This window comes from Cavia porcellus, unplaced genomic scaffold, assembly GCF_034190915.1.
Source record: "Cavia porcellus strain 051 isolate PalLab524CR breed Dunkin Hartley unplaced genomic scaffold, mCavPor4.1 scaffold_4, whole genome shotgun sequence".
Lineage (NCBI taxonomy): Eukaryota > Metazoa > Chordata > Mammalia > Rodentia > Caviidae > Cavia > Cavia porcellus.
In genome coordinates, this window is record NW_026947487.1 from 18,510,188 (window position 1) to 18,654,366 (window position 144,179).

Sequence of the window (144,179 nt, forward strand, 5' to 3'; positions counted from 1 at the left end):
AAATCCATAATTTAAAGCTCAGGAGTAATTTCCAATAGACATCCATCATACACATTTAATTGTCAGTTTAATATTACATTTCCATAAAGATGAATTATTTATATGAGGTTAAGAAACAAATTGCAGTCCTCAGAAAGTTATCTCATGTTAGTCAAAAATATATTAAAGTGAGCTCTCTATTTTTCAATTATGAAAAATGAATTTTACTAAGTAAAATGATCAGTAAAAAAACTAAAATATACAATCTCATTTCCAAATATGTATAAATTATATTTTAGGTGTTGATTTTTTTCTTTTTGAATGTTTTTAATTTCTAAATTTTTTACTTATTAAAATAAGAAATTATAAAGATAGTGATATTGTGTATCTTAGTGAGTTTCTCTTATGTGACACAAAACACAGGACATCCACAATTTAAAGGAAGAAAAGTATATTGTATTTTGACTCAGAGTTTGCTGATTACAAGGCAGGAAAGCATGTTGGAAGGATGTAATAGAGGGAAGCTGCTCTTGTGAGGGCCAGCAAGCAGAGAGAACTGAAGAGCCAGGGAGACAGATACGCCCTTTTAGTAAAACTACCAGCCTGCCACAACCAGGAACTATCTTCAGATATCATGTATCTCTGGCATCCTTGTGGTGCAGTCACCTTCCATAGATCCCACACTGGACACATGAAACCTTAAGTACACTTTTAATCTACACCACAGCATTCTCTTCCTGGCCCTCAGAAAGTCTCATATGCATTCTTTATACAAAATACTTTTAGTCCATCTATAAGAGTCAGCAAAGACTACTATTGTTGAGAAGTCCAAGTGCAATGGACTGCAGAGGAGGATGAGACACAACTCAAGCTCTTTGCTCAACTCTTTAAAGGTCAAAATAAAGTTAAACATTGCCTACATACAAAGCCACAGGATAAACATTCCATTCTAAAATGGAGAAACAGGTGCATAGAATGGAACGCTACCAAACTCCACCTCTTGAGGGAAACCATGGGAATTACAATGAGCAGTGCGATAGTGGCACATTTACACAAGCCTTGTACAGTTCACTTCCTTTTTGGAAAACTGAAAAATTTTAAAATGACATTTTGCTGCAGTTTGCAGTATTTATTCATTATGCATTCATTATTTCAATGAGAAACTTTGATTAACTACTTATCAATTCATCCAGATAATTATTCAGGCAACATATTTTTATTTAATTGAGTCTATTGGTGCATTTTAAATATGCATAGTGATCACTTTCATCATGGGGGCTTTGTACCTATATGTGATTTATCTCACTTCCTTCTTTCCCCATTCCCTTATACTCCTTTCAATTCCTCTTCCCCTCATTATTTACAAAAACTTTCAAATTTTTCTTCTTTTCTATTTTTTCATCTTTTCCCTTCCCTCATTTTCCCCTCAGCCTCACAAGTTCCCCTTCCCAAACTCAACATTTTCTTCCTATTTCATAATACCTAGTATACATTCAGGTCCTTGTTTACTCTTTCAGTTTCTTACACAGAAACATTGCAATATTTACACATCTGCATTTTGTTTATTTCACTAAAGAATATGAGCTTAAATATCTCAAGTTTATCCTTGTTTATGGATGGGTAGTACTTCATTGTATAAAAACAGAAACCTCACATTTTTAGTTATTCATTGATTAATGGGCATCATGACCCTTTCCAAGATTAAGTTATTACAAACACTGTTGCTAGGAATGAGAGTGCACACAGATTGCTGTGGTATGATGTTTTTAATTCTTTCAAAAAATACCAAGAAGGGAAATAGCTGTGTCAAATGGAACCTCTAATTTTATTTTTCTTGAGGACTCTCCGCACTAATTTTTACAGTGGTTGTACCCATCTGTACTCACACCAACACTGGAGAAGGATTCCTTTTCCCTACAGCCCCACCAGCATTTATTATTTGTTGATTTCTTGATGATAGCCATCCTTTCTGGAGTGTGGTGGAATCTCAGTGCTTTAATTTGCATCTTGTGAATGACCAGTGGTGTTTAACTATTTTTGTATATTTATTTGTCATTTCTGCTTCTTTCTCTAAGAAGTCTCTATTCATTTCAGATGCCTGTTTTTGAACTGATTTTTAAAAAATTTTGTATTTGATTTTCTTTGAGTTCTTAATATATTCTAAATACTAGTACCTTGCTGGAGAACAGCTAGCAAAACATTTTTCACACTTGGTTGTCTCTTCACTTTTGGTGATTTCATCTTAATAAGATGAGGTCTCAGTTGCTGATTTTTGTAATGTTTCCATTGTGATCTGGTTTTTGTTCATAAAGTCTTTTCCAACCCCTATGTCTTGAAGAGTTCTACCTCTTCTATCTTCCAGAAGATTTAGTGTTTCTGCTTTATTATTTAGGTCTTCAATCCATTTTGATTTTACTTTAGTGGGTTGTAAAATTTTTATCTTTGGCATGCAAAAGTCAGATTTTCCAAAGCTATTTATTAAAAAGGCTATGTTTCTTCCAGTAAATGTGTTTTGGTACACGTGGGAAAATTAAGATGGCTGAGTGTGTTTAGAGCTGTTTCTGCATCTTCCAATGGATTCCACTGATTTTTTAGGAGATTCTGGCTTGTAGTTTGTCCCTCTTGGCACGTACTTAAGAATGTGCACAGTTTTAGTTGAAATTAACACTGGCTCCTAAATGTGTTAGAAAGTAGCACTTCTGAATCTGTTTTCAGGAAAAAATTATGGAGAATTGGCACTCATGATATATTAAATATTTGGTAGAATTCAAAGTTTAGACCAATTTCAGCATAGTGCTTCCTATTTTAGAATATTGTTTATTGGTTTATAGCTTTCATATGTATAAATCTGTTCATTTTATCTATTTATCCTTTCTGATTTTAATTGCTAAATAATTTCTGAATTTTATTCAAGGTATTGACATTTTGGAATAATGTTTCATGTTATTTTTAACATCCCTTTATTCAGTGCGATTAGAAGTGATAACTTTTAATATTTTTGGCAGGTTTTCTTTGGTTTGCTTGATGGGGTATAATTTGGCAGGCTTTTCTTCAGTTTTCTTGATTAGGTTCAGTAAAAGGTTATTGATTCTATTGATTTCTTAGGAACAATCATTGATTTTTGTTAATTTTTTCCTCTGTGTTCCTATTTTCAATTTCATTTGTTTGCTCTAATTTTTTTTTATTTAAAGAGAAAGAAAAAAATACATGGAGATAAAAAAGGGTAGAAATAATACAGAATTACAGAAAAATAAATGGTAAGAAAGCACCAGTTGATAAATTACATATTGTCATCTTAGAAATAGCTGTTCAGGTTACAGAATGAAAGTATGTAAAATGACATTCAAATAGTGACACTGCAAACAGTTCCGCTCAATGATCCAACAAAAACTCAGTAATATGGTTATCAGTCCTACACACTTGTTTTATATCTTAAAGAGGGTAAGATTAAACTTATCAAAACAGAACAAAACATTTTTTAAAAAACAATTTAAAGAAATACAGATTACAAAGCAAGTCCACTGAAGATCTTCACTGCCTATCTAATTGTCTCTAGTTTCTTCTAAATAGTTGTCCCCATCTTCACTCACATTAAATACATACTGCATATTATAGAACTAATCAAATCATTACCAGATGATGAAAGCTTTTTAGGTCTTCAAGATCGGACATTGAGGAAGACAATAATAACCACCATGGCAGTTCTCATTCTCTTCATAGTAGTTGTCCTTATCTTTACATATGCTGAAAGAGACTAGACTAATATCACTCTGATCAGTGAATAATAGTATTGCTAGATTTTATATCATGATGCTAAAAAATTAGCATTGGATTTCTTAGTGTTTCTTCTTCTTCAGAGTATCTGTTCATTATATATTGCATTATATAATCTGTTCTCGTAAATAGTTTTTTTAAAAAATCATCTCATGTGTGAATTTCTATGTTTTCTCTAATTTTTATGACTTCTTTTTTTTTCTTTTAATTTTAAGAATAAAATACTTTTATATAGTTACCTGAGATAGAAGCTAAGGATTTTATTTATTTTTCAGATCAATCTTTTTATTTTATTTTTATTTAAAGAGAAAGAAACAAAAAAAACAGAGAAAAAATGATAGAAATAATACAGAATTACAGAAAAATAAACAGTAAGAAATCACTAGTTGATAAGTTACATGTTGTAATCTTAGAAATAGTTGTTTAGTTTACAAAATTAAAGCATACAAAATGACATTTAAATAGTGACACTGCCAACAGTTCTGCTCAATGATCCAACAAAAACTTAGTAATGGTTATCAGTCCTACACACTGTTTTTTTTTTTATCTTAAAGAGGGTAAGATTAAACATTTCCAAACAGAACAAAGGAGTTTATAAAGAAACAATTTAAAGAAACACTGATTTCAAAGCAAGTCCACTGGAGATCTTCACTGTCTATCTTATTCTCTCTAGTTTTCTTCCAAATAGTTGTCCCCATCTTCACACACATTGAATACATACTGCACATTATAGAACTAATCAAATCATTACTGGATGGTGAAGGTTTTCTAGGTCTTTAAGACCTGACATTGGGGAAGTCAATAATGACTATCATTATGTCTCTTATTCTCTTCCTAGTTGCTGTCCTTATCTTTATGTATGCTGAAATTGAACTTAAGAGACTAGAATAATATCATGTGAACAGTGAATAATAGTATTGCTAGATTTTATACCATAATGTTATAGAATTAGCATTAGGTTTCTTAGTGTCTCTTCTTTTTCAGAGTATCTGTTCATTACATCGTGCATTATATAATATATTCCCATAAATAGTTTAAAAAACTCTTCCCTTGTGTGAATTTCTAGATGTATATCTATGCTCTGTGTATGATAGGGAAAAATAGATCATAACAAGACAATGAAATAAATTCCTACAAAAACATACAATGAAAAAGACATATAAGACCACAATATTAGGTGATCTACCATAGTTACTGTGCTTTCTCTTGTTATTTTCAATAGACTTGACCACATCATCAGGCTTAATATAGTTAAGCATAGTATTACATAGCTATTTTATAAAAACACAACTTTGAAGACATTGTGGGACATAAGAGCCATTAATAATCAAAACTAGTATGGATATCTTTTACATCTTGTAATCTTCAGAGTAATTGCCTCGACTTTTAGACTTGATACTATCAAACATACCAAATTCGAATAAAAACTGCCAAGGCAAATCCACAGTCTAACAAACCAGATTCAAATAAGATCAGTCATAGAAAGACAAGGTAAGTAATACAGGGTTTCAGTTTAAGTTAATAGGAAATTAAGGATAGTTACCATGGTAAACCCTATTTTTGGGTTAGATGTCTGTGCCCTCAAATCTGATATGAGTGAACAGACTGGAACAAAATAAAATCAAACTAAATGAGGGATAAGTCTACTGTGACTTTTAAATCCTGATACACTGTTAACAATGTCCTCTGCCTTCCTTTTTTATACTTTTTTTCACCTTTCCCCTTCTCAGGATGCTTTGTATGTTTTGGGTCCCACTAGCCCCTTTAGTTTTTAGATTAAGAGGACAGCATGTTGTTTATCTGAGTGTTGATGAACCTTTTTACCCCCGAGCTTGATTGTGTGCTGTACTCCTTTACTTACTAAAGTCATAGGGTTTTCTTTTCTTCCAGCTGCGTAGTTCTACACTGCCCGAAAATGTCATAATTTTCCAGTCTATCAGCAGCTGCTAGATGAGTTGTTCCTACTTCTCTCTGGTTTCCTATCACATATAGCTTTGCTTTTTCATCTTTGACTTTCAGTGCATTAACCCTCTTTCAGGTTGAGTGTATTTCCAATTCAGAGTATCTCAAGAGAGCCTGCCTCCTAATCTACTCTGCCTGTTTTTTTTTTATTTTAGTGTATCAAGGCTTTCTATATTAAAGATTATAGTTTACTGTCTTTGCCTCATGTCTGCTATTCTATTTTACTACTATAATTTGTCCACTTTACTCCTTCATTCCACTGTCTGCCCCATTCATTGAGGCCTCTCTGCCACTGTTGCTGGAATCCTAGTATTTTTCCTCTCTCTCTCTCTCTGGAAATGCCCTTCAGTATATTTTGTAGGGTGGGTTGATGGCCATGAACTCTTACAGTTACTCCTTGTCTTGAAAACATCTTACTTCTCCATTAATTTTGAGAGACAATTTTTTCAGGGTACATCAGTCTTGGTTGTGGATTATTTTCTTTCAGGGCTTGGACTATTTCCCCCAAGGTTCTTCTTGATTTGAGAGTTGGTATTGATAAGTCTGTTATTATTTTGATAATTTTTCTGTTGTAGGTAATCTGCTTCTTTTCCCTGGCTGCTTTTAGTATTCTGTTCTTTTGGTGGATTTCTGGAATCTTGATTATTACATGTCTAGGTGTAGATCTGTTTTAGTTGTAAGCGGCTGGGGTTCTATATGCTTCAGTTATCTGGATATCATTTCTTTTGCCTATGCTTGAGAAGTTTGCCATTATTATATCTGTGAATAGTCCTTGTAGATCACTTTTGTTAATCCTGCTTCTTCAACCATGTGCTTTATTCTTAAGTTATGTATCCTTTTGTCATCTTCTAGTCTTTGAATTGTTTCTCTCTGGTTCCTCATTATTATTAAGAGCTCTTTTCTTTCATGATCATATATCATAAATCTCTCTTCAAGTTTCAAAAGGCTAACTTTAGTTTCTGTCAAGGCATTTTGCCAGTTTTCAATGGAGTTTTTAGTTTCCTGGTAATCTATTTAGATGTGTTTCATGTGTTCTAGGTTATGTTTAAATTCTTCCTCAAAGGTTTCTCTTTCTTTTCTGATTTCTTCCATTCTTCCATCTGTGTTCTCTTGGAAGGAGCTTATTATTTATTTAATTAATCTTTTTATATCTTGCCTCACTTGGATCAGAAGTACAGTTTTAAATTAGTCTATGAGGTCATGAAGGTATTTCTTTATGCTCACTGATGCTGTGTCTAGTATTGGATAGTTACTGTACTGGTTCTCTTCTGTATTAACTTCTCCTGGGCTTATATTCCTAGGCTCGGCAGCTGGAGATATTTTTATTTCTATCTCTTGTCATGTTTCTGGTTTATTTCAGACTGGTGCATACTGGGGGTCTTTGGCCCTCTCTATATGCTTAGGTCTTTCTAAGTGTGTTGACTGGGGTTTTGCTGCCCTCCCCAATTTGCTGTTATCTGAGGTACATACAGGGATGCAGGGATGGTGCAGGCTAGCCTCGAGTCTCTGAGCCAGTCAGTCTGCAAGTTAGGCTGTACCTTGTGGATGTCACAGTCACAATTTTGTACCTGCTTATTGGGTCCCAACCAGAGGCATAGCTCAGTCCCAGAAGACCTGCCAGTTCTCTCTACACCAGGGGCAACTATCTGATATCACCATGACACTGGGCTATGCCCAACTCCAAGATGTCCTCCACTGGTCCTCTCTGTGTCAGGCGTGGCTGACTGACACTGCTGCAGTGCTGGGCTCTGCCCAATTCTAAAATGTCCTTCAGCCAGCAACAGCAGCCACGGGATCCAATCCCTAGCACTCACCGGAAATCAATGCAGTTCTTCCTCTTGGGTTCACTGCAGACTGTGCTGAGTACCTTCACTGCATCCCCAGCACAGCATGGATCTGTCAGAAAACTGCACGCGATACCTGACTTCAGAGCTCAGGTGTATGGTTCTCTTGCAGTCTCCTCCAGTGTGGCCCCTGGCTGCTTTGTGGGGCCCCAGGTCTCAATTTCCAGCACTCACCTAGAGCCAATATAGCTCTTCCCCTTGGATCCACTGTTCACTGTACCATGTCCTGTTAAGGGTCCATGATTGGCCGACTCCCTGTTATTGTCAGCTGCGGTATCAGCATGACTTTGGATCCTCTGGGCATGCCTAGTACAGCACAGCACGGGTCTCAGTGAATGCATCAGGTTTCAGCTCCCCACCTACGCTTTTCCTTCCTCTTCCTAGTTTTATTTTTGCCTTTGGTTAACACCGTGGTTAATAAGAATCATTATCCATTCATCCGGCCCTCTCCATGTTGTTATATTCTAGCTTCTGATTTGATTTCTCCACAGAGACTCTCTATCCAGCCCCTTAACAAGCCACAGTTTTTCAAAGTTCCAGGTCATTCTTTTCATCTGTGTTTACTATGATCAATTTCTACTACAGAACTACTTACTGAGCATCTTGTCTGGTTTCCAGTTTGCAGAATTATTAATTCAACTACTATGAATGTTTTTGTCCAAGTATTATTATAAACATAGTTTTAACTCATCTGGACAAAGATGACAAAGTACAATTTCTGGGTTACATGATAAGAGCATGATCAACTTTTTAAAGAAATTACTAAAATGTCCTGTAAGGTTTTGGTATATTTGTGCTTTCTTATCAGCAAAGAAATTTATATTGCTCCACATTCTCATCATTTGTTGTTGTTTTGGATTTTAACTATGTTAATTGTACAGCAATATCACATTTTTTTCATTTTAACTTGTATTCCCCACTGACATTGATTATTAAAATTTCAAATATTTATTCAAATAATTATTTGCCATCTGTGTATCTTCATTATTGGGGTGTTTTTCAAATCTTTATTTTCAGCAATATATTTGCTTCTTTAAGTTTTGGTTCCCTGTATATTTTTAAAATAAGGTATATACCAACAGATTTTGCAAAGAATTTGTTCAGTCTGTAGCTTGTCATTTTGTAAGTGTCTTTCACTGAGTTTTGAGATGGTGATTTTACTACATTTTGAGTACACTATTCTCATCAGTGTATTAACCCATCCATGCGTTCATGTGGACTTAGGAGGTGAGGGGTGTTTGGAGTGCTCAGTCACTAGAGGTGTGGCGCACAAGTGTGTATTGTTTCTCTGCCTTTTTCCTTTTCTCTCTATTTCTTGGTCATCATAAGGTGAGTAGCTTTCCTTATCATCACCTTCCACCATGCACTATCTGCCTTGGGATCTGATGACCATGCATTTAATCCTTCAAAACTGAGTCAAATTAAACCTTTCTTCCTTTAAATTGTGAGTACAAGGTATGTTGCCCCAATTATAGGAAAGCTAATGAAAATTTCCTGAGTTATCTTTTGTGAAGTATATTGAATACTGTGTCTAGATTCTCTGTCTCTGTCTCTCATTCACATGTATCTAGTTTTTTCAAAACTAATTATTGAAGACTCTCCTTTCTAAATTGAATTGCCCTTATTTTTTGTGAAATACCTGATGGCAATTAAAGATCATACAACTGTATTGCTGTGGTTCTGTTCCTGAGATCTATAATCTCCTTTTTACTTATCTGTCAATACCATACTGCCTTGATTAATCTGCCTTCATTTTTTGTTTGTTTGTTTGTTACCAGGGATTGAACACATGCCTGTGTGTTTGCAAGGTAGGTGCTTATGCTGCTGAGCTAAATCCCCAGCCCCTCTATGTTCATACTTAAATCAAGAATTCAGATAGTGTCAGCCCTCCAAGTTGATTTCCCTCTACATTTTGTTGTGTAATCTTTGTCTTCATACATCATATTAAAATTAGTTTGTTGGTATTCAAAATAATAATTTGTGAACTTTTTTTGTTATTACATCATATTTATATATTATATTTGGAAGCAGTTTGGAAGTTGTAACTAACTTATAGAACTACATAGCAGTTTTGCAGCATTACATATACTACTGAGAATTTTAATCTGATATTTTATTATTGTATATAAATGTCACAGAAATCTTATATTTAGAAGATAATTTAATGCATTCTGGAAACTAATATTTTTATATGTTTTTGTTAAATAATTATACTTTCAATATTTACCAATCTTCAGTGAAACTTTCAGTGACATTGGCTAATACACACCATATTATTCTGATGAAACAGTTGAATATGATCATTAAGAACAGCACAAGCCTTAAATATATCATTTATTATCACATTTTAAAAAGTGAAGATATGGAGCAGATTTGGTGATCCATTACTCTAACCAATACCCTGACCTTTTAAGATAGGAAAATCACAACTAAGTAAATGCAACTAGGTTAACTTAGTGATCCTATTTCTAAAAAAAATAAAATATAAAATAAAATTTCATGCCTGTACCTTGCACTGTGAATAACCACTATGAAGAAAATAATACACAATTTATTAATTATTGTGGCTCTGCTACTAGCCTGTTTTAAAACTGCTCTATTGTTATTTTTTCAGTTTAAAAAATTTAAAAATATAGTGAAAAAACATAATATAATATAATATAATATAATATAATATAACTATAAGCTGAGTTGTAACTCCAAGGGAAGGCAATGCATTCAATTTCTAGTACTGCCAAAATATAATAATAATAATAATAATAATAATAATAATAATAGCATCCAGGCTACCATAGTAGGGAAGGTATCACACTTTAATCCTATTCATTGTAATACATTGCTTCTTTATTATGCCCCTGAAAAAAAGATCCCAATTTATTCCCTTAAAGTACTATATAGTTTTATTTTTCTCTAAATCTCTCTTTCTCTCTCTCTCTCTCTCTCTCTATATATATATATATATATATGTGTGTGTGTGTGTGTGTGTGTGTGTGTGTACATATATATAAAATTTTTATCCTTTCATGTCAATTTTTTTTTGAAAATTATAGTGTGTGTGTGTGTGTGTGTGTGAAACTCAGAGAGAGATACTGGAGTTAACTCTAGGACCTCGTGAACACCAGTCAAGCACTCTATCATTGCTCTACATCCTTAACCAGTCTAAGAAGTTCTAAAAATTAACATGAGTGTTAGTAATTGTTTTGCTGTTTCATTTTTGTGTCATCTTTATTTTTCTTGAGTTCACAGTAGGTGATATTTATTTTTAAAAGATTGTGATTTTGCTTTTTCATTAATAAATTCTTAAATATTTGAAGGCTTTTTAAGATTGAGTTGACTTTATTTTTCTTCTTTTAAATATGCAAAACATCACTCATCTGCTTATTATCATTGAATACGTTATTTTCTCCTAATGATTTAGATAAAAAATATACTCAGAAAGTGTATTTTTTTAGAATGCTCTCTGGTATATGGTGTACTATTTATTTACTTTCACAATGTATAAATCAGTTTAAGTAATGTGTAAATACAATTTAACAAAATTTAAAGATAATCTGTTTCCTTATTAAAGGTATAAAATCCAAAATGATGAGTATGGAATACTTTAACTCATGTTTCTGCTGATCGTTGAGTGTTTATATTGTGGTAAAATGTATACTGCATTATAAAATAATGGTTGACTTATTTTAGTAACATCGGAGCCTAAAAAATTTGAGTAAGTACTTGGGGAGTATATTTTCAAGATTTATGCTTTTTTCTTCATGTTCTTTTTTTATTTTAAAGAGAAAAAAACAGAAAAAGCACAAAGCAAGCAATTAAAAAACAACAAAAACAAAATGACAATAATGACAACACAATTTCACTGTGTAAAATCTGAAAGGATTAAAGTATTGTACAAAATACGTGAAAAAAGTCTGGAAATTATAGTGCAAATTCTCTCATAGACTTTATTTTTTTATGTCTATTATTTTATATCTTAAACAAATACATATAATTATTGGAGCCCAAAATAAATTTGGGGTGATGCTAAAAGAATCTGTTTGTTAAAATTCAGAATATTGTCACCTTTATGAGCAATTGAGTTTGGGGTCATAGAACAGGGAAAAAGAATTATTCTGTAAATGACCATAAAATTAAAAAATCAGTACATCTTGACCCCGGCGTCTCTGTTGTAACAATTCTACTATTTTTGTGTTAATAGAAATTACAAAGACAATCTAAACAAATAAGTCCTTTGTGGTCCAACACAAGTTTATAAATGAAGACTTGGCTTACGGTTTCTATGTGTTGCTGATACAGTTTTAATTGTAACTGTGCCCCAAAAGTCCATGTAGCAAAGCTACCTCCTCAGGACAGCACAACTGAGAAATGCTGGATACTTTAGGAGATCAGGACTTGCGAGACGTTTCGGGCTATTGTGTCCTATCTTGAAGGCAATGGTTGAATCCTACTCATTCTCTCTTTAGTCTCTAGCCATAAGGTGAGCAGTTTTGCTTTAGAAAGTTCTCCCATCATGAGCTGTTTTGCCACAAACACAAAACAATGGTGCCGCTTAGTACAATAGAACTTCCTATAAACTATGAGCCAAAGCAAACTTTTGCTCTTTGAAGGTGATATTCTAGGTTATTATACTCATGGAAAGCTGAATTATACCGTCATGAAATGTTATTCTTGTTTTCATTCCTGGTTCATCATATTAAAAATGAAAAGACATGTTTTTATCCTGGTTTGTAGGAAGACAGTAACAAAGGCCAACTTTACCAATATTTTAAAAAGGATCATAAGTATTTGGGTAATGATAAATTCTCACCAGACCCTTCTGATTCATGTGCTAAGAATAATTTCAAGTATTATTTAAATTATCAAATGACTTATTGCTATATTTCAGCCTATAAAAAGAGATTTATTTATTTTTATGTGTTTTCTTTGTTTTTGGAATCTATTTCTCTTTGAAAATCCCTATGAGAACAATCTGGTTCTAGGAAATCTATTAGTTATTGTTAAACCAAAGTCTCCTACAACTTTTCTTAAATTAAAGCCTTTTTTTCTGGTACACAAAAAGGTTGACATTTATTTTTCCTCAGGATATTGCATATACTCTCTTTTTAAGTTACAGTAAGTTTTGACCTTCATATCAAAGACAAAGTAACCATATCTTCCCCATCTCTTTTTAGAACCACATACCATGATGTTCCATAAGTTATGGTCATGTGGGAGAAAAAGGAATTACTGAAGTATCCACAAATGCAAAGGTTTTCAATAACTCTTGTCAAAATTTGTGGGTCATAAAGACTTGAAAGGGAAATAGTTTTACAAATCTCTAAGCTAACAGGAGTTTAGTGCCAATTATAAACAAGAATGGGTCTTCCAAATGGCATTTTGGAGATTTCTTAAAGGCACAGATTTCAACCAAATAGGAAAACATAAGGGATTTCTCTCAGTAACAATTGAAAGGACTATTTATCATGTATTAAATGAAAGCAGTAAAGATTTTTTCTTTCACACAACCAGAGTAAAATTCCTGTACAAACTGGAATTTTGAGAAGCTTGGATTGTTTGATTCATCTTGCAGCACCAGAGAAACATTTTGAAATAAAGATCCTATATCTTGCAAAGGGATAAACTAGTAGTAATAGTATTTTATAGGCTCACAATGCTATCTGCTTAAAGTATGAAAAAGTTAGGTAAACTTAAGTACAAAATAATCAGTATATAGGTACAGCTACTCTGCAGTGCAAATACATTCATGTTGGTCATTGAAAGGGCAGATCACTAAAATATGTATCACATGCTTACATGTATCCAAATGCCACTCAAGGGATAGAGAAAATGAAAAATCAGCTTAACCTGTGCAAGATGCTTACTGTATAAGACTTGTGCTCTAATTACAAAATGGTCTCTCAAGATGGATAAATGTCATTACAAGAATGTTTTGCTTTCATCGCTTTATGCTGTTAAATTATCTTCTTCCAAGTCAAGTGATTTCTTTATCATTACCATCCCATCTGCACTGGTTTTCCTCACTTTTCCAACTTAATGCATATTCCCATTTAGTGTTCAGGCATTTCTATTCTATAAGATATTTTAATCTTTCAGTTTAACCTAGAAATTTTACTTTTGACAAGGAGACTATGACAGAATATTGAATAATGTGATATTGCTATTGAATTTTCTGAATGATTACTTTAGCCTGGTACATTGTTAACTTTTTTTCACCCCACTTCTCCATGGAATGACATTGAAAATCTACTGAACTACAAAGTTAGCAACAATTAAGACAAATGTGTTCATACATCTAATAAATACTGCAAAAATACGCTTATGTGATATAAGCTAATACGAGAAATAATAAACCTGTCTGAGTACGTAAATTTGCAATACATAGCAGATAAATGATTAGTAGCAGTTCTAACTGGTTATCTACTGATTTTCTCTTCTTTTGAAAATACTGACTGTGGCAGCAATAGGACTTAGCCGACGAAACCAAGGCATCTGACTCTACGGCAGGCAATGGAGTTAGCGTTTGCGTTGTCTACCCAGACCTTGGATGTTCACTTTATTCTTAGATCATAATTTCATTCTCAGACCAATGAAAATTTAAAAGGCAAACAACAGAAATGCATTCTATTAAAAGCAAAGAGGTTCAGTACAGTAGTCACAAGCCACATGCAGCTACTCATATTTAGATTAATTAAAATTAAGCAGAATTTAAAAGTCATCTACAAGCAAAATTGCTAGTGTGCCATTGGTACATAAGACTCATGGTAACTCTATGAGACAGAATGGGTAGAGAACTTTCCCTCTACTATGGAAAACTTTTTGGAACCACAGGGCTGTAAAATTTAAAACATCATCACTTTTAGTTGGTAAGTGTTTTTGTTTGGGATGCTCTTCAAGAAGCAGGTATTAGATCTGTATTCCTTAAGGATATGAAGATGTAACAAATACACTCCTGAAATAGTGGCTATCATCAAGAAAGCAAAGAATAACAAATGCTGGTGAGATTAGGATGGGGAGAAAAGAAGTCTTCTACATTGCTGGGGGGAGGTAAAGTAGTACAACCATTATGGAAATTAGTACACATAAATGCATCAAACTAAAACTAGAAATTCTACTTGATTTAAGTTTTCTTTCTAGATATATTCTCTACATTCAAAGTTATTATAAGGATGCAGGCATATCCATATTTACAACAGCAAAATTCACAACAGCTAAATATTGGAAGCAGTCTATATCTTCCTCAATACATAAATGAAGCCAGATGTGGTGGCACACACCTGTAATTCCAGCACACAGAAGGCAGAGGCAGGAGGATCACCATGAATCCAGCCTGGGAAATATAGTCAATTCAAGTCCAGCCCTCACTACAGAGTGAGACCTTGTCTCAAAAAAAAAAAAAAATGGGTAAGTAAAAGTTGATGTTTGCACCCAGTGGAGTACTACTGTGCTACCACATGACTTCTCTTATATGAGAAACCTACATTACAAATAAAGAGCAAAATAAAAATAGATAATAAGAAACAGGGATACAAACCTTCTCAAATGGGAAAGGGACCAAGAGATGAAGGGAGAAATGAGTGAAGAAAGAGACAGATTAAGAGAAAATTAACAAGAGCAAAGGAAAGTTGTGTATTGCAAACACATAGTAATAATTTTTAAAAGACACACTAGGAATAAACATATGAGCTTTTCTGCAAAAGAATTTCAGAAAATAAGTATATAGAATTCAATGGCTAGAGTGTAAGTTGAAAACTTAAATGAGTTACATCATTATTTAGAAAGAAAATGCAAAATATGGGTGATTAGTGTCTGGGGAAAAGGAAAGAACATTCAAGCATAACCAAATTTATATTAGGAATAAGAATTAACAGTTGCGGCACACTTTCAGAATTGTATATTTGGTTCTTGTCCATAACTAATATATAATTTGGCTAAAATTATGAGCATGTTAATGTAAGTGTGGTCACTTAAGTAACTGTAGAATCTGAGGCAAATCATTGATTTCTATCCATGCCACATATACCTTATGCAAAGAAAGTGTTTTAGCTACTTAGACATCACATACCATAAACTATGGTACTGTTAAATTATTCTGTTTAACAAGATATAACTTTTATTTAGCTTATTAAAGTAATATGGACATACTTAAAAGTTGGTACAGGTTCCATTGCAGACCACAATAGACTATCACAATTAAGCAAGTCACATGACCGTTTTGGTTTCCCATTGCATAGAGTTATGTTAGAATCTAAATGTGGCATATATAATGTGTGATCGTTTTAAATCTAAATAAAAAGACAAATGAATGTACTATAATTTAAAAGTACTTATTGCTACAAAATGTTGATAAGCATCTAAGCTTCCAGAGAATCATGAACTTTTGGTTGATGGGCAGTCATCTCTTAATTATTTTTTAGTGATTAATATGTATTTTCTTCCTTTACCTGATTTGGCTCTTCATTTTTTTAATAAATTCTTTTCACAGTTTTTATTAAGTTTATTGGTAAAGGTGAGACATGCATACCGACTACATTCAACACAGGGAATCGGACATGATACATCTTAGTTTCTCTTTTTTCTCTATTCTTCTCCCCTCCCTTCTATCCCTTTTCTCTTCCTTATTTACAGCGCTTTGTTTCCATTTTATCTTTTTTTCTCATCTTTTTTTCTTTTCTCTTCCTTCCTGTTATGGATTAAAAGCTGGTGATCAACTTAACGCCAGCTGGATTACATCAGCATGGTGCTGAGTGTAAATGTTTCACCTGAAGAAAGTTTCCAGCATAAATAGAGAAGTAGAGAAGGAGAAACTTGTCTTTAAGGTGTGTTGAGGTGTGCTGAGGCATTGAGGCATTAAGGCATTGAGGCATTGAGGTTCTCCTATGAGTTGTTGTTTGAGCCATTGGTTCTCCTGGAGAAACTCTGATCCTCACATCAAGCATTGTTTCCTGGCTCTGAAGAGGAAGACGTGTGCCACTTGGTCTGCAGGATAAACTCGTCATGCTGGCTTCCTGGCACATACTTGACTGTGCTTGTTGTCAGAGGAGCTCAGGGCCTCTGTGTCCTGAAGATGGTTGTGGTGCTTTTCAGGAAAGCCCTGGTCTTTGTTGTGTGACTTCTTGGCTCCAGTGTAGAACCCTCAACCTGCCAGCACAGCTTCTTCATCCTGCTAGCATAGGCTTTCTAGCTTCCACCGCTGACCTTTGGACCTTGCCAGCATAGACTCATAAAAGAAACTGGCGTAAGTCCTTCTCGTGGGATCTTAACCTACAGCTGGACTGGTGGGAGGCACTGTCCTGAGTTCTGGGTCTTCATCTGGATTCATGTGGGATATTGCTGTGGATTCAGGCCCTTGGCTAAATATTATGTCTTTGGTGTTGTGGATAAATTTCCTGAATTTTCTTGGGTTAACACTGGGTGACCATCATAAAAATAATATTATTTTTAATAATATATTAAACTCCATTTCCTGATTCTAATTGTTCTCTGCCCAACCCCTAACTACAACACTTCCTTCCCTCACCTGTTCACCTTTCCATTTGAACAACTTCTTCCTATTTCATAATATCTATTATATACTTTGGTTCTTATTCACACTTTCTGGTTCTCACAGCTCTTAAAATTGATGACTGTATTAGTCTGGGTTTTACTAGAGAGAACAGATATAACATGAGATATATAGAAACAATAAGATTGGCTATTGGCTTACGATGGTCAGCCACAGAGTCCAATGAAGAAGAATGCAGAGGGTGTCTGCACATTGGAGGCTGAAGGATTCAATCCAAGGTCTGGAATTCACCCTACTGTCTTGTGCAAGCAGGCTGATGAGTCTGCGACAGAAGGCAGAAGGCTCTATGATGGAAAACTGAAGGGTCTATGCCAGAAAACTGAAGAGTCTACACTGGAAGCCAAGAGACCATGTCCAAACCAAAGACTTAGCTTCACCCAAGAATGGAATGCATTCACCCTTTCTCCTTACCTTTTACACCTCCAGATGATGAGCCACCCGAGGGTGGGTCTTCTACACCCTTGGGTGTAGATTTTCTAAACCCATTTAGCTAAGCTTCTAAATGTCTCAAGTTGACACAATCAATCAACCACTACACTGTTTATCACTCAGAGTGATAAATTTAGAGTTGGGGAGGACTTTTTTTAAACAAGACAATAATAAAATCTGCATCATGGGACTGACTCTCCCTTTCCTGATAAATCTCTCTATAGTATTTTGATGCTATTGGCAGCATTTTACCCAGAGTAGAATTTCATTCAAAACACAACTAGGTCTTCTCAAGTCTTATCGCTACTCTTTTAGCCTGTTGATGTAATATCCTAAATTTTCTGTTGTCATTTCAACAGTGTTCTAAACATCTTCACCAATATATATTTTCATCAATAAATACCTTCACAAATGAACATCTTAACTGAATAAATAGATTCTATCGCAAAAGCTACTTCCCTTACTCATCCATAAGAAACAATTCATCATCCATCCAAATTTGATTACAATAAATTCAGTCATATATTTAAGTTTTATTTCAAATTTTAGTTCTTTTGCTCTTTCACTATATGCAACAAATGCCTTCACTGAAGTTTAGAACCACTCATTGTCATCTATGCATGCTGGAGTCAACTTTTCCAAATGCCTGGTAATGATGTATTGACCTCCTCCCATGAATAACCGATGTTTTCATTGGTATCTAGAATGGCAGGTCCCTTCCAGAAAATTTTCAGTGTAGTTGACCTAGACCCATCAGAGGAATCACTATGTATGACAATACATAGTCTTGTGAAAATGTGTTCTTTTACAAATAAGAAAGCTAAAAAATATTCTGTGATCCACTGACTGGAACACATGTTATGTTAGCAGGCATGGAAACAAAATTACTCTAATTGTATATCTTTGTCATGGCATTTGGGTATCCCAGTGCATTGCCTGTGAGCAATAACATTGAAAGATGTCAATTTTTCTGAGCAGTTGATCTCAGTAGTAGGCCTAAAATACAATGTGATAAACAGATGTTGACGTGTTGACCTGTTTGAAGAGTACAGGCGCAGTAGACAGCACATAGGTTAAGGACTCTTGGATTTCCAAAATAATAAATGCACATTGGCTTTAATGTCAAGGTCACAGATCTATGTTAATCCCTAGATAAGGCAGCCAACTTATGCTTTGGAGTTTGGAAGCCAGGTATCAACTTCCCCTTTCCAGTCGTAGAAAATCTTAACTAGATTTTTAGGATCTTAACTAGAATTTTCTGGATGGTTTCTTGAAGGTTTATATCAGCACTTGCTGTTTACATTTATGTTATGGAGATGACATTTCCTTAAAACTCATGGACTTTCGAATCTCTTCGTCAGTTCCTCATCTGTAACTTTATAGAATTATTCATAACTAGATCAGACTTTGGTTTAAGAGAGTGTTATGACTGGTTTGATCGTCTATACAGACCACTAAACTTTTCTTTGTATCAGTAATAATGCTGTTTTACTTTCTTTTTATTCTTACATTTACTTGAGTACTGTTACTTCAGTAAAACTAAAGTACACATTTAATTTCCTTTAATGACTTTTATTTTGCACTTACTTCTTTTCCATTTTCTGCAAAGAAACATGTCTTTTGAGGTTTCAATATACTTACTTTATTAAGCTTTGTTATTTCTAGATGGTGTGTGTATGAATGTGTGTGTGTGTGTGTGTGTGTGTGTGTGTGTGTATGTGTGTGTTTTGCTGAGGACTGACCCAGAATATCATTGAGGACAAGTGTTGTCTGTACAGTAGAGTTCATTGTCCTCAGCCCCTACCTCTACTTTTTGGTTTAAAATAAGAGACATAGGGCTCTCCTTTCATTTGAATACTTAAAGGACTTTTGGAGTTTATTAATTCTTCTAAATTCAGTATTTTTGTTTCTCAAAGAATAAAGAAGTAGAAGATAAGGAGATGACTGGACTTTAGGTACAGTCAGCACACACAGCAATTATCATTTGAGTCACCTATCTTGAAAAATCATACTTCATGGTGCCCCAAAACAATTACAAAGCTAGCATCAAAGATCACAGATAACAAAACAAAATATTAGATATAATCATGATAAAGACTGAAATACCACCAAAATTATCAATTGTGATATGAAAACATTAATAAGCACAGACTATTGGAGAAATGATGCTGGAAGACTTGTTCAAAATAGGATTGCTGCAAACATTTTACTTGTAAAATGTTCCGTATCTGCATAGTACTGTAAAGCACTGCTCAGTAAAATGATACAACTCTTTCATTTTCACAGATGTTTTTTTCTTCTAGACTTAACTTCCAACAAAGATCTTATAAATGTAACTTTGAGGGGTAGGAGGTTTAATTGTTTGAATTTTTATAAATTGTTTTCTATATTAATTTGGCCATAGTAGAAAACTTCTTTCTGTTTTTTACTTTTAAATAACTAAAATGGAAACATTAAAGTTTATGTCAGAATTACAAAGATTATGTGGCTGTGAAAACCTGATTTATAATGAGCACTAGAAAATGTCAGATAGTATCTATTTTTGTTTTGTCCTATAGAAACAAACAAGGATCTTATTAATCATGTCTCAAAATTACTAACACTTTCCATATATTAGCTACCTCAAATTTCCTATAGACGTAAAGATAAAGGTCCATTGTTCTGAAAATTTTAATGTTTTCTTTATGAAAATGCATTTTACTAATTGATATAATATTCATGAAGGCTGATTTACGTGAGTGGTTTTTTTAAAAGTAGATATAATGATTTCAGTGATAAATCTAATCTTTAACACTGACAGGTAGGTGTACTGATAAGCCCCTTAAGTGGTTCACTATACGTAACATTTCGGTAATCTCTTTAAAATGTTTTGTTTTTGACTTGTGTGACATTATATAAAGAGAATGTACTTGTGAAAGTATTTTCTCATGCTTAATTGTATGATTTCCTAAGTATTAAGGTTAAATCACTGATTTTATAATATGTACTTTCACATAAGGCGAGTATTTTCACTCAAGTATATAATTTTATTTTAAATTCATTTTGCATATTCTGACAGCTTTTCAATATCAAAAATGTGCCTGACATTTATGAAACTAAATTTTCATAGGGAGCTGAATAAGGAGTGATTCACTGATAATCAGTAATGTTTTCCTCAAATCAATAATCTTACTACACCGGAAAACTCAAATTGTAGAAAATAATGATAGAAGTTGAAGAATTAGACTATAAAGATGATTATATATAATTATTTTAGTGAAACTATTCATATTCATAGTAATATGCAACTTGTTACTAGTCAACTTTAATGCTCCTCTTAAGTCACACGTGTGAAGCTAGTTTACTGTGCACCAGTTTCCATTCCAAGGGAAGACTCTAAGGTTTTGTCAACCCCATATACATTTATAAGTCCAATATGTCAGAACACTTATACTAGTCAAGCAATGCAGTTCTGTTACAAGCAAGGGACACTGGAGGCACAGGTGTCATGGAAAGACAAGGCCTCAAGGCTCAGGATAGCTGTCCAGGGTAGACAGTCTCATCGGTGCCTTCCTCCTATCACCCTGTGGGGGCTGGATCCTGAAAGGCACTGCACTCTGGGCATTGTATTTTGGGGGTAACAGGGATATGGGCTAAAATGTTTTAGGAAATTGTCTTCTGGGAAGGACAGAACTATGTCCCGTATTATACGAAACACTTCAATTTTATTTCAGGATGATGGGTTTCCAGCACATTCCACAGTGATTCTTGAGAACTATTATGAGAAGAGGAGGGGACAGCTGTGTCAGTCAATACCCTCTGGGGACCACCCGGCAACATAGAGCCTTTTAGGTACAAGAGGTGATTTCTACCTCATTGTAATTTTAGTATCTTACACCTGTTTGTAATGTTCAAATTAGCATCCATATTACCCAATTGCTTATAGAGATACTCATTCAATAAAATGTAAAGAGATATCAACTAATACTGAATTCAAACAGTTTCCATGGCCCTTGCAACTTAGTTTTATGCATGATAATTCTGAATTAATATCTTCCTATTGGACAAATTAAGTAGGTAAAGAATTTATCAGAGCTATTGTTTGTATAACATGGCTGCATTTAGCCAATGTCACAATTTTATTAAATAATTTTAAGGGATACGGCTAACAACAGGACATACTATATTTTGTGATTACAGCTGAAATCTTTTACAGACATTTTTTTTTTATGTCTCGTACTTTCTGTCAGAAGTAAAATTTAGATTCTCAAAGGTCCATTTTTACAGTAGCCTCACTCTTAACAATTTTGGACTTTTAATCCCAAAATAAACTGAAGCATATTTAGAGGGCATGGTTGTCTGTGAGTTCAGTTTTAGTTGTGGTTCGGTTTCAGTTAATTCACCTGAAGAGTAAAGGTGATGACTAAATGAATGCACAGGTTTGGTTTCTTCCAAGAAGAACCATTTTCAACTCTCATGATCCTTATAATCCAACTGTTAGATGTATTCACATAAAAAATGGACAGCACATTTCTAGATAACTGTGGGGCAGCTAGGTAACAGGATGTGAGAAAACCATATTGTGACAATTGTGTATTTGCTAGGTGTTTTGAGGAGTTAGATGAGTAGGGCTCTAGCTCTGACTGGAATACTCTAAAGAAAAGGGTCAATTCTATGACGATATCTAAATTACTTGAAAAGAGTAAAGGATGGATGGAAGTTACAGTTCAGGTGATACAGAACTCGTGGTGTATCATATTACTTGCATTTGAAGTTTACTGATTGTGTATGTGTGTGTGTGTGTGTGTGTGTGTGTGTGTACTTTTTTGCAATGACTTTATTTTCATTTTCATTTGTTTTACTTTCTGTTCTAACTGTAACCAGACATCGATGTGAACTTTTCTAGGGATTTGTTTTCATTTCTTTTCCTTTTCTTTTTTGGCCACTTGATCATTCTTTGGATCAATAGAACTCGGTAGTCTAACTGCAAATGCTGATTTCAAACAAATGCAAATCTAATCATCTGTATCAGACTGGATGTCAAGGGTTAGTGTCATTCTGAACCCCTCACTCTCCTCTCTTTGTTCCTTGCTCTCTACCCTATCCCCCTTTAGATCAAGGACAGATGAAATTATGCTTCATGGCATTAGCCTACAGCAGCCACTGTTAACTATCATCAAAATATTCCTGATCAAGAGTTTGTTTAGACAACATAGAAAGATTTATTTTGCTTTTAACACTTGCTCCCAGGAGTTGGTGAAAATTCTAGTATAACAATGGCCTTGCAGCAGCATTTAAAGCTCAATATAAAACATTGTCCAACTGCAACATGCACTGTTACCAGAAATAGGGAATAGGAAAGGATATTATGTTTCATACTACATATTGAAGCCAGGTACAAGACAATAAAAAAGCTGTAATTCATTTCTTGCAATTAACCTGAGTCTGTTTGAAAAAGTGAAATTTTGCTTACTTATTTGTTCTTTTGTTTTTAACCTAGTCATAGACTAGTTTAACTTACTCAACATATGTATGGATACCAACAACTGTTCACTGTGGCAAAAACTACCATTTGGTAAAATTATTGCTTTAATAAATTTTAATGATCATAAAAAACTCATGAAATATATTTGATATTTGGTTAATCTTGGTAATTATACTAGGTATAATAATTTTAGAAAACATGAATATAATTGGAAGAAAACTAATATATTTTCTCTTTCATTATTAAAACTGCCATATAGTTTATATAGACCAATTTTTTCTTTCCATAATAGTATGTTTTATTGCATAGTTTCATTGTGACATTTCTATACATGCATATAATGAACCTTGTTCTTATGTACCAACACATTGCCCTTCTTTACCATGCTCTCTCCCTGTCCCTGGGTTTCTTTCCTGTTCTCCAACAGTCTTTTTTTTTTCTTTCATATTTTTCTCTTAAATTCCACATGTGAGAGAAAATTAGAGATTTTTATTTTTTATTCTGAATTATTTAACTTAATATTCCCATGAATCATAATAATACTGTGTTACCATTCCAGTCATTTTCCTGAAAATGTTATGATTTTATTATTTTTTTATAGTTGCCAGTACTTCACTGTGTATATAGACTACATTTTCTTTATTTATCAGTTGATGTGCACGTAAGCTGACTCCCTAGCTTGATTCCTGTGAATTGCGATGTAATGAAGGTGAATGAAAGCATATTTATAGGAAGCTGATTTTAATTCCTTTGCTATATACCAAGCAATAATATAGGTGGTCAAATGATAACTCAGTTTTTAGGTTTTTTTTTTTTTTTTTATGAAACTTCATATTGATTTCCATAGTGACTAGACTCCTTTAAATTTCCACAAAGAATATGTAGGATTCTTCTTTCCTGCATTCCAACCACTTTCTGTTTCTTATTCTTGATGACAGCATTCTCACTGGAGTCAGATTGAATCTCAATATATAGTTTTGTTCTAGTTGTAAGTCCTTTGCCTGAGGCACCACTGGCTGTAATTTTTTTTTTTTATCATTCTGTGGGTTGTCTCTTCATTCCATTGGTGATTTCTTTTTTCACACTAAAGCATGTTAGTAAGATGAATCCCATTTGTTGGTTCTTTGTAGTATTTCCCATGTAGTCTGGGTTTTGCTCGTGCAGTCTCTGACTACATGTGTGTCTTCAAGACTTCTACCTATTTATTTTCCAGCAGGTTTAATGTTTCTGTTTAAATTACAATTTGTAATAGCTAAATCTTGGAAACAACCCAAAAGCCATCAACCAAGGAATGAAAAAAAAATTCTTTTTTAATTTAAAATTTTAAAAAGTTGATAACAGAGTAAAACTCAGCCAAAAAGAAGGATAAACTGAAGACTTTTATAGGTAAATGGATGCAACTCAAGACCATTCTCATATCAGATCCATAAGTGTAAGCATCATATTGCCCCACTAACATGAGTAACTGAACAAGTAAATAGGATCCAAAATGTACAATAGATAGTGTGAACTGAGAGGAAATTCTTCAAAGAAAAGAGAAACTGTGATGGGGAAAGGTGAAAGGAAGGGAGGGAAAAGGGTAGCTATATATGTATACATATGTGTGAGCGTGTGTGAATGTGTGTGTGTGTGTGTGTGTATTCAACAAGATAGTTAAGATACATACATACCTAGATTCTCTTAGTCCTTTGAAAAGAAAGGTTTGTGCTGGTGTCGTTTGGACAATACCTCATGGTTATATCTTTTGCCCTGAGCAACTACTTTAAAGACAACATGTAATGAATTAATTATTGTTACTGTACTATTACTTTGTTTTGAAATTACATTGTATTCTTCTTTTTAAAGTAAAAAAATGCACTTTTGAATTTCCCTGATCACAAAGATATTTAAATTTTATATAATTATTGATCATTTACAATGATTTTGAAAAGTGTTTCTAAGTCATTTATCTGCTTTTTAATTTATATTTAAAATGTTAGTCATAATTTCTTCATCAAAATATTGTTAGAACATTTTTACTATCCTATGAAAAATTTATTAAATTTTTGTTACATTTAAAAAGTTGTTTTTCATCAGTTCTATTTTTATTGACTTATTTTTATTGTTTATATCTCTTTTGATATTCATCAATCACATTTTAATTTCCTTAATAGCTGTATTTAATTTTATTTTTCATTAATGCATGAATAGAATTAATAAATTTTTTAGCCCCATGGAAGTTACTAACATAAAGTTTGGCTCTATCATCATATTAAAAAGAACCAGCATAAGAAATTACTTTTACCTCAGATTTCTCCATATTGTCATTAACAGGAAAACTGTTAAGAAAATGTGTGCTTAAAATCTTGGTATAAAGAACCCCTTAAAACTCAAAAGAAAAAAGTGATATATGAGTATATATTCTAAGTTTTTGCATCAATTTATAGGTAGTCAGATTTATTCTTAAGTGTAAAAACTATCCCTACAGCTGTCTAACCAATGATTTTCTGTTACAGCAAAGCCCAAATGAACAACATGACTCTCTTGTATTAAAACGCTGATGTGAATAAGATGAGCTTAGTATAGCTTTTCAAGAAAATAAGTGTTCCAGTAAAAAAGCATGCAGTGTCATCTCCTGCAAGTCTGATAAATTGTTTTATTTTCATGACTTGTTTTTAATTGAAAGAGACTGAATCATATACAGCATGACTCCAGAGACTTCTGTTTTGGCAGGAAGGGGTCAGAAGATGCATTGCTCTATTCCTTTTTCATATCTAGTCAGGAAGCAAAATGGAAAAGAACTTAGTATGCTGAAAGTAAATTAAAAAGAAGGAGGCTTGAATGCATAAGCTCAGGGGAAAGAATAAATGTCCAATTAAGCACTGTATTCTAACTGAAGAATAGGATAACATTGCGGACTTATTCCCCCAGCAGCACTTCAAGATTTTCACGAGCCCGTGTGCTTTCCTTCATTCAGCATTATAAATGTAAGAAGTCATTGCAGGGATCCTGTCACTTCCACTGCAAGGCACACGCACAGGGGCAGACAAGGAGAGACAGGAAACTTGCTTTGGTTTGAGCATTTTGTTTTCTAGATCAAAGGACAGCAAATCAAGAAATGAGTCATAGTCAGAAACTTTTTATCCATAGACCCAATTATAAGCTTGGTGCTCTATTGGATAACATGATGAGGGGGTAATTTGAAAAAAAAGTGGTTTTTTATAAAAAGAATGAAGCAAATATTTTATTTATTTATTTATTTATTTATTTATTTATTGCTAGTGCTCAAACCCAGTGTCTCATACATGTGGGATAAATATTCTATCACCATCCTAGAGGCAAAAATTAGGTAAGAAATATATATATACATATACATGTATGACAGCCACATGTGTACATGTATGTGTGCATTTTTGGTGTTATCCTGAATATTAACATGAGTTTTCTGGGATAATGACAGACCACTAGTTAGAGCTGTAACTGCAGGAGTTCACTCTTCTAGGGTTATAAAGGAAAGCCAGATGGCTATACTGTTCCTTTCTCCACAGGCATATCACTCCAAAATTATGAATCCAATCCTTTATATGTAGTAATGGAACAGTTACCCTCTCTTGTTTCCTGACACTAATAGAAAAATTTTTGTCCTCTAGTCCTTTGCAACATTTTAGGATATAAATAACTGACTCCAGAGCTTTGAATTTCATATATCCCCTTTGAAATGTAACCTCATATTTCAGGGAAGACATTTTCTCACTATTTGGACTTGTCATTTAATCTACACTGCAATTCTTTTTCTCTGTAAAAATAACTGAGTAGAATCATGATTTTTATTTCATTTTTACACTTAGAGCTGCAAACATGTGTCTAGCAATACAGTAACAATATATGAAGCTACACCAGGTGAGCTCCAGTTAATCCTACTCAATGTGAAATTGTCCAAAAATTTCGTGCGGTATCACTAAATCATGAAAGCCTTGAGAGGACAAAGCTGCTTTACGGATCATAAAATAATTGAAGATGATTATGCACATATTCAATATTTCCCTCACACTTAACAACTTTCAGTCCTTGTTGCATTCCAGGAAACTAGAGCTGAACAGAAGTTAAAGTACAAATAGATATTATTCAGGATCTTTGCAACATTGGAAAAGAGACATCAGTATGGGACGGGGCTAAATTATGAACATAACGAAATGGAAATTTATAGACAGGAATCAGTATCTGGAGATGAGTGATTGGGAAGTCAATAACAAGGTAGAGTACAAATTCATTCCCAAGCTGATGTTAGAGGATTCTTGGTGAGGGCAGGTTAGTGGAAACAGAATTTTAGGGGGAGAATAAGCATGATAAATTTGACTAGATCTTTAGGGAAATCACCTACAGAGAATGAGAGATTTAGGCTCAACTAATTTAACAGAATTCTTGTTAAAATTGTATTAGTATTTTATAAAATGCAGTGCCATTTGAATATGAAAGTCTAAGTGTCAAGCCTATATCGATGATAAAAAGTTTTAGAGGATTCTAACTAAAGCTTGGTGAAGAAGAGTTGTAAGTGTGAATGTAGGTTCCCGTTCTCAAGTCCTGCTCTAGAATAATCCATTGTCTGAAGCAGAGTTCATCAAAATTATGCCAAAACATCTAATGGAGCTAAGTAAATAAATGTTTGACTACGAGTCCAAAATTATGCTGCATTTAAGTCTCAAAAATTATAGAAAGGTAAACGGATTATGTTTTTACTGTTAATTTTAAAATGTCTGTTCAGTGCTTAAATAGTTTTAACACACTATGCAAAATCCCTAGAACAAAGTCTGTAGGAACTGAGAGAAAGGACTCTGTGGTACAGGTTGTGCTTGACAGCTCCTCTCATAGGACACATGCATTTCATTTTCATCCAGAAATGATTGTTGTATCCCAGGAGAATATTTCCTGAGAAGTATCAGGCGAGATGACAGCTTAAAATCTGCTGCTGATCCCTAAGTATGGGTGAGAGGATGATAGAAATTCTTAATTTAAGCACAAGAGAAAAAAAATCACTATTTAGCAAAGATTCCTCTAAAGAATGAAAAGTAGCAAGAGATGAAATTTCAGTAAGAAAAAAATATTCAACTACAATGTACAGCGATTCTCTTTAATTTACATTTATATTTATTCACTGTACACCATAATTGCACTCATTGTGAGCAATTTTACATATATATATATATATATATATATATATATATATATATATATAACATTTTATTTTACTTTCCCTTCCTGTTCCTTCATCTAAAGATCCCTCCCCATTTTCAAACATGGAACCTTCCTGTTAACTATTATTTATATTTTATATTACTCTTTAAATTATTTATGGTTTTAGTTTTAATGTAAGAAAAGCCATGCTATATTTAAGCATACATTTCTGATTTATTTCACCTAACATTTTTGTGTCAAGGTGCATCTGTTTTTCTATATATGACACAAATATATTATATTTTATGACAGATTAGTACTCCATTGTGTGTAAAAACATCATTTTCTTTATCCATTCATCTATTTATGGACATACAGGTTACTTCCAAACTTTAGAAATTATGTTGCTATACTTTGGCATGCATTTAATAATCTTATATGATATCTTTCTCAATTCTAAGATGGTACCTATAAGAAGAATAGCTGTGTTGAATAGCTTGATTGAATCGCTGCTTTTAAATTTTGAGATGTCGCTGCACTGATTTCCATAGCAATTGTACAGTACTAGTTTATATTCCTACCAGTAATGTAGAAGAGCTTTTCCTCCATAGCCTAGCCATCATGTGTTATTTTTTGTTCTTGATGACAGACATTTTTTCTGTAGTAAAATTGAAATCTCAGTATTATTTCTATTTGAATATTCTCTTATATGTTGAATATTTTTCATTTATTGGCCATTTACACCTCTTCTGAGAAGTACATATTTATGCAAATTTTGAGTGTCCATTGTCCAAGGAATAGTTGCAAAATTTCATTTCCCATTTTGTACATTGTCTCTTCACTTTGTTGATTGTTTCCTTTATTGTGCTGAAGCTTTTTACAGTACTTTCACATAATTTCATTTGCTGATGCTTGATGATATTTCTTATGCAATTTGAGATCTGCTTAGAAAGTGCTTACCTGTACCTATTTCATCGGGGATTTTACCTATTTTTTTCTTCCATTGGCTTAAATGTTTCTGTTTTAAGACTTAGTACTTTAACACTTAAGACTTGATAATTTTTTATTTAATTTTACTAAATTGTGAGATATATGGGTTAAATTAAATCTTTTCAGTTTGTAAAGCAGTTTCCTCATAATTTGTTTAAGAAGCTATGTATCGCTAACATATGATTTTGGCCCCTGTGTCAAAGGTTAGATGGCTGGGTGTACCTGAGGTTCTTTGTGAATTCTCCTTCATACCATTAGTCCACATGTCTGTTTTTTCATCAAAATAATGCTAGTTTTACATCTGTAGCTTTGTAATATAATTTAAAATCCAGAGTTGTGATGCTATCTGCTTTGTTTTTGTTGTCTAGGATTCATTCTGTTAGTATAGTCTCTTTGGGATCCATATAAATTTTCAGATAATTTTTCAGTATTGTGAGGTATATTGTTTACATGTTGATTGGGATTACATTATCTGTATATCAGCTTTGATATATGGCTATTTTGACTGCATGTTGCTGCTGCCTATCTAGGAGGGAAGAATGACTTTCCATTTTCTGTAGCCTTCTTTTATTAGAGTACTATAGTTCTCATTTTACAATTCTTTTACTTCTTAGTTATGTTAATTCATAAGTATTTAATTATTATTGAAGTTATGTGAATGATAGTATTTTCCTCCTTTCTTTCTCACTGGGTTCACTATAATTATATAAGGAGCTCTACTGAGTTTTGTATATTGATTTTACATGCTACTACCTTGCTGAATTTGTTTACTAGTTTGAAGAATCTTTTGATGGAATTTTTTGAGACATATCATCTACAAGATTATATCATCTGCAAACAAGAAAAATTTGACTTATTTTTCTAGATATAACTCTTTTACTAAATCTAAATATTTTGCTTCACAGTTTTCTTTCTATTTTCAATATTTTATACATATCTATTTTAATACTTACATTTTTCTCCTTTATATTGTACTAACCATTTCAAATAAAGTACAATTAGTGTTTACAAGCAAGTGACAAACACATGTCTTTCAAAATCTCACTGATTTATCTCAGTGAGTAATAGAATTAAAACTACTACATGCATAGTACAAAAATGTAAGGAAATATTTCATTATAAAAATCACTATGACACAAAAATGCTACATTTCTAGACATTTCTAGTGCATACTTATTTCAGACACATCTTCTTGATCATAAGTACTAACCAAAACTAGTGGTGGGCCTTTGAATAAATAAATTATTCATTTTTTTATCTTAACTAGCCCTTTTTATATGACTCTGTTAAATTATCTAAAATTTTTGAAGGTAATATTTTGTTCAAAATATAAACCATTTGTTCATGTTCACATAAATATTTGAAAACTAGATTGAAGTAATTTATTAATTATGAAGTTATTCAACAAAAAATATGATGGTAAATCTTATTTCTGAAGTTTTACAAAATCCACACTGTGTCACAATCACTCAGTGGCCCAGGAGGGACAAGGATTCTCCAGAGAGATATTCAGTTAAAGAAAAAAATTGCTTTGTTTGTGTCCAAATCTGTAACAGAAAATAAGAGCTGAAAATAAATTTTCAAAAATCAAGTACTAGAGAATGAAGAAAATCTCAGTAGCCAAGAATCAGAAGGAAAAGAAGATCCAGAAAGTTGACACCAATGATTGGCACCACTGGTTCCCTTAAGGCAATTGCGAATTACAGAGCAGAAACTGACATTCTGAGCTTACTTGGACTTTCAGTGATTGCAAGGAACTGGAAAGAGAACATTGGAAGTTTAGGGTCCAGGAAAGAGCACAAAAATAGATTTTCATTTCAAAGGGTGATGCAGGATAGAACAAACTTGTAAGAGACTAGGTTTCCCAAAGAAGTCTATGACAAGCTTCAACTGTGTACACAGTGACTGGCTGACTTATTCCTCTAACAGAAGTGTATTCTAGGAGGAAAAGTAAACCACCTGTGATGAAAGATACATCATCTTGACCTTAAGCTGTCCTTGTATTTATTCATTTGTAGTGCCCAACACCGATTAAAATATGAAAAGACAGAATTTTTAACAAATGAAGGGTACAAAGTGTAGCAGAGAAATATTTAAAGGCAATTCTTATTTAGATTAAACATATTTTAATAAAATTATGATGAATGTTTATATCACATGGGGGATGCAACTGTTGTAACTGTGGCTAAAGTATATGATACATTTCTCAGCTTTAACTTTGTTGAGATATGTCACTTTATAACAAAAGGTGAAAGGAGGTGAAGTGTATTTTAATCTCATGGTTTCAGTGGTTTAGTTCATGATATGCTGGCTCCAATGAAGAAATTTGGTAAAAGGTGAGGTGGAACTTAGATAGTCTCTTCCCGGCAGCCCACACAAGGAACACAGGGAAAGAGTGCTAGAGAAAGATATGCCATACACTGTATGTCCCCAATGACCCCCCTACTCCAAATGAGCACCCTTAGCAGCACATTCTGTGTACCATCACCAGTGAATTCAATTATTCATGAATATATCACTAATCACCTTTAGTAGTCTCTTAATCAAATAAGGTTGATACTTAACTGACAAACATGGACAATGTACAGAAAATATTGGACAGGATCATAAAAAAAAGCCAAGATTTCTAAAGCTGATGCTACAAAAGCTAAATTTAATAAAATAATAAAATGAGCTCCTCCTCACTCGCCAGGCCTAGGACAACACAGATCATTGGTTGCTCTTCTTCCTCATTGGCCTCCCCTCCTCCTTGCCCCCTGGACCTGGGATGGCCTCAGATCATAGGCTGCCCTCTTCCTCACCCCCTTAACTGGGACAACCACAGACTATGGGCTGCCCTCCTTATATCATAGACATAGGACAGCCAGAGATTGTTGGCTGTCCCTTTTTCTCATAAGCTGCCCCTCCTAGTTGCCCCTTATACCTGAAATGTAGGTCATGCTCCCCCCAACCCAAATGATTGCAGCATCCCACTGACAATCAGCTACCCCTTCCACCACCTGGAGAACCTTGCTGTACTGATGGGAGACTCGGCAAACTCTCATCCACACAGAGGACCTTAGTGGGCTTGCAACAGTGTGGGAAGTTTCCCCCTCAAATAGAGGACCTCAGTGGGTAAACAGGAGAAGTAGTGGAGCCCCCCGTAGCATTTGGACCTTGGTGAGCCTGGCAAGTGTGTAGATGAGTCCTTCCTCCGTACAGGGAACATCAGGTGGGTTGAGGAGAGTGCCAATAAGGCCTCCCACAACCTAGAGGAAGTCAAAATGGCATAGGATACATTCAGTGACACAGTAGGGTCCCAGCTGAGTTAAACACTATATCCAAGTAAATCTGATGGCCAGAAACAACTTTGAGCTGTAGTAACAGCAGGAACTAAGGGTTGACTTATAGCAATATTCCTAGGCTAGTCAGCCTAAAAAGAATATGGGGTTCACCCAACAGGCCCTGTAGAAAAAATTCAGGTGACTGGCCCTGATCTTCACTGTAGGACCCAGCAACTGGACAACATCAACTACATGGTAGGCCCCTAAGACACACCCTACAAACAGTTAAGACTAATGGGACTGAAAGACCAATTATTAACCTAAGTAATGAAAAGACAAAACAAAAAGCAAAATGCAATCTCAAGCATACAGTCCATCAGGAATAAATATAGGAGACTTTGACATAGAGGACATTAAAAGTCATACACCTGAAATTTCTGAAAAAATAGCAAATGAAATAAAGAAAGAAATCATGAAGCTATAGAAGAAATCAGATTAGAAATAATCTTTCATGACAACCTTGATAAAGGACTTGCTCAGCATAGCTAGAGAAGATACAGAATTTTTTTTAAAAAAGCACAAGGGCATGGGAAAATGATGAAAATCTTGAATGAACAATATGGAAGAGACCTAGAATGCATGAAACAAATTCAAAGAGATATCTAAGAAATAAAAACTTCACTGAAAGCTGGTTAAAACATTTGAATTGAGCTGGAATTTTGGACCTTGAGGACAGGATTGCAGCTAAGAATCATGAAATAGAAGAACTTTTAAAACTAAAAAAGCAGCATGAAATGTCAATTCAACAGCATCAAGATGATACAAAGAGAAACAATATAAGACTAATAGGCAACAGTGAACCTGCAGGGGTTAATGCAAATGATATAGGGAAACTTCACAGAAGCAATACCAGAAAATTTCCCAAACATGGGAAAAGAATCTGATATGCAGATAAATGAGGCATATAGAATGCCAAACAGTTACAATCAAAATAAATCTACACCCAGACATATAATAATTAAAATCCTAGACATACAGCATCTAAACAGAATACTAAAAGCTGTTAGAGAAAACACAAATCACCTATCAAAGAAAGACCATTAGAATTACTGCAGACTTTTCAGCACAGACCCTCAAGTTAAGATGATGTCGGAGTGAAGTATTTTTAAGCCCTGAAAGAAAACAAATTTCAATCCAGATTGATGCAAAACGTTTTTTGAAATTTAATGGAGAAATAAGATACTTCCATGACAATGAACAAGTGAAGAAATTCATGTCCACCAATCCAAATCTGGAAAGAATACTAAAAGACACACTAAAGAGAGACAAAAATGACAGTTTCAAAAGCACAACAGAAACAAACCACCAGACAGGGCAAGCAATTACAAAAGGGGAAAAGCAGAAAACTAACAGCAGGAAAATAACCATGACAAAGTTGAGCCAATACATATAAGTTATATCTATCAAGGCAAATGGCCTCAATTCATCTATTAAAAGAAATAGATTGACAGACTGGATCAAGAAACAGGATCCAAAAATGTAAGAAACACATCTGACTCAAATGGAAATTCATAGACTAAAAGTCAAAGGATGGAAAACAATATTTGATGAAATAGGAACCCAGAAAAAAAACAAGGTTAGCTATTCTGTTTGCAGACAATATGAACTTCAAACTAAAAATGATTAAAAGAGATAAAGAATGTCACTACATTCTTATTAGGGGAACAATTTAAGAAGAGGAATTAACAATCATAAACATATATGCAGCAAATACAGGAGCACTCAACTATATAATAGATATGAAAAAACAAATAAGCAACATCATAATAACAATAGGTACCTTAACACCACTTGTCACAAAGAGATAGATCAACTATATAAAACGTCGGCCAAGAAGTAACAGAACTGAATCAAACATGTGAACAAATAGACTTAGTAGATGTTTACAGAATGGTCACCCAACCAAGTCAGAATACACATTCTACTCAACTATACATGGGACAGTCTCCGAAATAGACCATATATTAGCCCATAGAACATTCTTAAGTAAATGTAAAGGGATTGAAATAACACCAGGAATGTTATCTGAGCATAGTGCACTGAAAGTGGAAGTTGATGGCAAAGGAAGTTGCAAAACCTGCATATACATGGAAATTAAATAACGACCTCTTGAACAATCAATGGGTTACAGGTAAAATTAAAGAAGGAACTAAGCAACACTTAAAATTCAATGAAAATGCAGATACTACATATCACAACCTGTATGAAACAATGAAAGTGGTCCTAAGTGGGAATTATATAACAATAAATTGTCCCATCAGGAAAACAAATAAATCTTCTAGAAAAAAAAATGTAAAACCCAAAGCTCATGGAAGAGAGGAAATTATAAAGATCAGAGAAGAAATTAATCAATTGAAACTAAGAAAACAATACAAAAATTAATGAATCAAAAAGCTGTTTTTGAGAGAATAAACAAAATAAACTTCTAGCTAACTTTATGGAGAAAAAGAAAGAAAAACTCAAGTTTATGCAATCAAGACTGAAAAGAGAACAATTACTAAAGATCCCATGGAAATTCAGTAGATCATCAATACTTTGAAAATCTTTACTCACATATGGTATAAAAAAACACAGGGGATGTGGACAGATTTCTAGAAATATAGAAGTTAACAAAGCTGACTCAAGAAAGTATAACAATTTTGAATAACCCAATATCAGATATTGAAATTGAAATTATGATTAAAAATGTACTAACAAATAACAGCCCAGGTCCTGATGGTTTCACAGTTGAATTCTACAAGAAATTTAGAGAAGATTTTATACCAACACTCCTCAAACTTTTCAATGAAATTGAAAGGAAAGCATTTCTCCATAACTCATTCCTGTAGGCAAGTATCCCTCTGATGCCAAAACCAGAGAAAGACCCAACCAAAAAAGGAGAACTATGGGGGAATCTCACTAATGAACATTGATGAAAAGATTCTCAGTAAAATACTGGCAAATAGAATGCAACAAATCATCATTAAGATTACACATCATGACCAAGTGGGATTTATCCCAGCACTGTAAGAAAGGTTAAACATGTGCAAATCAATAAATGTAATACACCAGATCAAAAGAGCCAAAGACTAAAATCACATGATCATCTCAATAAACACACAAAAAAGGTTTGATAAAGTCCAACACATATTCTGGATAAAAATAAAATACTTCAGAAACTCAAAATAGATAGTGTCTAATAAAGGTCAGCTATGACAAACCAAAAGCCAATATTATATTAAATGGACAAAACCACAAAGCTTTCACACTAAAATCAGGAGCACTACAAGCATGTCCACTGTCACCACTCCTATTCCACATAGTTCTAGAAACATTAGGCCAAGCAATCAGACAAGGGAAAAAAACAAAAGGAATTAGGAAAAGAAAGTAAGAACTTAAATTATCACTATTTGGAGATAACAAGATACCCTACATAGAAGACCCTAAAAACTTCATCAAAAGACTAAAAAATGCAACAGTGTAGCTGGATAAAAGTCAACACTCAAAAATCCTTCCTTATAGCTGAGTAGTTCTCTGTTACATAAAAGTGTTACAACTTTCAACGTAGTGTAGTTGGGTGAGGTACAGCCACTTTTTTTCTGGTTTCCTGTCACATAGAGCATTATTTTCTCATCTTTGATTTTCAGTTCATAAACCTTCTTTCAGGTTAAATATACTTATTATATAGAACATCTTGATGTAACCTATCTCCTGATTCACCCTGTCTGTGACCCTCTCTCAATACCGGGAACTGGGTGGTCAGAGTCCCAGAAGCTGAGGGCAGAGAAGATTTCCAACAGGCCCAAGCCTCGGAATAACACTTGAAACACAGAAATATAGAAAAATGTCAAAATGAAAGACCAAAATACAATCTCAAGCCTGCAGCCCAACCCAAGAAACCTTAGGAGCTATGTACATAGAAGAAAACATATGTGATACACCTGAAATACCTGAAATAATAGCAACTGAAATAAAGAAGCAACTCCGGGAGGCTTTAAAGGAATTAAAACAAGAAATAATCTCCCAGGTAAAAGAAGAAATGATAAAAGAAACAAAAGAGATGCTGAATATATCTAAAGACACAGTTAAAAAACTGGAGGAACTAAACAAAAAGATAGGATCCCTGAATGAACAATATAAGAAACAAAATCAATACATGAAACAGATGCAAAGAGATATACAGGAAATCAAACATTCATTGAACATTGTAAAACCTGCCTCAATGAAAGTAAAGATAGAATTTCAGACATCAAAAGCAAGATTGCAGCTAGTGAACAGGGAAGGAAAGATCTTTTAAAAATAACAAGGAATCAGGAAATAACAATTCAACAGCTGCAAGATGATGCAAAGAAAAACAACATAAGATTGATAGGGATAAATGAAAAAGTAGGAGAGAACATAAAAGATGCCAAGAGGATATTTAGAGAAGTAATAGCTGAAAATTTCCCAAACATGAGAAGGAAAACTGACATATGGATTAGTGAAACATATAGAATCCTAAATAGCCATAACCAAAATAAAACCATACCCAGACATGTAATAATCACCATGCCAGAAATCCAGAATAAGAATAGAATATTAAAAGCTGTCACAGAGTGGGCTGGGGATTTAGCTCAGTGGCATAAGCGCCTGCCTTGCAAGGAGGCAGTTGTGAGTTGGATCCCCAGTACCAATAAAAAGGAAAAAGGCAAAAAAAAAAAAAAAAAAAAAAAAAAAAAAAAGCGGTCAGAGAGAAAAGACAGATCACCCATAAAGGAAAATCCATCAGAATCAGCAGACTTCTCAGCACAAACAATAAAGTCAAGAAGAGCATAGAGTGAAGTATTTCAGATCCTAAAGGAAAATGATTTCCAACCTATACTGATGTACCGTGAAAAACTGTCCTTCAAAATGGATGGAAAAATAAGATACTTCCATGAAAAAGAATAGCTGAAAAACTTCATGATCACCAAGCCAACCCTGCAAAGAATACTAAAAGGCAGTTTAGGTACACTTAGGAAAAAATCACAAGCAAATCAGACAATTAAACATGATGGAAAGATAAAGATGCAACAGCAGAAAGATAACATGTCAACAATAAACCGATATATAACAGTTATAATCATTAATGTAAATGGTCTCAATGCACCAATTAAAACTAACAGACTGGCAGAATGGATCAAGAAACAACATCCAACTATATAGTGTTTACAAGAAACCCACTTAACCAAAAAGGATACTCACAAACTGAAAGTCAAAGGATGGAAAACAATACCTCATGCAACTGGAGCCTCCCCCCCCCCCAAAAAAAAAGCAGGGGTTGCTATTCTGTTTGCAGACAATGTGAACTTCAAACCAAGAATGATCAGAAGAGATAAAGAAGATCATTACATACTGGTTAGGGGAAAACTTCAAGAGGAAGAGATAGCAGTCTTAAATATATATGCACCTAATTCCAGAGCACCCAGTTATACAAAGCAAGTATTAATAGAAATGAAAAATCAAATTAGTAATAACACAATTATAACAGGAAAACTTAACACACCATTGACACCAAGGGACAGATCAATCAGACAGAAAATCAGCAAAGTAATAACAGAATTGAATCAAACCTGTGAACAAACGGACTTGATAGACATATACATATACATCCAACAACATCAGAATACACATTCTTCAGCAGTACATGGGACATTCTCTAAAATAGACCATATATTAGACCACAGAACATAGTTAAATAAATGCAAAATAGTTGAAATTATCCCATGCATGTTATCGGATCATAGTGCCATAAAACTAGAAATTAATGATAAAAGATACTGCAAAAATCCCACAGAAACATGGAAACAATACCACACTCTTGAGTAATCATGAGGTTATAGGGGAAATTAAAGAAGAAATTAAACAATACCTACAAGGAAATGAAAATGCAAATACAACTTACTGGAATCTGTGGAATGCAATGAAAGCTGTCCTCAGAATGGATGAAAAATAAAATTTTCCTCAGAAGAAAATTTATTGCACTGAGATCCCACATCAAGGAAACAGAATGAATATAAATAAATAACCTGATGCTACACCTCATACATCTAGAAAAAGAAGAGAAAGTCAAGCCCAAAGGCAAAAGAAGGGAGGAAATTATAAAAATCAGAGCAGAAATCAATGCAATTAAGAAAACAATCCAAAGAATCAATGAATCAAAGTGTTGGTTCTTTGAAAGAATAAATACAATTGATAAGCCCCTAATCAACTATTTAAAAAAAAAAAAAAGAAGAAAAAGCTCAAATTCATGCAGTAAGGAAAGAAAAAGGTGAAATCACTACAGACTCTGTAGAAATACAGATGATCATCAGCACCTATTTCGAAAACTTCTACTCTCATAAGTTTGATAATGCAGAAGAGACTGACAGATTCCTAGAAACACATGAAGCATCAAAGCTAGGTCAAGAAGATGTAAAACTGCTGAAGAACCTGATTTCTATTAATGAAATTGACAATGTAATTCTGTCCTTACCTACAAAAAAGAACCCAGGCCCAGATGGATTCACTGCACAATTCTACAAGAAATACAAAGAAGACTTAATGCCGACACTCCTCAAACTCTTCAATGAAATTGAAAGGGAAGCAATCCTTCCTGGAAGAATTCCTGGAAGCAAACATTACTCTAGTGCCAAAACCTGAAAAAGACCCAACTAAAAAAGAGAATTACAGACCAATCTCCCTGATGAACACAGATGCAAAAATCCTCAATAAAATATTGGCAAATATGATGCAGCAAATCATCAAGGAGATTACACACCATGACCAAGTGGGATTCATCCCAGGCATACAGTGATGGTTCAACATACGTAAATCAATAAATGTAATCTACCATATCAATAAAGCCAAAAGTAAGAATCACATAATCATTTCTATAGATGCAGAGAAAGCATTTTATAAACATTCATTCATGATAAGAACCTTACAGAAAATTGGAATAGATTGAAATCTTTACCTTAATAAGATAAAGGCCATCCATGACAAACCAACAGCCAGTATCATACTGAATGGACAAAAACTGAAGGCCTTTACCTCAAAATCAGGCACAAGACCAGGATGTCCCTTATCACCGCTCCTATTTAATATATTACTAGAAATACTAGTCAGAGCAATTAGACAAGAGAGAAAAATAAAAGGGGTAAAAATAGGAAAAGAAATAAATTATCATTATTTGAAGATGACTTGATACTCTACATAGAAGACCCCGAAAACTCCATTGAAAGACTCCTAGATATAATAAATAAATTCAGCAATGTAGCTGGATACAAAATCAATACTCAAAAACAATAGCATTTCTATTCACTAAAAACAAAATCACAGAGAGAGAATAAGAGAAGCCTCAACCTTCACACTAGCAACCAAATAACGAAATATTTAGGGATTATTCTCGTGAAAGAAGTGAAAGATGTATATATAAGGAAAATTATAGTACACTGAAAAAATTGAAGAGGATCTCAGAAAATGGAAAAATATTCCTTGCTCATGGATAGGAAGAATAAATATTTTGAAAATGGCCATTCTCCCAAAATGATATACAAATTCAACACAATCCCAATAAAAATACCATTAACGTACCTCACAGATCTAGATAAAACACTCCTAAAGTTCATCTGGAACCAGAAGAGTCCTAGAATAGCAAAGACAGTTCTAAGCAACAAAGGCAACGCAAGAGGTATCACAATCCTTGACTTGAAGTTATACTACAAAGCAACTGTAATAAAATCATTATGGTACTGCAATCAAAACAGAGCTGAAGATCAATGGAATAGATAAGAAGATACAACCACAACTACAAACACACTCAACCACCTTATCTTTGAAAGGGGCCAAACATGTTCACTGGAAGAATGACATTCTCTTTAATAAATGGTGTTGGAAAAACTGGCTCTCCACATGCCAAAAACTAAGACTAGACCCATGCCTATCACCATATACTAAATTAAAATCTAAATGGATCAAAGATCTGAATATTAAAACAGAAACACTAAATCTATTGGAAGACAAGTTGGGTAAAAATCTTGAAGACATAGGGGTAGGTAGAGAATTCATGAACAGGAATCAAACCACACAGGAAATACTTCCCAGAATCACCACTGGGTCATATCTTATTAAAAAGTTTCTGCATGCCAAAAGAAATCTCTAATATGGTGAAAAGAAAACCTACAAACTGGGAAACAATCTTAGTGAACTGTCCCTCAGACAAAGGACTTCTGTCTAAAACATATAAAGAATTAAAATAAATCAGATTCCCAAAATTCAAGGATCCAATCCAAAAATGGGCATCTGAGATGAATACACAATTCTCATATGAAGAAATACTAATGGCATACAAATACATGAAAAAATGTTCATCATTACTTATTGCAGAAATGCAAATTAAAACGAGACTGAGATTACATCTCACTCTAGAAAGAATGGCCAGGATCAAGAAACATAGCAGCAAAAGATGCTGGAGAGGCTGTGGGGAAAAAGGAACTCTCCCACGCTGTTAGTGGGAATGTAGACTGGTGCAACTATTGTGGAGGTCACTCTGGAGATTTTTCAGAAAGCTGGGATTGGAAGTCTCATTTGTTCCAGCTATTCCACTTCTAGGCATATTCCCAGGAGCACTGAAGACATCAGACGACAGTGATATATGTGCATCCATGTTTATAGCAGCACCATTTGTAGTAACCAAGATCTTGGAAACAACCTAAGTGTCCATTAACTGAGGAATGGATAAAAAAGCTGTGGTATTTTTATACAATGTAGTACTACTCAGCTATAAAGAATGATCACATTGAGATCTTTATAAATAAGTGGGCACAACTTGAGACCATACTCATCAGTGAAATAAAGTCACATGTATAAATATCGAATAGTCTCCCTAGTGTAAGAAATGGTAAGAGTACATAAGAGTTTATAGCAATCATGATTCCCCATTATATTGCTTTGAAGACTTATAATGTTTTCATTCATTAAGTGGAATGGTTTTATTCTGGGTTGTTTGATTTTATTGTCTGTGATGGTATGAACAGCTATTTTGAAGAAAACAAGACATTTTAATAGCTAGTGATGATTTAATACCATCTTGTTTTGAAGTCCCACCAAACTTTGTTCTTCTGTCTGCATCGGTTTTATCATGTTGTATCTTATTGGATTTTACTATATGTGATAGTATAAACAAAAAAAAATTTGTAGACAAGGAGAAAACATAGTAACTATTGTTCATTTTAGTTGGTTCTGAATACCCTCTTGAATGGTTTTGCACTGTCTTTTTATGTTTGATACTATAGTATATCAAGATATACTCAAATATTTCAAGGAAAGAGACACTGTGATAGCTCTGTTACATTGGGTTGTCCTGTGGTAAAACACTATGTTGCTTAATTTGTTCTGTTCTGATCTGTGTTGTTATGCCCTCTTTTATCTTAATCTTTTTTAAATAAAAAAACTTCCTTAAAGTATTTTAAAACATAATTTCCCATTTTATCTTCAAATAAGCATGTCTAGCTTGTATTTTTTCCATATTTTTCACATGACTATACAGAATATATGGAAATGTAAATTAATATGATGAATTTAATACATGTGAAGTGTATATATGCTTGAATCTGTTTTTATTCTCTAAATCTTTCTCTTTATTTCTTAGAAGTAAGTAAATACTTTGAAAATATTTCAATGTCTTAAAAATGCATATTTAAACTACTATTACTTGCATTGCCAGACTTAGTTATTTAATCAATTTCTAAAAATTAAACGTTCAGTAATACACTATCTATGTGTCTGTGTGTATGTACTAAAGTTACTACCAATGGCTTCATAGTAATGATATTTATTATACTTAAATAATTTTTACTGATTTAATTTATTGATTCCCCAAAATATATAAATGACTATCATAATTTTGTACACTTCTGGTTTTTGTTGTTTTCATTCAATACTGATATGAGTTCCAAATTCAATTAAGCTGTTTTTTTAAACACTTTAACTCAAACATTACTTTAAATGCATTATTAATAGGTAAAGTGGGCCAGGGATTTAGCTCAGTGTCATAGATGCTTGCCTGGCAATTGCAAGGTCCAAAATTTTATCCCTGGTACCCCTTCAAAAAATGGTAAAGAAATATCATCTTCATATTTGTAGTCTCATTTTAAAGTTAAGTCTTTTGAAAAGTTTCTTTGTGTGGCAGTATTCTGCTACATAGATTACTTGATGGTCAGGTTGCATTTGCTATAGTTGAAATAATTGAAGGTCTGTGTCTTTTCACTGTACAATCTTGCTTAAAGTATCTGGAACTGAATAATAAAAACTGATAAGAAAATTTCTTCATGTGGAATATCAATCACAAGAATTTTATCATCCATTAATTAACATTCTGTTGCAATGATTAAAAATCACTTGTGAGTTATATAGGAACTATAGAATTCTGTAACTCTTGAGGAGATGGGGCAAGAGAAGAAACAGCATAAATATAAGATGGTTAAAATCAGTTGGAAAACAATGGAAAAAAGTTCTGCAAATTAAGAGGGGAAAAACTGCATGCAATTGAAGGAAATGGAGAAGAAAACTAGAATTAAGATGTATAATGTTCAGGTATAAATTCTCTATGATTAATATCATCATGTGTGCTAAAATGTACCAATAAAATTAATTTTAATAAATAAAAAATATCTACTAATAGAAACCTGGCAGTCGTGTTTGCCATGTACTGATATTCTTCAATACCTGGTTGCATTAAGCAGAAAACTGTCCTGATTGAGTAAAATGGTTGGTTGGTATCCCATACTGTTGTCAAACTGTATGATCATGAAACAAACAATTCCACATATTTTAGTAAAAGCAATAGTAATATTTTCCAAGGATAGATGATTGATTGGTGATAACTATTTTTCCTATTCCTATTAAACCCAAATTAAAGTGTCAAGGTCTTCTTCCACTAGTGAATAGCTTTGCTCAGCCAGGCAACAGTTATATGTTGTTTGTAGCCTCAAGAGATAAATGATTTTGATATTTTTCTGGGTTGTTTTTCTTATCAAGACAAAACCTAGACAGATAATAATGTATGAAAATAAGCCCAAAGGCAGAAGATTAACTTGATTTGACCTCCATTGTCTCTTATTCCTTTCTAAAGCATTTGCAGGATGCTTTTTAAAAGGAAAATAAAACCTTAGCATTTTAGTCAAATAAAAAGACAAGTAAACAATGGTGGTACATCAATTTTGCCAATTTGCATCACTTGGCTTATACAGAAAACAATAATTTTCTTAGCATGTGGATGGAAAGCTATCCCAATTGCTATATTTTTCACTTGGAGCCTATATATGTAGTAGACAAGCTGGAAATAGAATAAATTGATTCATCTTTCTTTTAATTCCTAAAAGGTATGTAGTTAATATATTCAAAACTCAGAGAGTGAAGAGTAATTTTATGTGTGTGTACACATATAGAGAACTAATAGACAAATATCAACTGAGATTTTATACATCACTATTTCAGGAAAAATTGACAGAATGCAACTACCATAAACAAATACATTCAAAATAAACCATAAATGTATTGCCAAAAATAAACTTATATATGAGACAATAGTATGCATGTTCTTTTACTAATAAATAAACTTGTTTGTGACATGTATTGAATCTCCTTCTAGTATATATTTTGCAAAGAAAATACGCTTCTTTTATATAATGAACAGCAAATATTTTGAGAGAGTTATAAGAGTGCACCTGACAGTTAAAATGAGAACTCTCTTTTTTCATATTTCATATCAGTTTATTTTGACAGCTGTAGTAACAGAGTCAAAGGTTTAATCAGAGATGTGTGGGCTGCATCCTCATCAAATCCAGAGTTTCTGTTTCCAAGGGGATTTAGTGTCATTTCAATCAGAAAAATGCCTCCAGACAAATGCAGTAATAAATTGGGGCTATCATGTTCAGCTTTTTTTTTCTGCCAGAATAGGCCTAAAAAGTTCAAAAGCTGAGAAAAAGAAACAGTAATGAAACTATTAGCAGTAAATCATCTATTTAGTATATAGCTCATGATGTAGCTGAAAAGGATAATTTTCTTAGAAATAAATAAAATGAATCAGTTGTAGTACTTTACTTTTAATGCTAGAACAATTTTCATGGAATGTATTATGCATTTCAAGGTAGTTTCCACTGTTATAATTACAAAGAACAACAGATGTTTGGTGTCACAGAGGCACTAATTACTCTGATTTTATTATTGTATATATATGAAAATATTGTGCTGTACTGTATAAATATGTACAGTTATTATAGCAACTAAAAATAAAATAAAATAAACATAAAAATTTTAATTTTACATTTGAAATATTTAATGTCATAACCTACATATAAATTCAATTAGCATAAAGTATAGTAAATTATATACACAGTAATAGAGCAAACAATAACATATTAGATACATTCATAAAGAATCAAACTTACATGGGGCTAGAATTATTTTATTTAAATATTTAAACTGTTACAAGTCCTCTTACTCTCCCTATTTATAACAGTTTTGTTTTTATACAAACTGATTGTAAAATACATGTTACGTTAAAATGATACATTTATAGGAGAATTTCATGCCTTGATACATGGATATATGTCAACATGCTAAATCAAGGTAAAAAGTTTGTATTTCCTCAAAGTTTTTGTATTTGTGAATACTAAAAGTATTAAAAATTCTTTCTTCTGTTTTTAAAAAAATACTATGTTATCTCACTTATACATGGAAACTAAAAATTTGTATCATAGAAGCTGAGAGTACAATTGTGATTGCATGTCAGAATTCTTAAACAGGAATAATTTACTATTTGTTAACAAATTTTATTGAGTGTAATCTCAATAGCTATAAAAATAGTTGTTTGTTTGAAGGAATTTTTCTTTGGTTATATTTGTTTTCAGTTTTGGACCAAAAGCTATGTATAATACATAAAGTTGTGCTAAATATTTCTTCATAGATAGTTGTTTGGGCAGAACAGCATGAATTTTATCAGGACTGTTAGATATCAAGGATGCAAAGGAAGGTGAAATAGTCTAGGATTTTGTTTATGACATGAAACATAGAATCACAGCAAAGTTATTTTTTAATCTCTGCCAGTTTTAAAGCACTTGTAAAAATCACTACACAGACACATAGACACACGCACATGAGTGCACACGCACACACAACACACACACACACACACACACACACACACAGTAGTGCTTTTTAACTAAGCAATATTGGTATTCCAAACTACACAGAATAATTTGTTGCACAAGATTTTTAATCAGCATCTAGGAACAAGCTAGTTAGCCTTTGCACACTAAAAGTCAGGAGCATTTGTCAGGTCTGGTAACCAAAACTATATCTTGAATATTCCTAAATATTCTCTGAAAAACAAATTGCCTTTGCTTGAGAAACTAACATAATCACAATCACTTTCACACACAAATATAAAAACATGTGCACAAACACATTCACAGTAATTTATAATGCTCCCTCTAAACACACATACATCCATATTCTATCAACACATCCACATTTATGCACTCACATTCATATATGTGCACACACCTGTACTGAAACCCAGATTAATATCTCTATATGCACACATCTCTCCACTTGTCTACAGTGTGATATATAAACAAACGTATATACATAATATATAAAGAATAAAAGTTACTAAATATTAGATAATACACTCATTAAGAAATGCCATTCTTTGAATAATTTATTTCCATAAGTTATGGTTTGCACCTTTTTCCACTTATTGTCTGGGGACATACTTCTTTAAACCACAAGATTAGGTAAACATTTATTGAACAAATTACTGAAAGGTTGGCATTGGCTATGTTTATTTTTACCTCTTATAAATTTTTTATTCTTGAATGTTAAGAAAGGACCTTTGAGAGTTTAACTTAAACATGTAAGACATTTTTCTATTTTTACTTAGGTTAGCACTGTACAAGGATATTCAGTGACCCAATAAATAGAAACGTGATATATCAAAATGATATCTTTAAATTTAAACAGATTTAAATTGAGGATACACAGTGTCCTTGTTGAAATATATTGCATATAAAGCTCAGTATTAATTTTATTGTGACTAGAAAAATTACAAAACATATGTTGGTAGGAAATATTAAATTGGATGGCAAGGGTATAGATTTTAAAATAGGGTATGATACATTTGGTTTTCTTTAATATGTGTAAACAAGTGAGCAATTGTTTTCTCTAATGAAAGCATGCTTACCAATAACATCCTATAAGATTTGTCAAATTAGTATCCAGAAATTAAAATTAAAAATAATCCCTATAAAGTTTTTTAAATTGCCTATTATGATTAAATTTAATTTAAATTTAACTTCAGTGAAGCTGTCCAAGGACTAATGAATACCTCTTATCATCATGCAAGCTAAGTATTTATGTCTTCTAAAGCTATACATTTATTGCTACATCAAGAGAAAATGATTTAGTTGTACCACATATATGCTAAATATATATGAGATCATATCCCAATAAAAAGAAATTTTAGATTGTTAAAATTTGCAATTAGTCTGTGCTTTAATGATGACATACTTCACGAAAATATTCTGTGAAGAAAATAAAATGTATTCGGAATAAGCTTCAGATGCCATTTAAGACAAGCTTGAAGATTTTGTCCATTCAATTATGCTAGCCTTGTGATTTTTTTGCATTTTTCAAATAAAATGAGTATTTGAATTACAGATTCCTGATTATATGAATACATCACCAATTTAAAATGTTGACTCTTCAGTGACTTGGATGAATCTTTAGGACAAATTAACTTTTTTGATTTACACATGTGTTAGTAATTCTCAAATATTAAGTGACTAAGTATGTCCTTAATTTTGGATGATATGTATTTCTAATACTTATGAAGTTTTTATTTTTTATTACATATTCTTTGCATATATTTCTAATAGTTATATTTTATATTGTCTTCACATACAAATATGTCTTATTGGCATGCTACTGAGTAGGATTCCTATAATTTATTTAATTATTAATTTATATAAAGATTTGATAATGACTTTTTCAAATACTAGTATTAAACTCAGGAATGCTGTATCATTGAGCTATATCTCCAGTTATTTTTTTAAGGTTTAGAAACACAGGTTGTTAAGTTGCCCACAATGTCCTGGAAATTGTGATCCTGTCTAATGCCGCAGATTGTTGGGTTTACAGGCATGCCAGCCACTAGGTATGGCTTTCTAATAGTTTATTCAATTAGGAAAGATTATTTCTTTTACAAAGTATAACTAGGAACTGTATTTCTATTTTTCATGCTTTCACCTATTTATTACATATAAAGATGCTCATAACATGGACAGGGATATAGCTCAGCAGCACAAGTGCCTGCCTGGCAAGCATCAGGTCAAGAGTTCAATTCCCAGTACCCAAAAAAAAAAAAAAAAAAAAAAAAAAAAAAAAAAAAGTCATAACATAAAAATAAATTCATATTTTTTTTTAATATGGTCTTCTTTGCTGTGCTAATTTAAGGTGTTTTGAATAAAACATTTTTTGCAAATACTTAGAAAAACTTAGAAAAATGAAAAGAAAAAGCTTTTAAAAATAAAAAAGAATATTTTTATTATGTAATTTATATGAAGGTGTCAGTTGGTATTTCAAGTGATTTAGATATCTACAGCAAGTAAATTAGAAATAAATTATAGTAGCATCACATCTAATCGTCTATAAGTTACGCATAACACTGTGTGCTAGGCTGGAAACTGACAACCCACACCTGCAGGTAGTTGATGAAAGGGACATTGCACAGGAGGTTAAGTTAAGATCTTGAGATGCAATTATTATCTTATTTATTCTAGGAAATAATAAATGTCCCTTTTAAGCCTTACTTTCTTCTTCAGTAGTACTTCTGCAATACATGCAGTACACAGTCATCTTGGGGAAAGGATACATGCATGTCAATCATATTGATTCGTTTATTTCGAGGCCTCTTCCCACTTGCCTCACTCCTGCCTCCTCTAAAGCCCCTGTCTCCATGTTTGCTCTTGGTAATATTGTTAGTCTTATCTCATGTTGTTGATATACAAATTTGTAGCCATTGAAGTTATTAGGTTCCTGTGCAAGGCATGTCTTTAATCCAGTCGCCTCTGCTTGTGAGGAAAGCCACAGTGAAGGCAGAAACAGAAAGATCTGCAGGTGCTGTGCCCTTGGCTTTCAAGATGAGGCAAAGACCATGAACTAAAGAATGCAAGGCATTCAGCTTTACTAGCCAGAAAAGACAGGGGGATGGGTTTACCTCTTTTGTCTCAGGAGTCTTTGGTTTCAGACCAGGGAAATCTTGTTAGGACTTCTACCTCCAGAACCACAAGACATTACATTGCATCACTAAATGTGTTGTTATTTGTTTTAGTGACAACAGGAAACTATCTCATATAAATTAAAATCCAATACAATACTTCTGTTTTTACAAATATTTCAATCTAAATAGTATTTTCCAAATGTTGTACTTTCTAATGTAATTTAGTCATTTTATGTTATACTTTAGATTGTCAGTATAAAGTACTGAAGTAGATTTATTTTTTAAGTTTAGATACAGAAGCAGATTTACACTATCAGATTTTAATAAAATTTAATACTTCAACAATGAGTCCATGAAAAAGAAAAATATGTTATTTTTCTGTATGTTAGCAGTTGACTTCACAGTTGTGAAAGAAAACATTTAAAAATTCAATATTCAAACTTATTTTTTAAATGTTTTCAGAAAATATTTCTCAAGATACGTCTTTTCATCTAAAATACACATAAACAAAGTTAACTTAGTCATGAACCAAAATAATGAATAGCAAATAAAAAACTGTGTGAGAAATTTAATTAGACTTTGGAAGAAGGTACAATAAAATCAAGTTATTGCCTTTCCTTTAATAATTTAAGAACCAAAGTACACATTCTTTAACTGAATAGAAATTCTTTCTCACACATTATTTTTTTTTTTTTTTTCCGTTCTGATTGCTGCCATGTAGTCTCTCGAGCTTCACAGTTTTATCTGTGACAGGTCTGTATCCAGAGCTGGTCGCGCAGATTTACACTACCCTGTCAATTTGAAACACTGCAGTTCTATTTCCATGGTCATCACCCTTTCAGACTCAATGAGTTCCCACTTTTATTAGCCTCACTTCTTTCTTGGGTCATGTGAATCTATTGAACTCTAGACAGTTCTTGAAAATATATGAAGAAAGTGCTGCAGTTTTTGGATTATAAATATTTGATGTTATATAATCTGCATATTATTTAGAGGAAACTAATTTTCAAATGGTAGAATACATGAAGAATTTAGTACCTCTTATCTGTGTATTATTTAATACAGATATACATACATACATGTGTATAATTTTCTTCCTTTTGTATATATTTTTGTTATATCTATAAATTCAGTTGTTTTTTGAACAAATAAAACAGGATTTATATATATTCCAAATATCCTGTCTTTCTTTGTGTTTCTCAACAGTTTTGTGACTGACTTACTGTTCTTTTTTATCTTTACGGTTTTACTAAGGATTTTTATAGGTTATATGGTTTATGTAAATATTTGATTTTGCTTACTTGACTGATTTTAAGAAAAATACTTGGAGCACATTCTGAAAATTATTGTTATCTTAGAAAGAGCTTCCGTAATTAAAATTAAAGGCTCTAAATGATTTAAGGGATTTAATTATTACATTCTGTTTTTTTTTATTTGTTTGTTTTTTGAGGCGGGATCATGCTATGTAATTCAGGTAGGCCTTGAATTCACCATGTATGTCATTCTGTCTTTAAACTCAAAGTAATTCTCTTGCCTCAGCCTCCCAAGTTAATTATTCCATTTTTATGTACTGTCAAGTAAAGAGTGATGTAAAGAAGGCATTAATGAAATTAAGCTTTAAATTCTGATGTTTTCTGATTTCAAAATATATCAATAATATAAATGATGTACAGAGTGATGTACAGAAGGCATTAATGAAATTAAGCTTTAAATTCTGATGTTTTCTGACTTCAAAATATATCAATAATATAAATTACACGTTAGGTATGCATAAGTGAACTAGGTAGAAATTTGGGCTGTAATTGATTGTCTAAATGTTAGCTTTTGATAACATCTAATAATAGATATTGACAGCAAATGGCACTATGTTCATTGATAGTTTCTGGCACTGTGCCAGAAGCATATTCTAAGCGTATTGCTTAGAATAAAGCCACATGGTCAAACTTTGGATCCTCACTGTTCCACGCAGTAGGCTGCATGAGGTTTTGCATACTTGTGAATGCCTCAAAATTTTAATTTCTATATCTATAAAATGGGCACTGTATCAGAGCTTAGTATAAAAATTTTATTATAAATTTGATCATTGTATTAAACACATGCAGAATAATGACTAATAGTGAGAAAACTCTATATGTTAGTTTTTAAAAAGTCACCCATATAACTTCAATAATATCATTTGTATGGATCATTTGGATACAGACTAAATACTAAATGTTTACTTCATCATATGTTTTAGATGGATCTCAAAGCAAAATTCACATGGTATATTCCTTAGTACTTCTCTAAAGCAGCTATTAACTTATTGAAAACATTTTAACATGCTTCTCTTGAGAAAGAATTACTTTATTTTTAAAATAACAGCCATAAAGATATATCAAATCTGTAATTTTTAGAACTATTTCAAAATGAATGATGCTTAAAGACTTGAATTATACTTGGAGTGATCTCATTAATGTATTAGAATTTTATATATATATATATATATATATATATAGAGAGAGAGAGAGAGAGAGAGAGAGAGCTTGCAAAATTTTTAAACCATAAAGTAGATGTATTATAAGTTAAATTCACTGCAAATTTTCAATACATTTTTCTTCTATACCTAAAGGGTTGAATCACAACCTTTTTTTCACCCTTAAATTTTTGAAAGTTCACATAGCTTTTATACATACAATTTTGTTCTTAAGAATCTTAAATCTGTTTATGGTTTTTGATTTATAAATTCTTTTTTAATAGAATGACAAAGAATGCTAGAGTTGCACTCCATAAATATAGAGTGGTTCTGGTTGATGTTGTTCTTGCTAAATATACCTTAATGAAGCTAGAAAAACTTCACAAGCAAAAAATAAGGAAAAAAATCTAAAAAAGTACAATCTGAGACCAACTATAAATGAATTATGTCATAATAGTTTTCCAACTTTTAACAAACATCCCACCCCCACATTACAACAGATTTTTAAAGCTTTGAGTTGATTTTCACTCCCTATTTGCTCTTATACTTCACATTCAATCCGTCAGTAAGAGCTATGGGTTTTGAAATGTCTCCAGAGGCAGTAAAAATTGCTCCAGATATCTACAGCTCTGAGCTTCAAGCCTGAGTAAGTGTCTGTTTCAATAGGACTTTCCTCATGACGTATACCTGAAGAGTAGACACCAAATCAACTCTCTTCTCATCCCACAGTACTGAACTGGAATAATGGCTCTCCGCTGTGAATGAAAGTGTGGAGGGGTAAGCCTTGCAGTTCGCCTTGAAATAAGCCAGCAGGTTGATCCTTTGATTTTGCTCACTGTCCTCTGTATAGGAGGATGAAGCAAAGCTGTTGTGACACTGAGTCGGCACTCCCACTCCCCAGCTGAAAGGCCGTTGATCTGTGACTAATAAGGAACTATGTGCATAGTGGATTAAAGCAAGAATCAGAGATCAAAATGAGTCATGAGATGACACTGACAGAAGTCATCAGAGAGTCGGTAGAAGAGGCACTGTGCCGTTACTGAGGCACAGGTTTAAAATAGAATAAGCTTCCCTGAGCATTAATACCACGCAGTCTCATTGCCTCCTGCTTACTCGGTACTCACCTGTGGAGAATTCAGCCTCTTTGTCTATATTCCAATATGGAATAACATATATGAACACACATACTCAGTGTAAATGTGTTAGGATCTTAAGTGACTTTGTTAGTGCCAAATCACTGAACTATCATTATGGAAAAATGTGTAGCTCAAAAATATATACATATATTTTGTGCACTTTATCTAGTCATTAAGAATCAAAAGAAGTTGCTTCATTCAGAGACTATTGCATGTAAAAAAGTAACCAGTGTCCATCTTATGTGATTGAACAAAATCAATGTAGATTCCTGAAAAATGAAAGCTGCAGTACTATGAAGAAATTTAAGGCAGCAGCTATAATAAGCAATGGACTACTCAGGATAGCAGCAACTGAACCTTGACAAGATTCATACTGGAGTATCATGGACTGAATTCCGTTTGAGCTCAGTGGTCCTAGGTTTTCTAGACAATGGACCACAATTACGAACAGGATGTATACTGATGACACATAATGTGCTATCCTGAATGTTCCCAAAGAATTTTTTTTTTCTATTTTACTGGAAGTTGAGTACCAATACCTATTCACATTCATTTGACAATGAAAATTTTTTTTATCTTCAATGTACTATAGAAATAAACTTGCTAGCCTTGTGCCACTATAAAAGTTTAAAACGTTACACAAAAATCATACAGATGAATTCCAGGTGGTTAACAATTCGGAAGACTCAGTCTCAGTTATCAATACAGTACAGTCACATCTCCATCAAAAGAAGTGAGTGTTACTGTCTCATAAAATTCACAGTTCTGTTAATCAAGTACAGTGTTTAAGGGGTGAGGAGGGTATGTCACAAGTCTATTGTTGTGACATTGGCCCTCCGTTACAGAAAAGGAAGCTTAGCTTCATATACAGTATTTAATGTCAGAGGTTGAATGTGCCTTGCTAGGGCACTTAAATAGGTCCTTTGTGTTGGCTAACTTGAAAGAAACATTTTCCTTTGGTGGATGAATCAAAGCATTGCGTTGGAAGCTAGCTTCCAGTTGGAGCTTGGTTTCAACATTGGTGTTCCATGGATAATTCTGGGGCCAACTCAGAGCTACACTGCTGCTTAGAGTCTCTGTTAGAGGTAGGCAATTTTCTTGTGGAGGCATCCCATGCATTTTTACACATATTCCTTCTTTGCCAAAGCCAGAAGAAAGGAAAGAAAAACAGAAACTCTAAAAAGCAGTTATTGGCTTCCTAATGATATCTCATTAAAATTGAACATTTCACATAAAGATCATGGGATTTTTGTGATGAAGACTTTCTTGAGATGAGTCCACTCTTAACAAAGACAAACAAGGTAAGCGAACCCTCCCCACCAAAATAATTCACTTGTCAAATCAAAATTCATGGAAACAGTATATTGCTCAGTCCCACAACCATCTTAATTTTGCTCACTGAGTGTCTAAGTCAATTTTTTATCCCTGAACTCATCAGGACTCAAGACATAAATGGAAGTTTATTTTCACTCAGGTTTTCAGTCCATGTTAAGCTCTATCCAGGCAGAGGCAGGATGGCCGTGGGCAGAGAAAAAGCTGCACATGTCATGGAAGTCAGGAAGCAGAGAGAAAGTAGAGGAGCTAGGAAGGGAGATACACCCTTCTAGGTCACACTCCTTGTGAAAGCCTCATCTGACCAGGCCCCACCTCACAAGAGCAAACTCAGCCATACATTCACCAGTGCACCATCCCACTAACGAGCACAGCACCCCCATGGTCAGGTCACCTTCCAAAAGTGCTCCTTTGAGTGCATGAGATATTGGGAGAATATTCTTGATCCAAACCATGGCATACTGACCCTGAGCATCCAAAATCTGCTGCACATTGCTTGACCATCTCAAAGCATCACTAGTCATAACAGTACTTGCAGCCTTTAAAATTCAAATCCAAAGTCTCCTCTCAGACTTAAGGCAAACTCTTACCTGTGAGTCCTTGTGAAAAATCAAAATGAGGATTCCAATAAGGCCTATTAGGGAAGGATATGCAAGAAAGAAACTTAGAGGAGAACCATTAGGTAATGCAGTTATTCTGAAATGGAGGAGGCAAACACATCCTGAAGGTAAAATGCACTGAAGTGAACTAAGTGCCAGGATAGTTGAGAGAAGAAGTGGAGTTACCATCCTCTGCAGCTCCTGCAGTCCTGCATACACCTCTTACATATCATTTTCTTAGCAGTTCTAACTTCCCGAGAGAAACCAGTGCTGCAGAGACCATTGTTTTGGGGATAGCATCCCTACATACTCTCCTACTTGAAAAAGAAACCTAGCGTGGGAGATAACTGTAATTAGTACCCACAGACTGAAACTGGTGAGACACTGGGGAGAAGGAGAGTCAGCAATAACACAAATAAACTCTCTCCCTTGGACATCCTCACAAGCACAGGAGCTCAGCAACCCTGTGAGAATCCTCCCAGATGCCCACCATTTGATTTCAGAAAGGGAAGGCCTCTATCCTTAGCAAAGTTTAGCTGAGAACCATGAAATATAGGTAATGCAGCATTTTTAACAAGTACTATAAGAAGACACAGAAGATAAAGGAGATTTGGCAGAGCCAGACCAGAGCAGGTACCTTCCTTTTGTCTCAAACACTGGGAATACCTGCGACAGTATGATTCCTGGCCTGCCAACCACTATCGTATTCCAAGAACAAAAGTTCTGTGCCCTCATCTCAGGACCACAAGGCACTTGGAGCAGTAGCTTGGAGTCAGAGGAGCCATAGAAGTTGCTATGGGGGACTCACAAACTGCATTTTGAGAGACACAGGAGAGTGAAAAGGTTCAGCAAGACCATCAAGAGTAGATGTTCTATATCTTCTCACAAACCAGGGAGATCCAAGACAGTGCAAAATCCTGTTCACTCCCCATGATGTAGCGTTGACAAAAGAGTCTGGGAACTGCCGAGTTCTGTGGGTTGCAGAGTGAAGCTCTTAGAACTTTGACTGAGGAGGGTCATGGGTGGGAAGACACTAGAGCCTAGATCAGAAGACTACCAGTGATACACTAAACAAAAGGCCTGTGGAGGGAAAATGCAGAGAAAACTGCAGGATTTTCCCTGCACTGCAGAGTGTGGGAGTGCAGGTTCCTGGCAGAAGAGCACTAGGAGTTAGGCCAGCTTTATCACATGCCCTTCTTCCCAGTGAAGAAAGGTGCTTGGGTCTTCGGACAAAGAGAAAAGCCTGCAGAGAGTCATACTCAGCTCAAGGCTTGCAGACACCAGGTCGACCTAGAAAGCTATTTGGATCTGCAGGCTTCAAGGCTTAACACAGATCACAGTGGAAAACGAGTATAGCAGTGTGTAATCAGACTGACTGAAGCATAAAGGAAGCTGGTTTTATGCTAAATCATCCACATCAGGATTTTGGCTTGCTCGTCTCTTTGTTTGCTTTAGTTTTATTTTTTTAGTTCTTTTTATTACTAGTTTATACTATATTTTCCTCTATACTCTCTTTTATTCTTTTTGTTTTTTAAACTTTTTCAATATTCACTGTTCTCTCTCATATTCTTAACCCCTTATCCTTACTCTCTTCCTATCTACCTTTAATATGTTATAATGCCTGTATATGGGCAAAAGAGAATGAAACGGATCTATGAAACAGAATTGGAGATTTGGAAATAGTGCCCAGTGCATTCACTAATCTAATGTGTTAAAAGGGTCAAAACCATAATCTGAATGAAAGGTAGCCACTTTACTAAGCAATGCTAGAGAAAGCAACAAAAGTTGGTTACAAACATACCAAAGAGAGACAGAGACAGAGATAGATGGACAGAAAGACAGAAGAAGAGAGAGAGAGAGAGAGAGAGAGAGAGAGAGAGAGAGAGAGAGAGAGAGAGAGAGAGAGAGAGCATATTCTCACAGAGCAAACATTAAATACTGTATTTCTTTGTCCAATAATTTGTGGCCAGATGTGAACCCCAAATGACTTGGCAGTGCTGTCTCTATAGCAGAGCCTGCTATACTTCCGTGGCTTCTCATTTGGGCAGGCTTTTCTCACGGCTTCTGGATCTTCTCCGCAGCATTCCATGGCCCTGGCCTAAACCTAACCCAACTTTCTGAAATCCTTACTGCACCTTGACTTCTCTTTCACAGACTGTCCTCTCAGGGGCACACCGCCTGTCTTCTTGAGCCTTTTCTCTTAACTCTAGTAGAAACTTCTGACTATAATTCCTACATTTTGTGTGTCTGTAAGACAAACGTTATGTGGGTTATATTAAGATCTGCTGCCAGCTCGTGGAGCAGTTGGGCTTGATCATGGTGGCAGAGACCACTGGGTGCACGTTTGGCTGAGCACTGTGAAAGGGATCCCACATCATGCTTTCCCAAAATGGCCCTTGTGAAGCACAGGTCACAGAGGCATTCCTCTCAAAACAAAGTCTTTCAAAGTAATTCAGGTTTCCTCTTTTATAACATTGTACCTGTGAAGGTGAGGGTCTGGCTTATTCCTGAGACTGTCTTCTAGCATCTATTCTACTGTCCTGATACAAGGTGGTTGGCTTTTAAAAATTCTAATATTTCAGCAACTAAGCTCTGCTTACCCAAAACTTTTCAGGATCCAACTTTACAGCCACTTCCTTTTTGGCCACCAGCAAAATTTTGACATCATTCTGCTTTGCTTTCTGACAATGATTCTCACAGTAAATTTGGCCGAAATCCACCAGTGCAACCTATGCACCACCTCAGTATTAGGCTTTGTTAATATTTCCACCAGTAGATTAATTTATCTGCAGGCCTTAATCTATTTCATGCTAAGTCCTAGGGCATGAGAAAAATGTAGACCAATTTTCTGTCACAGCATAATACACATGGTCTATGGTCTAAATTCCGAGTTCTTTTACTCACCTGAAATCTCCTAAACCTTTATTCTGCATTTCTATGAGCATGCCGGCCTTTGATCTGTGATCAGAATCTCCCACAGAGCATGGTTTACAGACATCTAATGACCTGTAGTCCACGTCTCCAAATATTTCCAAAACCCTCCTGCAAATCAGTTCCAAAGGTTTCTGCACCACATAGTCAGATATATTTGCAGCAACCATCCTACAGAACAGTAGCTATGCCTTTGATGAGACACTGGGTTCCATTTCATTGTAGCAGCAAAGTCACTTATTCTGTGTGACAGAGGTTTCGCTAAATTTCTGGCCATGATTCACTTCTTATTTTTAATAAATTTTAAAAATAGTAGCTGTTACCATAACTATTGTTCAACCTCAGTGCCAGCATGGTTGCTCTGGCCACTAATCAAAACTGAAGGCTATGTTATTGCTCTCAGTACCACTATACTGACAATCTGCTGTATTTTCCCTGCTTGTTGGACTCTTAACTTTGGCCCAGCTGACTGATCTATAATTTGGAAACCTATAACAAGTAGTATAGAGGCCCCTGTTGGCAGACACAACTAAGAGGAAATAAGGCTGCTGAACACACATTTTGCTCACTTATATAGATGAATGCAAGTCAAATTTCTGAAGATACTAACTGGCATCAAGCTGCTTATCAAATCTGTGTATCCACATCACAACCACTGACAGGTGAAATGATAGTTGTTTGATCTGTGTTGTTGTAGTTCTTCCTACTTCTGTGGAATAAATTGTTACAAATAAAAATCTACTACTTATTATTTATTCTTTATCTAATATTTCCGTAGATCTTAAGTAACTTGGCATGACTGCACTCCTTCTAAGAGTTTTCCAAAGAAAAAGTGTCTGAGTTATTTTAGACAAAATGACATAAAATCTATTTTAGTCATATTCTTCTATAAAATTTCTCTTTGTAATTTTAAAATTGAAGTTACTCTTTCTTTGCTTTTTCTCACTTTGAGGTCACTCTCAGCTACTAGAAGTCACCAAAATGCTTTTACTCATGGGTGCTCCTATTTTAAAGATATATGTTTAGTTACCTACTTAATCCTTAAAATAGATAGGTAGGGGTCAGGGGTAAGTGCCTGCTTGGAAAACATGAGATCATGAGTTCGATTCCTGATACAAAAAAAAAAAAAAAAAGTAAAATAAAATAGATGTGTAGAGTCTTTCCTTTATTCTTTGAAATTTGCCTTTCTTTTGTGTCACCAGCCAGGCAAAACTATTCTTCTAAAGTGATCACGTGATTATGTCCAGCCTCCTGGATGACATATTTAAGTTCAATTTGTTGCATGTCGACCATAGGAAGAACTATGCTGACAGAGGACACTGTGAAAGTCTTGAATAGACCATTGCCTATTAAAGTTAATATTAGTCAAGAGAGATCAGTCTAGTCATATGATAATATCTGAAATTAATCTGTATTATGTGGTCACTTTTTAGACCATTTGTGGTCTTGCGTTACTTTAATTTACTCCAAATTCTGGAAAGAATAGATTCCTGTGCAAAATATTCCATTAATATTCCATCCTTCCCACCATTATCAGGTATCTGATATACCTGACTGTGAAAACATCCTTTTCATAACACAGCTCAATTCATTGAGATAGAAGATGAAATAATGGTTGCTAGGTGCTAAAGGAAAAGGTATAATGAGGAGTATGGAATTTTAGTATGAGTTGAAGAAAATGTTCTAATTATGGGCAGCGGAGATGATCACAGAACAACAAATATAGTTAATATCATTTAATTATACATGCACAATAGCTAGAATAGTAAATTTTATGTAATGCATACAAAATAATCAACTCAGATTTCTTTATTCTGTTTTTCTCCTCTTTGTTGGAAAACACATAATTTAATAAAGCAGTTTGGTTAACAAATGTGATCTTCTTCAAAAAGATATCATCCCTTCTTAGAGCTCCTCTGGATAATAACTATTACAAAAGAGAAGAAAAGTTATATGCCGTAGTACAAGCAGCAATAATTTGAATGAATGTATTGTAATTACTAAATTTTGTGTTTTTGATTACATCTAAGAAAATATGTATATATATATATATATATATATGCTTATATGAGTATATCTTGAATACTCAACATGTAAATACTAATTAGCTTTCTTTTGATCTTTAAAATGAACATTCACAAGCTTGAAATATTAACAGAGTCAAGTGTGGTGTGGCACACCTGTAATTCCAGCGCTTGAGGGATGAGCAGGAGGATCATTTGGGTTCAAGACCAGCCTGGCCTACATAACCAGACTCTGTCTCAAACAGCAACCACAACAACAATAACAAACATTAACAATTAGAAATTAGTTGGAGGATACATTTATTGAAATAATTTACATACAATAATAAACCGTGAGTCTTATGTGCAATTATAAATAGATCACATCAGACAATCATAAGTAGATTTGTTGTTAATAAATAGTACTTGATATAGTTGGCATACAGAACGTCTAACAACTAGTTATTTCTAAACAGTATATACATAGGGTAGGTGATTATGTAATCTCAAGAAACTTAGATTAATTGTAGCTTTAATTTAATTGAAATACATTATTTAAATAAATAATATGTTTAGAAAGTGGTGCATTTAATGGTATATTTAAAACATTTAAAATACTTCATAAAATTCACTAATAAAAATTAAAGTAAAATGTACATTTTGATAACTGGAGTACTTACAATTATGAATGAAACTTTTTTCATAAATTATTTAACAAAAATCTTTAGATAAATTATATCTAAATAGAATATATTTTACAACTCATATATTACAACCCTTATTCTATGAAATATTTAACCTGTTCTCCACACACTTGAAATGTCCTTTAAATAAATGTCTAAAATATTCAAATAAAAAGATTATTTAAAAATCGTTTTATCTTTTCAAGTAATTAAGCCTCGGAAACATAACTGGAATCTAATTTATAGAAATGATGCCATTACAATTCTGACTCAGTCTCTAGCGAACTAATATTAGCCACTGGCTTGGTAGTAAATAAGATAATTATTCTTGGGGATACTAGTGCAATATAATTCGTAGAGAGGAATGGAAAAATTAATAGAAATTGTGGACTACTTGCACAGAAATGATGACATTCCTTATGTGTGCGAGATAGCAACTGTTATGCAGAGGGAAACAAAAAAGTTGAGTAACTTGATGACATCCTCAGGTCTTATATACTGGTGTAAAACAAGTTTGTGTTATTTTCAGCGTCACACACAGATGCATTTAGTATAGCTTTTTCTGATTTTTTAATCAAGAGAAAGTAATTTATGGTTAGACACACACGTGGAAAATAGAGTTAAGTAGCAGTCTAATTTCAGCTCAACCTCCACTTCATACTAACAACTTGTATTGGTAAATTGTGCTACTTCTGTATCACCTTTCTTATCTTTTCATGTCATTTCTACACTCACAATATTCATGGGAGTTTTGCCCAGGTGTCATATATGGAAACAAATCTATTAAAATATTATTACAGGTTGAGCCACTGTATAATTTAAAGAACTGGATCGTTCAGTCTCTACAACATCTGGAATTATTTACAGAAGGGAAATTAAGAATATTTAACAAAATGACAAAGTGCATTATCACAGGATATAAATGATTGTTACAAAAATTAATAAGAATTACACAATGAAAATAAAAGGAAATCAGCCTTCCAGTTCAAAAACTGTAATTCGGTGTTATTTATGTTCTTGATATTTAAAATTGTCATTAGCTCTGAAAACAATTGCAGTGATGATTTCTGCATGCAATCAGTAACATGACTTTCGAACTCAATTCACAGTCTCTTAAGCCCTTCCATTCTTTCTCTGTTAGACTACTATCCCCTTTCCAAAGAGATCCACATCCTAAGCCTTGAGCTTGTAGATTTGATCCCGTTAATGGTTAATATCAAATTAATGTACAATTGATCCAAATATTTAAATAAATATATAAAATATATGATTTGAACATGATAACCCATTGTTAAAATTATCTATATTTCATATATTTTAAGAAAAACAATTATATTTTATAAATCTTTCAGTATGAAGTTGGATGGAGAGCAGATAACTGGACTCTCATATCTCCATTTATATTTTGTGACATGAGTTTTTGGCTATTATATATCCATAAAGAGTAACATCCTGCATGTACATTGTTGGAGCTGCATTCCAATTTTCCATTGCTATTACAATTATTTCTCTCCTGAGCTAAATTGCTGAGTCAGTTATTTAAACATTCTTATTTTTTCCTTTGAATTAAAAAATCCCTAATTTTAAATACTTGTACAGATTAAAAACTCCATCATTTATATTAGCCTGTATTGCACCTGTCACTATACTTTTAAATGGATTTCTTATTGAATAGTTTATCACATAAGTATCCAAAGCAGATCAAATTAAAAGTGTATGACACATGTTGGAAGAATCCTTTGAGAAAGGTATTGGGAAGGAAAAAAGAACAGAGAAAAGACTAACAATGAGTAGCCTTCCTGAGACAAAGTGGCCTCAGCTGGGAACAACCAGTGGTGAGCAAGGCTTGAGCCTGGCTGACTTAGTAGACCTCAGTGGGACAGCCTCTAAGAGTTCACGCACTGCTCTGCCCTGTGCTCATCAAATTATTGTTGTCAGATGACTGTGGGTGGTTTTTCCTTAGTACTATGCCCAAAATGATGGTAAATTTTAAAAAGTTGAATTCTGATAAAGTATCTGAAGATCTAGTAAATTGTTTTTTATTCTGCTACATTAAGATCTGTTTGTCTATCTCCAATTTGTTTTTGTTGTTGTTGTTGTTGTTGTTTTTTTTATTTAAAAGGAAAAAGAGAAAAAAAAACAGAACAAAGCAAAACAGTGTAAGGGTACAAGTAATACAGAACTACAAAAAGAAAAAAAAACAGTAAGATATCACCAATTATTAGATTATACATTATCATCTTTGAAACAGTGATTCAGGTCACAGGATCAAAGCATACAAAGTAAACATTCAAATAGTGAGACTGCAAATTGTTGTGTTCAATGATCCAATCAAAAATATTAATACGGTCATCTATTTAACACACCTAAACACACTTGCTGTTGTATCCTTTTGGGCACTTTTTTTCCCCTCTCTTTATTACAACAAAATTTACATATTTTGGGTTTTATTGCTCCCATAGATCTTATTCCTTTTTCTATCTCCAATTTCAATGGAAGATTTACTTATTCATGGTTTTGTAACATTATGATTTGGTCCTTGGGAAGTTTTTGGAAATTAATCCTCTTAATTATACAGATCTCACAAAGATTAACATTTACAATAAAATACAATAATACCTTGGTTAACCAGTACTTCAATTTGCAAACAATTCAGTTCACAAGTATAAAGTTTCCACAGAATTTTGCTTCTCTTTACAATCACCACATCAAATGACAAACATGATCCCGGTCCTCTTCACCACACAAACACAAATGCAATCATCTTCCCCAAAATCATAAGACAAATTAACTCAATAACATGAGATACCTTGTAAATATTTTAAAGATCACAAGGGCTAATATCACCAACCTCAAAAGGAAAGTTTCTAAATATTGACCAAATACAACAGTGAGAACCAGATTTTCAGTCCTATTAGTGCAAGACCTAGAACTAAATTGACATATTGATTAAGAAAATTTCAAGAAACAATGCTCCTCATTAACAACAAATGTCCTTAGTTTTTCATTTTACTGTTACTAATGGGTTCATTTCATTCTTTCTGAAAAACTGTGAGTTTTAAAATCCACATGATAATATTTTGCTAATAGATTTTTTAAGTAGAAATGATGTTTTATGCACAACAAATTGAGTCAGGTCGCAACTTGAAAAAAATACATGCTTGTGTTTTTCTGAGAAAGCTGTGTTACTGGCAAATATGAGATACAATTGCACAGGACATACTTTTTAAATCAGTGCATATTTTACTTAACATAAAGATTTCCAGTTACAACTATTTTCTGCAAATGAAATGCTTTCATTCTCTTTTATAGGTGAATAATAGTTGTACTTATAATTATGGTATGCACACTTTAAGATGATAACACAAAGCATTCAATATTCAACAAAATTAATTATTTTCATGTAAATTTTATCAAAAACAGTCATGTGTGGAATTGTTTTTGTTTACTTGCTTTTGTATTTTTAATTTAAAGGTATGTTCCTGAAGAATCCAAGACAATTAAGAGCATGATGTGATACCATATTTAGTAAGGTAAAACACTTTTGTCTATGTTTTTAATTATGGTTAAAAAATTACAGTCATAGTTGATAGCCAAGGCCTAAATGCATGTCTCTCTACCCCAAGGCTGAATTTTTAGTCGAATGGATTACAGATATAACAAATGTTAAGGAATCAGTTTATATGACAAAGGGATTTCTTTTCCAAATTCTTTTCCCACAAATATCCATTCTTTTTGGTGAAATTCTCTCTGATTTCTGAGGTTCCTAGGATCCAACTATCCTATCTCCAAGGTAATAAAGGTGTTAGTTTTATAGGACAAAAAATGCTAAAATACTGGATATTAGGATAGACTTGTGAAAAATATACTGATCACATTTTCCATATAAAACACTTAGTTTATCGGATTTCTTGTTTTCATCTAAGGAACTTAAGACAAAATTTTCTCTCTGTGGAGCTTGGGTTTGTGTGGAGGGGTAAAACTTCATAAACAAAGTCAGAGTTACTCAGTAAGTTCATTGCTTTATTTTTCTTTGCATAACAACACTTTATTTGTTGCTTTAATAGCTATCTTGCTTCCATTAGACAAGACAGTAATATTTTCAGGACTAACAGGACCAGTAAAATGTTTAGGCCTTTTGTAGATTCTACATTGTGTTATTGAATCCTTTCATCAAAACTGACTAGGGAAATCAGATTTCCCTTGCTATTAAAAAGCTGGTGATAGTCAATTTACAAAAAGTTTTGTATTGGTTGATGGTTTTGGAGCTTTTTGCTCATGATAGACTGGTTCCATTGCTTTGGGCTTATGGCAAGGTTTGCATAGCCAGGACACAAAGCAGAGCAAGAGCAAATCAGAGTACCCCTCCTTTCAAAGGGATTCTTTCAGTGAGCTAAAAACCTTCCACCAGATGCCTACTATATGAAGATGCCATCAGCTCCAACAGTGGCACCTTGGGATCCACGCCTTTGCTCTATGGGCCATCGTGGGAACTCACAAGGTCCAAAGTATAGCATTGGTGCTGCCTGTTCCATTAATTTTATTGACAGATAAAATGGAACATTATTTTAATCTCTCTTGTTTTAGTGTTTATCATCAGGTAACGGGTAATTTGGGGCCAAATATATATATGAATCTTTGGTCCCCCCAAAAATATATCTTATACACACACATACACACACACATATATATATATATATATATATATATATATATATATATATATATGTTTTTTCTTTTCTCCCAACTATTACCTCCTACATAATTTATGTAACAGTCAGTAAGTTTTATGTTCTTCGGATTTATAGAACATTGACATTTTGATTTTGATTGATTCCTTAATTTAGATATTTCATTGTTTTTTTCAACCCCAAACTGTTCTTTTACTACTCTGAATCTCTTATTGTTAAAGTTGATTTTATAATTCCTCATTTATGTTTTGATCTCTTCTACTGAATTTTTAATCTAAATATGTCAGTGTTCCTAATTCTATAGAGAATCACTTCCAAATATTTACTGTTTCACATTTCCTCCCAGAATTCTGCATACCACTGGTAAATACTGAGAACTCCCTGAAGTACAAACTCCAGAAAAGCACCAGCCTATTGAAGGATAAGTAAGCAGGGGTATATGCACGATTCTCACACTGGGGAAGAGAAACAAAGTCAAAGTGAAGGGTGAAACTTTTACTAAAACTTTTCCACTTTCTCTGGACTATACAAGCAACCGGCACTAGGTCCGATATTTTCAAATTCACTAGTTTGTTCAATAATTCTAACAACTAAGTAGTCTTCAAACATAGTTTATCTCTTATTGAACATATGAAGTGCTTTCTATCTCTTAGAACTTCTTTAATGACTTATCATCCTTTATGTCCAATTTATGAATTGTAGTACAATGCCATAATTTCTAAAATGGCTTTTTTCCTGTCTTCATATGTAACATTAAAGTATACAGGATTTTACCATATTACCTATTATACTCAGAAGTTTTATTTTTTGTGCCAAAATTTACCATTTCGTTTATATTTTCCATTTAGTTTGTTTTACAAGCATCTGTGAGAGTCAACGAGGAAAATAATTTTCTTTATAAGAATAAGAAGTTTCATATAAAGAAACACCATATATAAACTCCATGTATTTGTAAATATAATCCCTTGGCTTTATCCTTTTGATCACACACAAAAATCTTACCAGAGCTCAGAGAAGAATGAAAACCTGAGCTACGGTCTGTCTATGATTGTTTTCCAGCGAAAGAACTAGATTCATTTCCCTTCCCCTTTCAGATAATGGTTTTCATGTTCTCTGAACTTATCCCAATCATTTTTTCCAACATGTTCCGGCTTTGCCTTTGTGCCTGTATTCCCATGTTCTTCTACATTTATATTAAATTTCCCTTCCCTCTTCAATTTGGTCTATGCTGTTTTAATCTGCAGTCTTCTAGGAAAGCATTTTGAAAATGAAGTAGAGTATGGGGGTGTTTTTCAGAGTATTCTAAGCTCATTTGTAAAATACGTGTTCTAATTCCTCCCACTAGCTTTTTTATTTTTTAAAAACTGGAAAATATTTATACATTTGGCTATAAAATAAAGATAGAAGAGAAAAACATCTCTTCTAGTTTTTTTCTTTGAATGACAGCCAACATCCACCTATGTTTCAAAAGGAAATTTGTTTTACTCCTTAAAAATTATTCACATAAAATCTACATTAAAGCCCACGAAATGTAATTCCCATTTTCTATTCAAATTGTGCAGGCATTTTTATACAATAATAGTATAGTGAAGTCAAGTGGACTTTAGACTCAGTTCAACTATTTATTATGCAATGTGCACTCCATTTCTGGAAAATTATATTAAGAATAATATAAAAGTGGTGGAAATTTCCATTGATTTTTCATTGGCTTTTGACACTGAGGGCAGAAACAGATTTCAACCTTATCTATACTAACTCAGTATGAAATGTTGGCTAATAAAGCTGCCTCTGTCTGAATTTTAATAATACTTTGAGATTCAGGGGTGATAGGACAAGTGATATTCCACTGTGACCCTGAAAATTACATGGAAATTTGCCAGTCTGTCAGTATTTTATTTCCATGCATATCAACTGAAATGGCTTTTTATCCTTGTTACACCCATGATTTACTAATACAAAGATAAAAATAAGTGGCTAAGTACAGCATTGGAGAAAGAATGATAGAATTGTTTTCTTCAAAAATATGAAAATCATCCTCAACTACATACTTGTGGAGTTTGTATTCATGTGGAACTAAATAAGTTTATACATCAAGATTCATTTCCTTAAATACAAGAAGCAACACACAGACACTGACATTCATACACATACAACTTTCTGTCCTAAGTGCACATACATGTATACACGCACATACACACACACACACACACACACACACACACACACACACACACACACACACACACTCAAGAACCCCAGGATCTGAAAGTCATTTGAGACATCCAACACTAAACTATCTGCTAACCGATTGTGTAAAACTTCCAGAAATTAAATTGTTTTGAAAAAGTTATGCAACATTTCTGTAAGTAAAAGAGCCACAGTTTTCAGCTACAAAATATCATATATTAATTTAAATCTCAAAAAGTAGTAATTTGCATCTAATCTTTCTTCATTCAATATTTACCCAAAAGAAATTAGAAAATTGTGCATGATACTAATTTATTTTTGGAAGATTGAACTCAGGGTCATTGCACTGAATAACATCTCCAGCTTTTTTATCTGCTTAATATTTGGTGACAGGGTGTTTATCTTCCTACATTGCCTTGTCTTGAAGTCATAGCTTTCCTGTCTAGTCTTACAAAGTAGTGGGAGAAATTCTGTATTTTATAACAGATTTTCTTGTTATTTATGCTATCTTCACAATCATCAGTTGAAAAAATACAGCTAATTAGGGTAGGGAATAGTATAACAAATATGACAATAATTCATGTTTTATCATTTTAAATAAACCTGAAACATAGTAAATCTCATAGAAGTAAATGCAATTTCATATAGAAAAATTGTAAACTTTGAACTTCTTTGCACTTACAAGGAAGAGCTGTGTAATTTTATACTGAAGTATGGAACATATTAATGATTTATTTTCTGCATATTTTACAATAAATATATTTCTTTTATGAGATAAGCGTTGTTTTAAGACCTTTATATACATTAACGTTTTAATTCTCCTTATAAATTGTGTGGTTGTACAAATGAAGAAGCATCTTTCAAGCTGTCTCAGGCACACGGGAACCCTATTTAACATGGAGTTTGAAACCAAGCCATCAGTTCAATTCTTGCTCTTGATTATTAACAAGAATGCTTTTGCTATTTTTTAATCTTTGATTTGTTATTTTTTGTATTATCCCAATCACACTCTATGTATATTATGTACATTTTATCTTTGGAGTTCATTTAATTATCAATTACAGATGTGGAGATGGATATTGATAGAAAAATAAACAGTTAAGTCTACAACTGTTCACATCATAATGTGTTGCTTTAAATCCATACAGTGCACTGTGGGGTTTTGCTTGGTTTTTTGTTTGTTTCATTTGTCTTTTCTTATGTTGTTTTGTTTTGTTTGTTTTGTTTTGTTTTGTTTTTGAGGCAGTTCTCATCATGTTGCTCACGCTAAACTCAGACTCACTATGTAGCTGAGGCTGCCCTCGACTGGTGATCCTCCTACTTCAGGCTCTCCAGTCCTGGGATTACAGATGTGCATCACCCTACCTGGCTCAATGCTCTAATTTTGATTTCTAGTTTGCATATGTGTTTTATATAAACATTATACAGAAGGTAAATTTTGTGTAAATGTGTTTCTCATAATATTTAAATGGTTCAATGTACTCATATGATACTGCTGGCAACTGCTGAATGGCAACTGCTGAAGTGAACATGTGTTCCATGTATCCTAGTAACAGTAGCTTAATTTGGAAGCTTAAATTCACAAATCTTAAAGATTTCATTTGCTAACTAGTATAGCTTTTGCTACTGACAACACTGATAAAAGTATTAGATTGTTGCTGCAAAATCTGTAATTGAATAGATGTTACCCAAATATATCTCTTGCATTGATTACATTTGTGAATCAGTGGGAGTTGGAAAAGAATTGAGAAATGACTTTTGTTTTTCAAAGGACTTTGGAAAAAGCTGAAAATTTGTCTAACATATGGCCATTTATAAAATCAGGGGACATGGTAGCAGATATTAGGAAGAAAGGGTGGGAGCTGAAGATCAACAGCAGTATTAGGTATAGGAGATAGTGAGTGTCCCTGAGGGGCCAGCAGATGTCTTTTGTCCAGGTGTCTGCTGTCAAAAGTGGAAAGTAATTATATATGAAGGGATTTTATTTTTGTTGAAATTAGTATCTCTACATTTAATTCTGCTGTAAAAGGAACTAATTAGATGGTGCTAGTGGAGAGAAAAGGAAAAGTTGGACTGCTTGTTTTCAAATTAATTATTCACAAAACGATTTTTCTGTCACTAAAATTTGTTTAAATTTCTTAAATTTGATGTTTACTAATGTAAATTTCTAAGGTCATATCAAAATTTAAAACACGACCAAATCATCATTATTTCAACACTAAATATTGAAGTCTAAAATTGTGATCAGAACTGAAGGGAAAAAAGAAATACAGATGTCCTTAAATTTGATTAATTCCTAAAATATTGTTATTTTAATAAAGCATTACAAATAGGCCATAGACAGTTTTGTAGAATACCACACACTGAAATATTAACCATCATATTCATAACTTCAAGTTCTTTTTCTGTGTTGTGATGGGAATGTTTGTGTTCCCTCAAAATTCATATGCTGAAATCTTTACTCCCACAGTGATGATAATATGAGGCTATGCCTTAGTACATAAGGTGGGTAGTTAGAACCTGAGGATTGATCCCACATGAAAAGGATTAATGCCCTAGCAAAGAAACTTCAGAGATACCACTTACCACATTCACCATGGGAAGCCATGAAAAAGGCACTGTCTAGTGTCAGAAAAGAGATTCTCAAACACCAATTTCCCAGTGAGAAATAGATTTTTTTTTTTGTTTACAAACTATCTATAGCATGATATTTTCTTATGGAAGCTCAATCTGATCAAGATAATATATTTTTTATACCTCGTCCAAATAATATTTTAGGTTTAATAAACAATAGAACACTGCATGATAAATATGGTCAATCACTTTGTTTTATTAAAAAATACACAGTTTAGGAGTAAAAACTGTGATGTCCAAATAATTTTTGTATACATATAAGTCATCAACCTCATTTTGAGTTGATTATAGCATGCTAAAAGATATGATTACTAGCTTTCATCTACAGCAGAATGGATGCTTTTCTAGCAGTGCTTGGAAAATGTTTGTAGCTACTTTATTGAGAATATTAATTACTTTTGAATTCTTTATTCACCTGTACATAGTCATTATTGGACACAGGATAAAGATAATTGATGACTGGAAAAATAGAAGATCTTGCATATGGTAACTTCAAAAGATGTCAATTAGTTGAGTAAATTATTTAATCATGGAAACACAAGTGAATTATTGCTTATTTTGAAGCATATTTTCACAAAGTTATTGTGAGGAAATATAATGTAAAAATGGCAGATTATTGGGCATATAAAAAGAATGTCCTGAAGTGGATACAGAATTTCAGAACACAGCAAATTTGAAAAACTCCAAATAGTATCTTTATTAACTACAATCTGTGTTAACTTCATAAATAAATATAAATGTTCTGATGCTTGATTTATTTATTTTTGGACTTTTATATTATTATTTTGTCATATTGTTATTTTAGTATATAAATATTGTGATATATGTAAGTTCACACTGATTTTTCCTCTGTAAGTTATGCTTCTATTGCCCTAACTCAAGCAATGTTTGTTAAAAACTACCATGTTCATTATTGAAGACTGTACTAAATTTTTCAAGGTAGTTATTCTATCACAAATGAAGTCAGTTTCAAAATTTAAAAGTATGCTTTAAATAGTTTGTGCTATCAAATAATCATTCTTGCAATAAAATCACAGTGTTTACATTTAAATTAATGTCTGCTTGATAGGGCAAAATTAAACACAATTTTTATCTATATAATCACAGACATTTTGGAAGGACAATTTGCATTTATCATATTTGAATCCTTTGAATTTAAATAAAGCCTTTTGTAAAGTCATAAGCTCCAAGTTATTTAAAATACATAATTTTATGTTATTAATGTTTACCTCCTAGTTGTCTGTGACATTGCTGATCCAAGAAGTCATATAATTTAAAATTTATTCATGCATACTTTCAGCTCTACAGTTTACTGAAGTGAGTATGCTAAATTACGTTACTTCTATCCTAAGTGTTGCTCTAAAGTGAATCTGCCACATAATTATGGAAATGACACTGGTAATTAACTCAGCATAGTAGCAGAGACTACATAAGTTAAAATTTAATGCATAGCTCGATTCAAATCATGCCCTCAATAACACTAATATTTATTTTCTTATTTATAATAATCCTTAAGAGTCAAATTTTACTTCATAATCATTAAATTATAGATAGGTCTAGCTTATTCAACTAGGTAAGTAAGACAAGAAATCTAACTTAATTATATTGATAATCACTTTTTTTTTGAAAACTTATACCTTCCAGACAATTCAAAGCCTACTTGCGTATAATTGGCTTTATTAAGTAGAACTTCTCTGTTTCATGAATAACTCTACACAAATCAGATAAAATTGAAGGCAAGTAAATATTATCAAAGTATCATAACCTAATAATTTATTGGTTTACTCTGGGGTAAATATTTTCTATGGTAAGATCTTAATGTAATTTTACTCTTTTCTATTTTATTTTAGATCATGTTATATTAGAGTTTATTTACTAATTAACGCAATACAAATTTTCTCTAATATTTCTTTGTAAACAACACTAATGCTGAGCTAATCATTGGTCTGTAATGGATATAGTGATAATGGCAGGCTGTTCACTGCATATTTAAATTATTCATACTTGCATTTAAACAACATAACTTACATTAGAAGAAGTGAGTTTGAGTGTCCAAGCTCTTTTTATTTATATATTTATTTTATTTTGAGGCAGGTTCTAAGTCACTAATTTGGTGAGGCTGGGTTTAACATTTTATTCTGTTTGTCTCAGCTTCCCAGAATGTCATCATTACAGTTCTGTTCCAGTGTACTCAGCTGGACGTTGAATTTTCCAGAGTAGAGTTTCATAAATTTTCACAGATTCTCAAAAAGATATTCTGTTTATTTAAGAATGGATATATATATATATATATATATATATATATATATATGAATTTTTGTGTTGGGTATATAGCATATTTTGCTCTTTTAAATATTTTTTACTTAAGATTAGTAATGTATTAATTTAAGAAATTTAAGTATTCTTGATTTGAAATGATCAAAGAACTTATTCACAGAAACTCTTACAGTATAAGTATTTTATGCTGATATTTTCATGTAATATTAAAGAATATATGAATATGAAACTATTCATTAACACTGTGGTATTTTAATATTAGATAATACTATTATTAGCAAAGATGCTCAGTAACAGTATAGGCAGTGTTTGTCCTCAATCCAGAAGCTTAAATTTATCTTTTCTCCATCACTCATCAATTGCACCACACAGGAATATCATACACATGTTAGTGTCGAGTCTGTGACTACAGATCATGAAGACACTCTGATATAGCTTAGTCTTTATCAAATATTAAGGCTTTAGAAGTTATTTTCTATATAAACAATATTTTATTGACTTTAATGCTTTCTGAGCTTTAATTGTAGTTATTCTACAGTCTATTTTTACTATGGATTTTGTTGGTAATTCTATGCTATGTTATTTTAAAAACATTTTATCTTTTTTAAGAGTTACACTTAATGTAATTTGTATTCTTTTTCTGACAGATGCACTTACCAATTAAACATTCTTTAGGGACTTCAGGGAAGACAGCACAGTGATGAAAAGCAGAGGACCAATCTCTCTGATATTTGGTGAATCATAGCTATGGTGAAGAGAAGGAGAAAGGTGGACTCCTGGGACTGAGCAAGAATCTCAAGTGAGAATTGAACTCCACAGAGAGAGTGAAGAGACAGACCTAAATGCAGGCAAAGGAGGTGACAAGCTCTGCTTTCTCCCTGAGCCCTGGCTTGCTACATGGCAGAGATGGCTTGAACATACAGAACACTGACTACTGGAAACCTTGGAGACTCCATGGGGAAACGCATCAGTGGAATGGACAATTGGCTGGTGAGTTACTCAGTTCAGACATTCCTCAGGACAGGGTGATTAATTAGGTCATCATCTTGGAAAGGAGACAAATGAACTTGGAACTCAGAGCAGCTGTGACTTGTCTCCATCTAGCAGCTCCCAGTGTCAGGGTGACGTGGCTGATTTCAAGTCAGCTATAGTTCAAGGAGCCAAATCAAACCAGCAGGAGGCACACAAAGTGATGCAGGCTGAACCAACTGAAATCCAGCCTCCAAGCCAGAAATAAGCTGGAATTGTAGTGGAACTAAAGAGTCAGGCTTGCTGAGATTTTTCTATTAACCTGCCACGAATGTATGACTGGCTTATTGGGATTAATTAAGATGGATCTGAGATTTTCATGTCCACTCTGTTTACCAATGATAACAGAAACATATCCTGAAATGGACATCTTTTCCCTTTATTCTTAATTGTTTCCTTTTTTAAGCAATCTTGAACATTATTATAGTATTTTTGTTTTTGTTCAGTGTTCTTTTGTTCTTCCTTCTCTTTACCTGCTGACTTCCTCACCAGTTTCCCAAAATTTCAGGAATCTTCCATTGTCTTTAAGTCTTGCTTTTATTTTCTTCCTCTTCTACTTCTCTATTTTTCCCCCAAACTCTTTTTAATTTTATTCTCCCTGAGAATAAAATTGCCATAGTGAGGGTTTGTTTACTGTATACAATTTTATGGTTTGTTTTAGATTTTGTATCCAGTTCATACATTTAAAGGTGGTATATTAAGTGTCACCACAGTTTTACATTTACTGTGATGTTTTTCATGTGATTGTTACTACTGATTGTAGTACTTTAGCCAAGGTGACATAATTGTTCTATTCAGTTGTTCTTCCTGGTACGCCAAGATTGAGATTGCCTGAGGATCATGAACAATACTCCAGGCTAGTGTAACTGAAACAGGGACTGAGCCAAACAGACAGCAATTTCTTGTGCCTAATAAATTGAAGGGATTAGGTCTTAAGATCAAAACCCAAAAGTCAGATACACATTGAAGACATCTTTGAGAAGTAGTATTTTCTAAGATTTCTAAATAATAGCAAAAAGAGTTCCTTCCATAAACAATTTAAAAACATTAACTTAGGAATTATACTAAAAGAAAAAAAGTTAGATGACAAAAACAAGATGCAACCCTACACTTGGAGCTCACCAAAGTCAACCTCAGGGACAATAAGGTGAACAGTTCAAACGCCACCAGCATGGACTCTCTGAAGTGATAACAGCAGAAACAGAAAAGCAGAGGAATGATACTCTAGAAAAAAATCAATGATTTATAAAATAACTACAGACATGGTGAGATTAATGCAGGACATGGTTAGCGACTCTAAAGAAGATGAGATTTAAAAAAGAAAAGTTTATGAAAATGATGAACATGAACACCCAAAATAGGAAAGAAATGGAATCCTTGAAACATATTCAGAAATATACCCAGGAGATTTTTTAAAAAAATCTATTAACAGTAGAATGAGCTGATATAAGTACAGAATTTTAGAGATAGGAGACAGGAATGTGATTAGCAGTCATGAAAAGAAAGATTTCTTAAAAATAGCAAGGGATCATGAAAAAAATAAATTTAACAGCTACTAAAGAATGCAAAAAAGAATAACATAACACTGATCAGTCAATGAAAAAGCAGGAGACAGAGGAAATGACATTAAAACCCTGTTCACAGAAGTAATGGCAAAAAGGGCCCAAGCAGGGAAAAAGAATTTCGCATACAGATAATTGAGGCATATAGAACTCCATTTAGTGATGATCAATATATATGTGTGTGTGTGTGTGTGTGTGTGTGTGTGTGTGTGTGTGTGTGTATACCAATAGGATGCAGGTATAGAATAATAAAAGCTACTAGAAAACAGAAACGAATCTCCTATGAAGGAAAATTCATCAGAATCACTACAGAATTTTAAACATAAACCATCAAGTCAAGGATAGCTTGCAGTGAAGTATTTCAAGTCTTAAAAGAAAACAACCTTTAAATCAGATCAATATACCCTGGACACTATCTTACAAAATCAATGATAGAGAATACCTGAAGAAATTCATGACTGCCAAATCATTACTCCAAAGTTTCTGAAAGGCATTTTGGAGAGACATAGCAAGGACAACAATTCCAAGAACCCCAGCATAATGAATCCACCAGCCAGGCAATTAATTGAACAGAAGGTAAAAATGGGATCTGACAATGTTAAAATAACATAACAAGGAAAGGTCAACACAATCATTTACAGGCCACCAATTTTACTGATGACAATTCATAAATCAATGATAACAGGTTGGCAGAATGGATCAAAAAGCAAGATCCAACAATATGCTGCATAAAAGAAAAACATATCATTAAAAAACAAAATTCATACACTGAAAATCAAAGGATAGAAAATAATACCCTATGCAAAAAGAACCTAGAATAAAGCAGGGAGCGCTATTCAATTTTCAAAGAAGATTTCAAGCCACAACAGATTAAGAGAGGCAAAGAAGGTCACTACTTCCTTTTAAAGAGAAAACCCAAGCAGAAGAAATAACTATCATAATTCTATGTATGCATCATATGCCAGCCCACCAATTATATAACACAAATGCTCATAGACAGAAAAATCAAATAATCACTAATCCAATTGTAATGAAGGACCTCAAAGCCCCCACTGTTACAAATACACAGATCAACTTGACAAAACTTCCACAGAGAAGTACCATAATTGAAGAAAACTTTCAAAAAATGAACTTGATAGCTCTTCAGAGTATTCCACCACACAACCTCACAACACCTGTTGTTCTCAGCTCCATGTGAGACAGTCTCCAATACAGACCACATAGTAGCTCTTAGAACATGCTTAAGTAAGTGTAAAGGAACTGAAATTATCCTGTGTGCATTATCATATCATAATACAGTGAAATTGGAAATCAATAGCAAAATGAACCACAAAACATCAGAAACATATGGAAATTAGTAATATACTCCTGAACAGCCAATAGATCACAGATGAAATTAAAGAAGAAATAAAGCAGTCTGTAAAATTAAATGGCAATGCCAATGCAACATACTGGAACTTATGGGACACAATGAAAACAGCCTGTGAGGGAAATTGTGGTGAATTCTCATACCTGAAAAACACAACAGCTGAAATAAACAACCTCATGTTGAATCTTATCTTTCTAGAAAAAAGAAATCAATCTCAAAGCTGATAGTATGTGCACTGGTTACTTCTCTCTCCTTGCTGAGTCAAAATATCCCACACACATTGTTAAAAAAGGAAATTTTTATTTACCTCATAGTTTGTGAAGGTTTCAGTTCATAATTGGCTGGCTCCAAGGTAAAGTGGCACAATGTAGAGGGGCAAAAATTTATGATGGTTGAAGACAGCAAGAGTAACGAGAGAGAGAGAGAGAGAGAGAGAGAGAGAGAGAGAGAGAGAGAGAGAACTCTTTACTTTCTTTATATTTTATGCAGGTCACTTGCCCTAGGACAAGTACAGCACTCACATCATTAATCATGAACCATGAATTGATTACAAACTCTAGAAGCTGCCCCCATTATTCATGAGTCTTTGGGGGATATCTAGGCACAAATTATAATAGGACAGAAAAATTATAAAATGAGAATAGTGATTAATTCAATGGAAACTGAGGAAACAATAAAATAAATCAATGAATTTATTTGCTCATCAAAAAGTTATGAAGGTGTAACCCATTATCCAACTTTATCAAAAAAGGAAAAGATCCAAATACATACAATTAAAATTAAAAGGGTGAAATCACAACAGATGTTGCCCAAATCTCAAAGATTATCAATACCTATTTTGAGAATCTATATTCTAATAAGAAAGAAAACAAAGAATAGACAAATTCCTAGATATATATGAATTACCAAAGAATAATCAAGGAGATATAAAAATTCTAAATAAATCAATATTAATCAATGAAATTGAAGATGGAATTAAAAATCTACCAACAACCCACCCTCAAAGAAAATACCTGATTCTGGTGAATTCACATTGAATTCTATAAGAAATTTAGAAAAGACCTTAAGCTTCTATTTCTTAGTCTTTCATGAAATTGAAAGGGAAGCAGTACTTCCAAGTTCATTCCTGAAAGAAACCATTACCCTGATATGAAAATAAGAGAAGGATCAAATAAAAAAGAGGCCTAGAGGTCAATCTTCCTGTGAACATAAATATAACAATCCTCAATAAGATACTGGCAAACTGAATAAGTCAAATCATAAAGATTCTTTGTTTGTTTATTTAAGACAAGGTCTTGTTAGGCAGGTCAGGCTATTGTTGAAATTACCATGTAGCCTACCTCAACCTGCCAACTCTTGTAATTACCAGTCTATGCCACCAAGCCCAACCATCAATAAGATCACACACTATGGCCAAGTCCAATTTATTCCAGGTATCTAGGTTGGTTTAACATATGCAAATCAACACATGTTACAAAACACATTAACAGAGGCCAGGACAAAAATAATATGGTCAGCTCAAGAGATACAGAAAGAGCATTTGAAAAAGTCTAACACCAATTCATGTTGGAAAAAAAATCACTACATAAAATTGGAATAGATGGTCTTTATCTCAGTGTAATATAAGCTAGCTACAGCAAAATAAGAGCCAACATATTAAAGGGACAAAAATTGAAAACTTTCACTCTAAATCAGGATGCCAATGATCACTACTCATATTCAATATAGTTTTGAAAACATTAACCAGAACAATTGACAAAAGAAAGAAATGGAATGGAATAAGAATATGGATGAAAAAATAATTTAAATTTAATTATTAGCAGATGACATGATACTCTACATAGATGACTCCACCAAAAGATTTTTAGATTTAATTAGCAAATTCAATAGCATAACTAGATACAAGCCAACACTAAAAACAAATAACATTCCTGTATGCAAAGTACAAACTCATGAAGAGAGGAATTAGGGCAAAAATGACTCTCACAATAGCATTTAAAATATTGAAATTATTAGGTATCAGTCTAAGGAAAGTCGTAAAAGAGCTTTACATGGAAAACTGCAGCACTCTGAAAAAGGATATCAGAGTATCAAAAAATGGAAAGCAGGTCAGGAATTTAGCTCAGTGGCATATGCATCTTCTTGTGAGTACAAGATCATGAGTTCCACACTAAGTACAAAAAAAAAAGATATCCCTTGTTTATGAAAGAACCAATATTGTGAAAATTGCCATACTTCCACAATTCTTACACAGACTTAATGAGATTCCAATCACAGTATCATTAGCATTCCCAACAAATAAAGAAACCATTCCTATAATGTCTTTCCTTGTCACCTACCAAAACTTCCATTTGAATATGAAACCAAAAGAGTCCTATAATAGCAAAAGCAATCCCAGGAAACAAACTCAAGTTACGGGGCATCACAATCCATGACTTGAAATTATATTACAAAGCTATGTGATAAAAAACAGTATGGTACTGGCAATAAAAAATAAAATAAAAAAACAGACTTGAGGTTCAATGGAACAGATAAGGAAATGCAGAAACAATTCCAAAAACATTCATCTACTTTATCTTTGACAATGGAGCTAAACATCTTCACTAGAAAATAGCCTCTTTAATAAATGGTGCTGTAAAAACCTGCTTTCCACATGAGCAAGACAAAAACTAGACTAATAGCCAGCAGCATGCACTAAACTAAAATCAAAATGGATAAAATATCTAAATATTAAAGCAGAAACACTAAATCTGCTGGATAGCTAGATAGCAGTCTTGATAACATAGATATATGCAAAGATTTCACCAATAAAACTCTAATCAAACAGGAAATAACATCAAGAATCAACAACTGGGATCTCATTCTATTAAAAAGCTTCTGCACAACAAAAGGAATCAATAACAGAGTGAAAAGATTACCAATAGAAAGGGAAAACATTCTATACATTAGCCAATTGTCCCTTAGACACATGAATTATATCCAGAACATGAAAACAACTGAAAAAAATTCAGACCTTTTGAACCAAGGTAAATATTGGAATCTGAAATGAATACATACTTCTTACATGCAGAACTATGAATTGAAAATAAATATTTGAAAAAATGTTCAACATCACTGGTTATTTTAGAGATGGAAATTTAAACAGTGTTGATATTTCATTTCCAAAACTAATGGCTTTATCAAGAAATCAATCAGTAACAAAGGCTAGTGGGGCTGTAGCAAAACAAGACCTTATCATGGGTTCTGGGAGAACATGGTGGACAGATAGCAGCAGCTACGGAGGCTCTCTGAAAGACTCGGCTTAGAATTCAGGAATGGTGCGGAGTAAGGAGACATAAGCAGGTGGAGATGTGCTCTGCTGACCCAGGAACGAACTGGGCTGAGAGAAACCAACTCGGAATGCAGTCCTGGTGCTAGAACAGGAACAGAGGGGCCTCAGTGTGGAGGCTGGAGCCCGCGCCATTGGAAGCCGTGATTTGGGTTTCCCACTGCGAGGTGGCTGCGTCTACATCGGCTCGGCAGATGCGCGGAAGCTCTGAGAACGGGAATCGGCGAACAGAGTTGAAAACAGAACGGGTGGGGAGCCATGCATTGACTTGCGGTCAGGTGAGTGAGAGAAACTGACACTCTCCCACAGTTTAATGAGACTCCAGCAGAGGACATTCTGGGACTGAGCAGACTTGTGGGAGCAGGCGCTACAGCGACTTCAGCCACATATCCCCCTCTCAAGCAGGATTGGTGAGAAGTGCCTAGCCTACGTGATGCTGCTGATGGAGACCCAGTGGGCTAGCACAACCCAGATCCCAGAGCCTGAGGGTGGCCTGGAGGGGCAGGCCCCACATAGGCTGCCTGGTCTACAATTTCCTGGTGTGCTGCAGTGGGCGGGAACACCTAGCCGGCACAATTCGATCAGGCTGTGGCTGACAGGGAGGGAAGCTGGGCCTCCTATATAAGCTTGCATATATAAGGAACAAAGAATATGGGAAGAGGCAGCAACAAGAAAGGCTCCTCGGCCCCCAATCCTGAGAAACAGGCAATAGCGGACACCGCACCAATAGACATAAAGCACCATCTAGAGAGCCTCATAGATCAGTTCAGGAATGAAGTTATTAATGACCTGAAGCTAGAAATAAGCAGAATAGTTAAAGAAATGTTAAGTACCACCCAAGAAAAAACAGATGGTGGAATGGAAGAACAGAAAAAGAGGGGAGAATTGTTGGATGGAGAAAATAGAGAAAGCATTGAATACGTGAAGCAGGTTCAAAGACACTACCAGGAAACTAAAAACGCTATGGAAAACTGGCATAACAGCTTGAAAGAAACTAAGAATAGACTATCTGAACTGGAGGGCAGATTTGTAATATGGGAGAATGAAATGAAAAACTTCTTAAACGTAACAAAGAAACAAACAGCTAAAATACAAAGACTAGAAGATGATAAGAGAATCCATAACTTAAGAATTAAGAACATAAAAAAAGAAGTATGGACACAAACAAATGAGCTACAATAGCTACTCACAGAATAATCCAGGAAAATATTCCTAATTTAGCAAAAGGTAAAGATACTCAGAGGTATGAGGAATACAGGACCCCAGCCACCTACAACCCAAACAGAGCAACACCCAGGCATATAATAATTAAAATTCCAGAAATTCAATACAAGAACAGAATATTAAAAGCTGTCAGAGACAAGAAACAGACCGCTTACAAGGGAACATCCATCAGAATTACAGCAGATTTCTCTGCACAAACTATCAAATCATGAAGAGTGTGGGGGGAAAAATTCAAGCTTTGAAAGATAATAATCTCCAGCCAAGATTGATATATCCTGTACAACTATCCCTGGAAATTGATGGAAAAACAAGGTGCTTCCAGGATAAAGAGGAACTAGGGGAATTTGCAACCACCAATTCAACTCTACAGAGAATACTGCAGGATATTCTAAAAAAGAAAAATACAAAGAATCCAGAAATAGTGGCAGAGAGGCCACAATGAATGGAGCAGAAAACAAAATGAAGAAGACAAACTGACAACTAATGACAGAAAAAGAGCTCAACAGAAATGAGGCAGAGAAGATTGGATGATAGGAACAGCTATTTTGAAGGAAATGACATCTTAATAGGTAATACTGATTTAGTATCATCTTGTTTTGAAGTCTCATCAAGCTTTTGTTCTTCTGTCTCCATTGGTCTAAACAGGTTGTATCTTATTGGGTTTTATTATGTACGATAGTATAAGCAAAAACTTTTAAAGACAAGGAGACTATACAGAAACTATTGTTCATTTTCTGTTAGTTGATTCTAAATACCCTGTAATGCTGTCATTCTCTTAAATGGTTTTACATTGTTTTGATACATTTGATGCTACAGTATATGAAGTTATACTCAAAGATTTCAAGGAAAGAGACAATATGGTAACTACTTTTATGTCAGGATTATCTTGTGGTGAAACACTATTCTGCTTAAATGGTTATGTTTTCATCTGCTCTGTTTTGCTGTTATGCCCTCTTTTATCTCAATCTCCACTTCAGTATTTACTTTTTTTATTTTTATCCTTTTATTTAAGGGAAAAATAAATTTAAAAATAGCAGGATATATTATAGTAACCCACTTTGACTTTCCATTATCTTGATTTAAAGCCCTGTATTACTCTCACCATCTTGTTTTTGACTGATGTCCCCCTATTCTGTTTTGCTTGATAGTACCAGGTTCGAAAGTTTAGGAAACAGCTGTGAAGATAGTGAGATTCATTATGACACCCATTCTCATTGACTTTTATCTACTTTTGAAGACCTATAATGTCTCCAATGTTCTGGTTTTGTCAGTTTTGTTCTTTACTGTTTTGTTCAATTTCATTATAATTGATGATATAGGCAATTCTACTAGAGATAGCAGGAGGCATTATGGTAACCATTATTGATCACCTTGTATTATGCTTTTACATTATCTATCATGTCCACCCTTTTGATTTGACTGACTCTGTTCTGTTATGTCACATTTGGTTCTACTCCCTTCCAAAAAAGTAATAAGAACTGTGGGAGCAACAAAACCCAAAATGTGTAATTGTCATTTTACAAAAGAGAGGAAAAGAAAGTGCTCTAAATGATATAACTACATGTATATTTAAGTGTATAGGATAGAAAATGATATCACTGAGTTTTATTGGATCATTGAACAGAACTGTTTGCAGTCTCACTGTTGGAATGTCCACTTTACAAGCTTTAATTTTGTGACTTGAACAATTATTTCTAAGATGACAATATGTAATCCATTAACTAGTGATTTCCTACTGTTTTATTTTTTTTTCTGTAAATCTGTATAACTTGTACCCTTTCTCTGCTTTTTTTCTCCTTAAATAAAATTTAAAAAAAAAAATTAAAAAGAAAGACCTTATCGTGGTTTATGTCAGTCGTCCCAAACCTCAAGCAATTATGGGTTTGTGACTGGTTCATTGTCTACCACTTGGATTGGTGGTGTGAGGCTACCCCTGCCTAAAGGTGGAGTCAGAATATGATGTAATGATGGGAAGAAGGTGTGTCTACTCTCTTACCAGTATGTACCTTGAAGTTTGTGACTTCCATGAACTGCAACCACATCATGCCATTCTGCCTTGGAGCCAACTGAATATGGACTGAAACCTCCAAGAACTGTAAGAAATAAACCTTTCCTTCTCTAAATTTGGGCATTAGGTGTTTTGTGTCTGCAATGAGTAAAAGTAACCAAAACAGAATTTGGTACCAGCGGCGTGGGGTGGTTGCTGTGACAATACATGACTATGGGGTTCAGGAGCCTTTGGAAATGGCTTGTGGGCAGAGTTTGGAAAGGTTTGAAGATGTCACCTACATGCATAGAGCTGGAACAGCTTAGGCTGTTCTGTAGAGCAGATTGTGGTCAGAGCTCAGGAGTCGAGAAGGTGGATAAAAAGACTTCCAGTAAAGATCAGGCTCAGGAGGTTCTGCTGGGAATAATGAGTGCATTGGTTGTTGGACTTAATTTGCATGTATACAAATATACAGATTTACAAAAAAAAATAAAATAAACACTTAATGTGTTTGTTATGACTTGGGAGAAAGTTTGAATTTTTCTCATCCAGAAACTGCCAGAGATTGAGATTAAGGGTGGAGGACTGATTAATCTGGCAAAAGAAATTTCAAGGCAGCCAAATGTTCAGACTGTGGAATGGCTATTGGTGGGGGCTTTTAGCCAGATTTGTATTGCAAATCAAGAACAAAGAGCCCACCAGGATAATTTAAAATACTATGAGTTTGTCCAGAAGGAAAATTCCAATAAAACTTTGGAATGTAAAGATAGAGCTGAGACTTCCACTGCTAACAAGGAACAGAAAAATTAAAAAATGGTGAGGAGGCATCCCAGGAAGCAGCAGGTCTCCATCCTTTGAAGCCTCAAATCTGCAAATGTGAAAGACTTGGCTCAAAGGAGAACTCTGCAGAGCACCATGCTTCAGAATGGCAACAGAGACCACATGAGGTTCCAAATGGTGGCAGCCATATGAGATTCCAAAACATCAGCAGCCACATGAGATTCTAAAGTGACAGCAGCCATACCAATTTCCAGAATGGCAGTGACATAGCAAAGTTTTTCCTCACAATCAGATTCCAGTGCCCAGGGATCCAGGCATTTGATCCATATAGCCAAGAGAGATAAAAGTCTGGCTACTGCCCATCTGGTAGCAAATCTTGGCAGCATCCGTGTGGAGCTGATTTTAGGTGTAAGTAAAATGCAATAATTCTGAGGGTAAGGTGCCTCCCACCTCAACTGCAAAAGACCTCACAGGCCAAGCAGTGCCCCTCCAAGAAGGTAATATGTAAAGATGTAAAGGGGAAGCCAAAGGTGCAGTGGAGACCACAGATGTTTGGAAACGCCAGAAACATGGATCATCTGAGGAAAAGCTGCAAAAACTGAGCTGCATATACCGAGCAGAGGGAGCTTAAGAGAGAAGCTGCAGGAACTGAAATCCCTGGAAGAACCATGGGAGTGGACTCACCCAAGCCTTTTGGACCTTGTAACCAGATTGCTTCAGAGGCTGAGTATGGAACTCCAGGACTTAATGTTTGCCCTGCAGAATGTTGGATTTGCTTTGTTTCCAATGCTTTGTGTTCCCCTGCTTGTAACTTTTGGAATGGCAATGTTTATCTTGTGACTTTGCATTTTGGAAATGTTAACTGTTTTCATTTGTACAGAGGATTACAGTTAAGAGTTTGGCATAATCTTGGAGGAGAGTTGGAACTTGGAATTTTCAGCAATGCTGAAATGCTAGAATTTTGGCAACTCTTGGAGAGGGACTAAATGAGTCTTTAGGGGCTAGGGTTGCAATGCCAATGTTTTTGTTAGTGGCCCTCAAGCCTCATGTAGTTTGTGATTGGCTAATTGTCTAACACTTGGATAGGTGATCTAAGTACTACACCTGCCCAGTGATGGAGCCAGGATAGGATGTAATGGTGGGAAGAAGCTGTGTCTCTTTCTCTTGCCACTTTGCAGCTTGCAGCTGCCATGAACTGCAGCCCCGCCATGCCACCCTGCCTGGGAGCCAACTGAATATGGACTGAAACCTCCAAAAACTGTAAGAAATGAACCTTTTCTTCTCTAACTTTGGGTGTCAAGTATTTTGTCTCAGCAATGAGTAAAAAGTAACTAAAACAGAACTCTTTACTATTGGTGAAAGTGTAAACTTCCTGATGATCAAAAAAACTAAATCTAGGGTTTCCATTTTACACATCTATTTCCCTTCTTGGCATCTTCTGGAAAGAATTAAAAACATACCACACTGACATATGTACATCTATGCTTACAGGAGCACAGTTGGTTAAAGCTAAATCTTGGAAATACCTGAAATGTCCATCTATCATTGAATAGTAGATATTCTTGGATGTTTGTTTCTTACAGTTTTGGAGGTTTCAGTCCATATTCAGTTGGCTCCAAGGCAGGGTGGCATGGCAGGGCTGCTGTTCATGGTGGCCACAAATGGCAAGGCAGAAACCAGCAAGAGAGCTAGATGCACCTTCTTCCCACTGTTACATTATATCCTGGCTCCAAATGTAGCACTAACACCCCAATCCAAGTGCTGGACACTTGGACAATTGTATAATGTGAATGCATGAGGCCTGGGGGCCACCTACATAAACCATGACATTCCACCCCTGACCCCCAGGCTCATGTACATCTTTTATACAAAAGACATTTAGTCCAAGCTTCTTTCCTTATATGAACTTAGTTATTATCTTCACATTTCAGGGCCTTTTTACTACGAATGGCTGTTGTTCATTTTGAGGGAGCTCTGGTTTTAACCTTACTGCTTCCTGCCTCCAGAAGGAAAGATGGTGTGTTGTTCAATCACCTGGAGAAGCTTCTCATGCTGCTTCCTGATATGAAGTTGATTGTTTTCAAAATTGGAGGAATTCCTCCCTCTTTGTTCCTATTCCTCTTGCTGTCTTCTGCCTCCATGAATGGTTGCCCCTCTGCCATTCACCCTGCCTTGCAGTCAGCTGATTATGGAATGAAACCTCCACAAAATGCGAGTTAAATTAACCTTTCCTTCTTTAATTTTGGGTATCTTACATTTTTATCCCAGCAATGAGAGAAAAGTAGCCAAGACAGAAATTGGTACCAGGAGAATGGGGTTATTGTCATAATGTTGACCATGTGGCTTAAAAGCCTTGGGAATTAATTTGGAAAAATTTTGAGAGAATTGTCCTGAGGCAGCCTGTAAACCATATTGGCAACTCTGGACCCTGGAAAATCAGAGTACTGATGGAAATGCTGCTGGTTAAGATGAAGTTCAAGAGGCTTCTGTTAAGAAGAATTGCATCAGTTGCTATTGCATTTTGGCTGAAATTTGGTCTGCATTTTGCTTGTGTTTAGAGATGTTACATGGATGGCAAAAAAAATTTAGTGCAGTCTACTGTTGGAATGGTATCATGGTTATTGTTAAGAGCTTTCAACTAGATCTATACTAGAAATTAAGAGTGAAGAGCTAGTACAGTGACTTGAAGTATTTGGACAGAGAGAAGTTTCTAGTGGAACTATGGGTTGCAAGGATGAAACAGAGAACAATATGGTTGTTGAGAAGAATAGGACAGTGGAAAAATGAACTGAAGTCTTTCAACTGAAGGGAAAAATGTATTTGAATTGCAGGAGATTCTGGGTTTTTTAAAAAGTCTTGCCATGTCCTGTTAAAATTTAATGGGAAGCAAGGACTTTGATTGTAATAGTTATTTTAATATGATTTTAATGTTCTTTTTGGATATGTGTTTGTAACCAGATTGATTAATCAAAATATTGTGGTTTTAACCTTGAATTTTGGTCACCCTTTGAATATTTTGCTTTTGGTGTGGGAATGAGTGCAATAAAAATTGTATATATGAATGGTTTTATCAATGTATATCTGAATAGACCAAGACATGTTAAATTTTCACAAATCTGCCACTATAGACTATGGTTTAAGGAAATATTTATGGTTATCAAGTTGACCAGGTGTGGACTATGGTGGATTGCTAATTGGTAGGCAACTTGTAATACCAGCTGAACTGAATCAGCATGGTGCTGAGCGTGATGGCCCATCTGAAGATTGTTACCAGGTTAAAAGGAGAGCTGGAGAGTAACAGGTAATATTGTTGGTTCTCCTAGATGAGGTGCTGTTGTTCTCCTGTTGCAACTGGTTCACCTAAAGGGGCTTGGCGAGCTTCTTTCCTGATATGAACTTGACTGTGCTCAACATCAGAGAAGCTCGGGACCTTGTCACCGAGAATGGCTGCAGTTCACTTTAGAAGAGCTCTGGTCTTTACCACTTCCTGGCTCTGGAGGAAATGATGATGTGCTGCTCAGTCTCTTGGAGAAGCTTGTCATGCTAGATTCCTGATATGGGCTTAACTGTTCTCATTGTTGCAGGAGCTTAGGACCTCATTATTACTGAGGATGGCTGTGGCGCTTTCATGGGAGCCCTGGTCCTTAATTTAAGTGTTGCTTCCTGGGTTTAGTACACAACACTCAGCCTGCCAGCACAGATTCCTCATCTCACTGACAGAGACTTTGCAGTTCCCACCTCAGACAGTTGGTCCTTCCAGCACAGCCTGATAAACACACTTGTATAAATCATTGTTGGGACACTAGGCCTCCAGGTAGACATGTGAGAGGCATTGTTATGAGTTCTAGGTGTTCAGCTAGACTCACACAGGACAGTGCTGTGGGAACCAGGCCTTCAGCTGGATTCTTTGCATCTTAGTGTGTGCATTTACTGGACTTTTTCTTTTGTATTTGACTCTTTGGGTGACTATTATAAAATAATACTCTATATGTATCCTGTGTATAATTGTATTCCTTGCAAGCCTTCACTACAGCAGTGTCCTAAGTTAAGGAACCCTCTGACTCCAGTCTCCTGACTTGATCATTCCTACAGGGAGGTACAATCTCTGGTCTGCATGCTTAGTCTTTGTAAAAGAAATGTGATTGTTTACAGATATAAAAATAAAAGGATGTTTTATTACACGCACACACACACACACACACATATATATATATATATATATATATATATATATATATATACAAACTCCCCTTCACTTGGCTTTGTCCCAGGTAAGTGAGAAGCACTTTGACCACATCAAGAACACAACTTTCACAGTGAACATGGCTCTACTTACACCTTTGTGTTGAATGTGTAGCTCTCAGGACTGGGACACAATGGACTCTCCCATTTCAAATGACCCAGTTTGTTGACTTCATTATAGTAACCCTCATGGAGTTGTACCTTATCTCATTAGTGCACCTTGCTTTCATATGCTAAAAAAGGTATTTCTTCTATGTGCCGAGAAAAAAAAAAAAAAAAACAAACTTGTCCATGAGTGATGAGACCCCAGGACAGAATTCCAGCTCCTTGTGTGTGAAGAACAAAGAATTTTACATTCAGCATAGTACAGTAGATAAAATGCAGCTAAATTGAATGAAATTTTAACTCAGAGGGAGTGGGATCATGCTGATGGAAAGGAAAATATTGTGAAATGGGAGAAAATGCAATGGGCAGAAAGAAAAATGGCATGAATATGGGAACAACTTGGGTTTAGCCATTTGAAATACATGTGCCTGGCCTAGTGCACCTCCGATTGGATTTTTCAAAGCATGATTGACAAAGTGATTGACAGGGTGCTGAGTCCTAACAGTTGTGTCTCTTGAGCATATTCTTTCCCATAATTCATGGGTTATAATTAGATTCATGAGATGAATCTGTACATGTGAACTTTAACAAGTTCCAAGTGGGGAAAGGTTATTGTAATGTTGCCAAGTTTCACAAGCGTGCACACATTCTGGCCTGGAATTTTTAAAATTTCAAGTTGTTAGTTTTACTTCTGCTTCTAGTCACTGTTCTTAACAAATTTCAAAGGATTGACCCAAGCATGTGGCCCAAGTTCGGGCAGAGTCAAAAGGAGCGGTTTCATAAGGCCAGTTGTACCATCTGTATTATTCTTCCCAGGGAACCTGGTGCCTCAAAACCTTTAGGGTTAGTAATAAGAACTAAGGAGTAATAAAATCTAAAATGTGTAAATTTTGTTGTAAAAAGAGAGGAAGGGGAAAAAAGAGCTCTAACGGATATAACAGCAAGTGTGTATAGGGATGTTGAATAGCTTACTATATTAATGTTTTTGGATCATTGAACACAGCTGTTTGTAGTCTCTCTGTTTGAATGTCTACTTTGTATTCTTTGATACTGTGATTTGAGCAACTATTTCCAAGATGATAATATGTAATCTATTAACAGGTGATTTCTTACTGTTATGCTTTTTTTTGTAGTTCTGTATTATATGTAACCTTACACTGCTTTGTTTTGTTTTGTGTTTTTCTCTTTTTCCTCTTAAATTAAAAAAAAAAAAAAAACCTTTAGGGTTGTAGCAGGTGGAATGTCCAGTTTCTACTGTTACTTCTGGCTTCATACCCATGCTGGCCCTATGTAGGTAGAGAACAAGTGACTCTCTCCCTGCCTGATCCAAGGAGCTAGGAGAGGAGGCTTCCTCACAAGATTGATTGATGAGTCATGGTTTTGGAGGCAGGGTTTTGTCCCTCACACATCATCATCAGTACTTTAACAGCTATTAATCAAGGAGAAACAGAATTGAATGAGACATTGTGTGTGGTCCTAATAGTAAGATTATGGGAAGCATTAATAAAGAATAGTGATGTCCAGTGCCAGAAAAATAGGGTACATATTCCTGTCCAGTCTATCAAAAGACACAAGTGGAAAGCAGTGTCACATGGGAAGAAAAGCACCTGAGCCTCAAGATAGAAGTAATTTTTCATAGTAAATATATAGGGTGTGGTGGCACATGCTTGGAATCTCAGCTCTCAGGAGACCATGGCAGGAGGATTGCCCTGAGTTCCATGCTACCCTGGGTTACATAGTGACATTTTGTCTCCAAATATATAAATAAATATAAATAGATACATAGATAGATAGATAGATAGATACATGACAAGCATATGGGCGAAAGGCATGAAAGACAGTAGCAAAGCTGGCTGCAAAAGACACACAGGGAAGGATTATATTTTCAGATTGGGGTGGGCTGTGCTCTATGTGAGGGCCTGGGTTTAATTTCCAGTAAAATACACACACACACACACACACACACACACACACACACACACAAACACACATGAAGGAATATATGGCAAAATCATCCTGCCATGAGGAAAAATCAAACAAACAAACAAAAAACTATTTCTGAGTAGGGGAATTAATAAGAATGTAATCAGATAGCATGTATATCTAATACATTCTTTACTGGTGTAAAAGGAACAACTACTACAAGATGGAAAGCCTGTTGACTACAGTGGTAAGAAACTGTGTTCCAGAGAATAGCAACCAAATGTTTTTAAGTTAAAAATTTGAAACATCAAACACAAGATCTGGATCAAAAATATAAGCACATTAGGAAGCCAAATTTGAAATCAAAAAGTCAGAGAAGATAAGAATCAAAAGGTAGTCATCAGCTGAAAGGCAGAAAATATGTCAATCTGAAAGTGTATCTGAACACTTCTAGTAACTGGGATATTTTTGTAATTATTTCAATTCACTTATAACTAATTGTCATTAATCCTATAATTGTGACTCAAAAAAGCACATTTAATCATAGAAGTGTGTAATAAAGATAATAAATTTTCCAATTAATAAATGTATTAATAATAAATTTTCCAATTAATAAATGTTAATGTAATACAATTTCCAATATTACTATTAATATGATGTTGTATACATCACTGTTACTATTGAGTCATCCATTGTAATGATATCTTAAATGCAATGAAGTCTTTATTATATAAGTTGAACATTTCTTCAGGTTAGATCAGAAAGAGTTTGTCACTGGAATGAATTGTTGAAAGTCCTTCTCATAGTGTGCTTGACTAGTTTACTGGAAATTCAGATTAACTCTGGTGATATTATGTAAGATTTAGATAAATACATAAATGTGAAGTCACTGCAGAACAGAAATGTTAGCATAAACTGTTTGATTCACTTACTTCCCCCTTCAGTGCCAGCAGGGCATGGAAAAATATTCCTTCCCACACCATGGAAATGCACTGGTGAAGGAATACATGAATCTTAAAAATCTTCGTAATAGCACAATGATAGTGTCACAGTAGGAGACACCACAGTTCCAAATGAAACCTTATTTAAATGTTAGTCACAGTTTCTACAAAAGCAGAATTCTTGTAGCAGCACTTAACTACCAGAGACAAGATAGTGATTGTATTGAGTCACATGAATCAAGCACTAACGAGATTGATGTTAAGTTCAGGGATATTTGGCAGTTGGAAATTTATCATGGTGTCTGTAGAATTGAAATAGAAAGAAAACCTATTATGAATTCTTATTGTCCTACAAACCGGGGGAAAACAAAATTCCTACTAATCACTGGAAAAATTATAGAAATTAAAGTTATTAAAAGTATAATTATAGAACATATAAATTGATGGAATTACAGAATTTTAAATATTTAAAAATTTTAAAATATTTAAATATTTAAATATTTAAAAATATTTAAAAATGTAGAATTCTACATGGCCTGTAATGTAGGAAGATGCCCTAAGTAAGGTGACTTTTAGAAGGACTTCTATTGATTTTATATATATATACACACACACACACACACACACACATATATATATATATATATATAAATATATATATATATATATATATATATATATATAATCAATTCAAGAGTAGTAAAAGAAATGCAAAGGAGCAGCTACAAGGGATCTAAATTTATATATGCACATATACATATGAATTTTCAAAGAAAACCACTTTATGAATACTCAGTGTAAATATTAGGATGATTTACAGATGGTTTAAGTAAATATAGCATTTTATTTTTCAGATCTTCATCTTTAATCAGTATAAAACAAATTGCTTATAAAATCTTAAACAGCAGTATTCGTCCTGGAAAAAAGTAATTAACCACACATTAGACTCTTCTCTTATATATTTACTGAATTAATTACTAAACAAATAGAGTACTGCTAGTCAGACAATGGCAGGTAGTTTTCTATTTGGAAATCTTTATTCTGTTTATTTGGGAATCTTCATTCTGTTAATTTAGTAATTAATTACTCAATTAATTCCCAGAATGTTGATGTTTAATATATCTAATTTCATTGAAAAAAAATTTTATCATTTAATCTTTCTCTTAAATTCCAAATTTGCCTAATAGGGATCTTCTATAATGAAGAAACTTATATTACAGTCACAATCATATAACTCATAAATCTGGTTTATGGCTACTCTTTGAATGGTGTATTTACTTTAATATTACTAAATAAAAAAGTCATGATTGAGTAACCAAGATAAAATTGAATAAATGCTCAGAAAAGTTTTATTTTATAAACACAAATATTACTCATGAATGAACTTGAGACTGTTAGCATCATTTACTTAGAAATAAGGCAATAAATATCAGCAAAATCCAAAAGTACAATGTATTCTGTGGTCTTATTTATCAACATGGGACAAAATAGTCCCGTTGGAACTTAAGTATCAAACTTTTTTCAGGAAATCTAAGTGAATTAATCATTTCCATGTCAAACTATATGCAGAGAAATTTAAAAATGCACACTCTGCTTTTAGAATTTATTGTATTTACTTCAATGATCGTAAACTGGTTAAAATAAAACCTCTTCACAGAAAAATAAAAACATAGCTTGGCAATTTGACATTTCTACCATGTAACAAGCAAAACAAATTTACATGTAAATGTGCATAGGGCATATTAAATTCATACAATATTTTAAAAATTATTATGTAAATTCTAGATTTATACCACTTATACTTGTATTAAATATATCCAGTACATGAATATGAATTCAATTATCTTCTTTAAAAATACATATTTAGTAGCACAAGAACTGTATCAATTTTAACAACTGTGTTTTTTGACTAAATATTTATTAATACAATTAATGTTCAGAACCTTACAAGTGAATAAGAGCTGTTAACATCTGCCATATTTTACCCATGATGAAACAGAGACATTCAGAGATTGAATACATTATTTGAGGTCATATACTTAACAAGTAATATGTGTGGAATTTAAATATAGTTTAGCTTCAAGATTTGAATGTCAAAGTTACTATGCAAACTGCATGCCTATCTTGACTCTTGTATAAATTATTCTAATTTACCAACTTTTAATTAAATTCCATCCTCCCCATGCAATTAATGTCAGCATGCTAGTACCCCAACATTTTCCCTATTTAAGTACGCACAAATATGCACACTGGAATATTTCTCTGTTATTTTGTGTATGAATGAAATAATATTTTTTCATGCTTCACTAAACCTCATCTCATCTGACAATGCCTTAAATTTACTGATATAATACATTCTATATTATGACCAAACAACCGAGCTAATATGTGCTCATCTCGTTATCTATTCAGAACTCATTTTTTTACTAAATTTCCATTGCAATTAACATGTGTCTCATATCTTTATAGAATTGCAAATTATTTCTATGCAATACATTTTATGGACTAGAAAAGATGTGTGAAAATGTGTGCATTTTTAACTTTAATAATTGTTTTCAAATTGCTTTAAACAATAAATCTCAAATCTTGTTATATTAATTAATGTAGCAAACAATGTGATGTTTAATGTGCTAAAATGTATGGAAAACAGAACATATAATAGTTGTGTTTTATATTTTCACATCCTTCAATATATACTTTCCAGGCATTTTACAAGAAAAGCTTAATTTAATCTTAGAAAAAAAAACATGAATACCATTATAACCTTTCTATAGCTGTGGAATGAGCTATTAGAATAACTTTAGGATCAAACTCTTCAAAGCTTGAGTTTCATTAAAAATTAGTTAATTTGGTCCCACTATATTTACGCTCTCATTCTTTTGATTTGATTGTTTTTATACTATTTTGATTTGTATTAACTTACTGTGTGTGAAAGTATGGACTTCTATTTCAAAGAAAACAAAAGATGTTAGTAGCCATTGGTGATTTCTTTTTTCTGAAATCCCGTGTTATTTGAATTGTTTACTTTGCTCTGCTTTGTTCTGTTTTGATTTTTTTTTTGTTTTATTCTCTTTAAAATACATTTTTAAGGAATGAACCTGTACTAGTGACCTAAAGTACAATCAGAGCAAATGAAGGCCACATAAGATGGAGTAATTGGTTTCAGAGACCATTAAGCTTTTTCACTGTTCAATAAATTGTGGTAGGTAAGTTATGATTGTATTACAGGTTTTAGTGAGATGTAAATGGATGTATTTGCAATTGGTTACAAGAAGATAATGAATAGAAACTGCTCAGATACTCCAGTCTGTGTCAATGTCTTTCGTGATTTTGTGTGATCATAATCTCCTGAGGCCTGAGATTTTGTACCTTAAACTAGTGCCACGTGAACCCAAGCTGCTGGCCACAGAGCTCATTGTGAGAACCATTATCTAAGCAACAAGGCACCTTCTCACAGCAATAATCATATTAACTTGCTTTTACTTTTTTCCACTGTCTTCAGAAGAGTAGACGGAGGGTAATTTTATTGACTATAAAAATTTTAATATTCCTTAAATTCTGAAATTGGAATGTAATTTACTGAGAAAGATCTAAATCACATGTCAAGACTTCTTTAAATTCCTGAAAATATTAAGAACAAAATAAATATGCTTCTGGTTCATAGAAAAAGAAGTATTATTTTAAAACCTGCATATTTCTGCTCGAAGTACTATCATTACCTCAGTGAGGAATAATCATAGCAGATAAATTTTAAAATAATTCATGTTTTTAAAATTCTGAACATATACTTCATGTTTTTGTGTATATTCAGAAATTCTAAATAAAATGCATCTGCATATTTAGTATAGTTGGGTTATCTACTATAATTTATTCATTAATTCTAAATAAATAAAGTTACAAATTCTACTTTGCATCTGATTGTACAGATCTTATATTTATGCAGCTAGGAAAAAGGTAAGGCAAATGAGAGAAAAACATTTCTTTGTTTTCTGCTCCTTACAGTTTATATTTTTTCACATAAAACATTAACATTGCTAATTATGGGTTCCCAATTAACTAGGTAACTATCAGCAGCAAATTAAATCGATTTGTTTTGCCTATTGAAAGCGATATAATTATTTCTCCAAAATTATAACCTCAAACAGAATTTGTTGATATATATGTAACTGGAAAGCTTATATAATGCAGATATGAAAAACTATTTTAATTTTGAGTTTTAAATTACTATTGAAAATTTCCATGTCTACTCTCCTAAAGAAATACATAAACCAAAACTTAAATTTAAATTCCTTGTTAACCTGAAAAATAGGAATATGTGTACAAGTACAGTGATAGCAGAAATGAAAATGAATATTTTGTTGTTCAGACACTCTTTAAATCATTATATAAAAAGTAGTTATTTGATATAACAATTCACATTTTTAGAAAATAAAATGAAAATATAAAAGCCAATATTACTTTCTTGTATGGTTTTCTACATAAACGACTTAGTGCTTAAAAAGATGTTAGGGTCAAGAATTTCTAGCTGGAAAATGTAATTCTGAATGCCGAGTCCAAGGTATTCAAGCTCTTATGCTTTAAATGTCAGGGCTGTTTGCTTGTGTCAAGAACTAGACTGATAAAGGCAGTCAAAGAAATAGAAAACAGAAATGAAATCAAATACGACATATTGAAGAGCAAAACAGAACACTGTGAAAAATCACGTCCTTCATTGGAAATGAAAGCACTTCTATTTCTAAATATGGGTTAGTTTGTTTTTAAACTTATATTTGCAAGTTTAAGTTCAAAATTGAGCTAATGAACTATATTCCTATACAATCTGATTTTTAAAAATAAAGTTAAATGAATATGTTCTTGGTATAGTCAAAAGTTACAGACTATTTCTCCAGGGAGGAATGGTATAGTTATTCATGTAATTTTAATATGATTTTTCTGATATGCCTTTTTTTCTCTTCCTTCTTCAAACATAAGACACAGAAACATTTTATTAAACTTCTGTGAGAAAAGTGTTTATTTAATATATTGTTAATGGACAATCTGCTTTCCTTTAGCCTGAAAAAAATGATAGAATGTATTCCTTTATATCCTGTTATTTCAAGTAGGAAATATGTCTCAAGTGATACCAGTGACAACATATATATATTCAAGTATTTTTATATATAATCTCTACTTTACTTAAGATACAATGTTAATCTTTCAAATTTTTCTTTTGGATTTATCAATGTCACATGTAAGAAAACAAATGGAAGACATGAGAAAGAATACAATGTAATATATTCTAAGAATACATGATACCAAGATAGAAACCTTTTCCAATTTAGCAAAACAAAATTTCTATTGTACTCTTCCTTCCTACTATATGGAAGGCATACTATTCCTGCTTATATATGATGTGCTTCAGGATTGGACATTGCCAATATTGCACTTTGATATTTTTAGATTAAAGGTTTACTTTATTTTAAGAAGTTATTTCATTAGCAGTTAAACTATGAAAATAATAGGTATTTTCATGAAACACCAATAATATTTTTAAAACAATTTTAAGTAAAATTGTATGAGCGTCTCTGTTATAAAGTAACAGAAGTCCCAAATTCAGCCAAATTTATATTCATGTGAAATAAGCTTCTTATTGCACACTTATTTTAGGCCATTTTCTTGTATTTGATAGAGAAATAGAGAAGATTCATGTAGGCACCATGACAATATTAAACACATGAAATTTGAGTAGCAAAGTGTCCCAATTTAGATCTTAATTATATACATTGTGTGTGTGAGTATAAGACAAAAAAGAATAAATTTATATTTAGAATGTATGAGGTCTGTGAATGTAACTTTGTAATATAGTACTTCCTAGTATATGCAAGGTTGAGGGTCTGATTTCTATGACTCTAAAATATTGCTGCTAATAATGACAAATTAAATATCATACATATACTATATCATATTTAAATATTAAAATATTATTTTAAACTCTGGGTAAAATACAATCAATTTAGTAAAAATAGTATCTTCACAGATTGTATTTTCCATTGGGAGTGCTTCATATCATGCAACTAGATTAGTACTAAAACTAATTTCATTTTCTTTCCTTAGACCAACTAATATGAAACAACTATTGTTTAGATAAAATATTCTGGTTACTTTCTTTTTAGTTAAGATACAAAATAAACATAACAAATATACATGTAAAATGCCCCGGGCTCAATTTCTATGTTTCCCAAAAGAAGCAAACTGTGTGTGTGTGTGTGTGTGTCCGTGTGTGTGTCTGTGTAATTATTTACAGTACAATAAAATTGTATTTGCATTTATAGTTTGCCTGCTTTGTATACCTGGAAAATTGCACCCAAGTTGAAGCATAGGAGAATTATTCTCTAGTGTTGTTAAGGACACCTAAACTATGATATGCTCTTCAGAATATTCCAGCTTCAAACCTTCTCTTTATTGTAAGTACGATCCTGTTGAAATCTCTAACACTCAGGCTAATCATTTTCTCCCATTTGAGACGATAATCCACAGTGCTGCCTGTGGACATCTGCTGTGAGAGACTTCCTATCACACTTTGTAATCTCAAATAAGCACCTGTGTGCTGTGCAACTGCTTCACTATAGTTATGCTGTTTTCCCTGATCTTGCCCCAGGAACCTTCAAACTCACCACAAGTATTTAATCGAATCTGAGCACAGAAATGCAGTTCAGCACTTACATTCACGAGCTTGCATATAAATACGCAAGATTAAATTAATTTACAAAGGTATTGTTTACAATTTGATGCAAATGTGTCTCCAGTGTATAATTTTTTTAAAAAAAATAAACGTTTCAAATAGAGCAATTACTTTTTGTCTTTTTCTTGGCTTTTTATATTCAAACTTGTATTAAGGAAGAAGAAATATATCAGTTGGGAAATAAATTGTATATAGTAATTCAAGTGGACATATTTATTGCCCATTCATTGTAGCTCTATTTATTTTAGCAACAAGGTATTTATTTTATTTGCGGTATTGGTTTACTTTTGATTTGACTGAAATCCAATTGTAATCCTAAAGAGAAATAAATGGACTAATCAAAGCACAGGATTAAATACATACACAAATGGGAAATCGAAGCAAATGATGACTTAGGTTTTGCAAAAACACAGCCTCATAATCCAAAATCTTAAAAGCTAATAAAAGGAAAAAGAAAGAATACTCCAAAACCCTCTTTTCTCTGGATTTGTGCATTAAAACATAATTTTATTTCAAACTGGTAAAAACTTCCACGTAACTACATGTTTACTTTTCATCCCAAAACATGTATTTAATGTTCACTTTTCCCCTCAACCAAGGAATCAAATAATTCCTCAGCAACAAGATGTAAAGAATAAGAAACATTATGTATCACAATTACCACAAATTGGGCAGGAACTTTGAGGTGAGAAAATAAAGCAATTTGAACTGTTACATATAATCAGCAGGAGGACTATGGTCTATCACCAAATACAATAAAATATTTCTTAGCATTTTCCTGATATAGGAAATGGAACCCGGGGCCTTTGCACTGAGTTATATCTTTAGCACTTCTTCTTTTTTTTATTTTTTTTATTTTTATTTTTTTATTTTGAGGCAGGGTCTTTCTAAATCGCTAACATGCTCAGGATGGATGCAATTACAGGTATGTGCTACCACTTCCAGATGGAAAGAAAGGAAAGAAGTGAGGATATAGATAAAAACTCATCATAAAAATGAAAGTATAATATCTAAAATAGAACATTTACCAGATTCATTTACTATCAAGAGATTAGGTAACAGAAGAGAAAATAAGTGAAGTCCAAGGCATGATAACAAAATGATGAAATCTGGTGATCTAAGACACTTAAACAATCTCCCAAAGCACAGAAAAATCACACTAATAACCCTCACACATGCGAGACTGCACTGGTGCATAGAATTATTCCCTACCTATTCTCATTTTTCAGCAGAAATTAAAGTCTCTCCCTGAAGATTATTTGAAGGAGATTATTTGTATATGTTTATTCCGTATCATGAAGTATTTCATACAACTTTTACTTATTTACTTACTTTAACTTTTAAACTCATTTTTTCGTTACTTTTTAAACAAAAGTCTCTATCTCTTTAACGTAACAAATCCCTCAAGTTCACTTAGATACATTGTATTTCTATTATGCCATGACTGAAGGCTACTTTTTTTCTACAATTTTTTTCATTGTTTAGGATGCAAGATGCAAGTCCCTGTTTTTTGTCACAGCCAAACCAAAAACCATACAGTTATTTTCCGAGTTGATCACATAAGCATAATATGCTCAGAGTTAATAATTAATTACAGATTGGAAGCTACTTTCTTTCAAAATAAAGAAATGTCTTACTATTTTAAAATATGAGACATAGGTGCATTCATTTTCCTGTTATTTGTTCAAATTCTGTCAGGATTCATCATAGTCCAAGAGATAATTAGAATTTCTTGTGTTTTTTAATGACTATTAGCCTTTTATTTATTCTAATTATTTGCTTTCTCCTGAAATTCCTTGTGTTAGGAGCACTGGCATTACTTAGTAATTCATTGTAGAATATTGAAGCAGTATATTAGAAATCCCAAACCACTGACCCTGGAGCAGTTCTACTAAGCCAGAGTCTGAATATCCACAAGAAATTTAGGTGACAAAATGTGCAGCTTAAAATAGGTGAAATCCTAACTAATATAAAAACTAAAAATGTAATGAAAGCCAAATTAATTTTATATGTAAAGAATCAAGTGACTAATAATACTAGGAAAAGTTTTTATTGGTTGTATTCCTTTTTGGGGGGTGTGCCAAAGAGAGTCTCTCTGTCTCTCTCTCTCCTTCCCAACCCCTCTGCCCCTACAGTTTTTACAGAAAATTTCTTGTAAAGAGTAAAGTGTCAATCAAAGTAAATATCACTTTGTGGAAAATGAATTCTAGCCCTTACACTTCCTTTGTGAGCCAGTTTTAGTGTATAGGTCAACAACAACATGCTACCCTTTTCTAATATTAGTTTATTCTGTCATTTATTTCCATTTAGTGTCAGATTGTGTTAGAATTGTTAGAGTATACATAAACCAGTTCAAGGAAAGAATGGCTATTGTTTGGAAATAATTGACAGAATAATAAACCTTTTACTACTGTAGTTTGCAAGAAGTCAAGACACATCAATAGTTATGTCATTTCAACTGCAGTCCTTCTGTAATTTTTATGGAATGCTGAAAATGGACAGTGGCATAGCACATCCATTGAGCAAAAGGTAAAATGTTCCTTAAGACACATGCAACTATATTATTTATTAGGTACATTTACCAATTTTCCCTACTTAGATATTAACCCAAACAACAAAAATGTCTTAAATATAGATAAAAATAAATATCATTAAAGAAACACTGTAAATATTCAAAATTACAAGCATCCAAAATTTCAAAGTCCAAAGGACACACATGTAGAAAATATAGAATGTGACCAGGCTGGGATTTTTGATAGAGAATAACATGTCAGACAATATCTGATGGCAGGAAACTGCAGAAGAGATTTCACTGGATGACTATAGAAGATACTGGAAGGAACAAATGCTTAAAATGATATTTTGAGTGGGCCCAAGGAAGGAAAGAAAGAAAATTTGCAGGCAGTATAGTTAGAATATTTTTGACAAAGTGAGTACCAAATGTAGTGATACATTTTCCAAATTATAGCATTATGTGGGATGAATGAGGAAAGTGTGTGGTTGTTTATAAGACCCTTGAAACTAATAATGAGAATGGTGAGGAGGCATCCTACATGAGAGATTAGACAACACTACTTCTAGAAGATAGTTAGGAGAGGTTAATGTTATTCTCTTTGAAGACAGAAGGAGAAGAAAAGGTACAGTCCATTCTGAAAAGAGTTTTTAGGCATCCTGAATGGGCCATCATAGTGGAAAAAAGGAAGGGAAATACAGAGCAAGTAGATGAAATGAACGGGGACGTTCAGGAGTAAAAATTCAAGGCACATCGATATAATTTAATTTCATTTGGCACCTCTGACTGGTATAATATGGATTTTATTTGTGTGTTTATTTATTTGAGACAGGATTTTACCACATAGTCCAGGCTGGTCTCAAACATGTAGTGATCCTCCTGGTCCAGCCTCCTGAGTGCTGGCATTACACACATGCACTACCTTTTCCTGTTACAATAAAGAAAACAAAAAATAAATACTTCAGCACAGAGAACAATCAAGACAAAGGAAATGAAGCCAAAAAAAGAATGGTGTTTTTATTTACCCATATTCAAGTTTTTAAAGAGGTATTTAATAATTGCAAGTATTTAAAAGAAGTAAATAAAGATTAGACAAGACAATTCATTGCTGAATACAGAATAAATGTTAATCATCTGTTTAGGCCAGATAGAATTTGGTATAAATTTAGTAGAATCTAGGATAACAACCTCTCCATTTAAAAATCACTAATCTAATTAACATCTATTTTTATGCTCAGTCTCCTAATTGTAGTACCTAGATTTATATGATATCCAATAACTAAGGACTGGAATGGGAGGGCACTGATTCTTACAACTCTTGTTACATCTGGAATTTTTTTCAGGTCTAAAGAAAATTTTCTATATATTTCATGTTTCATTTTCTGTGTCAAGCATGAAGAAAATAATATATTGTTTCCAAACCTACTTCATTTCAGGGTCAACAAGTAAACCTTTTCTCCAAATTCGTGGTAACATTTTATTAAATGGTAACTTTGTGGCTTCTTCCAGTGAGCTTTAAAAAAATACTTTATGCATTAAATTTTGACCTCAAAGTGAATCTTAGTATAAGGTGTTAAAAAAGAGACATGTTTTTTGTTTCAAAACTATGTGTGTTGGCTGTTGAAAAATAGCTGCCTTGATTTTGAAATGCACTTGGGTAGATAAATATCCCTACACTTTAAACGCTAAATTACATACTAACTGATTTGCCATGTATAATTCAGCACTTTTTTCTTTGGGACAAAAATCTGTTTCACCTAATATGTGTTGTTTTTATAAACAACAAACTTCCGTATGGGTATGAAACAAAGCATCTTGTAATAATGCTCTTTGTTATATTATTATTCCCCACACTAGGGAAAGTTATACTGAACATATCCCTACAATTAAGGTCTAGCCTAAAATGAAAATTATTTTAATAAAACTGCCTCTCTCACACTGAACTCCTTTGGATACTATAACACTGCAAGCGTTATATCTTTAAATTTCCAAACCTCTGCTGAAGCAGCTCTGCAGTGGAGCAGTGAGCGTTTCTATCTAATCGAGTGGTTTGTATCCAACACAGTTTGGATTGCATTAGGGTACTGTGAAGTACCAGTAACCGCACTGGGACAGACGTAAATTAAGAGGTATGTCTTGTGATGTAAAGAGTTCCAGATATTCCAAAACTTCCACACTGAGGAAATGCCATTTCCTGGGTGCAGCCACGGTCGCTGGACCCACGGCAAGTGATAACTTCAGCAGTGCTTTCAAATCTTGACACTTTTCTAAAGGGCAAATTGCTTTACATAGCATTCCTTTCTTCCAAATTCCCTTCTCTGCTTTTCAATTTTACCAAAAATCCAACTCTAAAAGGCAAAACAAACAACATAGCCTACAGTGGCCATGGTAAACTCTTTTAAACTGATGTGCTCCCAATATCATTACTTTGTCGTAGAATAATTTCATTCTAACATTCCCTCTACCAATTAAAAATTACTATTGTTTGGAAAGGAAAAATACCATGTCCTAGCAAGACAAACCATTAGTTCTACTTTAATCCCTCTCACCCGTGAGAGGAACAATAGCATTTTTTAAAACATAGGTTACTCCCATGTGAGACCATATACCATTAATAAAATTAAAATAATGTAGTTGAATCTCTAAGTATTCTCTAGAATCTGCAAGATAGAACTGAAACAAGTGAGGAAAATTTTATTTGGGAAATATTTTCTTTCAACAAACAGGTTTGGTTTTTTTTGTTGTTTTGTTTTGTTTTGTTTTAGCATTTACATGGGAATAGACACAGTGCTGAATGCTTACACAAAATAAAATTACCCTTGCCAACAAGTAGCATAATATCTAATTGTAAATAATAGCTCCAACAAGGCATATAAATTTTACATACTGCAAAAAGATATTAATAGAAAATAAGTTATAATGGGCCATTAAAAAGAATAACTCATAAGCAGGAGACAGATGAAAGGAAAAGTATCTAATAAAAAATGATGGATATGCAGATTGAAGATCGTTCTGAAATAATAAGAACTGATTGTCCAAAAATATACTGTGGAGGGCTCCTACTGAGTTGTTTGCCAGCATCACTTATAGCAGTTTTTTTTTGTTGTTGTTGTTGTTTTTTAGGTCCTTTTGCAACAGTGATAATTAGACAGTCACAACTCTTATAATATAAAAGGGAATATTTTACACATTTACACAGAAAGAAGAAATTCCAAATGATGTGAAAGATTTTCAAACTGAGATTGGCAAAGGCATTTTAAAATTTCAAAGATAACTTTTATTTCCTTTAGTACAATATAAAGTTATCTTCTAATCCACATTATTTGTCTGTTTTGAAAATCAAAATTAAAATTGTCAAATGAAGTCCAAGTAATACTGTTCAGACTTCTTTCTTGAAGGCAATTTAAAACCTTTAAAATTAAGTGTAAACTGGCAAATTTAAAGTAAAGCATTAGTTAGATATTAATAAATAATTATGACATAATTCTGGCATACAAGTACATAAAACTAGATCTTGATGATTGATGTAATTTTATTCTCCATATATTTATGATTCATGGCAAGCCTACTTTAAAAATTATCAAATTCAGATGATTGATGTAATTAGACCATGAAAATGAATGAAATTTTCTGACATGTTAGGCAGTAATTCATTCAAAAGAGGTGAATAATTTGTAAGCTTCTAGAGTCAGATCAATTTTAGATCAGTACATTACAAATTATATCCCAATTCATGAGGACAAAAATATTAAAGCAGTGTACAATCTGTTGAGAGACTGCCAAAGAATTATGAATTCAGTGCTGAGGTTAACAGTAAAAATGTTTAACAACCGAAACTAAAAAGCCAAATTTTTCTAATGCAATGAAAATAAATGATATAGTCCAAAGCCATGACAATTGGTAATTTATGAAATATTAAACTTTACCAACAGTACTAGATATTTCCAGGTATAACTAATGAAGAAAATATTTTAAAAGCCAATAATATAGTTGAATTTACTTTCAATACTGAATTCTAAAAGAAATTTAACCAACATTTTGAACTGTCGTTCTCATTGGTAAGGAATGAAGTGTTCGTTAATAGTTGAGCCAGAGGGATCTCTTAACAATTACATGAGTATTGAGTAAGGAATGAGTAGATATATGTGTAAGTGTGTTATATTTTTACAGAAAAATATTTGAAGAACAAATGATTGGCCATTTAATCAAAATGTCTCAAGGTTTGCGCAGTACAGGGAATGTTTCTCATTATCCATGAAGAGAGAAGCTCGAATCTAATCTTTTCAGCAATACATTTCATATATAGAATAAAAGTATTACCCAGCTTGGAAACAAAGTAGCAACTGAAAATAGCACCAAATTATACCAGCAGAAAAACAATGGCAAACAAATAATTGTCTGAGTTTGCTGGAGAAAATTAATCACACATTTTACCACTCAAGCAGTGTAAACATAATAATGAGGAGTCCACTGTCAACTTTGTATAGAACAACAATGAATATTTTTAAATGAGTAAATGTGCCAATATTTGAGAGACTTACATTTGTATGTTACTATCTATGTCGTGAATAAACATCCAGTTATCAATGTTTTTTTTTTTTCCTGGCACTTTACTAATTGTTTGGGATTTGGACACTTTTGCATAAAATTATTTTAATAATTTCCCAATCACACAGCAATAAAAGTGCCTTTTTATATTAAATGGCACTGATGGCTTTAATCTATTTTTTCTAGTTGTATGTCTATGTTATTATATACTATACTAAACATAAAAACTAACTAGCAATTGATATAAAAATTAAGAGGCATATAGATTATTTCAACACTATTTTTTTCTTTTTAAAATATATTATTTTCCACTTGAATTGTCACCTTAATATGTGATTACATTATGCATATATTTAGTGAGTAATATATAAACTAAGAATTCTTTTGTTCTCTTCGCAGTTTATTTTCTCATATCCATGTGTATGGTTTTCTCATTTTTTTCTAGAATCCATTCACCTGAAGATTTGTTTTATGTCTCTAGTCTTCTTTTGTCTTTGGGCCATGACTTTAATCTGTTACTATACAATAAATATCAAGCCCTTTCACACGTGGCTGGAAGCAGTGTCCCTTGGGACTGCAGCAGAGTCCCTCAACTGAAGAGCAGTATGTCAAGCACTAGAACCAAGACAGGTTTACTTACTTTCTTAGGAAGTTGGGTATGAAGCATTTTATTTTTAATATCTTTAGCTGAAATAGCACTTTTGATATTTTGAAGTGTTATAGAGAATATGTTTTGTCATAGATGACTTCTACTTTAAAAGATTATTTATATTTTGCTTGATATGGTTTTCAGATTTAAAAAATTTTAAAAATAGGGAGAAACAATGAGATTGAATTTTAAAAATGAATAAACAATGTCTCCAAAAAGTTTAGCATGTTATGATAAAAGTGTCATTTAGCTTTCCAACTGGATAATATAGGAAGTATTTCTAATATTTGATAATGTACTCCACCTGCTGAAAGACATTCTGACTGGTTAGATTTTAAAGACAGTCTGACGTATTTTGCTCTTCCTTTCTGGACAGCTTCCCAAATAGATACCATAGGGTTGTAGATATGCAAAAAGGGACAAAAGATATTTGTACCATAATAAACTGAAGAAAAAAAAATGATATTTACTACATAATAGCAAAACCCTATTTTTCAGAAGATAGCAAAGTTTATAATATCAGAGTTTTAATTTCCTCTAATTTGAATTCCTTTATCTGTTAATCATCATTTAAGCACTTTATAAAATACCACATATGAATACCTATGTCTATATCTCTATCTACTTTATTTCAAATCAAATATTACTACATTTATTTCAAATATTAAGCCTTTAACATATATAAGTGTATATTAAATTTGAAATCTCAAATTTCAAACATTATTTTTACAAAGTAAAATCCAAAAAAGAAATAATTTTTCCAAGATTTTTAAAGGAACTATCAGCTATAAATTTCAGTATGACACTGAAAAGTTACCGTTTTATACAACAGCCATCATCCAATACAGATAATTTTTGATATTATGATCTATCAACTAGGGATGACTTTGAAAACACAAAACATCACAAAATAATGTAAGCACAATTGAGCTTCTGTGAAGATCATATATGCAATGAAAAATAATAGAGTAACGGAATTTGCACTTCAGTACATTTGAACCTTTTGGCAGATACTATTTTTAATGCTATACAGTACTATTTACATAGCTATAAGCTAGTCACATTGATCTAACTGAAGTAAGGTAGTCTTTCTGATCATTTGGCAGAAATACTTAAAGGAGACATTTTATATAAGGAAAGTTACAAGTAAGAAAAGAATATTTGAAGCAAGAATATTTGAAGGCAAGAATGAAGGCTATTTAAATCTGTCATTATCTTGCATTTAATTATTTTATTAAATGACCTAACCATCATTTAGTGTGTTATCAAAAGTAAGATTATTTGAAAACTCTTATTAATTTGATAACTACTTAGAATCTTTAAAATGGCAATATATCATTTTACAAAGATCAATAATAAATTTCCTTTTTCGTATATTATATAATATGGGACTGCTACAAGAAAAGTAATAAAAATTTTTGTGCTATTACTTTAAACACTTAAAGTGTGTAGAAAATCCAAATTAATAAAAAGTATATTTCATCCAACTAAAATGAGGGCTGTTTCTGGCAAATGTAATTTATATACAACTATTCAAAGAGTGTAATGAGAAACAGAAAAAAAGAGAAGCTTATTTGGTAAATGATAATTGATGTAGAAAACATTAGTGAATCAAGGGAAAATGCAAATCTGTAAGCATAATGATTTTGCAGTTTGTCCAATTGGCTAACCCAATTTCTTAAAATATTTCTTGTTGGGGACTACAAATTTTCACTGGTTAATTTTGTGTACTTTCCCTAAGGATTGAATGGAAGTGGGGAATATATGTATCACTTTTGAGATTTCTCATTATTTCTTTAAGGATGAACCATCCTTTCCCACCTGTTAAGAGTAAAATTAAACCACCAAGATTAAAAAATACTCCAGGGAAAGATCCTTCTTAGCATAAAACCACTTTCACCCTCTGGAGTCATCCAATAATCTCCTCAAATCCCCTCCTCAGTCAATAAATGCCAAGGTTTTGCCTGCCCTGTGGTCTTTTGTTCCTCATAAACATCTGGTTGTCTCAGGTCCCCACTGCTCTGGCATTTTGTCTCTTGTTCTTTCTTTCTCTCCTGCCATGCACCATCACACATGGCAGGAGATTTGAGGTGCACTTCAGGGTCCTTGATAATTTCTAGTTCAAGAGGGACACAAAAAAGATTCTTCAGGGTTTGGAGGGCAGAAGAGAACCAGCAGCCATTTGTTTTAATCTTACCGTTGACCTGTTAATTCACAATGTAGATGTGAAGTAACCTTTTCTACTGTTACCTAAATTATCCCTTAGCTTCTCTAATGCACAGATCTCAGTTTGCGTGGCTGTGTGATAAAGGGGCCTGGCCCCTGAAGAATACCGTCACCAACAAAGGCAGAGTCAACAAGAAATGAATTAGTTGGTCCTGTGGGAATCTAGTTTCGTCTTGTTGGTTCTCCTTCTTCTTCTCCACTTTCCATAGTATCATCGCTAATTGACTGCATGCTTTTGGGTGTCAAACTTCAGCATCAGATCTGGAAACAATCAAGTTTCAGATATTGGTTATTTAGTTTTTATGATTTACTATGACTAAATCCCTTTAGTAGGTAGACAGTGGACTTCCCGGGCCCCCTTCTGGGCCTCACAGATGTCAACTTACTTTGTCCCAATAGATCCTTTCTACTCTTAAAAGAATCCCTTTAATAAACTTCTTCACAATACACACCAATATACACGTGCATGTATACACATATGGCACAGTTGTGATACTTTCAAATATTGGTGAAATATCATGGTTGAATTTTGAATATCGAATTCACCAATATTTCACAAATATATTGGTGAAAAATCAACAGTAATGTTTAGAATTAATAATGAGAATTCAACAAGAGCGATAGCGTCTGAGGTGACTAGGAGAAATTAAACCCAAAACACCTATGTATTTAGTTATAAGACAGCTCCACTGAGATTTTAGCAAGTAGTAACATGAATAGAAACATAAATTGTATCAACCATGGTAAAAATCTTTTAAGATTAAGATTAAGATTAATCCATTTTTCCTGTTCCCTTATAATTCAGGTCCTTTTTAAATACGTTATTTTTTAATTTTAATGTTCATTTTTACATACAGGGAAATTAAACCCAGGGCTTTATCACTGAGCTATATCCCCATCACTTTTTACTTTTTACTTATTTATTTATGTTTTAATTTTGAGACAGGGTCTCACGTGATTGCAGAACTTCCCATGCTGGGTTCTAATTTGCTATTATCTTGCTTCAGCCTCCTCAAGTTCTCGAAATATAGGAAAGTCTTTACACTAACTAATGTTCAATAAGGTAGCAATCTTAAATTATTTAAATAAACTATATTTGAACATCTTTAAGTGCCAGGGACTTGAAAGATTTGAGAATACAATGATATAAACAGACATGTCTCCTTAATTTCTGGGTGTTATTTCCTAGGATTTGACAATTATATTCTTGATTGAGAAAAAAATTAACGAACGATAGTTCAATATTTTTCATATGAAATATTTTAACATTGTCATTCACAGCAGAGTAAATGATGTCTTTCTTCTTTGGTTTGTCTCTAAGTAAGATTAAACTTTTTATTTTATTGTTTTTCTATTTTATAAAACCATCTGATTATGGCTTACAGCTTCTTCTTATGTTTTGCATCACTCTTCTAACAGGAGTGAACTTCTGAATTGATCTTGGTTCTTGATAATTTTTATATGCCATTTGAAAACAAACTCAGGACAAATACAAAATGAAAAACTTAACGTTTTCCTCTAAAAATGGGAGAGAAATCTCCTTCTCCTTTTTTCCAAGCTCATTTAGTTTAGAAAAAAAAACATGATTTTAAATATTTTCTTTTATTTTAAAATGAATATAAAATATTTAAAGACTGAATAGGTCTTTCCTTGGATGACACATTGTTTTCTTTATGATTTGTAAATACCTTTCTCAAAAACTAAGCATCATCTCTTTGCTACTTCAAGCTCAAGGGAAATTACATTCTTAGCTCCAGATTTCTATGGGAAGGTAAGAACTACTTCCTCTCATAAATAGATGAAAATTGTTTCTTCTTTACATAAAGGAAATTTTCTAAAACAGTTACTATATTTTGGATCTTAAATGTTTCCTAAAGGGCTATGTATAAAGGCTGTATTCTCCAGACCACAGTACTTGTAGGGTATGGTATAAACTTTAAGATGTGTGGCCTCGTGGAGGGATTCAGGTCAACAGTGGAAATGTTCATGATGGTGACCGTGGAAACACGGCTCCTTCTCTCTGTAAGTTTTGCAACTTGGTTATAATTTAAGAAGTTTAGTTCTGTTCTGTGATCCCACTATGAGATGTATTGCTTCCTCCCCACTCCAAAAGCCTAAAATCAATGGGTCCACTTGACTGAACTCTATAAAATTATGAGCAAAAAATAAACCCTTTATCTTAATATTAGATATTTGTTACACTAATAGAAAACTAATGAATACATATTATTATGCTAATTACAAGCTGAAGTCAGAATAATTTTATTCTTAAAGTTCAATGATAATATCAAGTCCTGTAATTGAAGATTCCTAATTATTTATTTTGAAACACCTGTAAAACAGGTTTCAAATGCTTGGCTCCATGATATTGTGAGATTTCTTTCTGCCTTTGAATTCTTTTGATGGATAATTTGTGATATGCATCATATTCTAGCTTAGTGGTTATTCAAAATCAAATAATTTCCTCAGTCTAAAGCTTACTGTAGAGATTTTCATGGCTGAAAGCTTTTATTTTTAATTATATTTCTCCAGTTGGACACATATATTTTACAAAAAAAAAATCATTTCCTCTCTTGAAAATTAGATGATTGCCATTTTAAATTGAAAATTTAATTTTAATCATAAGGGATCTTGACTATAAACTCAATACTATTGCTTCCTAAAATGTTATAGTTTTTAAATATAAATATATCTTTATCATGTATTTCTTTTAAGAAAGCTGAGATGATTTGCTCTTGCAATAAAGAAGCTCTACTCGGTTTTTATTTTTGTTAGTTTATGTTTCTATTACATGATGATTGCAAACTTTTTTGTTAAATATTTCACATTTAACAAACATACTAATAACTTTTATGTCTGAGTAGAAGATCTGACACTCAGTGGATAACTGTTTACTTTAAATAAAATTAATATTTGATTCATTCAAAGCATACAAGCTCAACAGTGTTCAGGATTTTTCAAAAACTGAATTAAAAGAAAGAAATGTACATCAGTTCTTGGCCTTTAAATCAAAAGAACACAGTGAAGCTAATTCAACACAATTCTTTGGGTGTTTATAAATCTCTTCATTTAAATTTGATCAAATTATATTTGGAAATTATCTTGAAACTATGTTATATGTAAACTTAAACATATACATAAATAATTGTGTTTCATCTTCAAAATGGGAAATACTGTTAATAAACATATCATTTTGTTTAACATTGAATGACCATTAAATTAGTAAATATATAGTGTAGTTAAATGTATGTTAATGGGAGAAAAATGTATATCATCTTCATAGCATATTGTTAGTTTTGTTTGTTTTTACACTATGTACTGAAACACAGTCATCACATTTCCCAAATATATAAAATTAATAAATTACAGAGTATGAAGAAATGAGTCTGTAGACAGTAATTCACCCCAAATAATACAATAAATTAAATTACAAACCTTCTAGCTGAGGATTCACTAAAAATACTTTATATTTTAAGCTATAAGAATATGGAACTTGTAAGCATTGCTTTCTGATTGTATTGTTTTACAATTAATTCCTTTTTGTCCATCTCAGAGGAATATAGTGTTTAAATTATAAATCTGGGGCTGAGTGAACCTTCAAAACTTTGCAGTGTTCTGAGATTGGGTAAATGTCATAATGTAGTAACTCTAGATAGACAAGGAAGCATGAAAGATGAGAATTTTGCAAAAAGGCTCAATGAGTTTGAAGTCCATTGGAACATTTATTTTATAATAAATATATTTTATAATAAAAGCACTTGTATTCTGGCAAGGAATGAATTTGATATGTTTTACAGGTTATAGTATTGCAATAGGTATTTCTAGGAGTAAAAAAAATATATACAGGGCTTTATGCATGCTTTCAGTTCAAACAAAACTTAAAAAAATATGTGTGAATATAATGCATAAGCATCTGTGTAATCTATCATACAGAATAGATTTCATACAAAGATACATAAAAGAGAACGGCTACCAAGAAAATCACTGTCAAATTTGAAGATTGTTGCTGTAAGCTGTTCTTTGGAGATAGATATTTTAAACAGGTAAATAGCAAATATGAAAAATAAAAGAGAATCCCATTGAACTGCAATCATACTACCATGTATAAAGTAAAAGATCAAAAACTTCTTTTAAATTAGGCCCACCAGATGCAAGCAACAGAGCTCACTGCAATAATTATGAAAATAAAGTGGTATTTTACACTGTATTGCTTTTCATACTATATTTCTGGAAAGACAATAACACTACATTTTGCAGTGGTAGTCATTAGATTCATCCAACCACCACATATGACAATTTTAATGAATTTTTAAAAAGATTTTTTTCTGAACAGAAACCTGAGTGAAGGTATACATCATGTTAGTAACATGACCTGTCTTATATAACACTTTTCTTACCCTGGAACTTTATTAATAGGAAAAGAATTTGTGTAAGTTCGATTGTTGTAATGAAAACTGCATTAAATCTCTGCCTGAAAAAAGTCCATGATCAAAGAGCAATTGGAGAGCCTAGTCTTCCACAATTATGTGATTGTACCAAGAATCCCCAAACTTTTGTAAATGTGGTATCGATAAAGCCAAGCAGGGGTTTGGGAATTTCATCTCCACTGACAGGCAAAGAGTACCAGTAATGAGCACTGTGAAGCCTGGTAATAATGCAGTACTCTTATCTGCTTGAGTTGTCCCACAGAAAAACTGTTTCGATCAAAACCCTCACTGCCATCAAATACTAAGAAAGTCAGATCAATCATCAGCCTGGGATGGAGACTGGAACATCCTCCTCCTAGGCCAAGCAGGAAAAAAAAAAAAAAAATAGTATCCCCACCTTGTCACCTTGGATAATAGAATGCAATAGGTGAACTCAGGGAATGTCTTCAATTATCTGTGAAATGATGGTGCCCCACTCCTCTCTCCTGTCAGAATGGTATCCAGGAAGCAACTTAGAACAGCAAGTTGAATAAGATCCAATGGCTTTTAAGATTTACAATGTTCATATTTCAATAGAGAGTTTATCACAATAAAAATGAAAAGATTCAAAGTAAACTACAGAAAAATAATAAATATATGCCAACACTGAGATGCCAGAAGTACTAGATTTATCTTGTATTTTAAAACATCCATATTAAAATGTTTCAGTGAGTAATTGTGAGTATGCTTGAACAAATATAAAAAACAAAAGTTTTAAGAAAGTAACAGTAGAAATAAAGAATGAAATGAACATGATAGAACTGAAAACAATAAATGAAATAAAAGTGCATAGGATAGACTTAAAAATAGAAATGAGGAAAAGGAGAAAAGTTCAATATCATGCAACCTGGATGAAACACACTCAGCACAATTACTAAACCCGGAGGGCTCTAAAAAATATCCAACACCTGTGTGATAGAAATTTTAGCAAGAAAAAAGGACCAAGGAAGAGTCAATAAAGTACTTGTAAAAATAATGATGAAAGTTTCCTCAAATTTTTGTGTCAATCAACTTACAGATTTAAGAAGTTAAGCAAAATTGAAACATGATAATCATTAACAAATTTGTCAAAACATATGATATTTGAATTTCTAAAAGTGAGAAGTAAATTTTAAAAATACCTTAAAAGTTACCATTCAGAAAGATGGTGGATTTTTCATCAAAAAACATGCAGGCCAATGACCTCAGTATCTTTCAAATCCTGACAAACATGAATGCCATACATAACAAAAAATCTTTTTTATAAATAAAGTGATAACAATGTTTTTCTAAAGAAAAAACAAGAGAAAGTCTCTATGGTAGATAATTCATTTACACATGACTTTAAATTTCTCTAAGAGGAAAAGAAACAAAGGAAGGTGGTGATCTTAGGAAGGAATAAAAAACTTATGCAAAAAATGGACAAATGCAAAAGGTTTAGTATTGATTAGTGAAATGCTATGCTAATGATAAAACTAAAATCATATTATTGTTTGCTATGGTTTCAAATACATGTACAGGGAATATTTAAAACAATTACATTACAAAGAGAAAAATGAAAAGGAACACAGGGAGTTCATTTAAAAATGTGAAGTGATAGCATATGATAAAGAATGTAAATAAAAGTTACACACATTAGAATATCCAATAAACAGGTTGTCCAAAGACATACACAGAATATTAAAAATATATTGAATTTTAAAATATATTGAAATAACCCATAAAAATAGGGAAAAAGACATGATATCCACTTTTTAATGTATTTTATTATTTAACCCATTTTGCCATTTTTTGTGTTGGGATAATATAGTGCTCATATCAATTGTCATTACTGGCTTACATATGCTTTGAACACAATATTTCAAATGGAATATTTAATATATGTACATTGAATTGAAAAATGTACATGTAGTATTTCACTATTGATCAGATTGAACAAGAGCAATGATGAAAGGAAAACTTAAAAATTCAAATACCTACATAGAAAAATTTAAAAATCTTAAATCAGTAACCTAAACCTTGAAGAACGTGTAAAGAGAAAAATCTAAAAAAATAAATAAATAAATAAATACACCAAAGGAATAATTTTACATGATTGAAATTTATAACGGGTTAATGATAGAAAATATGAAACAAAAGTTGTTTTTCTGAATAGATTGATGGAATTTTAAAATCTTTTGCATGATTGACAGTACAAGAATTAAACTATATCAACATAATCCAGATGACCTTAAAAACATAAAGTAGTAAAAACATCTCTACAAACATAAATGTAACAATGTCGAATGCTAGATGGTTTCAACTCCTTTAAGAACATAAAGTGTTAGAATAGATAAAATATATAATTGCAATAAGTATCTAACACCAAAAAAGGAGATAGGAATTGTCATTTAGAGGTGGTGGCAAATACCTATAGTCCCAGATTATTTGGGGAGGCAGAGTCAGAAGGATTCCCACATGTTTGAGGCCAGCCTGGACTACATATAGAGACTGTTTCTAAATAAATAAATAAATAAATAAATAAATAAATAAACAGAGAAACAACAAAAAACAAAACAAAAACTTTTGAAGTAATCCATAATGTTTTGATGATTCCACCGGAGACTTTATCTGTTTAAATAAAAATTCACACTATATAATTTCTTCTATAAGATAAAAAGGAAAACAATTTTCCCAATTTCTTTTTTAAATCAGTGTTATTTTAATGTAAAAACAACAGTACAAAAAGTAAAACAAAAACTATAAACCAATTTTCATGATAAATACAAAACTACTTAATAAAACAAAATTTTCTGACTTCTTACCAATTTTCTATCCATTTATTGTAGCAGCTTGTCAGTCAGTGCTTACTAAACAAACAGATTTAATGAAAGACATAGAAAACATATAGGAGTTTGCAAGATTGGATTATAATATCTACCCATAAAGTCGTGTGAAAGAGCAAAGATGTCCGCCTGTGGGCTGGACAGCCAAGGGTCCAGTCGAAGCTGTGGATCTGGATGTAACGTCCCATGCGAGTCCCTGTCAGGTGACCAAAAGACTTGCCATGGAAACCTGAAGCGTCTGCACCAGAGGAAAGAAGCCGACTTCCAAGCTGAAACTCCTCTGAAAAAGCAGAGGCAAGATTGCCTTCCTCACTTTCCTTGGACACCATTCAGAGGACACGCTGCCCTCCGGTGGGTCTTCTGTCTTCAGTACATCACCTCTAATCACACTCAGAACTATGATGTTCCAATTTAGTTGGACATTTCTTACTCAAGTTGGACCAATCAGTTAACTATAACAAGCATTTATTGAAAATAGTATTCAAATCTCAATAGAGGCTGATTTGCACACTTTTTTCAGTTTAGGTGTTCCTCTTTTTGTGTGTGTCTGTAGACAATAAAGGCTTTATAGCTTTGGAGTAGTTGCATAAATTCTTAGGACAGTTCCATCCTCCTGATTAGGAATCTTGATGCTCCCTGAATTACAAGGTGTCCCCTCTATCTGATGGTAATATAGACAAGAAATTTTCCAATTCTTCTTGAGCTCAGAGCAATTTTTCCTTTGCTCTTTTTGGGTGATTCTTTTATTGGTACCTAATGTCTCCTTCATGCACATAAAATCATGTATACCTTGCTTGAGATTTCAAGGTGATTCTTTGTAGGTATCCAGGGCCGGTTTTGTTCTTACCTACTGTGTTGTGGGCATGCAAGCCACTCTGAACTTCCTGGCTTCTGTGTTCTTCACTTCCCCTCAAGCTGCTCCCTGGGCCCCACTGCCTCCTTCTGAGGCATAAGTCTGTAAAGTTTCCTCAAGCAGTAAAATACTACAGTCTCAGCATTGCTCTTCATTTCTTCTACCTGAGATGCAATTCTCCTGCGTTGCTTGGGAGCTAGTGACTGAAAATTCTTGTTTCATGTATTTTATGTCTTTAGTTTTGGGTACTGTAATTTTTTTTGATCCAAAGTAGACAATAAATCTTTTCTAGAGTCTGTATGAATGTGTCTGAGTTTTCTGAATATTCTAATTAGACAAGAATTAAAAATTCAACAACCATAATATGAACTCTACTAAATAGTTACTTGAAAAAGAAAATAGAAGATGGTAGATGTAGGAATTCAGATCTGCTATCAGAAGGAGAAAGCAATTTCTCTTTAAAAGAAAAGCAATACGCCTTTAGGAAGATCAACAGAGACTATTGAAAGAAATGAGTCAAAACTGTACCTTAACTGACTTGTGACTGACAGCCTGTTTTCTTTTCCATTTAAAAAAATCACTTCATGAAAATATGATTTGTTTTGAGTGCCTTAATGTAAGGCCTTCCCTGAGTTATTACATATATTGTGCAGCTTCCCCAGGGACACTCCAAAGATGAAAGGACCCAGAGAAATCTACTAGAGTCAGTTTTTCCAGGAAAGGAATACCTCTTCTGTCTCTGTCTAATTTACATAGGTAGCAGCAGAAAATGATCTATGTGCTGAAGTTGTTTGAAGTTGGCTAGATCATCACATTTTTGTACCAATAATAATTCTATATTATTGTGTATAGAATTATATATATACATGAGAATATTTTTTTACTACATTGTACTCTATGAAGACAGTAAATATATGTAAAAGTATTCTTAAAAACTGCTATGGCCTTAGAAGTAAAACAGATTTATAGTGCCATAAAATCTCCAATACTGACTGAGCCTTTCAAATATTAATGAAGTGTAAATGTGGTCACTTTATTGGACACATCTGGATGTTTGTTCAGATTCAGAGTCATATGTTATTAATTATTTAATTGTAGAGACTTATTATATATTTCATTATATTAGAATACCCATTTTAATTTGCTGTAAGTAAATGTTTAGTTTATTGAATTCCAAAGAACTGAAAATTGCCTTTTCACTGTATATGAAACATAAATGTTTAAAAAACATTTTTAGATTCCTTTAAAAAAGTAAGGTATTTAAATTTTAGTATATATTGCTCATAATAAATGTGAGAGCTTGAAATTAAGCATATAATCTTTTCTTTTCAAATAGTATTTAGAATTACTTTTGCTAGACCATTATTTACATACATAAATAAAATATAATTGATGAGATATAAATTCATTTTTATCTTAATGTATGGTATTCAGTGGATTATAACTCTATGTAATTTAACATTTAATGTATTTATACTAATAGCCATTTGCAGAGCTAAATTCTTTATGAGCATGAAAACTTTTGAATAAAAGAACATTAAATATCAGTCTTTAAGTCATTTTTCCATGTGTGCCTGTTATGGTTTATATATACATCGTGTCAACTTGAGAAGTCTAGAAACTTAACAAAGTGACTCAGCATCTCTTCATCCTGGTGTGTAGAGGCCAAGCCGTTAGCATTCTAGGATATTGTTCATTGTGTCAATTTGAGGTCAGACATTTAAGTGACTCAGCAGAGGCCAGGGTCCCTAGTTGTAACATCCTCAGCCTGTGTAGGAGGAGGGCACTCAGATGATGTCAGTGCTACACCCACCCAAGCAGAACAGCCTGCAGACAACAAAAGGGAACTGAGGAGGGACTGATTGCTGGTTCTTCAGAGAAGCTCCAGCTTGGGTGCTGTCTCCTGTCTTCCGGCACAGGCTGTCCAGCTTCTACCTGAGACTCTTCAGCCTTAGTCATAGATTTTACAGCCTTCTGTCATAAATTCTTCATTGTTCCATCGCAGACTCATTGGCCTCCTGATAGAGACTTGCACTGGACACTGCAGTAAGCTCCAGCACTTGGGCTTGATTGACCCTTCAGCCTCCAGCGTGCAGACACCCTCTGCACGCTCTCTTATGTGACTTTGTGACTGACCATTGTAAGCCAATCTTGTAATTTCTTATATATATGTGTTATGTCTGAAAACCCTGACTGATGCAGTACATTTGTAAACCGAAAGCAGCTTCCATCAGGTAGAATAGCCTGCAGCAAAGTATGATTTAGAGAAAATATGTCAAGGCTTACACCAGATATGTTGCCTCAAATCTTTCAGTTAACTCTGAATTCCCACTAAGCATAAAACAGGGCTGGGCATATTGCTCAATGGCACAGTGCCTATCTGTCAAGTGTCACATTCTGAGTTCGATTCCCTGCACCAAAAAATTAATAAGTAATTAAAATATAACCATAGGACAGAACAAATTTTTCACCTATGCTTGACTGCTAATTACCTTACTGAGGCCTGTACATGGATTTTATATTTAATTATCGCAATACTATCAAAGCAAAAAAACACAATAGTACTTTTTAACAAAAGAAAAGTGACAGATAAGGAATTTACCTTAAGGACAACTGCCTATAAATGAAGGATACCGCCAGTAATCTAATCGATGCTGTGCAATTGCAAATGTCTGTGTTCTTTTCCCTAATCTGTAGTTCAATTGTTTGATCTTCTTTCTGCTAATCCTCTCTAAATGTCTGATAACTGAAGCACTAGAAGAGATGTGTCAACTCTATTGCAATAAAAAACTGTTAAGGCAAACATTCTTCAGAGAAAGCATTCTCCTCTTGAGATGATATCCTTTCTTGACTTACTCTGTCTGCTTTATTTCTTGACTACAATGTTATGCATCCCTTTCTTTCTAATGAAAGGTCTATCCATGTTCAATTTGCCTTAAATGAAATTCTCAAATAGAAAATAAAGTCTTACTATATTTCTAGTAGTTTAACATATTTACATTTCTACATATATTTTCTGCAATAACTCATAAAAGCAGGAACTATGCTTCATTTGTCATTTTGTTTTAATCCTTAAGGTAAAAGGATAGCAAATAAAAGTACTGGATGGATTGTATTCTAATCAGTGAAGCTCTAAGATTTCTGAGGAGCTCATTGTAATGAGTGATAGGATTTTCCACATGGTTAGAAGAGAGAATATAAAGTAAAAATGGCCTTTATTCTAAGGACGTGGAGAGAAACTCCGTGACCTCCGGGGTCTGGCTTTCTCTGCCGGACATCTGATGTAGGGGGCATATATATAGCTTTGGTCTGGGGTGGTGCCTAAAGGGGGCATCGTTGATGTGCAAGCAGCTGATTGGAATTCATTTGGCATCACAGGTGAATTGCCTAGGGGTGAGGAAAATGACCTCAAAGTAAAGGTCCCTTGGTCCCGCCTCTCACTGCTGTTGTGTCCTGTCTAGGGCAAGATCCTTTCTATGAGCAATGAAGTGAGTTTTTCCTTTGTTTTGCTTCATTCCTGGAATATAATTGAGAGCTTCCCACATGCTGAGTCAACAATTTAATTTTTTTTTTTTTTTCATAATGGCTATGGCAAAGGGATTTTGTAGATAAAACCTTCACCTTAGGGATTTTATGTCATCCTAATAATATAAGGAAATGAAACACCTAATTTACTATGAGTTGGTGTTCTCTAAAATCGAGGAATGAATTTTTGGAACAAGGGTGGTAAGAACAGAATATATTTATTAAGAGAAAGGAAGCTTCCCTTTGAAAAGAGACAGAAGGGGTCCTGGGTGGGTTACCAAGGACTCTGTCTTTTCCCTAGATATTTATAGAGTCAAACCATGGGTTTAAGGTGGGGGGAGACTGGGAACTCACAAAGCAGATGGGCATAAGGTGGGACATAACTATAGTTAGCCAATAAGATCAATAATTCAGGTAAAATTGATTACATTAGGGACAAATGGAGAAGCGAATCACATAGAACGTGAGCATTCTTACAGAGCTGTGGCTCTTTCCTAGGGGGATGGGAACTATTTAAGGTATCAGTCCCAGGATATAGGTGTATTTGTATGGTCTTTTGTCTTGAGGCCTGGTCCACAGCAGAAGGCATCTGCGTAGCTGCCAGGTGTTTGCACTGGCTCTATTGATGACCTAGCCCTGTCTCACTTCCTGTATTGCTAACTAGCTCAGGTGCCTGCAACATTAATATGATATGATACCATCTAAACTAGCAGAAATACCTAGCTGCAAGTTCGAACAGTATGTGCAAAACATAAAATGCAACTCTAACTGGACTCTCTTGGCCTCCCTTTAGTCATTTTATTCCCACTCCAATATACTTCATCTAGTTTACAGACCTTATTCTGTCCACACACCTACTCAACAAATCTTCTCAAAATTAATCAGGGAGGAAATAAATAACTGATAGAACCTGATATTACTACCTTAGTAAATACCAGGGGTAACTAAGAAAAACAAAGTTCTATGTGTGTTTTCAGGTCCTCAGAAATTTGAATTAGGGAATGTGCACTGGTGGCAAAGTAATGTTTCTAGTTCCCTTGAAATCAGCCCCCCTTTAAGAACAAGTCAAATTTGCCTTTTGTTTTATCAATCTTTCCTGTTTAATGTCCCTTCCCTCATATTGTCCACCATTTCTCTTCTTTGAAAATGTAAATCTATTTACAGAAAACCTTATGATGAATTGGCTCTTAAAGAGTCGTCCACAAGTCTTCCTATACATCAGATGCATCTGCGATTCAAGCTATCTAGCAGGCCAATCAGAAGATTCTCTAACTTGCCTGAACTTTAGAGAAGTCTCTTTATGACTACCTTTACATAAAAACTGTTGTACCCCAAAAACGAGACCAAAGATGTTGTCCAAAAATGGGGTAAGACATCTTTAAATAAATGCTTTATTTAGGCTGGTACCCAACAATACAATGCATTGGATTATGCAAAGCTGTGCAACCAGATTAAAATTTTGTCATGCTTATAAAGGAAAAAAAAAAAAAAGACACAAATAAGGGGAGGGAGGAGAATAAGACTGAGGAAGACCTTTTTTCCCTTATTTGATTTGGGGACAGAGTTCCTTGCTTAGTTGCCTTGAGGAAATTTTCACAGCCAGTGGTCTATGAGTTCCTTATTTACAGAAACTTGGTGACTTGTGGTTGGCTAATTCCAGGAACAACTGTGTTTCACAAAAGGGGAACAAAGGTTGAGATGGAATATAGGTAACTAACGTCGACTGATTCCAGGAACAACTGTCCCTCACAAAGGGAACAAAGGTTAACACAACAAACAGGTTACCAGAGTGATGGTGCATACAGAACAGTATGGTGGCACTTTGGCGAAATTACAACATTGTGATCAGTTGCTCCAGAGTGGTCAGTTGCGAGAAAGAACTGTTTTAGCAAAGGGAGTTACAAGGTAATTAGGGCAAATAACTAGGGCCACAGCAAGCATAGAACAGGATGGCATCACTATTTAGTTAGTATACAACAAAAACGTCTTTAGAAAACTTATAATTTCAAATGCTTTCCCTGATCATTTTCAGATGCAAATCTTTTTTAAATGTCTCTCAACAATTTTAAGATACAAAAATTTATTTCTCAAGAATGGTAAAGAGCCATCCTGAAGAGAGTACCCCACTTTCCACATGGGGGGAGTGTAAGGAGCTACCTTTGGTGGGTTCTTTTTTCTGGATAATATTGTTACAGGCAGCTGAGTTAGATAGAAAAATTATAGGCAGTCAGACAGGGTTAGACCCTTGAAGGAGCCAATGTAGAAGACCAGATACCTTGCAACTGTGGGGAAGACAGACACCTCCCCTGTGGACCAGACTCAAGACAAAAGATAAACCAAAGGCACCCACATACTTCCTAGGGATAAAATCAGGGATTGATATCCTAAATAGGTGTCTATCACCCCGAGGAAGCCAGAAAGATTCACTAACCCAAACCCCCACAGACATAGTCCTTTTTTTTATATACATGCCTGGTTTCTATGTGACTGGCTTCCTCATTTGTCCCGGATTTAATCAATTTTACCTAAACAATTAAACTCATAAGCTTATTGATTGGCTCTAATTCTGTTCCACCTTATGACCATCTTGCAAGTTCCCAGTTCCCATGTTTTCCCCACCTTAGACCTGCCTCACTTTATGGTTTTGCTCTATAAAAGTCCCTTGAAAAGACAGATTCTTTAGCAACCCACTGGGGACGCCTGCTGTCTCTTTGTCAGAGAGAAGCTTTCTTTCTCTCAGTAAATATATTCTGCTCTTCACCTCTATTGTTCCTCAAATTCATTCTTGTATTTTAGAGAACATGAACTCTTACAAGACATCTAGTAAATTGGAATTTCTTTCCCCTATATCATTATGAAACTACTACATGTCATGAATAGACTGCATCATAAAGTGTACTCACTGATGAAGTAGAATTATCCACACATCAGCAGCTAAAAATTCTGCTACTACCCTTAGTTTCAGTGGAGAAAAGTTTAATTTTTCTCCATTCGTGCTCTGAAGCAAGTCTCATTTTCTTGCTTGACTTTCACTGAATTTTTGCTTTGATGCTATTTATCTTCCTACCTGCCGCTTAATTCCTTTTCAAATGTTTGATTCTATAGATCTACACCTCATTATCTTTATGTTTTTAAAAGTTCTACAAGGAAATTTAAAGTGTAGCTATATTAAGATCAAATGTGCAGGGTCAAAGTATGTTTGTATTTTATGTATTTTAAATGTTGAGTGATTGTAGTTATCTCTTTATTTATATGAATTGTTAGCCACAAAAAATTGCAGCCAGCTACCTTGTATCCTGGCTTTATAAGAAATAGAAATTAAAACTAAGTTCACATATTTTGAGGAGAAAAAGCATTATTTTGAAAAGTTAGAGAAGAGATAGGAAAGGGGTCAGTTTCAGTAGCTGGAGGGGTACATGCTCATAGCAGAAGTTCAGACCCAACATCCAGAGATCAGTTTTCAAGGACTGGATGGTGCCCTGGGCTGGTCTGGTCTTTATCACAGTGGCATAGCTCAGCCAGGTGGGGCTCTACTGTTCTTAGATTCCAGGTGACCATAGGTTTAGGACAATGAAGGAGACGTCAAGGAATAGGTGGAAGTCCCTGAAAATCCTCCATCCTAGCGTTTTCTTTTCCTTTTTTTTTTTTTTTTTTTTCTTTTTTTGTCTTTTTCCTTTTTATTGGTACCAGGGATCGAACTCACAACTGCCTGCTTGCAAGGCAGGCACTTATGCCACTGAACTAAATCCCCAGTCCCCAATCCTAGCATTTTCATTTGAAGGAAGTTTATATAAACTCAGATTAATTGACCTTGTTTGCTAACTTTTAGAAAGGTATCCCTCAAATGATTCACATACCTATATGTAGAGTTGAGAAGGGGTTTGATCTCAAATTTTAAGATGTAACAGATTATACAAAATGGTTTTTGTTCTGCTTCTAGTTACTTGTTCGTTACCTATTTTTGTTCTGCTTCTAGTTACCTATCTTTAGGCCCAATTGAAGAGTTTTGTTCTCAGCAAAAATGCTTTTTAGGTCTGTTACTGTATCAGAAGAAAATAATTTTATGAGATAAATAGGTAAGAACTCAGCATCATTCTTATTTCCCATTCCCATGGTCATCCTTTCCTATGTTATGACTATATGATAGTTCTTCAACTACTGATGTATAACATATCATAATTATTGTGGTGTCACATATAAGAAACAAGTATGTAATACTTTTTCTCACTTATTTTAGATGACCACAACCTGAAAAAATTACTACATTGGAAAATGATAGATTAAATATATTTCCAAGGTTTTTTCCTGAGTGCTGCAAAATATAGTGAAAATTATTCACTCCAGGAAGTGAAAGGCTTAATTACTGCCTTTCTATTTGGTCTGTAAAATTTTCTGAGGACACAGTGATTAAAAGTTCACTAATGACTGTCAGCTCCAAGGCTCTAAGGAAATATAAATGTAATGAATGATTAATAAGATAAATAAATCTAAATAATTTATAATAATAATTATCTAAATAATAATTTAGATAATAATCTAAATAATTTAGGTGTGTTTTAGATTGTTCAGATATGTTAACCATTAACAGTATTTACTCAATGAAGAATTCTTCACACTAAATTGTAAACTTCTTTCAAGATGGGTTACAAATAGGATAGTAGCTAGTAATAGCTATAAAATGAGCACTGGAATCCAGTTCTAAAATATGTGCAAAGTGATCCTGCCATGTGCGTGCTCCAATCATCATCACCATCATGTAACATTGAAAAAGCAATGAATGGGTAGGATGAATGAGGCACTCAGTGGTTTATTACCCAGATGCATCAAAGTCAGAATACTACTGTGTTCACCTCTTCAGGACCCATTAGATGCTAACAGGTTTGTGCCAGACAACATGACAAAAGAGATCACTACAAACAAAAATATATTAATATCTTAGCACACAGGCTTCCAAACAGATTAATATACTGCTTGCCAAATTTTGTAAATCATTGTGCTAACTGTATCTTCTTTTGTTTCAAGAAGTTCTTTGTACAGCAATTAGAAAGAAAACCAACTTCTTGATCTTAAATATGAATAGACTTTCTTTTTTTAATTTTATTTTATTTTAAAAAGAAGATTAAGATAGATAGAAGAGGACATAACAACAAAGGTCAGAACAGAACAATTTAAGCAACATAGTGTTTCACCACAAGACAATCTGATATAACAGTAGCTACCAGTGTCTCTTTCCTTGAAATATTTGAGTATACTTTCATATACAACAGTATCAAACATAAAATGACAATGTAAAACCATTCAAGAGAATGAAAGTAATACAGGGTATTCATAACAGAAAATGAACAATGGTATCTATATTATCTCCTTGTCTATAAAAAAAATTGTTTGTATCTTATTGAATAGACTTTCAACTTCACTTGAGTTTGTTCCCTGCTGAAAATAAATCCATAAATCAAATCAGAAAAATATTAGAGAAAATTAAATTGTCCTATAAGACTTGTGATTTTCATTCAAGAATGTGTTTCATGTTGTCTTAAAAACTACATATATTTATTAAATAATTAAAACCTACCTGATAAAAAAAATTATAACCTTCAGAGATCCAGAGAAAATGGCGGACAGATAGCAGCAGCTACGCAGGCTCTCTCCGAGACGCAGCTTAGAATCCAGGAATAGAGCAGAGGGAGGAATCCTAACCAAGAGGAGATATACCCTGCTGACCCAGGACAAACTGGGCTGAGAGATACCAACTGGGAATGCAATCCTGGTGCTATAACAGGAACAGAAAAGTCTCAGTGTGGAAGCTGGAGCCCGTGCCATTGGAAGCCGCGATTTGGGTTTCCTGCTGCCATGGCTGCATCTGAATCGGCTCTGCAGGGAGAGAGATATGTGAAAGTGCTGAGAACAGGAATCGGTGAATGGAGTTAAGAGCTGAGCGGGCGGGGAGCTGTGCATTGACCTCCAGTAAGTGAGGGAAACTGGGACTCTCCCACGGTCTAGGAGGCGCCAACAGAGGACATTCTGGGACCAGGAAGACATGCTGGAACAGGGACTTGTAGTGACTTCAGTTACATATCCCCCTCTCAAGCAGGATTGATGAGCAGTGCCTAGCCTACGTGATGCTGCTGGCTGAGACCCAGTAGGTTAGCACAACCCAGATCTCAGCTCCTGAAGGTGCACCCTAGCGGTGAGGCCTTTCAGTAGGTTGACTGGGAGGGGCGGGCCCCGCATAGACTGCCTGGTCCGTAACTCCCTGGTGCGCTGTGGTGGGCGGGAACACCTACCTGGAGCAATTCAGTCAGACTATGGCCAACAGGGAAGGAAGCAAGGCCTCCTATATATGCTTGCATATATAAGGAACAAAGAATATGGGAAGAGGGGCTCCTCAAGAAAGGCTCCTCAGCCCCCAATCCTGAGAAACAGACAATAGTAGACACACCACCAATAGACATAAAGGCTATCTCTAGAGCCTCATAGACAAGTTCAGGAATGAAGTTATTAATGACTTGAAGCAAGACATAAGCAGAATAGTCAGAGAAATGCTAAGCACCACGCAAGAAAAAGCAGATGGTGTAATGGAAGAACAGAAAAAGAGGGGAGAATTATTTGATGGAGAAAATAGAGAACACGTAGAATACATGAAGCAGGTTCAAAGAGATTACCAGGAAACTAAAAACTCTATTGAAAACTGGCATAACAGCTTGAAAGAAACTAAGGACAGATTATCTGAACTGGAGGGCATGGGAGCATGAAATGAAAAACTTCTTAAAAATAACAAAAAAACAAACCGGAACAATACAAAAACTAGAAGATGATAAGAGGATCTATAACTTAAGAATTAAGAACATAAGAGAAGAAGTGGGGACACAAACAAATGGACTACAAAAGCTATTCACAGAAATAATCCAAAAGAATTTCCCTAATTTAGCAAATGGTAAAGATACTCAGATATATGAGGCATACAGGACTCCAGCAACCTACAACCCAAATAGAGCTACACCCAGGCATATAATAATCAAAATTCCAGAAATCCAATATAAGAACAGAATATTAAAAGCTGTCAGAGACAAGAAACAAATCTCTTACAAGGGAACCCCCACCAGAATTACAGCAGATTTCTCTCCCCAAACCATCAAATCACGAAGAGTGTGTGTGTGGGGGGGGAATAATTCAAGCTTTGAAAGATAATAACCTCCAGCCAAGATTGAGATATCTTGCACAACTATCACTGGAAATTGATGAAAAAACAAGGTGCTTTCAGGATAAAGAGGAACTAGGGGAATATGCAACCACCAATTCAACTCTACACAGAATACTGCAGGATATTCTAAAAAAGAAAAATACGAAGAATCCAGAAATAGTGGCAGAAAGACCACAATGAATGGAGCAGAAAACAAAATGAAGAAGACAAGCTGACAACTAATGACAGAAAAAGAGCTCAAGAGAAATGAGGGGAGAAGATTTTTTTTTTTTTTTTTTTTTGTCTTTTTCATTTTTACCGGTACCAGGGATCGAACTCACAACCGCCTGCTTACAAGGCAGGTGCTTCTGCTGCTGAGCTAAATCCCCAGCCCCAAGGGGAAAAGATTGGATGATAGGAACAGCTATCTTGGAGAAAACGACATCATAATAGGTAGTGCTGATTTGGTATCATCTTATTTGAAGTCGCATCAAGCTTTTGTTCTTCTGTCTCCATAAGTCTTAACATGTTGTATCTTATTGGATTTTATTATATGTGATAGTATAAACAAAAATTTTATAGACAAGGAGATTATATAGAAACCATAGTTCATTATCTGTTAGTTGATTCTAAATATCCTGTAATACTGTCATTCTCTTGAATGGTTATACATTGTGTTGATATATTTGATGCTACAGTATACAAAGTTTTACTCAAAGATCTCAAGGAAAGAGACAATATGGTAACTACTTTTATGTTGGGATTATCTTGTGGTGAAACACTAATTTGCTTAAATGGTTATGTGTTGATCTGCACTGTTTAGTTGTTATGCCCTCTTTTATCTCAATCTCCATTTTATTATTTACTTTTTTATTTTTATCCTTTTAATTAAAGGAAAAATAAAATTTAAAAAAGCAGGATATATTATAGTAACCCACTTTGATATTCTATTCATTTGATTTGAAGCCCTGTATTGCTCTCACCATCTTGTTTTGACTAATGTTCCTCCATTCTGCTTTGCTTGATAGTACCTGAATCGAAAGTTTAGGCAACAGCTGTGAAGATAGTGGGATTCATTATGACGCCCATACTGGTTGACTATTATCTACTTTTGAAGACCTGTAATGTCTCCAATGTTTTGGTTTTGTTGGTTTCGTTCTTTACTGTTTTGTTCAATTTTATTATAACTGATGATATAGGCAATTCTATTTGAGATAGCGGGAGGCATTATGGTAACCATTGTTGATCACCTTGTATTATGTTTTTACATTATCTATTATGTCCACCCTTTTGATTTAACCGATTCTGTTCTGTTAAGTCACATTTGGTTTTACTCTCTTCCAAAAAAAGCAATAAGAACTGTGGAAGCAATAAAACCCAAAATGTGTAATAGTCATTGTACAAAAGAGAGGAAAAGAAAGTGCTCTAAATGGTATAACTGCATGTAAATTTAAGTATATAAGATAGACAATGATATTACTGAGTTTTGTTGGATCATTGAACAGAACTGTTTGCAGTCTCACTGTTTGTCCTTTTTATATGCTTTAATCTTGTAACTTGAACAAATATTTCTAAGATGACAATATGTAATCCATTAACTAGTAATTTCCTGTTTATTTTTTTCTGAAATTCTGTATAAATTGTACCTTTTTTTTTTTTGGCTTTTTTTTTTCCATTTTTTCCTTAAATTAAAAAAAAATATAGCCTTCAGATGATGGAAACTTTATTAAAATTAATTACTGAAAAAATTTTGAAATATTTCTTGGGTTTAATTAGTTTAATTTTGATTAATCATCCTATTTGGGACTTAAACTTTCACACTATAGCATGAAATTGAGGTCTTATTACAATGACATGCTGCACTTTTAGAGCGATGATGATGAAGAGGATGATAAATTGTTGAGGAGATTTGGCAACAAGAGTCTAAAAGAAATGACTCTGTGTGCAGGCCAACTGTGAAACTGTTGCTTGGCACAGAAGCTAATGACCCAAAACTAACTGGCTCAAGTGTGATTCAATATTACCTTGTCAGCTTTCTCCTCTCCTGCCAATACAAGAAAACAAAGCAATTCCCAGAGGAAGAAGGAAATATGAACAAGCCATTTCCTTACTCAAATGATACATCGTGGTCAGGTCTCTATGGTCAATGTAAATAGACATTTGATACAAAACTCTGAAGGACAGAAACGACTTTCTAATAGCTCTGCCTAGTCACACTAATGACAAGAGAATTCAGCAGCAAAGTGCACTTGACCTTAAAAACAAAAGAAGTGTCGTTATTCCTGTGTGTAGAATTTGAGATATAATCAATTTTCCCAGAATGAACTAGAATATTAAATCCTTCTACTTCAAAATAATAAGAAACAGTAACAAACCTTATAAAATTACTGTCAGAAAATGTGTAGAAGAATATCATTAGGTTAATAGATACACTTTTCCCGGTTCAAATAAGATGAATTTTCTAAACTTTCAAGTCATTTTAACAAGATTGTTACCTACTATTCTTTCATTGGAGGACATTTTGTTATTGATATGAGCAAATATAAGACAAAGTTAAATTCTAACTGACATAAGAATACTAAAAATGAAAAGTATATTAAGTACATTGAAGTAGTTTTTGATGTTCTTTTAACCTCAGTTTATTGCAAAGTCACCAACTCTGCATTTAAGGCTGGCCCTGAATTTTCTCTAACAACTAGCAATGGAAAAGCTGTGAAGACCACCATAAATGTCTACTCTTTTCCCTCCTTTCAAACTGGATCCCTTGAAAAGAAGTCCTTATGTGTAATCTGCAATTAAGAATTGGGGTACTCAGATTTACCGTCTTGAAGGTGGCATAGAGGATATTGTTTGCACAGAAAATTTGTTTCTTCTCTTTTCTTTCTTTATTTAATCACTTATTTATATCCCATAGAGTCATGGATACTAATTTTGTATTTTCGATTACAGTTCATTTTGTCTTGTTTTAATTTGTCACTCATATCATTCAAGCTTTGAACATTTGGAGAATTTTGGTTGGCTCCTTCATATCACTGGTATATTCTATAGTCCTCTCTCTTACTGATCACTTTCTTGCTTTTTGACATTATAAAATTTTCCAGGATAACGTTATATATTCTTAGCTCCAGAAGTTTTTGTAACTCCAATGAACTGTAGTTCTTTTTTGGGGAACAGAATTAGAAACCAAATTGGAGACTAGGTGTCAATATGATTTTTAATGTACTGAATGACATGATAATGATAAGAGATTGGTCATATTGAGTAAAGTAAACCAAAAACGTAAAAAAAAAAAAAGTAGGCAGGTGTAATGGTTTATAAAAATTCATTAATTTTTTAATGAAACAAACATTACACTGTTTTATTGATTTATTCAAATTTTAATATTTTCTGTAAATATGTGTATTTACTTAATATTATTCATTTATAGCCAATGCTTTCTTGGTAAACTATAATTTTCAAAAAATAATTACAATATAGCAGTTTATGTTTTAGAGAATAAATACAAAAAAGAACATTAAATGCTAATGAAAATTATATACATTGTGATTAGATAAAAACAGTGAATGGAAAACAGTTATGAATGGAAATATTTGGCAGGGAATGAGAATTAAAAAATTCTTTAGTAATGTCATATTTAATTGGAGATGTAGGTGTTAATATAAATCAGGAGACATTATGTATAGAACAATTGCTCCAAAGGCATGTGTTTTACAATGCATCTGCTAAAACTATATTTTGAAGTAGAGCCTTTCAGATTTGTCAAGTATGTGACTATGGGGATAAGAAGAAAGAGCATGGGCCTATCTATGTCCTGATATTCTTTTTTAAAATGACAAATATTGGAAAAAGAGCAGGGATAAGAATAGCATTTCTTTGCATGCTAGATACCTGCTAGACTCAGTATAAATTATATTGCAATAAGGTAGTAAAGCATACAATAAACTGATTATGTTAGAATTCACAATTTAGAGAAGGAGACTGACACTTTAAATATACAGATGAATGACTGTGGTAAGAAAGAATAATTGGAGGAGGAGAGTTATGTAATTTGAATTAATAAATAGAGAATGCCTGTTTGAAGAAAAAAGTTTTAAGCTGAACCTTTGCAAAGTGAAGACTGAGGAAGGACTATCACTGGAGGAATAAATATAAGGCTAAACTCTTTTGTGGACTAATGCAGCAAAACTTAGTGTTTTTATATGAACACATACAAGACACAAATGTGTATTCCTGCTGTTCTAAGTGTATATAGAGACTTAACTCTGCTTCCCTTAATGGGTTAACGAGAGCATTTAAAATTTAACATATATAATCCTTCCTTATTAAAACTTAACAGCTTTTTCTTTCCTTTCTTATATAATTGCCTCTTTATTGATTTAATTATAATTGTTTGAAATAATAGATGATGGCTATTCTAACCATTCATGTGTTCTAGATGTAAAAACCTACACTGAAAAACTAAATAAATATTTTTATATGGTTGCTTCTAATCTGTCTCAGAATATCTTAACATGAATAGAGGTAGCTTGATGTAAAAAAAGTTAACGTTTATGTATTTTTACTTCTTCATTCTTTATATTTTTCTACAAATAAAGCTAATTCATTTATCCGGTATATAAACTGGTGACTATTACTTGTATATAATCTAAAGCTTTGGCAACATTTTTTGGGATGCTTTTTGTAGAACATATCTGCTTCTTTTGATTGTAAGAGGATCAAATTTCAGCAGACAAAAGATACAGTGAATCTATTTTAAAGTTGTCTAGCTAATATGCTTTTACAGAGATGAGTAGAAAACCTCATCCCTTACATACCTTACCTTTCAACTGCTGAGTCTACATAGCCATTTGCTCATTATAACTTATCAGAGCTTTGCAAAGTAGCTAAAAGCCTAGAAATAGTCAGGTAAATTCCTAATCACTGAAAATATTCCATTTGCCAGATCGTATCTTTGATAGTTCATATGTAGCATTCTTTCGGAAATGGAAAGGAGATTCTTTCAGTTACTCACAATTCTACACAGAGAGTACATCACTACCATGAAGATCTTTGGAAAGCAATACTATTAAACTACATAACTCTAAGTTCTTTTCTTATATAGATGTGTACAGGGAGACATCTACAGTAAAAAGTAACCAGTATTGAAAATCTTTAGTCATGACTCACTCTTAGTAAAGAATTCAGGAAAAATTCCCCTGACATTCTGCAAACCTTGTATTACAGGGATAAGAAAGAAATCTTATTTCCAAAATGTTCCAATAGAAGTTATACCTTAATGAAAGCGTTTTCCATTAAAGTTTTAGCTTCAGCTTTTTGTTCATATTCGGTGAATTCTTGACAATGACTGCAACTTTATGAAATTTCAGGCCACGGTATGGGTAACAGAAAGGACTACCTTTTTACTGACAGCTTTGTGTTCTTAGAAATGTGTAGGTGTTGATTCTGTTAACATGAAGAATATTGTGATATTTGTACTGTCTATAAGAGGATATACCTTTTCGTTCATTTTTATGTCAAATTTTTAAGCTTTTTATTTTTCTTGCCTATTTCATTAAATAGAAAATCCAGTGCTGTGTTGAATCACTGCAGCAAGAAGGACATTATCATCATGTTTTCAATATTGCTGAGACATTTTCCTATCTTTAACATTAAATATTCAACCATGAACCAGGATTGTTCTGGGTTGAATTTGCTCTTTTTTTCTAGCTTCTAAACATAAAATTTCACATTATCAACTAAAAGTGTTATCGTTTTTGTATATGGCATTTATGTTGTAAATTTACATTTAGCCATTGACTTAGATGCATCCTCCCAATATTTACATGATATATTTTCATTTTCATTTAGGTAGGGTTTTTTGATTTTTCATATAGGATTTATAGATTTCTAATTTAAAATTATTTCTAGAAGATATATTTTATAAGATTTTATACTCTACCATTTTTAAATATTAAAAATATCCTAGTTTAGTTTATGTTTTATGTGTTCTTATGAAAAGAGTGATAACATATTCTTTAAAATAATAGTTATATAAATGATCAATATATTAGTTGTTATAGTTCAGCTGTTTATATTTAAACTGTGAATTGGTATGGTTGGATTATGTTTACCTTTGAAATTGTTTTTATTTGTTCAGTAAGTTCTGGAGATATTTTATGTTCTTTATAGTTTTATTATTTAGGCTATAACATAATAATGTTTTTACCTCTTCTTTGTGCATTGTATTTTTCTCACTTGATCAGCTGTTTAAAGAAGAATTGAAGTTCCTAGCTAAAATGGGATATATGTTGATTAATCTTTTCTAACAATTGTTTTGCTGCATATATCTGTCTGTAAACTGTGTTCTTAGATAAATGCTTATTTAGGATTGCTCTATCTTACAGTCTAGATGATTACTTCTTTTCATGCTTTCGATATTTCATTTTTCTAAAATTTACAATTTCTTGGGGGCTGGGGATTTAGCTCAGCGGCATAAGCGTCTGCGTGGCAAGTACAAGGTCATGAGTTCGATCTCCGGTACCACCAAAAAAATTTTTTTTTTTAAATTTCCAATTAATGGTATTAATGAAAATTATTCAGCTTCCTTTTCGTTAATATTTGTGTGGTGGTATTCTGGGAAGGCCCATTCGTTTTTGTTTTTTACCTATCTTTGCATTTAAGTCAAATTTCCTTTAGATAGCATGAATTTAGGTAGATTTTCCTTTCTTATCAAATGCATTTTATTTGTTATGGTTATACTATGTTAACTTAATTGAATATTATACGTGAAATGAAATCAACTTGATAATTAAATTTATTTCTTACATCTGTTTTTATATATTTTATTTTAATGTCTATCACTGAGTAAATGAGCATTTTGGACTAGGTTGTTTTGGCTAGATTTTTTTATTAAAATCTACAATTTTTCTGTTCTGCTGATAAAATGTCTACAAGTGATACTAAAAATTAAAATTTACTCTTAATTTTCAACTTCATTTTTATAATAAGTACATGTTTTCAATATCCATTCACTTATAACTTTAGACACTCTCATATCATACAGATACTATGAAGCTTATAATGATTCATGTTTAGTTTTGGTGTGATAAGAAATCCTTGCTTGGATCACAATCTATTTTCTCAAATTAGCAATAGTATACTATGCAATCTGTTAACCAAACCCTACTAGGTCAGACAATATTTTAAGAGCTCCCATAAAAATAATTAAAAACTAATATTTTATCCTTCTGTGTGACTACAATACTTGCCAAATATTTGTCTGCTTTTTTTCCTTCTATGCATTCAAAATAGCATACAAGTTTTCTCAAGACCCACTATTTTCACAATAAATTAAAGTAGTATCTGAGATAGAAGCCAAAGGAGTCAGAGAACAGGGCAGAGTTTGGCCAAATGCCCACCAGAGACTGCCTGAAAAGACTAGCTTAACTTGCTGTGACAGCTTATGCTTGAGGTAAAGGATGAAGGGAAAGAAACCTGAATATGACTATTTATGTGTACACACACACACACACACACACACACACACATATACACATATGTAAATATATGTATATGTCTATATATGTAGTTTTATGTAGATATAGAAGATATGCATAGATCTATATGCAGATATAGATGATAGAGATAGTTTTTTTCTGGGCTTTTTTTTTTTTTTTTTTTTTTTTTTTTTTTTTTTTTGGTACTGGGAATAGAACCGACAACCTCACACTTGCCAAGCAGGTGCTTATGCCACTGAGCTAAATCTCTGGCCCTAGATAAATATTTTTAACAGGGCATAAAAGCACAATGTAATATTTTACTTTACCTTAAAAGGAAATGTATATATATGAACAAGAAAATAGATGCTTATTTTAACGTGAGTAAACTCGTAAAAATGTATGCTGATGAAATACTAAAAAACATGATGTAGAAAAATTACCTACGATCAAACTCATTACTTTTGTATTTTAGTGATTCTTTTTACCTCTAAAATAAATACTTTGTTTTGTTTTTAAGGACCTGTGACTTTGATAAGAAAAATGCTTTAACTTTGTGTGGATTGATACCATATTTTAGGAAATATGTCTACCTCAATTAGTAATTTTAATAGTATTTATTTTTAATTCCTGAATTCTAATGCTACTTGTCTTTTTTTAGGAATATATTTTTAAATAGTTTGTTCATTTTCTTTTTGAATAGTCATGTAATATGAGGAACAAAAGAAAGAAAATTTTATGATTTTAAATATGAAAAGGGAGAGTCATCAACAGAAGAACCTTAAGAAGAACAAATAAATCTCCACTGGAATTATTATATCACAGTATAGAAAATGCTATAGACTCACAAAAAGAGCACGGGGGATTCAGGACCTCTGCACTCTGTCATAGTCAGTGTCCATTGGTCTGAAATGTTTCAAAGCAGAAAAGACACACATAAAATGTTGTTCTTCCCAGCATCATAAGACTGTCTCTCACTGAGTCTAAGTAACTGAAATAGATATATTATTTTGCTTTACCTGTGTTTCTTTTCATAGGTATTAAATATGTGTAACAGAAATTAAATATTTATTTTTTCATATATCATATCCATTATCAATTTTATTTGATGCCATTGACACAATTTTCTTTTAGGATACTTTGAATCATTTGTGATAAAATAATTTAATACATGGTAATATTGATATTACTTTTATTAAGAATACAGATTATTTCAATACATTAACGGAGCAGGGAGCAAGATGTTTTCTGCTTGGCAGAGATGCAGTTTCAAAAAATTTAGAGGAGTCTTTACATGCTGAATTTATGGTAAGTTTATTAGCTAATCATGAAGTTAAATTCCTGGTGCAAGCTGGCACGAATAATTATGAACATTTATGTTTTTATAAAAATTTGACATGTTTTTCAATAGAAAATGCCATAAAGTTGTAAACATTTAAATTCAGCAATTATTTATGATAAGGTAGTGTTTAAAGTACATTTTTAAGAAAAAACAAAAAAAATTCTGAACAAGAGTATGACTAATGAGCATTAAGGGAGTAACAAATAATTAGATCAATGCCATTGAAGAAGCTAGAAACCAGAAAACAGAATATATTTTAATGTGAATATACAGGTCAGAAGCTAAAATCTTGAACTTGTAAACTGTATTTTATTTACTGCTTTATCTTTAACATGTACTATTGTGCCTAAAAAAAGTAAGAAACACAAACTTTTGTTTAAGGGCTGACAAGAGGAATGAAGTTAAAGGAAAAAAAAAAAAAAAAAAAAAGATAAAGGAAGAAGGACAGCAAACTTCCTGGTCATGTTAGGTATGTCACCGAAAACAAAAAGACAAACAGGTTAGGGTGGTAGAAAGATTTTTAAGACTGAGATGCAAAGAACAAAGCAGACATAATTTAAAAGATAACAGACGTGGCCAACACCGGATAATGTTTGAAGACAGATGCATTCAAGTAACCAAGTGTCAGTTACAGAAAGGAGTGAAATGATACACACTGATGTTCTTAGATGTGTTAGCTCTGTCTCTTTAAACACTTATGAAACTACTAGCTACAACCTGTCACATCCTGGGATTCATTTTAAACATGTGCTTGGCAAATAGTTTTCTCCATTGTATCTTTGACTGGAAAAATAAATAGTACACAAAACCATACTTGATCTTAAGTTTACAGACTCAGTAAAATTTTCATGTTCTTAAAACATAAATTTCAGAGAGGAACAATAGAATTTAAGGTGATGATTTTACTACTTTGTCATGTGCTTGTGAGTCATTTGTGAAATCCCAGGATAACTGGGATTATAATGATATCGATTCACAGGTGCCACAGAATTTTTTATTAAGTAGAGTGTTAGTACGGTACAGAAAATACTTTGACATTTGCGTATTCTGACATTTACCATTGATATTAATGATGCTATAAAATTGTAATGCAGAATGCCATTTACTCATGCAGTGATGCTTGTTAATTACAAACATTACGTAATCTATTTTACATGTAAAAGGTTATGTGTTCCTTTTATCTCACATTAATTAAATCTAAATCAGCACACAAGCAGAACCATTATTAACTAAAATGTGAACTTTAAATGGGACGTTAACCTCAAGACATGTCAGAAAGAATTTAAAGGCTTTGAGAAAATTGCAACAAAAGATTATAGATAGATAGATAGATAGATAGATAGATAGATAGAAATAGATATAATATATATATAAAGATATATATATATATATGCAACAACAATATTTTTGTAAATTTCATATATTCATATATCTCCATATACGCTGAAAAATAAATGTGAAATGGTTCAGATTATTGTTATAAGGAATTTTATCTGAATATGGAATTAAATTAAATAAAAATACAAAAAAATATAACCTATGGTGTTCAAATATGAATATTTAATACATCCATTATAAAAAGAGAATTCTTTAGCATGAAATACTTCAATAAAGATTGACAGATGGGCTTGAGTTTCAAACATAATTAGAACCAGAAGTGTGTAGAAACTTAACACTTTAAAAATACTTAGCAAGTATATAAATCAGAAAGAATTATTTTATTGTGTTCATATTGTTTCACATTCTTTTGATCAAATAAAGTCATCCATGATATATTTATAATCGTTAATTTCTTCATGTATAATATAAATAATTTTTAGTACAGGGACTGCACTCTTTTATCATGAGTCTTATCCATAATGGCTAAAGACACACAAGATTCTACATAAACACCAATTTGGAGTTTGATTTTTGGAAGCAGTTGAATTTAAAATTCAAGTTTATTTTCATATGTAGGAGTCATTTATTTTGATTTCACTTCTATGGTTTTGGTAGCATGGAGACTAAGTCATGATTTCAAAATTATTTTTGTGCTCAATTTTTGTGCTTCTGGAGTTATTAAAAACATACATTTTTCATTTTTAAAAAATTCCCAGTAGATATAATCTTAAACCAAATTATTCTGCACCTATAGATCTATAGAACATGAAGGAAATTTTAAAATCTTGTAGAAATCATGTTTTCTGTTTTTCAGCAGGAAGAAATTATTGAGAAAAAGAAAGCTTACATCTGAGATAAAGAAGGGAGCCCAGAAAGTGGGTTGCCCAGAAATCAGGATATCTTAAGAAACAGGAAATGAATCCCAGAGTGTTAGCTAAAATTTAAAGGAAGAATGGCGGTAAGATGTTGACATAGTTGTCCCAGAAATATTTTTTTCCCACAGAGACAACAATTTGAAAAGATGTTTGTCCATCAAACCACTTATATGAAAACTGATTCAGCTGAGATAGTACAATGTCTAGTTTTAGATTAATGATAAGAAAAGACAATAAAGAAAACAGAAAAAAAAAATTTTCACCTTACCTTTCTTCCAACAAAAATATCTCAACTTGAAAGATGCACTTCACTTCAGTAAAAAGGAGAGAATTAAATTCAGATCTTACACTTAAAACCCAGTGCCAGTCCTGACAAGGTGAAACACAGTGCCAGGCAGAAGTGCATGGCACCTGCCCCACGCCCATACCTGTAGACTGAGACTCTGGACCTTCCTTTGTTACGGCAAGCCAAGATCCTGCCTCAGGTGTCTCTTTCCCAGTTTTGGAGAGAGTAGCAAAAAACGATGTTCCTCTTACTGGGCTGAAAAAGAGCAGGCGAGTGAGAATTGCACTTTGCCTTGGGGCTCACCTTGGTAGAACCCAACTACAGAAAGATCACAAATGCTCCTGTCTTCAATCTAACAAGAATGGAGTTTCTAGCTCTGTCTTGGTACCAAATTTTGACTACTGCACTGTATCACCATCAGACACATGCCAGCCAGGTATGCATGCCTAGGACTGCACTGACCCCTACAACTGTGAAACTCTAGTATATGCCGCATTAGTGTTATCCTGGCCAGCCAACGGAAAACCTTTGCCACCAGTCTACCAACCGTGAACAGAATACGATGGAGTAAGAGACCTCTGACAGGCATTAGGAAGAAAAATGAGCACAAAATAAGTATCCTGAACATAATGCTAGGCTGGTAAATCCTGACATAAGAAGAATCCTAGCATCCCCTGTTCCAGGGCCAGAAACACATGCCAGTGACTGAGGACAAAACATCTGGACGTACTCTAGTCACAGGCAGAGACCTGAGAAGACAGACTTGCCAGATCTGATTTGTGGTTAGACATCACGGGATTCTGCACACTCTCAGTCCTAACTGTGGAGCAACTATTCCCAGGGCTCCGTGCAATGGCTTGTGGCTTCCTACATTTTCCTGTCCTCATCAGACAATTATCTTTGGGTATTGTGCTGCCTGGTGTGCTCTGAGGAAGAGATGCGAATTCTTATGGTCACCAGTGCAGCAGGGTCTTCACAGTCAGCCATTTAAGTAGAACAGATTAGCGGCATACAGCATTTACAACAGACCTGGGCTTTGGACAGTGCTATAGCAGCAACATACCAAAAATAACCATTTAGAAAACCTGATCTTAGATTGTCATCTAGTTCTGAAATAGCCCAAGTGTCCACAGGCACAAGGAACAGTATATAAGCAAACTATTTATAAATTCTGGAAAACCGGTACAAACAAATGCAAATTATGAAAACTGAAATAAGCACTGTGCATCAACACACAGATGTTGGTATACACCAACAACAATCAAGAGTTTACAGAGAACACATTCTCCCCTAATGATCAAAATAAGGTGCTAGTAACTGATCATTTAGCAACTGATATCTCAATTTCTTCGATGGAGTATTTTAGAAGTAGTTGCTCATGTTACAAGATTTAGGCATCCATCTCAAAAAATGATCAAACAAACTATGAAAGTACAAACTGTTCTCTTGGATGAAAGAACAGAGATTAGTAGTATTGCTATCTATCTTGTATATATACCTATATAAATAATTGTCTTAAGAAAATTCAATAACCCTCAAGATAAAAATTTAAACTGTCAAACAATAACAAATCAGAGATCAAAATATGACTCAAAAACAAAATAGAACAATATTTTCAGAAAAAAAATTAAAAATGCTAGAAGGCATCATTAGCAACATAAATAAAATAGAAGAATCAGTGAGCTCCAAGATAGGATCAAACAGCTCAGCATAAAAGAGCAAAATTTTTGAAACAGAACAAAGAAAACCTGAGAAATCCCATAGGAAATTTAGAACAGGGACAAAAGAGTAAACAATTGACATACTAAAGTTCAAGGGTCACAAGAACGTCAGACAGGAAGGAGACCTTCTATCAGGAAATTTCTTCACTGCAGCCAAGTGTTCAGGTTCAGGAAAGATGCGAAGCAGTGAGAGAGGAACAAAGACTGTCTAGACAGCCCAGTCAAGTCCTGCAATCAAAAGAACGACAGATACGACAGCCAATTCACCCTCATTTTTGAGGTAGCTTAATGTGGTAATTACATAAAACTTCCCAAACTAGAAAAAAAAAATATATATATATATATATATATATATATATATATATATATATATATATAAATCAACCAAGCACAGGAAAGGTAAACTTGCCACATGTAACACAACCCAAGAATGGCTCCAGACATTCAAATGAACCTCTCAAAAGTTAAAGACAAAGAAAATATTCTTATAGTGAGAAACAAGAATGATGTCTTCAACAAACTACAACAGAGTATTTTGACTCTGACAGCATATTCTCAGTAAAAGGCTTAAAGGCTACAAGGGTTGGGTGAGATTTTAACAGCAAAGCTACCCCATAGGTATGATGAGGCACAGAAACATTTCCAGACTTTTAAATAAAAGTGTTAGAATTTTTGGCATGGAAGGGAACCATCTGATAGGATTTTTGGCATGGCTAAAAAGATAAGAAGTATAAAACAAAAGTGGCTTTCATTTTAAGAATGTGGGGAGAGACCCCCTTGACCCTCGGGGTCTGGCATTCTCTCAGCCAGACACGTGGTGTGGGGGCATATTTGTAGCTTAGGTTTGGGGTGGTGCCTAAGGGGCATTAGTGATGCACAGGTAGCCCACTGGTATTCATTTCACTTCACAGGCAAACTGCCTAGGGGCAGGGAAGGTGACTTCAAGATAGAAGTCCCCTTGGTTCCTCCTGCAAGACTTCACTGGCTACAGTGTCCCATCTGGGGCAAAATCCTTTGAAAAAGGACTAGACCTGTCCTGCAAGAATTGTGAAAAACAACTCTTCAAACTGAAGAAAAGGGATGGCAACAAATAAGAAAAAAAATTGAAAGATATAAAACTGATTAAGAAACAAAACTATACAAACAAATTCTAAATGATCTAATATTGTAAAAAGGTACATAAATTCATTTTATCATGAAGAATAACCAAATCAACTAAGCATAACTAAAATACTAAGAAGGAGGCAATAAAGAAAGATGAAAATAGGATATCAAAAATTGAGAATGTAAGAATGGATTGCATGTGTAGAATTATTTTATTAATAATTTTATCCCTTTGGTAGCTTGTCAAATTTCATGATTAATGTTAAGTTGCAAAGATAAATTTTTAAAAAGACCTAAGATGTATCTCAGGGGCAGAGTGCTTACCTAGTACATTAACAAAGCCCTTGGTTCATGTTATGGCTTGTTTTCTAGATGTTCGCCCAAAACCTCATGCATGCCTAAATGGGACTCTTTGGAGCTAGATCTAGTGTACCTAATAATGAGTTTAAGAGAATATGATAATAAATTAGTCCTCTAATTGTATTTAGCATAGTTTTGAGTGTGGATTTCTTGAAGAAAGAAATCCTGCCCTACTCTGGTTATTACCACACAAAAGAGCTGTAGCCTAAATGAGAGAAAAGAGAAAGGCAGATATTTGATATACCCTGCGTGCTGCCTCCCATGGGCCATGCAGTGACCTCTTTCTCCTCTGCAGTGACCTCTGCCATTCCACCCTGCTTTGGAAACAGCCAACTATAGATTCTATGAACTGTGAGCTGAACTAAATCTTTCCTCTAGCTTTGCTGATCAGATAGTTTGTGTCAGCAAAGAGAAAAAGTGTATAGAACAGTTTTATCTTCAATTATAAAGAAAATCAAAGGATTATTTGTAAGGCATATTTTAATCACAAAGCAAAACTTCAAAACAGAAGTTTAGATAAGGAATCAAAACAGACTTCTATGAAAAGTTACTTGAGCAAAGGAAGACTAAAAGTAGGAGAAAGAAAGAAAAAAACTACCATAAAATTAGATAACAAGGAAGAAAATAGCAGTAGTAAGATTTTGCTTATTACTAATTTCCTTAAAATGGATTAAATTCTCCATTTAAAAAATACAATGATAGGGCATAGAACAAATGTCAACTATATAATGTTTGCAACAAATTAACTTTATGATTAATGCCACAAACAGAATGAAAGTGAAGTAATAGGCCTTGATATTCTATGAAAATAGAATATAGATGAAAGGGCAAATAAAAACTCAGAGCCAGATCATTTCACTAATGGTTTCTCAAAGCAATTAAATAATAATTAATATCAATTCTTAAATTATTCCAAAATGTTGAGGAAGAATTAGCTAAATTCATTCTATAAAGTTAGTGCTGTACTGATATCAGACAATGACATTGGAACGAAAAAAGAATATGCAGGGCAATATCATTGATGAGCATACATGTGAAAAATCCTCAACGTAATACTAGAAAATTTAAACTGAAAATCTTAAAAGATCATTCAGATGATCTCATAGTATTCATCCATAATGAAAAATTGTTCAACATACCTGAATCAATAAGTATGACATACCATAGCAAGAGGACGAATAACAAAAATGGTATCATCTCTACAATATCCCTTCATGATGAAAATTCTGAGTTCATTAGATACGCAAGAAACATGCCAACGTAATAAGGTTAGTGTACGACAAGCCAAGAGAGTCATACTGAATAGAGAACATCTGAAGGATTTCTTTCTAAGATCTGAAATAAGATCAGGACACACAATTTCATCACTTTTATTTAACACAGTTCAAAAGTTTCAGCAAGACTAATTAAGAAAAGAGAAAGAAATAGCAGCTGTCCAAATCGGGAACGAGGAAATCAAATCCTTACTGTTGTCAGCTTAAACGGTTTTATATACAGAAATTCTTTACAATACACCATTCAAATTATAAACAACTCAATAAAGTTATAGGATACAAAATTAACAGTAGTCAGTAATATTGCTCTTAATCAATGCTGTATCACCTGTAAAAGAAATTAAGAGAACAGTTTTGCTTTAAATAAAAATTTTTAAAAATCAGTTAAACCAAAGAGGTAATAAGCATGTCAAAAATATACTTACATTTTCCTATTTGTTGCATCAGTATTCACAATAGCTGAAAAGTGAAAAAAATTTGTGCTCACCAACAAATGGATTGATAAAAAAATATATCTGTGTATAATGGAAGGGAACTAGGAAACAGTTAATAAATGGATATTAAATTAGATGAACATAATGCAATATTTTGTGGCATTATTGAATGATATAGCTACTCTTCATACTGAGAATATGTGATATCATTCAAAAAAACCTAGAAGAAAGCATTACAATATTTTAATAAGATTCAAGCAGATTTACATATTATAATATGCACATATATAAAAAAAGTCATGGGGTAGCCGATACCAGTAAATAATTTTTATGTTTTATGTATCAATTAAAATAAGTTTAAAAGGAACATTTCAATGAGAATACTCCAAAATCTCAAAGGACAGTACTCTGATTAAAAACATAAAAACAAGAACTCTGGTTAATTTTTCCAGACCACAGATAAATCTTGTGAGACTGAAGTTCAAATAAATAATACATATAATTTAGTTTTTTAAAAATTTGTTTTTATTAGAAACCATCTAAAGGCATTATAGGAGAAAAAAAGTCTGAGATACATAGACTAGCCAACTAAATCATATTTCTACAATAAATATTACTCCAAATGTTTTATTTTGATTTTTTTGTATGTGGAAATGTGACATGGGTTTAATATGAGCAATTAGTATGAAAGAAAATTTTTCGTATCTGACACTTTGGTTTCACCATAATCCTCTGTCTGTTTTTGCTGATATCTCTACATAAAGGTGAAACATAGATGGACTTTAAATAGACTGACGTAACCGGGTTTTAATTTAAACTAATAATGAATTGTAGAATTCACATTGGAAGCCAGTTTAACTCCATTGTGAAATCTCCCATCTTGACTAATTGCAGAAATTAATTTTCCAGTTGTAGACGTATGCTACACATATACATGCCTAATGAATGTTAAATTAGTAGTGCATTCCTTTGTCATTCATAGTACAGATAATTAAATAATATAATTAAAATGAAAAAATAGGGCAGAGAATTTAGCTCGGTGGCATAAGCACCTGCCTTTCAAGCATGTGGTTCTAAGTTTGATCCCCGCTACCAAAAAAATAAATAACTGAAAAAATAATAGCAATTATTTAATAGTAACAATCTTATTTTTTCTCTTTATCCTTTGTTTATGCAACTTGAAAACTGTAATTTGTCCTTACCCATTTCATCATATTCTTATTCTTTTTGTATGATATGCGAAGATGGATGATTTCACCAAGCTGTTAATAAAACTATAGGCCACTGTACACTTGAAAATGCTCTATTGTTTAAAATTTAATTACTGAGTTATCACATATAGTCCAAGAATAGTTCATAAATTCAATTTATTGTCAATCATTTAGTTTTCCTTCAATGACAAAAACAACTTTTTCTAGAGTATAATGCTGAAATAATTTTTTTATTGGCTTTACAATTAAAGGAAATTGTCTTTATTGTTTTCATTGTTTGCAAACACATATGGAAACACTGCTCTTTGTCATTTGCACAAGACATAAGAAAAGTCTTATTGGCTACAAGCTCTCAATCTAAGGAATAATAATTTGAAGTGATAGAAGAAAGCTAAAATTAACTTCAGCTTCATGTCTTTTTTCCTAAATGATTTTCATTCACACCTTTATTAAAGACTCATATAAAATTCATTCTAAAGTACATGCAAACTACTGTGAAAAGTTCTAGTCAAATATTCTATAAAATACAATTTAAATTTTATTTAACTCTTAATTAGAAATATCTTTATCTCTTATTATAATAGTTGTTGAATATTATAACATAATTCAAACTAAAAACATTTCAAATTTTAGTCATTCAACTCTTGAAGGTAACACATAAAGTAGAGTAGAGTTCTTAACAATGTAACTTATTTGTAACAAGTATTCGAATTAGGCACTAGGATTTTAACAATTTTCATCAATAAATAACCACTTAATGGTAATACACATAACTTTACTGTCAAGACATTGTAAAAAACTGTTCTTTTTTTGTGTCAGTTCTAATTTAGATATGCATGATGTCATTAGCCTCTGAGCCCTTCTTATCAAAACTAATGAGGCTGCTGAGTCATTTAATTTATAACTTTATAGTGTATGATATCATCTAATCTTATCTACCAAATTCATTATCCATCAGTTATCAAGTCATTTCACAAAATTGTTTCTGACTTAAAATTAAGCCCATGAATTTAACTAGTAGAATGCATTACAGTGTTGTTTTAATTCTTTTGTAAAATTCAAGAAATAAAATTTTGTTT